General features: G+C 41.9%; 2 protein-coding genes across 4 annotated transcripts; both read right to left on the bottom strand.

Moving 5' to 3' along the window:
• Positions 1–8,513: 8,513 nt before the first annotated feature.
• On the bottom strand, positions 8,514–21,602 carry cdca2 (cell division cycle associated 2). Of its 3 annotated transcripts, none has more exons than XM_041043289.1 (15): positions 21,449–21,602; positions 20,688–20,880; positions 20,224–20,360; positions 17,622–17,787; positions 17,061–17,203; positions 16,464–16,610; positions 14,839–14,968; positions 13,769–14,097; positions 13,427–13,478; positions 13,259–13,333; positions 12,741–12,877; positions 12,424–12,489; positions 12,111–12,182; positions 10,509–10,683; positions 8,514–10,327 (listed from the first exon to the last, which is right to left on the bottom strand). In XM_041043289.1, exons 2-15 carry the CDS (start codon positions 20,878–20,880, stop codon positions 9,387–9,389), a joined length of 2,763 nt encoding a protein of 920 aa, XP_040899223.1. In that variant the 5' UTR covers positions 21,449–21,602; the 3' UTR covers positions 8,514–9,386. The 3 variants fall into 3 exon arrangements, with proteins under 3 accessions (XP_040899223.1, XP_040899224.1, XP_040899225.1); XM_041043290.1 differs by having other exon boundaries at positions 12,424–12,486; XM_041043291.1 differs by lacking the exons at positions 20,224–20,360; positions 20,688–20,880; positions 21,449–21,602 and adding an exon at positions 18,053–18,180.
• Positions 21,603–23,949: 2,347 nt separating this feature from the next.
• Positions 23,950–115,958, bottom strand: sema4c (sema domain, immunoglobulin domain (Ig), transmembrane domain (TM) and short cytoplasmic domain, (semaphorin) 4C). Its single transcript, XM_041042156.1, has 17 exons — positions 115,653–115,958; positions 83,250–83,379; positions 66,486–66,694; positions 53,073–53,227; positions 48,068–48,130; positions 45,857–45,955; positions 45,373–45,469; positions 44,747–44,866; positions 43,055–43,206; positions 40,501–40,676; positions 38,018–38,162; positions 37,223–37,436; positions 34,167–34,282; positions 30,410–30,567; positions 29,848–29,939; positions 27,082–29,610; positions 23,950–25,186 (listed from the first exon to the last, which is right to left on the bottom strand). The coding sequence occupies exons 3-16, from the start codon at positions 66,595–66,597 to the stop codon at positions 28,715–28,717; spliced, it is 2,595 nt and encodes an 864-aa protein (XP_040898090.1). The 5' UTR covers positions 66,598–66,694; positions 83,250–83,379; positions 115,653–115,958; the 3' UTR covers positions 23,950–25,186; positions 27,082–28,714.
• Between the last annotated feature and the right edge of the window lie 19,379 nt (positions 115,959–135,337).

The raw sequence follows: 135,337 nt of genomic DNA, 5'->3' as shown, positions 1-135,337 counted from the left end.
GGCAAGAGGACTTGAATTAAACAAACGAGACATAACATGTTAATTAGTGAGCTTTAGAGATGCTGGAAGGTGGATTTTGTTTCCTTTGGACTGTTTCTTGTTTTAATGCCAAACCAAGTTAACAGAATCTTTTGTATTAATGCACAAACATGAGATTAACATTGATCTCCTTATCTTATTCCTGCAAGAAAGTGAATAAGTGCATTTGCAAATGTTAAACATTACCTTTAAGTAGCATAGATATGTGATCATAGGGTTTCAGCTTCACTCTTTTCCTGCCTCCAAAACTTTTTTTTTTTTTGTAGCCCTGATCACAGCTTTGGTAACGCAAGCAATTTCTTTGCTTTTATTATTCCCCAGTGTTGTGTATGGTAGCCTGGCAGCTACCTAATTCTTCTGGTTATACTCCAAGGTACAAACAGCAACAAACAAAAACCACCAACTAACCAGACAAGTTCAGACAGTGAAGCAGAAAGAAGGGTACACAGACTCAAAATACTGTGCTTAATACAAAGTGGAAACAATAAAGATTAGAAGGAGGATAATAAAAGGACAGTGATAGTCATGGTCATGCCTTTTAGTTTCTATTTGTTCTGGAGGTTTGTTGTGTTCACTCTGGTTAAATAGCACTGAATAACTTTTTCCTCAGAGTGAAAAAGTTAATCTGTGACTAAACAACTGCACCACAAAGGATTTTTTTTTTTTGCTTTCACACAACAAACAGCAACTATATCACATGATGCCTAGTTTGGCTGTATGGTTTCCAGACCTCCCACATTACAGGCTCCTTCCCAAGTCCAAGCCTTGGAGTCTTGGAGTATAGCAGCTCTGCAGTGTTTGCAGAGCAGGATGCACCACAGACAACAATGCAGCCTCCAGGACTCTCTCACACACACTCACATTCCTGTGGGCCTGGTGTTGGGGGGGTGGGGGGGGCTTAACCTCTGGAGCTCAGTAGGCTTTGTCTAATTCTCCCTCACCCTCCCCACCTCCATGCTACCCCCATCTTTTTTTTTTTTTACCAAGCACTCACTCACTTACACAACAAGCTTTTCTCACATCAGAACATGAAGACCTCCTTAATCAATTCCATTAAGAGTCAGGAGCAAGATTTATGTCAAAGAGGACATGTTGGTTAATGGGCGAGTGAACGCAAATGATGATGTGATGCCTTGATTTCATCAATATGAGCCATGGGACATATATTAAAAGCCATTCAGTTAACAGTCATTTATATTAATGATAGCACTTTCAGATTACTACAGGGTAAAGGGGGCAAAAAAGTGCACACTCCCATGAGCGATGAGCCCTGCACAGTCGTCCTAAATTGCATTACAGAGGCAGTAATGATCAGTGTTGTTATTATGTAAACTGTGGTGAATTAGTTATTCATTCAATATGGTCCCTAATTGAATAATTAGATTCTTGTCTGTGTAAAGATATGCATGTTTGTCTTCCCCTGTGCTAGCAAGAGGCAACAGATGGAGCATGTTATGTAATCATATTGATGTAAATTAAAATCACAGATTATCCTGAGAGACATGTAACAATGTGACATGCTTATATGTATCATACTGAAGGTGATAAATACCTTCGGTCCTTTTGGATAACAGTATCTAGCTCAGGTGACAGTGACAGAGGGCTTGTTGTGTTTTTCATATGGAGAAAGACGACAAAAAACTGCTGCTGAGAGTGATGATTATATCATGTCTCATCCATCCAGGTTTTTCTCATACACATTTCCTGCCTGGAAACAGGCGCCTACAGGGGGCGGATTATTGGGTAAACTCATGTCAAATCAGATTTTCTGCCCATTTATGTGTGGAATACATATGAACTACTTTGTATTCTGACATAAATCTTAAAGAGAGAAACATTTTAATTGATTTTTACTCATAGTAATGCTTTTTTGCCTTGCATAGTTTTTCTTAAAACCGTCACATACATTAGCTACATTTAGCATTTTTATGAACTGAAAAAATGCACACCCTACCATCTCACCACACCAATATACATGTCAGTATTTTAATACTTATTACATGTATTTGACATTCATGTTCACCTCAAAATTAACTGTAGTGACCTGGGTGATCTCCTAACTTTTTTCTGTTGGCTCCAGCACCACATAGGTCAACAAAACCAAGAGCTTACAGCCGTGCTAATTGCTCAGTGAGACAGTGCTTAGGCACAGCAGCGCTTTGAACTGCTCATGGTGTTAGGTGAAAAGTCAGGAGATCACCAAAACTATTACAATTCATTCTCAGGGGGACCATGAATGTCTTTACCACATTCTGTGGCAATCCAAAGCTATCTGACCATCTGACAAGCAGTTCGGATGGTGTGTACTGGTCCCCTCAGGCACTGTGGTGCTTTGAGCCAACATGCTCACAATGACAATGCTAACATGGTGATGTTTAGGAGGTATAATGCTTACCATGATCACCACAAATGTGTAGGTGCTCAGGTAGCCTAAAGGTTGAGGCACATACCACATATTTGTTAAAAAAAAATCTACAAAAAACAAACAAACAAAATACGAAATGCATTCAATAATCATAGAGGTATTCATCGAGGTATTTCAGTCTGGAGCAAAGCTGCGGACCAACTGACTGACTCCCCCATCCCTAAATTTATGTTAAAAAAATTATGTAACTTTTAGCTCTAATCTTCATGACAGCAACAAGTCACAGCCAGTCCACACAGAGCCTGCCTCAGAGCCCCAGTGCCCCAGTGCCAGTGAACTTCCCTCTTTGAGGTCATCAGTCCAAGTAATTCAACTTAACCCCACAATGGCAGACACTCCAGTCTGGCCCCGAGGCTGTGAGTCCTTCCCTGACCCACTGAATCACAACATCCCCTTTTACTGAAGCAGGGGCCTGGAAGTCATCACTGATACTGGCAACACACAGGGAGCTCCGAGGTCATCAATAATGACTCCATTTACTTAACACCGACCCAAACACCTGCTCATTTATCATGGCTGACACATGTCAGCCTGGCCCATTTCTCACAGAGGAGCCAGCCACTGCAGATCTTGATCAGGTCACCTTTGGCTCTGAGAGGGATTCAGTGAGTAGATTAATACACAGGAAACATACAGAGTTAAGTGCAAATAGTTACACAGCCATGCTTGTACCATAACTGACTTTGCCAGGGAAGAGTGTGCATGGATGTTAGAAATTCAAAATACTCTGATTGTACGTAGTGGATGAAGTGTTACTGATTTTGGCTGCTTTTGACGGGCAGTTTATGCACTGATTATTTTAACTTTATTTAGTTTTATAGGATTCTGTCCCATGCAAACAGCAGTATGTGTAAAAGTCAGTCTTAGTAACAAGCTGCATGTGAGTTTTTCTGTTTTTTTGCTAAGCCTTCTGGAGAGAAAGTCACTGAACTTACACTCATGTCAAACTGAAGGAAAGCCTGATTAAACGAGCAGAGGAACATCATGAATGCAGATTCTTCTACACAGGACCCAGGGGCTCATTAATGGTTTAATGAGAATGAAAATGATATTAATCACATGCTGTGGTCTTCACCAGGAAGCCAACTGAACACCTGTGAGAGAGCTCATGATGGACCCCACCTTACTAATACGCTTTCCACCTTAGAAACTTAGTGAAACATAATCTAATATATGACAACTGACACGTTGCTTTCTGCTTTTGTTTCCACTGCTTTGTGGATGATAATGTGTTTCTAATTCTGTTCTCTGCCTGCTTTGGGGGTGAGTTCCTGGAACTACATTTCTGCACTGCTCAGACAGTAACAATAAAGGCAGGTTCCAGGTACTTTGAGAGGGATTTCTTGTGTTCCTGTTGATCGTGACTGATGAAGCAGATGTGTTATCACATCACAAGAGGGACAGCTACAACAAACACAAAAGCAACCATCATTTTACAAAGACATTGCATAAATTAGAACAAGAAAAGCTTTAAAAAGGAAGCACAGAGAATGCGTGTTGGACTTGAGTCAGAAAAGGTGGACCTGAAGATTTCTCAGGGTCTGGCAGACATGGCGATACGACACAGACCAAGAGTGCAGGGGAAACAAAATAAAAAGGAAACAAGGCTATAGAAAAACAGAATGAATCAAACTGCTTATAGTGGAAGCAACTTAAACCAACTTAAATCACATAGTTTGATGAGCTGGACACCACTGTGGCCACCCAACAGTTTGCGCTGGTCCCAGCAGTGCCCTGGATTCTCTACTGGCATAAGCTAATATCTTATGTTTAAGTAACTGTCACAAAAATATCAGCAACAACAACAACATGACTTCCAATGTCTAATGTCCCACAACTGCTTAATTTACTCACCTACTGAAAAACAAAAATTTCTTTTGTAATAATTAACATTTCAGGTTATGAGAAGTCTTTATTATTTATATTAAATTCCTGCTGTGCTGTGGTATGACCTTTAAATTACAGACTTACTGTATACTCTAATTTGTTTCATCTTCACACTAATTGATTGGGCAAATAAGTCAATTGGGAACATGAGGACAGTAAGTCAGTTGAACATGTAATTTGAGAATTAGTTTAGATAATTAAAGGGTCAGTTTACAAAATAAAGAAAAGCACAAAGTTTCATGGCAACATTTTTTAAAATGTGCGTTTTGTGAAGACCCCTTGTTTATGAGTGCAGCATATTTTTCTTTACCAGGACTGAGTTTATGGCAGTTCTTCAGCTAAATCTCTGAGGCCCCTTTTCAGAACAAGTGGTAGCTGCCTTCAGCTGGATGCTCACAGAGTTGAACTCAGAGTTGAAGATAGAGCTCCTCCGCAGGGATTTCTTCAAGAAGCAGCAGTAGTTCTCATCTTCCAGTTGCTATGGCAGAGTGTACTGCTTTCTCTGGAGACACAGCGCTGATGATGTTGGCTCAGCTGACTCCGACACGCAGCACTAGTATGTCTCAGGTAGACAAGATTTTGATATCATTGAGCATTTATAATGTGGGTCTGCAGTGCAGCTTATGTGCAGGCTTATGTCTTTTTTCCCCCCCATATCTGCTTCTACTGAAGACAACGAGGGAGTGGACCTGGAACATTTCCCAGCCTGCAACAGGTAGAGGGGAGAGAACACCATGGGTAGGTCACTGGACCACAACACAGTTACACAACACATGTACATTTTTACATTCTGTAAAATTGATTTCTTGAGAGAAACATCTGCCGTCCTCCTACTTCTTTCGGACACTACCAAACCTTTTTTAATAAATTCCAAGTTTCCTTCAACACTGACACTGGATATTAAGTCAAGTCGCTAGTTTCAGTAGGAGTTCAGTATGTTGGACGAGTTAACGTTCAAGCAGACGCTACTTTTCCTCATCTGAAGACCAGGTTCTCTACATTGTATGAGTGAGGAGTAAATCAAGTTTGGACATGCCCAGACATTGTGGAGATTTGTACAGGTATGTTACTGGGCAGCTCTCTGTCTGTGTCCTCTGTTACACACTACACTTTACACTGACAGTAGTTTGCCCTTTGTCCTTCAGTTTTTCAGACACAACTTCTCTCTCATAGTATCTTTAAATACATGTTGTAATTACTCATTTAAATGTATCCTTGTTTTCTGTAATGTACCTATTGATGAATGTGACTGGCTGAAATTGCTCTTTTCACACGGTTAAATGCAAACCTTTAAAAAGGTTTCATATATCACTGTCTATTTAATCATATTGCCTTGATATGGTATGCATAAAATTTTCATAATCAATTAAGACTGTGGTCATGATAATTGGTATCCTGGCTCTCACATCTGCAATGTTGTTAGCCAGAAAGCTAACAGTGTTGTTAGTCTTGGTGTCAAAAAAAATTCAATTTACCATAAATCCTGTTGCTTCGTGACGCAAACGGGATGTTGCTAGTTGTCTCCTTTCCCGCCTCTGGCTTCGCTCTGCATGTATTCACAGATAAAGCAGAAACATGTAGACAATGACAGCACTTTGTAAAAGCCACTGCACATTCAGACACAGTAACCTGACACAAAGTAAACTAACACAGTTAGGGTTCAGAACACTGCCTTTGTTTATAGCACAGTTAAATCAATCTCCATAGAAAATTACACCCAGTCTGAATGAAGGAACATCTTTTGGAGTTAATGGTGTTGATCCCTTCAGTAGAGTTCCAGGGATTTGCAGAATCTCTGCCAAGAAGCAGTGAAGCTGCTCTGGAGGCTCTAGGTGGAACAACACCTCAGTGAAACACACGTTGGTTCTTCCTTTAATCTGAGCACTTTGATTTCAGCAGAACAAACTCATTCAGCCGCACCACTGTGACTCAGAGGAGGTGAAAAAAGGATCGATGCAGAACCACAGGTCCTGTCTTTCCTCTTTCTTTGTCATCACCTGCCATTTACGTTACCCACGATGCTACCTGACAGTCATTTTGGTCACAGTTATGATATGATAGTAGCAGCTAATGTAGCCTCAAGCAGGGATAAGGAGGTCTGGTCTTATTTTTTCTTATTTATTTTTTCATTTTCAAACTTTTCAAATTCTTCAGACCCAAACAACACTGACTCAGGTGGCATCACCTGAGGACATTCACACAGATCCCTCTGGAGCCACAAAAGACTTTACGCTGTTGTGTAAAATTGGCGTTCCGCTTTTAAAAATAATTCACTAATTTGAGGTTAAACTGAGGCATGGTAACAGGGCAGGGACAGAGACCACCAGTCACACTGACAAAATTCTTGCTTATCTATGGAACAGAAAAGTATTAACGTAATCTGCAGATTAATTTATAAGAAGATCCAGTGGTAAGACGCCCATAGTTTGAAGAAAAGCTGTAGCTGTTGCATGCAGACACATTGGGACAGAATACCAAACTGAGAGTAGCTAGAGGGTCTCTTGTTGTTGTCCTGCCTTTGTTTTGTTGCCCTCCTCCTGCTGTCTTTAGCTCCATAGGAGAGCTGTGCAGGGTTTAGAGAGCGCGCCTCTCAGCATCAATAATAGAGGGCTCACAGCACAGAGCACAGAAAGGACTGAGGCAGCGGGACAACTTAATACCATTCAGCTACTAATTAACTAATTGAAAGACGAAAGTCTCTAAATCTGGAAGTACAAATAACTTATTATGCCTCTTTGTGCCTGTACAGAAAGTGCTCATCCGTTTTAAAATGAGGCGTAAAATCAAGTGTACAGCGAGTGTGAAATCTTGTGGCTCAGCCCCATATTTGTCAGTGAGATCAATGTTCTCTTATTACTGACAGTGACCTCAGCCCATAAAGACCTGAGTTATTGTTGTCTCTTTGACTGTGTTTTTGTGCGGAGGAATTGGAGGTGGTGAGTCAGGCCCATTAAGTCAATCACATGAAGCAGTAAAATGAGATGTAACCCACATTCATAAGGGCCTGGAGCAGAGGAAGACAGGGAGAAGAGGGAAAAGATAGAGAGCCCGGGAGCTTCAGTGGAAAGAAATGGACTCCATTTTTGTAAGTCCTCCTCTCCAGCTGTCAGCCGCTCCCTGTCCCATGGGGGGTTGCCACGGTGATAGGAGGCCACATGTCTTGGGGGCGTCGTTTTGGTCAAAGGACCCCATTGTTCTTGTGTTAAGCCGTCTTCACTATGCCCGTCTGCCAGGGACAGGGGACTCGGCTTCACACCCTTCATACACACATTCACACATTCACACACACACACTCTCTTTCCCACCCGCTCACACACAGAAAACACACCCCACACCCACTTGCAGCAGTTTGGCTGCACACTTAAGATGTTCCCAGTTAAGTTTCAAAATCAGACAAGGGATAAAAGACACAGTCATGACACGAGCACATGATGCTGTAGGGGAAAAAAACCACACACACAAGCCTAACAGGATCAGCAGTCGCTCCCAACAAGAAACTCCTTTCACACTGATGAATGTGCATCTACTAAATTATTTCCTCTTTTTATGATAGCATCAGCTCCTGTGACTTCTTTCATCTCCACACAGTTGACCAAGTTGAGAGATGAGTAACTGGTCAAGTGCATGTCCTTAAAGCCACCACCAGATGGCACCGTGGCCCCACTGCCTCAGCACAGCACTACATCACTGGGCTCGTGATTGTGTCCGTTCATTTTCCATGGGAATACTGAAGAGACCTTGGCGCGCACACCAGGAGCCACAAACCTCTGGTGTCCTTCAGCCAAGTAACTCTGACTTGATGTAAAAGGAGGGAGTCAATTACCCGGTGATGGATAGATTACAGTCGTACATCATTCTAGAAGCCAATTTTCCTATGTGAACTGAATCTGAAACTCAATTTGTTACTGCTCTCTTCGTTCCTCTCTGACAGATGGATGGGGCCAGTAAAGAGGAGCTGATTTGAATCTGTAACTGGTGGAATCTGAGGTTAGAGGTCAATTTACTTCCAGACATTTGGCTGTGTTCAAAATGTAGATCAGAATGGTAATTTATGTAGTGAGTCATCCAGTTATGGCTAAAGGTTCTGGTTAATGTGAAAGGAAAGCTGCTCTACTTGAACTGAAGTGACCACACAGCTGGGACATCACATTTTGTGGAGATAGCGGCTGTTTTATTATCTGGATGAATTCCTTTCAAATGAGTCTTAATCATCTGTTTAAATGAACACAGTTTGGTATAACGGGCCGTCTTCACATGCAACAAAGCATTTTATCAGTCTAACAAGGTACACTTTAACATTTCAGGAAACTCACTGAGAACACCAACTCATATTTAATTTGATGTGATGCATAAGATCATTTCAATTGGACTGGTTATCACTATTAATTATCAGCTGAATATTAAAACCATTAAAAGCTCAGATACTATAATGTCTGACTTCCTTTATGTCAGCAGTTTGGATCACGGGAGGAAAAAAAAAACCCAACACTCAAGTAGCAACAAATAAACAGAATTATTCGAGCCTATTAATTTGAATCTGTGTATAAGGCACATTCTCTCCCTCCATTACTATTCCATTAACCAAACATCCTCCCCCCAGCCTTTCCTGACAGGAGGTGAATGCCGTACAGCCATCTTCATCTATCCACAGAGTAGATATTGACTTGGAGATGCTCGATTCAGTGACTTTGGAGAGGGAGACTGAAGATGCACTGTGATTACCAGCTGAGAGGTTGGATATCGATCAAGAGGTGGTCAGCAGACATGACTGGGCTCTCAGTATATTGACTGGCTTGGTTACCAGTGGGAATCTGGCTACAAATGACTGGTCAGCTCTAATAATTCACACAGAACAAAAGCATTAAGGCTTCAGATCATGTAAAACAATCAGCCCGTTCTTTGGAAAATCCTCCCATTTAATTTGAAGAAAACAGGCCGGTTAGGTATGTGTGACAGCGTAATGAGTGTACCAGTTATCTCCCTTTAATCTCGGCTCATTCACAGAGACAGTGTCCCATGTGATCAATTTAAAGTCTCATGAAGCATTGTCTTGTGTCTCCTCAGGGACTGAAGGTTGCACAGGTAGAGCAGCACTGAGCCGTCGGCCCCGGGTCCTCCTGCGGGCCTCTTTACTGGAGTCGGGGGAGGACCGAGGCACCCAGGCAAGACCTGCACTGTTGTCGCTGTGGACCACATTGCTCTGGTTCCTCAGGCTGCGGCGTACAGAGCGCTGCCCTCTAGTGGCGACAGGTTTGAATACATCTTCAAAATTAAAGTCGGCCTGCCAGGGGGCCAGGTCGACATTAGCTACATCCTCCTCTTCCTGGCTGTCAGAGCTCGACTTGTTGCTTGCTGCTTGGTCTCCCTGCCCATTCTCCTCCACTTCATGGCTCATTTGGTGCTCCTCTATCTGGTCCCCCTGCTCCTGCCGGTCAGAGCTGTTTACACAGCTCCTTCGGCCCTGCTTTGCTTTTCTTTGCGGTGTCTGAGCTGGCAGGCTCAAAGTGTGGTTTAGTTCTTCACCTGAGGGTGGGCAGGTATTTAGATCAGCGTGACATTCTAATTTCCCATCTGAGTCTGTGCTCGGTGTATGTGCAGAGGTCTTGGCATTAAGTTCAGTGTCAGCTCCCCCCTGTTCAGGTGCAGCGTGGTTCACTGGGGTTTCCCTTGATGCCTCAAGGTTTATAGAGCTTTGGTCTTCACCGTGCTCCTCTGTCTTTTGAGTGGTTTGGTCCTGAGGCCTCTCACTGAGCAGGTCACAGTCAGCAACACTGACCTTCCTTTTCTTCAGTCCTCTCCCTCTGACCCTCTGCCCTGGCAGCCCTCTGACTTTCCCTACATGGCTTTCTTTACTGTATTTGGAAGATGTGACAGAATCTTCTAAAGGTTTTTCCAAGGCGTGTGTCACAGTGAGCTCACTTATCGCTTGAATGTCGTTAGCCATCTCAGGGTTCAAGTGGGTCTCTGGATTCGAGGCTGTTGGGAGAAATGGAAGATATGTTCACAACCATACATGTTGAAGGGTTGTATGTAGTGGAAAATGTATATAGGAAAAAATACAGAGATCACAATGTTTTTTTTTCCATCCAACAGCTAAGAAACAAAATCCATTAATTAACAACTGCTTTTAAAACTGTAAGACAAAGTTTGTTGTTGCCTGAATGTCCTGTGCAGCTCGTAGACAGACTCTGCTGTGCTGCTGGAGACTGTCTGATGAAGGACAGCCTCTCGGTGATGGGACTCAGGGTGGGGTTCTTAGAGGCGTATGCCCGAGAGCCGTACAGGGAGCGGTCCACATCCCTGTTCCACCGACGTGCTGCTGTGGATGTCATCTGTGGAAACATGATCTGCATCGTGAGCAGCTCTCTGCTCCTTCTACTGAAAAGGTTTTATTAGATCGTAAGTATCCTCTCATGATATGATGTAGAGTGAGTACTATTTCTTGTGCATCTAATCAATGGCACACTGATTTACAGTGAATGTGATTATACTGAGTTGATTCTTTGAGGTCATTTTGATATCATCTTCCAAACGTGCAAACATGTTCTATTTGTTGTTGAGTCTCAGTTACAGTGGGTCAGAGCTGTGTCACCTTTCTGGTCTGTCCTCTGATAATTAACATCTAATGTGAATGACACCATTGCTTTAATTAAAAAAAAAGCTGTTTGGTTAATCTGATGGCTAAGAACCCGTTTAGACAGATACACAGGCCTAACAGAGCCTGTATGTACGGAGAAAAAACCACACAAAAATAAAACTACAAAGCTGTTAGAAGAGGCACACACTACAGGCTCAGCAAACTGACTGTTGTAATGTGACCCAGTCAAGATAGCTACAGCTATCCAGACTGCAGATTGCCTTCAAATAACTGGTCTGATGCACTGGAGAATGTACTGTCAGCCACGAGCCACCACATGTTAATCTTGTCTGAATGGGCTTAAAACTTAAGTCAGGTGATATTCTGCATTTTTTTTATTGTCAACAAATATCATAAAACACTAAAACCAGAAATGTATTGTGTGTTCATCCAAAGGCTGGTTCATCTCTGTCGAAAAACTATTAAAAACACATCAGTGAGAAACACCATTGTACTGGGCGACGCGTTCCTTCATTATGATGAACACGGGCAGTGTAATTTAGTTTGAGTCGATTCCACATATGCTGTTGTGGAGCTGTAAAGACTCAGCAGTGCATCAAACCAGCCACTGAAAACAGTCCCTAACAAACTGGCTCATTAGTTTTTTCAGAGTGAATGCTTGTACTGTAATACTTGCCGGTTTTCACAAAATTGGAATTCAAGGATTTGGTGTTTTCTAAAAATTAAACTTTATGTTAGGGTTTGTTTTTTTTACATTTTACATTATTTGGTTTTGGTCTTTTCACAGGATTTGTTGACTATAACTAATAGTGAACACAAAATATCACCAACCTCATACACACCAGCAAAAATACACTTTTGTGCCGTTTTGCTGCTTTGTGTGTTTGATGTGTGACATCAGTGCAGGTTCGAGACTCATTCACCACTTGGGACAACTTGATGAAATTCTTTAAGACTTTATAATGGAATTCTTGTTATTTATGAGCATATGGTGAGCATGACACAGATACACACTGATCTCTTCTTTAACTTAGGTAAAGTGAGTTGTAGTGAGATTGTGCAGCCATCAGCTGAATGCCTGCCTCCCAGAAAGACGCGTCTGCAGATCCCTCGGTGAAGTGGTGTAAAGAGAAATCAAACGAGCAGACTCCGCCAACTCACCTTCATCTTCCCAGAGGCCAACTTGGCAGCAGAGCGTGTCGACCTCTTCGCAGGTTCGCTCTCCTCTGGTTGCTGGGGGAGCGCAGAGTTGGCATGAGGATACATTATATAGAGAGTGTCTCTGCCACACACACTCACACACATAAAGTGGATATCCTCAGATTTGATTAAGTTCAGATCCAGAGGAATTAAACAGTAGATTAGATAGGACCATGTTATGACCCCTAAATTATTAAGAAAGACAATCTCGTCTGGTAAATGGAAATTTCTGCAAGTGAGATCAAGCTGAGAGCAGTTTGTGGTAATAGCAGACCTTTCTCTTTCGACTGCTGGAGCGAGCTGGAGCCTCACTGGTAGATTCACTCTCTGGTTCTGGCTGCTAAGACAGAAATTTAGAAGTTTTTGGTGCATAAAATGGAGATTTCATAGGATGAGGTTCTATGGAGCAAGCAATAATTACTTTGGCAATATTAACAGGCAGTAACTGTGTAAATGTGAAGCAGGGTTTTGCTAAAAATATATCCTCTATACCCACAATGACCTATTCAAGAAAGTAGTTAAAACAACAACAACAACAACAACAACAACAACAAAAAAAGAAAAAAAACTAAAGCTATAATGATGGCAGACCTTTTTCCTTCGGTTGCTAGATCTGAGCGGAGCTGGAGCTTCAACTCCTGGCTCAGGTTGCTTCTCCTTCTCTGGTAAGGATGCAGGCTCATCCAGGACATCCATCATGGAGGTTGTGCTGGGTTTAGTCTCGGACTCTGAGGAAAAAAAATCAACAGTATTACAGCTGGAATTACAACTGTTTGTGACTTGAGCTGTAGGTAAACGTGGGTTAGCACGATAACGGTAACCAACAGACAAATGAATGGATCACATAACTTTGATATGGCTGAATCCAAATTAAAAAGTACTGTACTCTCTTCAATTCTATTCAAACATGTTAGACTGTGGTTTAACATGTTTCAACACTTGTAAACTGGTTACTGGCTTTGTTTTTAAAACTGACCCCTGAACACAACAAGTCTTATGGACTGACACTCCTGGATTTATCAGGAGACAGGAGAAGGCAGAGAAAAAGGGAATGACGACATAAAGTTAAGTGACGATGAAAGGGGAAAAAAAGTGAGATGGCAGTTCACCTGTCATTATCTGAGAAAGAGACTCTTCATGGAAAGCAGTGTTAAGATTCAGCGGCTGAGAGTCCCACGTACATTCTGAAATTTGAACATATGGTGAGAGCTGTTATCATGCAAACAGTTTAATTAAATTCTTCAGAGACAATGAACTGTGACACTGTAATAATCAACCTGTATCACTTGTCACTGCAGAGTCAATCTCCTCCATTGAAGGGAAAATAATCTAGGACCAGAAAATAAAGAACAACAATGTAACTCAGTGATGAATTTAACATGTACACTTTAAACAAGACAGTGAGTCACATCCTGCTGCTTCCAAATAATACACATTTATCAACAACACAACTTTTACACACTGTATAATTTATAAATAATAAAATTCACAATTGATCCCATTTCCTGAATGTTTGTGGCAGTGTGTAACCCCATCATCCAGGTTACCTCAGTGTAAATGTTCAAGATTTGTAACCAGCATTTTATGTACAATCCAAACAATCCTGGTGTCCAGTTTACCTTTCCATGCTTCTCCTCACTGTCCTCTCCCTCAGACTGCATTCTGCTGTTGCGAGGCATTGCAAGTGTAGGGGAGGCACCAAACACGGTGGGGCTGCTGAGGTCCGGCTGAGCTTGTGGTGTCTGGCATTCAATCCTCTGTGGTGTCTTCAGCACCGAGCGCAGCTGTAGGCCCCCGCCTGGTGTGGCTGCTCGGGCCGGTGTGGCCCCCTTCTGCAATGGGGTGCTGGGCGGAAGGTTCTTATCAAAGAACTCAGGAGAGAGTGGACCTCCAAAACGCACCCTCTTTATCTTCTTAACTGTGGACATCCCAGTGGAGTCATCCTCTCCTACCCAGAGAATAAAACCTTAATCGCACAACTAAGACACTTGTTTTTTCTGCTCTTTTATACATGTATGCAGAGGCAGAAAGTAGGGCCTCTTTGCTATAAACTCTTAAGACTGTAAACATGGTTCTTGGTTTTAGTAACAGCTGACAAACCTCCCAAATACCTCACAAAAAAAAAAAAAAAAAAAAAATAAAAAAATATATATATATATATATATATATTACAGATATTTTCACGCTAATTTGACAGTTAAATAATAAAAGACACAGGAAACAACAACTGATTTATTCGAAGATATTTTGTAGTACATACAAGAATTTTATAACTCAAGTTATAATGCATGATATCTGAGGTACTAAAGGGCCTACCTATCTACCTGTAAATAATGAAGTAGATTTTGTCACTATAAAAATGGAGTTGCAGCATTTTCATACCGCTAGAATTTCTTTCCTTGGTCACGGCCATGTCTTTGGTTTCAGTACCAGGACAGGTGAATTTGCTAATGCAGAGCTAGTAAGTGCGACTATTTTCCCTGGTGCTAAAACACACATGGTGTTCTCTAGCAAAGGAAACTCAAATGGCTGTTAATTAATATGAATTTCCTCTCCAAAAATACAACTTGGACACACTCCTGGCATGAAGCCTGGATAAGCTACATCAAGGTAAGCTTCAAATGCTGGGCTAAACCAAGATAAAAAGCCAGTTACTCTAGCATGGCTGCAGAGAGCAGTGTGTGTTTACCTGTGGGCTTCATCTCCAGCAGAGAAGGGAGAGAGGGGATGTGGAAGGGGGAGGCAGGAAGAGCTAGTGAAGCTACTGCAGGATCATCAGGCGGTGGTCGGCTGGGGCTTTGGAGTTCAAAGTCACCATCCTGTTGAGAGAGAATACATGAGATCCCTCATTCTGCTCGACTGCAGTTTGAGAAGCTTCACAAAACAGGTTTTAAAGTAAGAGTTACTGAAATGTAAAGAATCTGCAATCATACTGGCTGTGAAATGATCCTTATTCCCTCTATAGTCCACTCATCTAATGAAGGTAGAATAAGGTTTGACATTCTAGAAAATATACCTTATATAACTTTCTTGCTAAGAGTCAGATCTATCCCACACTCATGGCTCATCTTAGACAGGTGCAGTGACTTCCTAAAGTCTTTTGAGGTCCAGGAAATTACTGTGACAGGCCAAGAAAATGGTCTAGCACCTGACTCCCTGAAAAACCACAAACTGATGCTTTTACAGTTGTTTGTGTATGTATCAACAAACAAGATAGAATTAATTAGTCAGAGATATAGTTAATTAGTCAGCTCTAGAGGTGCTGCTAAGCAGATTTATACAACGTGGACAGAGCCATGTGCCCCCCTGTTTTGAATAAGCATATGTCCCATAATGTCAAACTATTCCTTTAAAAGTGATCTGCTGACAAAAGAAGTGCTGAAAATGTCAGTCTTATAAACTGAGATAGCGGTAGTCTAAAAACACACACAATCAATACTGTGGCCTAGTACAGTTTGTTTTTGTGTTGCCACTTTCTCAGTTCATAAGTTAGTGTCATTATATCAGAGTCACAGTCCCCTCGGCAGAAGTGCTTCTGTTTTAAATTGAAACATTTTGTTGTGTAGACCAAATTTTACTGCACAGCAGTCAGCGCTGACCTCAGTGACAAATAAACTGCCTCTCCTCCAGCTGCTTCATAATAAAAGCTAACCAGTGGTCCTATGGTGGAAAACTTTGCTTGCAAAATGTATCAAGAGCAGGAAATGTTCTCTTAACACACAAATACAGCTCTGATATGGCCGCACAAAAGCAGACCAGAAAACTGAGGGTGTTATGTCTTAGATGAAAGAAAGAACAGGGATGTAGCAGAGGAAAACAAAAACACCTCAAACCACAGAGAGTACTTCAAGGTTCCTAAATCCAGTAACACTTTTAAAAACTGCTCTCTCTTGCTTACATGACCACACATGTTGAGCACTTTCAGGCGAGACAGTTCTCGGGTTAAGGGAGGAGACCGTCACAGTTTGACTCTGTTCTCAAGCAGGGTAACAATATCGTAGGTCTGCCTTGTTATCACCTACTGTGTGGCCTCTGTTGAGACGCGTTTGATTACTGCTTGGCGCCACATGACAGAAGTTACATGAAATTACATGTTTCATTCAGACAATTGTGCGTTTGGTTGGTTAATGTTACAAATATCACCTCACATCGCTTCATGTTGGCAGTTTAAAAATTTCTGCTTGAATTCTTACTGAGTCTAGCTGTGCTGGATTTTAGCTCTGTGTGTGTGTGTGTGTGTTTTCAGAATTTCTCTGTAATTCACAACAAATTTTTGTGTGTACTGATGTGATGCAGACAGGATTAAGACCAAACCTGTTGGCTCTCAGTAGGGGAACAGGCCTGGTGCTCAAAGTCAACACGTAGGGGTGGAGAAACAGGCCCAGCTTGGGCCTCTCCCACAGCCTCACTGGATGGCAGTGGTCCTTGTGTCAAAACCTGCGTCACCGGCTCTTTGTTCTCCTGTGGACATGATTAACAAATTCCCACTGCTTTCACTCTGCTGCACCACAACAGCAAGAACACCTCTCTCATGGGTAAAGAAAATAATTAATTTACCAAACTGTTGTTTTCGTGTTTTGAAGGATACAGAATATATAAAACCTGACAGTGCTCTTTACAAAATACAAGCAAAAGCTCCAAGTTCAAAAACCAAAGACAAAGAAGAAGATGCAGCAATAAATAAATAAACCTCAATGTGCAACACTTAAATCAAACTTGGTTTTGAGAGAGTGCTTTTTTCTTTTTTTGGATGCTTGTGCTCCAAAAGCCCTGTGTCACACTGAGATCTACCATTCACAGTGGAGTTAAAAATAATCAGTGGGTTCAATGGAAACCAAGTACAGAGAAGTAAAACCTTTTAGTTAAATAATTTACAGCAGTCATGTAAGTACACAGTCAGAGCGAGTTTACCTCCTGCTCCTTCAAATTGAAGTGGAGGATAGGAGCGCTGGCCTCTCTAATCTCCACCTCGCAGCCTTCACGGGGGCCCAGGCACCTCCTCTTTCTGGGTGTGGGCGTCATCATCGGTGGGTGGTTCTCCTTGCTGTTCCCATCTGAGAGGGGGGGGAAAATAAATAAATAAAATAAAAAAGACCTATCAAAAAGAAACATTAGATAAACATACAAAAACAAATGGGACTTGGGGACACCTCAGTTAAATAAAAAATAAAACATCACACTGCAAATAAACATAAAATGCTTGAATAACATAACATAACAAAAAATATCAAAGGAATGGAGATAAAGTCTCACTTCAGCAACAAATAGCTCAGAAACTGGCCCATTCAGGAGGCTGACCAAGCTCAAAAGGAATGACTGCTGTAAGATGTTGTCAGAGCCAGGCTTAAACTGTGCTATGCATTAATCCACTGCTTTTGAACAGAGCCTCCAGACATCATAAAGAAATCCTACTGGCACAGATCCTCTTTGAGAGATGAAACTATTAATCCTGTGGCAATGAGGCAGCCTCACCACATAGATAATCTCTTGTCTTGATGCATCCTCCAGTGTTGCTGTCCTGCCTTGGCATCGGATCACAGACCTCACTCTCCTCCACATTCATCAGGCTCTGGAAGGAGGCCATCTTCTGCCTCAGTGTGGAGGCGACCCGTGGAAGGAAGGGGCTACTTCTGACATGCTGAGAGTTGAGACAGCAAAAACAAACATATCTGCTCAGTGATGCAGCTTGACAGGTCATAGACTTCTGAAATTACAGGAGTGGTATTACTGAGAGGCAGCACATATATCACACAGTGCTTCCACCGACAGTCCAGTAATATGATGGTTGGCTAAGCCGTGCATCATCTAACACCTTGAGAATATTCTGTCACCATTCACACAAGAGTAAAAAAGCACTTTTCTGAAATATGACCCAAAATGTGTCTCTTTAGTATCAGACTCACCACCTGCAGACTTGAGAATTGGTTTTCACGGTGGAAGAAAGTACAAAAAGACAACAGGAACTTCTTAAACCACCTCTGCAGCATAGTGCACTCCTCCACTGCCCATTACAGGCGCACTATGTTCCAAATATGCACAGCTTTCATTAGTTTCCTGAGCACAAGCCATTTGTGCTTATGAGCTGATTAATTCCATTGGCTCAAATTTTGCAGTGCCCACCTCCTGTCCTTTATTGGCCAGATACATGCTATCTTACGCAATGACTGAGCTAGGACAGATATTCTATAATTAGATATCTATACATTTCAGCTAAAATTCATATGCACAACAGCATTGTGTGTCTTGAGTGATTATAATTTAGAATATAGGCCACCATGCTGCTATGCTGACAAACAATATTAGTGTAAACAAAACTAACAGCATCAGAAAACAGCTTTCTATCCTTAGTCCAACTAAAAGATGTTTAAAACAACTAAAGCATGTTTTGGTTTGGAACATACCAAGAATAAGGAGAGACAGCAGAGGTGGATTATGGTGTACAAGTGATTTGAAAAGTGTAAATGGCTGTTATTGTTCATGCCACACAGACCTCGTTATTATAGCACACTGTCACTGACACTGTCAACATGAAAACAAATAACTTGTACTAGCAAACTCTCATGTCTACAGGGTGTGAGTCTGATAATTAAATATTGCATCGGGCATCACTTTAATGAGTCCTCTGTGGACTTTTATTTTACATTCACTTTCTATGTTAATGTATTCAACATGGCAGAAGAAACAGAGGTTCAAGCATTATTACACTTTCACATGGTTTGACCTCTTCACATTGATCTTGTCAAGGCCTGTTTTGTAATTACAGTGAAGCCAGGGATGGTCCCACATTCTTGAAGGCAATACACACTCACTGAGTAATACTGACTAGTCTATTGTATTCATTATAACAGAAGTGAAGATTTCTCCACAAAGACACACGTTGTTCTAAACTCATCAGAATTTGGAAAGCGATGAGCCCGTTTTTTTCTTTATGTAATTTTATGTCAGTCCATATAAATGAATTGGTCTAACTCTACTTTGTATTGATTGATAGTGCTGAGGGGTGTCAGTTATTTTCTTTAGATTTCATTCCATTAGTTTTGTGTGTGTACATATGGGTGAACATGAGTGAAGCTGAGTAAAGTTCTGTGGGTAAATTAAGGTTATCTCTTCATAAAATTATTTATTGTGTATATCGTAGGCTAACTGATCTACACGAGGCAGAAGAAGTGTTTCTGTGAATTCATTCACATGTGGAAACATAAACATAATATGTTCACATGAGAAAATATAATTATTACACATTTGATCACTTTCTAAGTTCTGATTCATTTAGAGCAGCTTGTGTTTGGTATAGAAATCTGTTCAATTCCATGTTTATCTCATATGATCTTTGCTGAAGTGGATATGTAAAGTTAGTACAATAGAACAGTCAGTATTACTCAGTGAAAAGAATATGTACTGTGGGTTGCCAGACTTGGATTTTCAGCCCCACAGCAATTCCCTGCACATAATATTGTTTTATTTAACAGCATTTGCCTGAAGTCACTCTGTCATTCAAACAGCGCTGTCACAGTGGGAGCTCCATCATTTCTCTTCTGCTTTGTTCATTTAATGCATTAAGCTAATGTGCAGGCATACTGCTACTCTCTATATTAACACTTCTTGTGTGTGCTTCGTAGACACTGATCATGGCTGCACACAGCAGCTCAGTGGATCTGGGCACAATAGTAGTAATCTTACATAAGCAACTGTGTTAGACAAGTTGGACATGATAGCCTGTCTCCCCTCAGGTCGGAATATGGTAATTTTACTGAAAATGATGTTAACACAACATTGCTTTACAGGGGGCTTTGTTTACACAAAGCAAAATACTGTTTTTAAAAACCATCCGAATATATTGCACTGCAGACAGTGAGGAAGCCAGTGCACAGTTCACCGCGCATATAAAGGCCTGGAGTGAATATATTACATATATTAGAACAATTACAGAGAAAGTATCAGTTATATATTTCACTTTCAATACTGATCACACAGAGCTGGCCAAAAGGCAACAAACCTAAACACTGCCTCATACTCCAATATGATGCAACAGCGGTGCAAGATTTTCTCAAATGTATCCTGAGAAGCATCTCACCTCTGGAGTTTGGTGGGTTGGTTGAGTCTTCATCTTCTGTTGTGCCATGAAGCGGATGAGGGAGTTTGTCTCTGGGGAGCCCCGGACACCAATACTGGACCGCCGCCTTGCCTTTATTTGTGCAAGACGAGACTTATCTATAGCAAGAGAGAGCAGAATGCGATTTTGGTAACTTTTTTGGTAACTTTTTTTTTTATCTCTGATTTTATGCATCAGTGGTACAGAAGAGTAAATCTGTTACCGTTCTGGTCACAGATGTGACTGCAGTGTGGTTTAACATTCTCACATTTCTTTTTGAATGGTTTTAAATCCTAATAGTACAGATTACAACAACCTCTACAGTGTTTCTACAGCTTTTGGTCTCTTCCAGTTGCGACTGAGCACAAAAGAATCAATACAAAGCAAACTCTTCTGTTTGTGGAAGGCTTTGCTGTTTAGCATCAAGTAAGTACCAGTCCTCTCACCTTTGTGGTTTGATGATGCTGCTGGGGTAAAACTCTGGACAGAGATGCCAAACTGACAAGGTGTGAGCTGGGAGAAATTCAGGGGGGCTGATGTGCCATTTAAAACATGAGGGTGGTCCTCTTCAGAGGGGGACAACATTTTATCCTTCTGATCTCCCTCAGTGCCAGAAGTGTTCATCTCCATGGTAGCCATCTGCATAGATAGTTTGAGTAGATCTTAAAATTCAAGAGCAGCTGAACCACAAGGACATGTAGAGTGTCACCAGTAGCTATTAGGTGAAACTTAAGATGGATGACACCAGAGGACTAAGCCAGTCACCTGTATTTCCATAATACACTGTTCCAATTCAGGTCATGATTTTAGGCAGTGGCAACGAACAACATGAATTCAACATTTTGTATGAACAAAATTTCATGCCAGAATCTATAACGTTACAAAAAGTAATGTTCCCTTAACTTTAGCCGGATGCTAATATTAGCTGATTGCCCCCGTTAACATAAGAAAACAGGCAAATATTAAGTTCAAAACGTCCCGCGTGTGCTATAATAAATGCGTTTATTGAAAGAATAATGCACTGAATGGGTCGGTAACATATAAACACCTACAGTACACGGCTGCAGGGCCGTTACTATCGCCGACTAACCAAGGAAAATAAACTAAAGCTACGTGTCGTTTGACGCTAGTCTCTTCATACTGGACGTTAGCTAACAGCAGTAACAGTAGTGTAAGATAATGGAGTGACAACAAGTAAAACACTTACCTTGTACACTTAAGGTAAATTATATATGTTTCTGCTGTTAAAATATATATTTAAAAAATCACATACAGCCTATAATGTCATAAAAAGGCCGTTCATTTGTCATCACATGTTCCTACAAAATAAATACGATAAAAAAAAAAGGGAGCAGAGACGATTCAAATCACGCTCCACGCCACAGCCGGCGGCGACAGTAAGTGGATCACTCCGCGAAGAACTCCGACACACTCCTAAACACACGAACAACTTCAAAACACTTTGTGTATTATGTAATCTTGTTTAAAATCCGAATGACAACTACGCGCTTTGTTTAAAAACAAAGAAACAAAAACGTCGGTAATAACCGATAGACTGTATAGTTCGGAGGAACTAACTTCCGTATTTTTGAGCGTTTGAAAGGGGCCGGAACCGAGGCCGGAACTCGTTTAATATGAATTGGCCAATAGAAATACCAGACTGGAGACCGCGTGCCCTCGTGAAGACGGCACAGGATGGATAAATGTTTATTTTCTGATTTAATTTATTTAACATAAACTGTCCACGTTTCATGTTTTTTATTATCAACAAAATTATCAGATTATAGAAGCTGAAACAAAACAAAACATAACTAAAATTTACAGACTTGACTGATTTGATAAACTTGTGATAAAAATCAGTTCCCCGTTAATTTAGACTGGTTTACTTTCAGGTGCATGATGGGAAGTAGCAAACAAACTCAATCATTTTGACGTTTTTAGGTAAAATTAAAAAAAAAAAAATTTTTAACACAAGTGATTGAGCTGGGATGGAACTTGCTCCCTCGACTGCAGGGCCCCATCTGCTACTGGCTGTCTTGAAACCAAACAGCTGGAGCTTCTCTCTCAGTCTGCTGGTTCATAGCTGACCTGATGCTCAAAGTTAAAACTCCCACAATCTGTCAACCAGACAGGTAGCTATAAGCATTTTCTTGTTAGAGGTTATATAGTGTGACATACTGCATAGTTATTCAGTTTCAGCACACATAAAAGAGATGTGGGTTTTGGGCCACAACAGTTGGGAACAATAGAACTTTTTGTCCATTCACTTGCTTTTCTTTTTGGCTTTAAATGGTGAAGTTGTGGTGACTGAAAAAGCTGAATGTGCTTTGATGTTCAGTTGGTTATTAGTCAAACAGCCACCAACATGAAGCAAAAATGATTGGCACCTTAAAGAAGGGCAATTAAAAATGTATTCAACCATAAATACCATATTTTCATATGGTTTACAATCGTCTGAAATCACTTTCAACGTGCCCCAACACGTGTGTGAACTGTGTTCTGCTCTTGAAAAGCTCAGAAAACCATTCCCACACAGACACAATCTAAAACACACACAGTTCTTCCTTTTGTGAGGTTTGAGAGTCTGTGGCGCAGCTGAGTACACTGAGATCAGATGCAACTGTGAGCCTCTCTCCACAGCTGGGACTGTCGACCACATGAAGCATGTGGCGTCTTCTGTTGGCACCAGGCAAGACTGTGCAAGGCAGTGGAAGCTTGACTGTTGTTATTCTTGTGTAGCACAGGCTGGGGAAATGAAACAGCTCTAGACAGGTGAATTAACACTGTGTGTGTCTGAGCTCCTGTGCAAAACAAGATGTTTACAATTTATTAGAATACACCAACCACACGTTGGTTAATCATCTACCACCATTCCTAAAATTTTGGGTTCTCAGTTCTGATTTCTTACAAAGGCCCTTTCAACTTTCTTTATGTGTATGTTTTCCGTTATGCTTCAAGGCCCTCATTTTGTCATTAGAAATATATGTCTGTTTACTTTAAATTGTCAGTACTTGTCATTATTCAAAGAGTAATGATGTATCTGTAACCCTGTCAGATGAGTTCAAGGTCTTCTCCATCAACACCATGTGTCAGGACCCAAAAATGCTGGTTTGAATTCAATTTTAAATTTGATGTATCTACTTTCATAAAAGTGAATATTGTTGCAATGTGTGTGTGTGTGTTTTTGTTTTTTTAAGACATAAGGATGGTGTGGAACTGCCAGTCTTCTTGGTCTTTTTTCTTTTTTTCAGTAGATTCTGTCAGGTTTGTTTTTGTACTACTACCACTCTGACTGGCAGAAGCTGAACATTTCAACCATTCATCCAAAACTTTTTCAATCTATTTCCACATCTCTCGTCACCTGATAACTAGTTTTTCTACAATGTCATTCTCAGCACTTGCTGATAATTGTTACAGCTGATGCAGGTTTGTCAGAGATGCAGTTTATTGGTTATTCTGACTCATTACTAAATTAAACTCAGACCCACTACTTCTTGGTAAACACACGCTCTTCTAACTCTGGCTAAGATAGCTCTGATAACTATGACGTCATCAGGATTATTTCCTAAGATTGACAATGCTCCTCCAGAGCCACAGAAAACATTATACAGCTGTGATTAGTAAACTGACCTTTATGTGTAAAATTGGAGTACTACCTCCCTAACAAACAAACTCACACCTCGAGTATATCTCTATTTTTATTTGTGTATATATACACATATAAAAAATAAGGACATATTTACAATGATAATAAATATCAACATGTTTGTACAAGTGAAATAAGTTACTTAACATATTTTAAAAACAAACAAAAGATCAATAACAGACAAGCAAAAACGGGGCAAAAATAATAGAATAATACAAACAACTGTGTGAGAAAAAAAGCAGAACTTAAAGCCTTGGGTGAGAGAAAATATTACAAGCAAACAAATGGGTAAGAACTGAGGAAATGCGCATAACGTGCATTAAACATGCATTTTTTTTCAAGCTTGAGACATGTTTTACTTTATCTTTTTATTTTTTTGCAATGTTATATTAAAGTAAAAGCCTAATTATAAAGGGAAATATATCAAGACATAACCAAGTACCAGTGTAAAGAGCTCTAGTGTGTTTTTTGCTTTCTGCTTCAGGAAAATTAACACTAAAAAGTGGGGGCATTTTTGTACTGATCAGCCCCTACTTATTTGGTTTTCCAGGAGCTGACAACTTAAATAGTGGCTAAAGGTTTGGTACATTATTCAGCCTTTGATAAAGTGGGGGCACAAAGAATTGGATCCAGCAGATCACTACTGACATGTAAACAGGAAGCAAACAGAAAGTCCATCAGCATCAAGCCTTTTTTGTGTCTTGCTTGAGGGAAAATTTAGCTGCAGGTAAAATATGCAGAAACTTTGCAGACATCAGCTCAGTGTAGCAAAGTGGACGGACTGCGGAGATTTAAATATCGATCTGGAACCAAATAAAATTAATTTAAGTATTTCAACAAGAACAAAAGCAACTGCAGTCTACTTTGGCTTATTCAAAAGGTGAAGAGGCACAGAAAAAGTAAACATGTTGAAATGCAGCCATGAATTCCTGTACAACCCTTGAACCAAAAAATCAGACATATTTAGTTTTTTGTTTTTTTTGTTTTTTCCAAAGAGAGCATTAGTGTTCCACAATATTAGTTTCTGTAAGTCCAAAAAAATTATCGATCAAAATGATGCACTTGTACAAGGATGATCATATCAAACATGTACAGTCCACTTGCAGAGGATCATGCAACACTAGGATGGAGTGCTGATGGCTGAGTACCTCTTCAATGTTGGGATCATATTTGATATTCTACATCTTTCTCAGCGATCTGTACACAGTGGGGCAAAACAAAGTATTTTTGTCCTCTCCTTCCTTCTTGCTGTGCTCCTCTGGTCCCGACAGACACGTCCCAAAAAACAAAAAGCCAGCCCTGATGGACAAAGCACAGAAAGAGGGCAAAATAATGTAAAGTTAGAAACAGCAAACAGCCAAAAAGCACAATATGACTTTATCACTTTCATATGTAGTGTTGGCTGCACTTCAAAGTTTTCCTGAAGTTAGATCAGAAACTAGGTTGTATTTTTTAGGACATCATTAGATCGCCAGAGAACACTGAGCAGATCGACCTTGTTTGTGAATTAGAGAATTTCGTCTGGTACTTTATGCTAACACTTCATTATACTGCACTAAATCATTTTAGGTGAACAGAACATAATCTAAAAATGTCTAAGGGTATGTGAGACTTTTCAGCAACTGTGAAACTAATGATATGTAGTTACAGTACATCTGCCAGATTTTTGAGTAGGAGATTGGTATGAAAGGGTCCAGCGTCCTATGCGAATCTTGAAAGTAGAACATTAAACAGATGTTTCAGTCTGACAGAGGTCTTTCTTGGGTCAACCTATTTTGATCTTTGACAGACTGAAAGATTTTCTTTTTAATAAAATGTTCTACCTGTGAGCTTCAGGCAGTGCGCAGGCCCTTTTCTTATCTTTGGCCATGAAAATAGATTTTCTGATGCACTAGGCCCTCAAGACAACGTTTGATGAGAAGGAGACTGGACAAATGATGCAGAACGTATGATATAACAAGGCTTAGAGTTTAAAGCCATGCTAGACTGGACTGAAGTACAGGGGTGCTTTGACCTAAATGCTAACCTTAGCATGCTAACATACTCAAATGACAATTCTAACATCCTGATGTTCAGTAGACAATTGTTTCCCATGTTCACAATGTTATGCATGGCTACATTAGCACTAAAAATGAAGTATAGCTAAGGCTGATGGGTATGTCATAGGTTTTACAGGTATTTGGACATAAAACAAGGTACTGAACAAATGAAATTTTGATCTGGTGGGGGTGCTAGATGAAAAGTCAAAGGATCACCAGTGCTACTACAACTCATCCTGAGTCTCAACCAATTTCATGGCAATCCATCAAATACATTTTTAGATATTTAGGTCAGGACAAATAAAATCAGACCAACCGACCAGCCACTGCTGTAGCCACGCTGCTGGCATTGCTAACACCACCCTTTCACCACCAGGGACTAATTTTCCTTCTCAGATAAGAAATGCAAACAGTAGATGATAGGTAACTGCATTCATCTTAATACATATACTGATGTGAAACAGTTCCAGAAATAAACCAGGCTACAGTTGCCATATTGTGCTTTTAGGCCATAGGTCATATACGGTAATTGCACCACTTCACATTTTTATTGACATCGGTCTTCTAGTTATAATGCTAGTTCCTTCATAACACTCAACAGAAGATATCAGTAGCTGGTGTTACGTTGCAGTAACAGTGATAGTGATCACCCACTGATTGTATTGAAATGGGGACAATGTGCTGGACAGTTTCTTGGTTGGGATAGGTGACTTCCTGGGGTCTGCAACTTGTCTGCCATTTTTACACTTGGTTTTTGTTTAGATTAAACAAATAGGATGTAATGTGTTATTTAGTGAACCTTTCTTTATGTTTGGAAAGAATCAGGCTGCTGTGTTTCTCTGTATTTAGGTGTTGATATAAACTAACTGGACCATGGCTGCAGCATCATATTCAATGGACAGATGCGACAGTGGTATTGATCTTCTCATCTAACTCTCAGCAAGAAAGCAAATAAGTGTATTTCCCAAACGTTGAATTATTCCTCTTAGTGATAAGTTGAGCAATGGGACAGCCAGATAAACCAAATAAACAAACTACATAATTATTAACAATACACTGAGCACCACTAAGACCCAGAAAGCTAAATTGGAAATCGTTAAAGGTTAGGACTTTGCTCAAATCTGTTTACATGAATTTAATTAAGTGAAACAATACCTGTCACTGGTTCATGGCTGTTTCCTGCCTGGAGCCAGTAGTTTTTTCAGAGCAGCAGCATCCAGTCAGTCTGTCCATCCATTCTTCTATCAACACTGTGTGTGTGTGTGTGTGTTCTTTTTGTGTTGGTGTGTTTACAGTGCTCTTCCTCTGTATGAGTCCACAGTAGCCCCAGGTCAGTCTCTGGGCATCGGTAAAAGGGAGGGGTTTCATGGGGTTTAAGGGTGCATCACAAACACACTGTAGTCCCCGATGGTTGGCATCCATAGGACTGTGAGTGTGTGTGAATGTGTGTGTGTGTGTGTGAGAGGGGTAGTTTCCTTCTTGGCAGTGCAAGGTACCACCCTCACCAAACACATAAGATATAAAGCACTTATTGAGACATCCACAGCGGTCGCAACAGTGAGAGTTCAACTACATTCTCCATGCCTAATGTCTTCACGTCAACTTCAATTTGGAATTAAGTGTGCAATTATTCTTCCGCTGCTAAGAGCTGAATGCAAATAGCCTCTTCTTTCCTAAAGAGATGAGCAAATGTTCAAAAGAGCCCAACCAAAACACATTTCTGTTATACACTGTGTACATGTAATGTGGAGTGCACTTGTAGTATATTGGACTTGAACGTGCGTTTGAAGGTCACCGTGCAGGGCTGAACAAGGAATGTAAGCGCTCGCCCTCACATTGTCATTCACAGAGCGGAGCCATTAGTCACTTGACAGCTGTTAGAACACTGCTGTAGTCCATAAGACATAGAAAAAGAACAAGAAAAGAATAACGAGAAGTGTCTTAATTCAAACCAACCAGCACAACAAATTAAAGTGGAAGGGATCGAGGACTTTCTCCGTGGGTAAATACAATGTGGAGAAAAAAAATACAAATTGAGCAGAGAAAGTCTTGAGAGATTGTCCTTCATTCGAAAACTCCCTTGCGCCTTTCACTCCAATTCACTTCATTTTCCATTTAATTTCCTCTCTCTTTGTCTCTGGCTCTCTCTCCTCTCCTCTCCGTCCCATGCAGAGCTCCTGCTATAAGGACATGATTGTCGTCTTGCTTCGAGATTAATTAGTCTTTTTATACCGCTCTGACACTCATGGCTCACAAATACAAAAACGGAAGACGCGCTTCCAGTTTTTAAGTGCAGTAAGCTGAAAAAGTCTCAAAGGAAAAAAAAATGGACAGAGAATCAATTCAATATTTCCAGTCAGTTGCACTTGCTAGTCATCAACTGGTATCAGCACAGGGGCTAAAAGCCTCACCTGATCCACTCAATGTAAAAGAAATGTGCCCTTCAGAAAACATGTGATGCCATTTCTTTGATTTCCATACTTGAGGTGTTCTCCTCTGCGTTTGGCCTTTTTAAATACACAATTTACACAAGTGGCGATGTCGCCCAGAACACAATAATTACAGGAGTGCGTGTCGGCGAACACGGTGTATGAGTGTGTATATTTAACATGCTGTGTGCTATAAATGTCTACAGTGAGCCAAACAGGCATTGGCAGAGCAAGAGAGAGAGCGCAGGGAATTGACAGCTTGTCACTGAAAGAGAGAGAGCAGGCATCCTCAAAAGGAGGGAGGTAGGTTGGTTGTTTTGTTTTTCCAACTCAGGGAATGGAGACGGAGGAGGACAGGCCTAGACGGACGACTCCTCAGGGTTCGCGTCGGGCAGCACGCTTCTCTGCTGCAGAGTGCGTCTCAGCTCTTCCTTGAAGGGGCTGGAGTAGTCGTTCCCGCCCATCCCTAGGCCTCCCAGCCCACCGCCCCCAGCGCCAGCACCGCTAGCCCTCTCCTCCCCTGCTGTGCTCAGGTTGAGGCGGATGTAGCCATTGCTACCAGAGCCTCGGATGTTGGTAAGGCTGAGACGGCTGGGGGAGTGGATGGGCTGGCCGGGAATGGCGCTGGGTGACGCCGTGCTGCTGACGCTACTGGGCCCCAGGGCGTGACCGGGAACGATCTTCAGCGAGCCATCTGAGTAGTAGTAGTTGGCGCCTGTTTCCCAGAAACGGTCCTCATCACTGGGCATCTTGCTGGGCACAAAGGTGGGTGGCTCCTTGGGCAAAGTGATGGGGTACACCAGGGTACTCTCCAGAGGCTTCATGTCGGCTCCCTTTCCTAGTGCCAGTTTCAGCCTCCTGCGCAGGTACAGAGCTGCTATAAGCAGCAGCAGGCACGCCGCTCCAAGGGTGATGACTAGCACCCAGAACAGCCCCATGCTGCTATCTGGAGCCCGTGCCTCCATGAAGACCGGCGCACTGGCTACCACAGCCACCTGGTAGCGCTCTGTCTGAAATTTGACCCCCTGCTCCTCAGAGTAGCAGATATAGCGCCCGGCTTGCATCTGGCCTGCTTCGGGGATGACGAGGGCTTTGAGGGTCCTGTCAAAGCGTGGCCCTCCAGCCTCAGGGTCACCAAGCAGGAGCTCACGGTCATTAAGAACCCAGCAGGGTTGAGCCAGGTTGGAGACCAGCTGGCAAGGCAGCACCATGTCAGACCCCACCACCACTGTTACATTCTTCAGGCGGGAGTGCTCTGCGGAGGGAAAGGAGAGGTGGAGGGAAGAGCAGACGGGAGCAGGGGTTAAGTGTCATCCATAATAATTGCAATTCATATTCTACAGCAGCTAGCTCTCTTCCGATTAATTCAATTTATTCAGCTCAATCCAAATATATTCACTGAGTCCTGCTAAAGTCCATTCTCTTTCTTTGCTTCTGCACTGACAGTCAATTCCCACAAGGGGCCAGCACTGAAGTGTGGTCCCCTACTCACCAGGGCTTGGGATGGAGACAGGCTTATCGAACTTGGCTTTTCCCCGGCTGAACCTTTCCAGCATGAGGTCCTGTGACAGGGAGGAGGTGGACCTGGGGAGGAAAGAGCAGAAAGCAGAGCGGAAGATTAATCATGGTCTCTCACTGGAACTAAGGGACATTTCCAGCTGAGTACTACAGACAACACTGTGCCAGTATTTGTATGTGTGTGTAGGTTATGACAATAACTCAAAATAACCTGAATCTTTAGAAAACACTTTAAAACAAATCTACACAGTTGTTCACAAGATCGTTTCAAAGTTTTAGCGTATCATGTTTTTCTGGTTCCATTTGTTCCACAGGCTGAGTGGAGAGATCTGCAGTGAAACTGGCCTCATCCTGTTGTAATGAGCTGCTTATATGAGTTGAATTAAAACCTTAGCATGAGTGTCTATAGAGAGCAATCAGCAATCAGATCCTTCCTTTAAAATATCAACACCAAGCTTAAAAAACCTCCTGGTCTGAATGTAGTGTGGTATGGTATGCAGTGTGAACGCATGGGTGCACATCGGTACTCTTCTCACCCGCGGTGGAGGTCGATGCGGACGCAGGCCCGACCCTCACTGTCCCAAGCACAGTAGGGGTCCCGGGCGAGCAGACAGTCTGGCTGAGACTGATAGCGGCTGCAGTTGGCCAAGGGCAGCTGGAGAACTTCTGACCGAGAGCCAATGTACAAGTACTTCTAGAGAGAAACAGAGAGAGAAGAAGTGAGAAGGAAGAAGACAAAGAACAGATCCAGTCGTCCATCCAGAGACAGAAACCAGAGAGAGATGAAAAACAAGAAGAAAGATAAACAGAGAGAGGGAGAGGGAGAGAGAGAGAGAGGGAGAGAGGGGGAGAGGGGGAGAGTGACTGAGTCTGGGGTTGGAGGAGATAATGGGATAATCACTCTCAATTACAATAACATTCACTCCCTCGACCATCTTCCAATCCAATCTGGGCTGCGCTCTTTACGCAAAAGCTGTTATAAAATGTCTGGTCGCGGCTAAGCCAGCATTAATGAGATAAGCAGTGGGCTTTTCGGGCTGGGAACACCCCGTCAAAAGAGCATCGATCGGCGGACATGCCATTGTAGACCCATGGGGGGCAAAGACCGGTGTCAACACAAGGCTCAGCTGACAGTGCCGGGAGGTTGAGAAAACAACAGGGGCCATCCCACGGAGGAGACTCAAACAGAACTATGGACACTTAAATATGAATGAAATAAAATAATTATTCAATAGCTAATTTTCCATTATAAAGACTTAGATATGCAAATTTTCAATACAATAACAAATCTGGTAAATACCTGACAAATCAAATTAAACAGAACAAGGAAAAAAGCTGCAATCGTTATCAAGGACTAAGCAGGGAAGCCTGCCCAATCCCCAGAAGAAATTAATCACATTTTTAAAAGCCCAGTCAAGGGGACATCATCTCCTTCCTTAATAGTATTGATCTCCCATATCTCAATGAAGAACAAGTAAACAAACTTGATTCTCCACTGACAGAAGATGTTGTTGCTTTGTTGTTTGGCATATGATTAGGATCATATGCCAAACAACAAAGCACCAGGACCTGATGGCTTCCCTGCTGAGTTCCACTGTTTCTACGACTGATCACAGACATGGAACGAGCTTCACAACTGAATATTGCTGCAGTTTCACCCACTCTCACATCCGGTTACCAAACTCTCACTTATCAATACAGACAAAAAAAAATATTTGTAAAGCATGTGCCACAAGAATTGAGAAAGTCACCCCATTTATAATTCACCCAGACCAAACCGACTTGAACCAACCACATTACCCCACATGCATTCTGATATCTTGCATATCAAAAGGCAAAAATATGTAAAATGATAAACAGATTTGATACATCCATATACCTACTCATACTACAATGGACACAAGATTTAACAATCACCTGCTGACTTTTAGAACTCAAACACACGACTTATCCAGTATAAAATAATGCTCAGAGTTCATTACACTGGGCAGAAGATGTTTAAGATGGGACTGGTCCATTTGCAAATCTGATCACACTGCACAGAAAACACCCCAGACACGTACCTCTGTGCTCTCTGGCACTGAACACCTGTTCAACATCTCGGGCAACAAATTACTTCATCACGTCCCTCCCCCCTGCTGGGCTGCCCCATCCCACTATCACCATCTCTCTGCTTACTAGGAGATTTCTCACTAAACAAATACAAACAACAACATGCATACACATATGCAAACTCACACTCTATGACCTTTATATTATATTAAATACATAATATACTATTTCTTATGTTTTCTGCTGACGTGCAGCAACTCTTGAATCATCATTACTGATTTTCTCTTATTTCTGTCCATACCAACAACTGTTTATAGTTGTTTTCTGTTTATTCTGTACTGATGTTTTGAACCTTTTGTTTTTTCTGCTGATTCATTGCCTAGACACACACACAAAGGCGCAGACACACACACACACACACACACACTTTAATCGTTTCCTCATTACTGGCTGCTGACAGTAACAGTCATATTGTCACACTGTATTTCTCCTACTTGTTGTATAATGTTATGTTTTTGTTATCTTAATGTGATGGTATTTCTCACTGTGTGTTTCCACCACACGCCACAAATAAAGGAAGAAATGAAAAAAGGACAGGTACAGAGATGGGGAAAAAACAAGAGAAAACAACAAGGGCAGAGGTTCAATTCCCCACAGCGGTGAGGGACTGTAATTACTGTTATTGTGAAGAGGGTTTTTGATTCATGAGGTGACACTTGATCTGAAAAAGGGCAGTGCTGATAAAAATATCTGCAGAATGGCACCGGGCCAGTGGCACTGTGCTGACTCCCTGTCTGCTGTCAATGGATCTATGATTGTAAGTGTCTGGCAAAAAGGGCATTAACAGATCAACAAAGACAAAGTACCACTGTTATCACTGAATAGCAATGTGATACAACAGAAGAGTGAGATAACGGAAGTTCAAAACTAGCTTTGAGGAATCTGATCAAATGAAGTACAGAACCGTGCCAGATGTGCCGACCAGACAGGAGATTCCCAAAACAACAGAGGAACTTCCGCAACGTTTTCCCTTGAGTTACACATCTCTCAAAACGGCAGAAAACAATACATTTACGGGTTTCATGACAATAATGTGCTTCACTATAGTGAGTGGGAGCAGCTGAAAACTCAAATGATTATATGAAAGAAACAGAGCTGCTTTCTTATTAGAATCACGTCTGCCTCCGTTTGTTGTACTGAATCTGGCTTGTTGCTGTGTCTAACAAAATTGTATCCAGACAGTGCCGTCTCACTGAAATGCCATCACAAGTCTTGCATCCTTTTTTTTTATTTCTTGAAAACGTGAGACTCCATGCAGAACTAAACTGAAGTGAAGAGTTTAAAAGGGATCCTGGAGTGCCTTTAAGTGTTGCTATGCTCCAAGAGAAGCAGTTGTTGGATGGCTGAACAGCATCTGAACCCCCCCTCCCTCCAAACACTTTTCTGACAATGGGGTTACATCCGACAGTTTCTGTTACCTTCCGAAACCGACAATGCGGCAATCACGCCCACTTTACCCTGTGATTGGTCGGATGTGGTGAAGCGAGAAAGAAAGGTTTGAACTTCTCTGGAAAGCTCTTTTTTCATGCTTTACACAATTCTGTCATTTTCTCTGTGTACAAAAACACTGAATGCCTTTGAGGAGAGCCTGTCTGAAAGTGTGTCCCCATATTTGAACAATTATTCCATATCTCCCTTCTATTTGATAACCAGCTTTTCACTCCCCCTCGTGCTGTGGCCCTTTGGAACACCTGTAAACACTATTTCCTTTTGATGTGCCTGGACAACACAAACAAACTAGTTCTATTCAAGCGTACACTTTCCTTTAGTATAGCGTTCCCATAAAGCTGAGGGACTCGTAAGAAACAGATTCATATAGAAAAGGTCAGAAGTGATGCAGCAGAGGTTGAGACATCCTGATGTTTTTTTTACTCGTTTGGGTCAAGGTCCTGAAACGCTGGAATGCGTCTTTTTGTTTGACAGTCTGTGTGGTAAATGCTCACATCTTTCATGCCCCCAGTTATACAGGTATTCCATTAAAGATTTGTAGTGTTCAAGCCCTTGAGCCCTCCTCGACTTGACAGAGCTCCTCCAGGGCCACAGAAGACATGCACTACCTGTGAAAACATGGCTGTTTTCACAGGTAAGTGCAACCCACGAGAAGTAAACATCAATGTGCAAAATCGAGGGAAAACATATTCCTGTTAACACCTGAGAGACATCCTATCCCTGCTTCCTTACCTTGGAGTGGGAGATGGTCAGGCTGTCCACAGGCTGGGCTGCCTCGAACAGCTGGATCTCCTCTATCACATGGGCCTCTGAGCCGAGGATCACCACTCTCTGCAGCCAGCCCTCCGCTGCAGCACACAGAGGAAGAAGAAAGAGGATTCAGTTCACTTCACATCTGCTGTGCTCAGTCAAACTTTCAGTTCAAGTTCATTTCAGTGTAATAGACTTTCCACATCCCTTCGGGGCAATTTTTCATGGCATGCATAAAGACATATATTTTCAAACAAACAGCTTCAACACTCAGCAGAGTCCCCGATACAAACTACCCAAAAAAACACACATCTTTGACAGTCACAGCAGTTCACTTAAATACCTTTGATATGATATAAGAAACTCCCTACACACACGCACACACAGCTGTGACTGCACACTAGTTCACTTGAATCATAATGATATGCTATGCTAAATTTACCCGTACACCTATGACAGCAGACCAGTCAATTTCAGTATTAATGATGTGTAAACAAACACCTGTGACTGCACAGTATTTTACTTAAATATTGATGATACACTAAAATATTCACCATCTCACACCTGCGACTGCAGGGAAGCTCATTTAAATATTAATGATAAGATTATGATATACAAACACACTCCTTTGATGCCATAACAATTTATTTAAATATTAAAGCACAAACTCATCATGTATGCTAACAAACACTTGCTTCAGCTGCAGTTCACACACTATAGCAGTTGCTATGGGTTCATGCTGTACCTAGTGATGCCCATTAGCCAGTGGAAACGTGCAGGTGAAACTTTTATGATATTTAGCTGCTCCAGTACGTTCGTGCTCTGGAACTGAAGCAACTACAGTAACTGGAGGGCAGTCTTAATTAATGTGAATAACTACAACAACGCTTTTCCTGCTTTGATGTAAACATGGCCACGGTGAAAAAGGCCTATTAAAGACAAGAAGAAAACGCGCTCCGCGGAAAATGTAAGTTTGAGGTCACATACATCATAACAAATGCACACCGCTACACTGTCATCAAGTTGTCTGCAGCTTTCATCAGCTTCAATTTGTGAAACTTTAACACCAGCTGCACTAAAAATTTCATGCTACTTTGGAACGTAAAAGGACAGAAAATGAAAAAGAAAACAACTTCTTCTGCCAGAACTTACAGCTGCATAACTGAGTCCAGCTCAGCGAAAAACTATTTAAAGGTGAATTTAAAAGAGTCGAGATGCTGTTATTGGCCTGTAAGACCTTGGGTAAAGGTAATATTATCAGAGACATTTGAAGAGTTTTTAAAGCAGTGTGTGGGGAGCTGATGCTGGAGGAGGAGGAAGAGGAGATCCTGTGTTCCTTTCATGTAGGGCATTGTGAACAAGTTTAGATCCCCAGTGATGAAAGGCGTTTCAGGCACAGCTGCTGGGGTGACCTTGATGTGTGTGTATATGTGTGTGTGTGTGTGTGTGTGTGTGTGTGTGTGTGTGTGTGTGTGTGTGTGTGTGTGTGTGTGTGTGTGTGTGTGTGTGTGTGTATCTATGGATAGTGTTACGTGCTGACATGTGCATTCTCGTGTGGTCCTCTCGATTAAGAGACTGTCACGGATAATATGAAAAGCAACCCTGGAGCCAACAGGAGGTTTGAGAGAAGGAAATACATGTACAGACACACACACACACACACAAATACGGCAAGCAAGCAGCAGGCATATCATCACACTCGCCTCTCGCGGCTTCAGGGACCAGTGTCGGCTAATCCCTCAATCCTGTAGCCCGGTTTTTCTGAAAAACAGTGCTCAGAGCAAGCGCTCCCTCTCTCTCTTTTCACATCAGCTGTCGCTATGCTGCAGCTAATAGCTAATCAAGCCTGCAGCCCAATTGGCACTATGAGCGCACGTCTGCCAAGGGCCCTGTTGAGTTTGTGCCGCGAAGCACGACAAGCGGGGATGACTGCACTTGGCTCAGGGAGTGTGAGGGCGTGCATGTGAGTGCGTATGTGTGTGTATCAATTTGTGAGAGTGTTACCCATGTGTGTGTTGGTGTGTCCGTGTGTGTCCGGGGTTGGCCTCCCTGCTTGCCAGCAGAGAAGCCCTGAGTCCGCTGTTGTCACACTGTCAGTTGCCACAGTCACTCCGCTGCTGCAGTGGTCTGAATGGTAAGTAGCTGGGTCTCTCTCCATTCATGAGACTGGCTACATTCAAATTCACATTCCCTGGAATCCACTGTCAGACCTGTGTTATTCAGGATTGAGGTTCTGGGAGGGCTGGCTGATTTCAGACCCATGCCAAAAGAGGACACCTGCATCTGTGCCTGATGGCTACTGACTGGAGATATTAATTAAGTTGCGCATACGTAGATGTTTCCTTTGATGCGTGAAAATGGATCTCAGCATGCAAATCAGGCCCTTAATTGAAACCCAGCTGATGTTTGGCCAGATGGCATGCTGTTTTGTGCCACCATACCTAATGCCAGTACCTGTCCCAGTCTGCTGCCATGGCCTGTAAGCTCTCATCTCTTCAACACATGCTGTATGCAACTTCCCTCAACCCACACACACGAACACACACTCAGCCACAGTGGGGGGAATAGGGAAATAAGAAGAAAGTAGCTAGACCATGAGTTTGCTTTCACTGCAACACTGAGAGAAAATCATAGTACAGGAGGTGGGCAAAATAACAGGAGCACCATATTTTGTTTATCTTACTGTGTCACTCAACACGGCTGTGCTATTATAAGAGGCCTGGTCTCAAACAACTTGACATGCAACTAGAAAAGGTTAAAATGTGTGGTGTGTGACATCGCTGTAATACACGCCTACTTAAAAACAGCACGAAACTGAAAAACTATGAAAGGTCTGAAAAAGTTGAATGACTGATTACAGACAGTGGTTTGTATTAAGCTTCTAGTTGAATATATGAGTGAATGTGGAGGGGTTAAAGTTGATGGATGTTCAGATTGTTCACCGCTCGAATATTCCTGGCCGTTTGAAAGCTTATATTTTTCAATAAAAAAAATACCAGTGTTTTCGCCAATAACAGCAGTCCCCGTGTAATTTATACCTGTGCCGATGAAGAGCATGTTGTACGCCCGCTGGTCCAGGGCGCTAACCCGATCCACTGCCAGCCTGGTGAAGTTGACACCCTTGGTGAGCAGCAGGGGGCGAGCCAGAGCTTTGTCCTCCATCAGCGGGTGCTTCTTGGCAAAGTTGAGCGTGGCATCAGGCAGCTGCAGAGAGCTGTTGTAGTCGTTCTCCCTGTCTGAGTTAGTTATACACTGCAGCACAGACAGAGGAGGACAGGGAGACAGGGGAGGGAAATGGAGCAAGGAAAGGAATGAAGGCAAGGATGAAAGGAAGAGTGAGAGGGGCCAAGAAAGAGGAAGAGGAAGAGGAGGAAACTTTTTAGCTGCAGCTGGCACAGGCTGGTGTGGTTAGTTGGCTCAGAGATGACTGCCCTCCCTCTCCTCCTCTCTTCTTCTCCATCTTTCTTTTGCTCTTGCTCTCACCTCCGCCTGCCGTTACACCCCTTCCTCTGCTTCCTTTCCTTTTGTCCTGGATCATTACGTTCTTAGTTTTTCGTGGCGTGCCAGCTTTTGCTGTTTTTCACTTCCATCCCTACCCTATGCCACCCATACTCTCCTCCCTCTCACTCTTATTCTGTTTGCATCCTTTTCCTGCCCACTCAGGAAAAGTTTTCTGATGCAGTGCACAAAAAAGTCATACACTTCGAAAGAAAAAGTAATCATGCAATTACTCTTTGCTTAAAAAGACCTTATTTTCTTGCTTCCTGAAGTTGTCTGGAAATATCTGCACTGTCATAAATCACATCTCATGTACAGGGCACCCAGTTTCTTACCGATCCAGGCCGTGGGACAGGGACAGTGCCGGTGTAGCGTCCCCATCTCTGAGATGCCTCCCTGTACTCCTTGTAGGCTCCTTCAAACACCTTCTTCACATCACCGATCTGGTACTGGCACACAGCCGACACATCCACATCACCCCTGAAACATGGCGGCAAGGTGGGGAATTAGTGATGTGGCAATAAAAAGTGAGAGACAGATTACCTGTCAGCTGCAGCTAGACTAACATGCAAGAATGTAAGATACAGTAAACAGAACGGAATATGTCAAAATACAGCAAAATATAAATATCTGTAACATGTCAAAATGATGGGATATGAACTAAAAGTGAAGACATGGACTAACACTGTCCATATATATACTATATGTGCTTTTTAACAACATTCCCAGTCCTCACAGTGCAGTAGATAAATATCAACCCTAAAGCCTAAAATATCTGTTATTGAGGAAGCTGCTATGATTAGATGTGTTGACACAAGCAAAGCTATATACAAATTGATGCACGTGTACAGTAATACACTTCCATCATAGGCCAGTGAAATCAGTTGGTACTGTGATTCAGGAAACACATTTCATTTGATGGTGAGGTTGGGGGTATGGGATCTTAACTTTTTTTCCCCCAGTTCAATTTCAGACCCCAAGCAGGGCTAAGATTGGGTCTTAACACATGACCCAGGCACATTAAATCACACTGTGCTCCTCATGTCACAAATAGATTTGATTTCCATGCTTATTTACTGGAATGAAAACACTATTTTTTTTTTCGCTTTCAAACAAAGTCACTCATATACTGTTGTATGATATAGACATAAAGTTATTAATAAACCAAGCTAAAACATATCAAATAAATTCTGGATTGGCTCTTCAGCTGTATGTCAAGGACTCAGGAAATAGCAAAGTCCCACAATTACAGTCTTGTTGCAGTGATTTGTTGGAACATTCATTGAGGTAAACTATTCCAGTTTGGCTTTAAATGCAGAGAGCACTGCTGATGTAAAATTAAAGGGTTTTTTTGAAAGCTGTAAACAGGAAAGTAAGTCGTGCCCATTAATTCATATAACGTGATTTGTCCTGTGAGGGAAGTGCTTTGCCAGTCTGGAACAGTACTGTTAATGTGCAGCAGTGCCATAGGCTTTATAGGGTGAACATCGAAAACCAGAGGACAGCACTGATGTCTTAGCAAGTTAAAAAGCTAGCCTATTCAGTCAGATTGTGGCTTGAACTCCGAGTCATCATTTACATAATGTCCAATTATCTTAATGTTATCTCTATCAAAGCCAGGGGGATTTAAGGAATCCCCAACAAGTCACACAGAGAAAAAGGATTAGGCTTTTTTTTCAGCACCAGTAGGAGCTCTGAGTGAAGAAACAAAGCTTTAAGTTCAAAGCTGGTTCAGTTTGCGATATGATATCTTATTGAAGAACACAAAAGACTCACATCAAAGGGCACTGCCCGGAGGAAGGGTAACTCTCCAACTTTTCTCCCATAGAAAACCTCCTGCCCTCCCTCGTCTTTCTTTGTTGATAAGTAACTCATTAACACATCACTGTTATGTTGTGGTCCAACAAATGCCAGTCTTTACTCCACTAATAATGCCACAGCCCCTCAAAAATAACTTACTGTAGTTGCCCCCTTCTAATGACCACATTGTAGCTTAATTATTATGATACCCCTTAAAATTACTTCTCTCCATCATTACTTCAAATGAAAAGTTTAGTGTGTCCATTTACACTGAATTTATCGAGCTAAAAACAGACAAGACCAGTGGACAACAACACAATTTGTTTTCCCGGATCAGTCCCACAAATGCTCAAGAGAAGTAATTTACTGGAATCCTAAAACAGCCAGTGGCCTGATAAATGTCTGCTCCTGGGAAGAAATGAAGTAGTTACTCAACTGGAGTAATAGTAATGCTCAAACTGGAAGGCATAACAAGTGATGAGTAATAGAAAATGATCTGCTCAGACCAATGAGACAAATGTGAATCAATGGGATTGATTTACTATGGAAAGTTTTATTTTAAAAGCTTTAACTTTGTCCTCTTCATGGTTTATGGCAGAGGAGCTAAAGTGATTAGTCTGACTCTGTTTAGCGAATGGGTTCACTATCATCTGAAACAACATGTGACATTAAATCACTTATAAAACCAATAAAACGTATTCAAGCGCACTTGAGTTGCATCCACTCAAAATAACTCACATTAGTGTCAGTGGAAGGCCTATTTTACTAAAGGCCCAATTACACAGTTAATACCTAATCACACAAAGAGCATAATTAGAGCCATCATATCAGAGTGACTGGGTGACCCATGATTTCAATGAAAAGCCCAGTGTCATGCTGGCAGAGTGATGTAGTGTCTCGCCCTGACAGCAGATGGCACATGCGGTAATTAAGTCGCATTTATCGGAGGATCATACTGAAATTGAGTTACATCTACAGTCTCTGTTACAGGTCTTTGACAGTGCCAGATCCAACTCACCACTGGGCGTGGAAGATGCCATAGAAGGTAGTCGCCCGCCAGTCCTGCCCCGGCAGTGTGAAGACAGCCCTCAGGTTGTTGAAGGAGACGTGACGCTCTGGGAGGGAGCACTCCATTCGAGCCTTCTGGAAGGTGGTCCACTTCTTTTGCAGGGTCCTGGTACCACCCAGATCCCCCTGAGAGAGGACATATGAGGTCTTATCAGTGGGTGAAATGGTCTGATTGTATATCAGTTCTTTTGGATTCACTAAAGGCGTCCTCCACTCAGAAAAACATTTAGTTTATTGTTACTTCACTTGGGCAGAGTTGGACAGTAGAAGGCTCTTCGTGGCCCAGTTTCTCAAGTGTGATGTGGAAACTTGAAACAGCAGGAGACGTCTTTTGTCCAGCACTTAAAACTTTTGAAATGAAAAACATTTTCATATTCATAGATTCTAAGTTTTTCAGGATTGATTTAAGTTGAGGATATTTTTTTTAGGAGGTAATGAACCATTTCAGGCACATAATTATGAAAGCATAGAATATTTTGTATTTTAAAACATGCCTGTATGGGGCTTTTCCCCTTGAAAAACTGGATGGAGTTAATCCTGTGGGCCAGTCCAGGGAGAGATCTAAAACTGTGCAGCATCACTTATACATGACACACTCATCTGCTCTCTGAAAATCATGCTTGAGCGTCTCACCTTGCTGCAGTGATGCAGATGTGTAGTCTGGGGTTTGGTCTGTACACTGTGTCATAACTATTGGGTGTGCTCAGAGGTGCCACAAACTTGAAGAGGGCAGTAACTCTATTTTTAAACCTGGTATTCACTTACTCTTATGCTTCTGCTTTATGCTTTATGTTATTATTATATTTTATAATTTTATGTTATTTCATTAGCCCTGCTTCCCGATTCCACGCCAGCAGCACCAGGACACTCCCTATCACACATACACACTATAAATTCCAAGTGTATCTGCTATAAAGTAGAAGTATGTATTTTTTCTAATTATTATAATAGCTCCTTGCGCCTGATTTAGTAATGGAAAAAACCTTATTCACTCACTCTGTTTACCGCCCAGTGAAAGCAAGTTTTAATTTAGGAACAAAAATGAAAATTATTTTTAAAATTACCTTCCTCAGTAAATCAGAGTGACTGGGTGGGTGAGTCTTTGTTTGCATCGCAAAACTGTGGATTAAAACTTATATACAGAGCAAACTCCCCCGTTCTCTGCTACACCTGTCTTGAACAAATAATTCCTAATTATTATATTGTTTTTAAGCCTTTTTCACCACGTCTCTCCCTGTATATTTACATCACTGCACATCCTCAGCGACTGCAGAAGCTGTAAAAAAGGAATAACAAAAATGCAAATGCTCTTTTTACAGCAGTGAGACAGACATTGTGCTGCTGCTGCAATATCAGCAGGATGTCCTGTATTATTCATTGCTCCAGTACACATCATGTGTGAGCATCTGTCTCAAATCTGATTCAAAGAACTTTATTGTTCATCACAATGCAGACATTAAAGGGCACTTCTCTAAAAACACTGCATATATTGTATACTTATTTGCAGATATCTCCTCAGGCTATTAACAATCTGTATTTTGTTCAGCTAAAAGGTTACTGAGATTATATGGTTGCATAAGTAACTGTAGCATGACACTAAACCCTTGCTGTGTTGACTAAAAGGTCACTGAAATCATGCAAAATGTAAAGAAAGCCTCTAAAGTCTCACTGACTGACTCTCCCCACGACAGGAAGCACCCCTGGTGTCCGCCCATGATCACTGTGCTATATCAAGCCTAATCAATTATCCTAACGAGGCCTTCAATTAAGCAAATGAATCCATTAATTACTAAATACATCTATGTCAGTGTAATTGTCTTCACATAACACATTGCGAGTAAACTGTTTCTCATATTGTTGTTGTGGGCCCCTTTAAAGCCAGGGGCAGCTATTTTATGCGTATGGTCTGGAGTTTCAGTGAGGACAAACTGTGAGTGGTAATCAGTCCGCAGGTGAACACCAGAGATTCATAAATAATCTGAACATTACCAGTCTTTCCTGTCCTCTAGAGAAACTGTGTGCCTGAGTGTAAGTGAACAACAACAACTCTCGGGTTCAGCAGTTGCCTCCTTATCTGGGAATCTCCCGTTGAAGTCTGTAAGCCCAAAACTATTAGCGAGTGCCGTCTCACATTATTAAGTGCTCAGGAACAGCTGCCAAAACAGCTGGAGGAAACAGAAAACAGCTGATTTCAAGCCAAGCGTGCACGGAACTATGATTTTACAGTCAAAACTTGTTTTGTGCTTATAAATCTGTCCCCTGTACAGTCTTACATACTAACTTGTGCATTGATTGTTGTACGTTTTTCTAGTTTTTGTCATTAATAAACTTGGGGCAGTGGGAGGAGGTAACGCGCTCGTCTACTGATTGGAAAGTTCCTGGTTTGATCCCTCTCTCCTACAGAGAACATGTCGAAGTGTCCTTGAGGAAGACATTGAACCAGAAGAAGACGGTTTTGGGAGATTCCTACTTGAATCAGCTCAGATTATGAACCGAAGTGTTACCTTGCAGACACGGGCCACTCTGGCCACGGTGAGCTCAGTGTCACATTCCAGTTCCAACGCTCGCTCACTGAAGAAGAAGTAGATCTTGTCGTCGTCCCCCTCTTTACTGCCGCTGCTCTCCCTCACCAGGGCTGAACCCACAAAGTCCGGCTCTGCACAGACACGCACAACACACACAGAGGGGTAGTCTCAGAAAATGTATTTACACACATCAGTAAAGACACGCTGTACGTCAGTACTGAATGAACAGAGCCTCAGCTGCTGCATCTGGACTGAATCACACCACACACACACACATTTAGACACACAAGCTTGACACCTCCATTCCCTGCCACCCTTTCTCACCTCTTGGTCTATTTTCTATCATCACTCTCTCCTTCGCCTCATCTCTCCTCCAGTCATTTCTCGCTCCCTGTCTCTCCAGTGCTCCCTATTAGCAGTCCATTTTGTGTTTCTCACTTCCTCTCATGTCCCCCCCCCCGCCTGCCTCAGTTTCTCTCTATATCCAGTCCTCATTAGGTTGTGAGAGATATGTTTTTTATGTTTTTTTTTTTTCTTTTTTTTTTGGACTGAGGCCGCTGGGGGGCTTTAAATTCAACCATTTTTATGGCATTTTTAATTACAAGGATGCACTGTTTCCTCAGATGGACTGTTCTTTTCAGTATAAAAGCCTCTGAAACATCATTTTAAACCATCATGGGACACTACGACTCTCCACTGAAATCCAGGCCAGTGCTTTCAGACTGGTCAGAAGCAACTTACATTAAAGTGAAACTGGCTTCATTGCAGGTCTATTTTTTAATAAGATCTCTGTATCAGCATGAATAAAAAACTTAGACATCAAACTTTCCCCTCCATTCTCAGAAAGATACTGATCCTTTGCTGTAGCAGAGTCCTGCGCTTCATTTCCTGCAACTCATTTCTCTTTCTCGTCTTCTTTTGCATGTTTCTCTCTCTTTTTTTTTTTTTTTTAAATGAAGCACTTTTAAAAGGAAGCTGCTGTTATCAAGCCCAACATGATTTCTTTTATTTGAAGACATATCTAATTTGTCAGTATCACAGCGTATTGGTGAAAAAAATCCTTAAACCTGAACTGAATTCCGTACAAGCATGGATGAATAGATATTTTTTCCATCAACTTTAATTTTCTTCTGAATATAATTTTCAATACAAGTTTAAAATTGACTGGTTGCCAAAGCCCTCCCTAGCACACTGCGATGGACATGGTGATAATGGATTTCTTTGTACTGTAGTTTGTATGATAGTTTGGAGCGTGGTGTCCTCTTTTATGGCCTAGCTGGTATTTAGCTATTACCAACCAACTTGTTAATTATGCAGTGGTGGCTGGCTAGAAATGGAAAAACTGCTGTTGTTTACTTCTATGTAAAAGACCCATTGTTTTAGAAAAATTACTATGAATTTCAAGTTGTAATTCTGCCACTGTTGTGATCATAAAGGTGTTGGAAGAAGAAACGTTTATTGGTAATTGGTAACTGGGCGTTTTTTTCTGGCAAAGAACTTGATAAATTCAAACAATATTGCCCCAAATTGTAAAAAATAAGTAACAATTCAACATTTCTTGTGTTATTTTCTCTATCCTTTCCTGACCCTTTTCTTCTCTTTTTGTCTCTCTCTTTCAGTTGGCAGGTCTATCACTGCTCTCTCTGTCTCATGTCACCTTATTTCACTTACCATTGAGCCAGGCAGGCAAGTATTCACTCTTCATGCTGTAGTGCTGTTGGCCCAGGTTCCTCAGAATGACTGGTTCTGTACCCAGGAAGTTGTTGAGTGTTGCTGAGTACAGCTCCTTATCTGTTCCAACAAAATACAAGTTTTAGTTTAATACTGTTTTTTTCCCCCAGATACAATTGTACAGGATTACAATAAGAGAAGGTCAGTGGTTCAGCAGAGACACAAAAAAAAAAGAATGGAGAATTGGTGCCTGTAGATTCAGTAAAGCTGTCCACACTGAAGTGAATGCAGCATGCAAAGTTAAATTAGACCCCTGGACTCTCAGTGCAATCGTATGGATACAAAACAGATGGGAAATGCTGCAGGAGCGGTTTGTGGAGATTTGATGGACATTTTATGCTTCTGTTAGAGCTGTAAAAACACAGGGCGGTTCGCTTCAATGCAAAGACTGCTGAGATGGAAAAACAGGGGCTGCCTGTGTGTTTGGTGTTGATATGAATGTCAATGGATTTCCAGCTAGGGACTAATCTTTCTTTTTGTGCTGAAATGATCAGAAACACACAAAAACCTTCTATGCATGTGCATTATGCTCACAGTGACATACATATTAACATATACATACTTACCCACTATCAGGCCAGTGTGCCCCTTGGCAGGGTCATATGGGCATTTGCCCTTCCCATCTTCAAGGGCTGCAGTGTCCAGGGTAAAATAGTCTGCATTCTGCAAGCACACACATACACAGACACACACAAACACACAAAATGAGGAACACGGGTGGTTCGTGGTCAGTATATATTATGACCCATATGACACAGCTGCAAGCTCTGTCTGTCCGTTACGAGGACCATAGCTTCAGCCTTCACCATGTTGTCCTGTCGCATCAGTATCACATTTGTGCGCACGCACACACACTAGCGTTCACACATTCGGCTAACACAGCGTGAGATACTTTTTTCCATTGCATTTATTTTTGTTTTGTCACACAGTGGTCTTAGCCTCAGGTCAGATGGCAGACATCTCAAGTTGACACCTGTCAGCACTGGCTCGCTATGACTCACTATCCAGGAAAGACACACATTCTACACACACACGCACGTGCCCACTTACTACGAGGGTGCATTTGGGCTGGAAGGCGTAAGTGCCGCAGGTGTAGAGGTGTGTGTTGTCGTAGCTCTGCAGGAAGCGGATGTAGTTGAAGCACTCGGTCTGTGGAGGAGGGAGGAGGAATTGTTAGAGTGCTGTTGTCAGATCACCCCAGTGCAGTTCTGTCCTCTGTTAAAGTGAAGCCCTTTCCATTCAGTACGGTAAGACGTCCTCTGAGATTTGGTTTTACTATAATGCCTCAATGTGACTTCTTTTAAATCCTCATTGAAACACCCCAGTAACCCTGAAATTAGATAATGCTTGCTGATAATATCCTTTTATTATAAATGTGTGAAATCAATTGGCCAGTCAGTCGACTCAAAGGACTCAAAATGGCTGATGTTTGTGTTCTGCAGAACAGAAACAGCCATTTTAATTTTTTGGATGCACAAATGGGTAATCTTTAAAACACTGAGCACTGGCAGCCTCCAAAAAGTATATTTTATTCTTATTTGTTTTGGGATTTATGATGTCAGTTAGCTAAAACACTGTTATGCAAGCATTCAATGCGAGGACATCACTCAACAGATAATGCAGTGATACAACCAAATTATCTCAGTAACATTTCAACCAAACAAAAAAGCGACAGATTGTTTCCATTCAAAGGATATGTGCGTAATTAACGGCATAATACATGCACTGTTTTATGGGAAGTGTCCTTTAATGCCTGCACTGGGATGAACAATAACGCTCTTTGAATGGAATTGGAAACAGATGCTCACACATGATGTGTACTAGAGGAATGAATAATTCAGTGCATCCAGTTGATGTTGCCATTGCAGCAGGAAAACAATATCTGTATCTCGCAGCTGTAATACAATGCAATGTAATGCAATATGGTTCAAAATTCATCCTTACACATCTTGCAATCACTGAGGATAATCAGGAAGTGATGTGCCTGGCAGACAGGCCTCTTTCAAACCCACAACTACAACATTACGTAAAAGGATTAAATATAATGATGGGCAATGTAAACACCATATGGTTATTCTTGCACATGTAGTAAGTTCCTGTTACCATATATAAACAAGCCTTCACTGATACTTGAGTTATTCAACTAAAATAGATGTGCAGAATAAATGTGCTAATGATGTACTAGTATTTTTAACTAAGCGTACCGTACAACCGTCCTGATCACAGCCCATCATGCTTGATTTTAAGAGTTGCACCAACAACAGTATAAACTGCCAGTTTTCTGAAGGTGAAGTTTGAATATGCTTCAACTTTTAATGACTTTTTGAAAGCACTGGAGTATTTTTAAAGCTCCAGTTATACTAATTTCTCGGCATGTATTTTTTACTTCAGTTGGAGTCAATTTTAGTTAAAGTAGTGTTGCTGCTACCACATGGCAGTGAACTATTTCCCCTTCTGTTTAAAACCACATCAAAAGTTAGTGTTGTGCAATGAGAGAAGTTTTAGCTCCATTTCAAAAAGCTCTGTGTGATTCTATAAAATATTTAAAGAGGCTTCTTGCAAATGTACATTATGCAGCCTAAGCAGTGAGAGGCTCTTGCTGAGACTGAATATGGAGCCAGGGCTTATTCACTCTCTGTGTATGAGTTAATGCTGAATTACAGTGTTACCTTTCTGTTAAATATCATTATAAAAAAATTGGCAAAAGTGGAAAATCATGATGAGATTTGTTGCATCTTTTTTCTCTGATTGAAGACTGATCTCTGACTGTGGTACATCCTTTGTAAACCATCAAAAGAAGCAAATGCATATATTGAAGTAACATGAATGAAAAGACTGTGTTTATACAAGGTGATTATAGTGTTTGTTATATAATATGGTGTGACTAAAGAAATACTCTATTAAATGTTATTACTGTGTTGTATTCTGTTAAGGATTACTTATCTCTTTACCAGATATTCAATCCATTTTGGAGTAAGACTTCTTTACACTTTATGTTGCTCAAGACAAAACACTTCCTGAATCAAACCACCTTAAAAGCTGCTGATGCTAACCCTGTCTGTCTGGAGGATGCACTTTACTGTGCGCTAATGTACTGACTGGATTGTTTCCAGTTTGAAACCCCAGACTACCTTAATAAATGTAATTGAGTAGTTGTAATTAATGTTGCTATAATAAACTACTGTCTTTAAAACTATTGCCACTGTGCCCTTGAGCGAGGCAGTAAACCCCAGCAACTCTATCAGCTAAAATCCACGTTACCTGGTTGTTTTTCCCCTTGGCAACACACTCTCTCTTCTTATCCTGTGGAGCCGGCCAGTCGATCTGGAGAAAAGACAGAGACAGATGTGAGGTATCCAGGAAAGATGATGTCTGCCTTTTGGCACCAGTATATCATGTATCAGTATATCATTTTCATTTGTCGACGCTGACCGGGAAAATAATGCACCGTACAAATGACATGACCTCATTGCTTCCTAATAGGATACTCTGAGAGACACATCACGGCAAAAAAATTCATACTTTCCTTGCTGCCAATTTGTTTAACTCGGCCAACAGATTCTGCACTCTTGACCACTCGCTGCTGTAACTATAGCAACAACTACAGACTCATAAAAAGTACATTTCGCCAGTATATTTTGGTACTGAAAAATATTAATTTATTACAAATGCAATATAACAGGCAAGTAGTAACCCAAAATGAGAGCAGGTGCATATTTTTTCATGCAATCAAATAGGTACAAAGTCATTTCTGAAAGACTAGAGTCAGACTAACAGTTGTACTAGGTCCCTTTGAACTAAAGATACAGTTAAGTGAGTCAAAATAGTCCAAGGACTAAACACCACTGCACAGACCCTGGTTCATTTCCTGGCAATGGTGCTACTGAGCTGGACCCATCAAACACACTGTTATTGGTAGGTAGGAAACTGTGAGGTCGTTACTGCAGCAAAAAACCCTCATGATAATTCTTTAAAGGATCAAAAATGGAGTGGCCTGAGAGTGTACCACAATGCACTTGTAGAAAGTACTACTCCAGCTACAGGCTTTTGTCCCATAAAAGCTACAATTCTGCTGAAAAATGTAAGAGAGAAGCAAATAACAAAGAAAGGTGCACATTCTGTCAATACTGCCTTTTAACGATGACCGTTACTCTTCAGTATTATTTACAGTAGCTGTTTTTTTAATGACTGTGTGACACATGGCTGAACTTTGCTTTATCGACAGCGGTCTAAAATATGAACTGTGTTTACTGAGGGGTTTCCACACCATTAGAAATAATTACACTGGCCATTACAGGCTGAGAGCTGCAGTAATTTCAGAATTAAACTCTGATTTACTTGACTGGATTTAAACCAACAGCAATCAAACAATGGATTACTGCCACATACCAGTAGTCATAAACTTGAATAATACTTACTTTTATATAGTATAATAATACAGATTTTTAATGGCCTTGAATAGAAGAAAGGACGCACCTGCTTAGTCATGAAAATGAACTTTTGTGTGATCCAATACAAATACATACAGATTCATTCAATATACAAGCATGAAAATGTTTCCAGATACAATACATTCTCAATACATACTTCTTTTTTTTTAGAAGTTAGAATTCCTATCTAATATAATAATAGTTTTCTGGCGAGTCACAAGAAAATTATTCACCTGACCCCTCCCAACTACTGTCCACTGAATATCCACATTTAATTTTCAGAGTTCCTACAGTATGTTCACTGGAGAAACGATGGAGTTATATTACTTAAGCTTTAATAACTGAATAAATCATTAAGATCAGTGGCTGTGAAATATAACCTGTAGGATTTGTGGTTTTTAACTAATGGACTTTGACTTTTGAAGAAAGATCAGATAAACTTAGCAACAAGACAACCATAGCACCATACATAACACCAACAGTTTATTGTTGCTTTTCATATGTCACCAGTCCCTCTCAGCTTTAATATACTTTATTTTAATATATCAATGAAGACTGAATTTTCTCCCATACAGATCGGGTACTGTACAAACAACATCAGGCAGTTGTAAGTCAGCAAGTAGCAGTAGCCCTCATTGCTAATGACAGACATCCTACAAAGACACATCCGCCAAAATAAATCTCCTCCACCTCACATTAACACATGGAACTCATAATAAGCAACAGCCCGCAGGCAAATTGTTCAACTCTCTTAACATTAGTGTCTTTATCTTAGAGTCTTTGTGTGACAAATAGATTGCACAAAGTAAATGCGGTTAATAACAGTACCTTACGTAGTCAGTGAAAAGGTCTCAACTGTTGAAAATGAAGTGGAAACATTTATTTTGGGAAGGAACTCTGTGCTATTACATGGCCACTTGGTTTCAACATTTTGAAAGGCACATGCTAATCTCTGATGTATTATCTCACACTGCGTCAGCGCAAATAATGCAGTCTTTGCCAGTTGGCCAATAGCAAAGGAATAAAAAAAAGACCTCAAACTGAACACTAGTTGTCAAGTGCTGGCTGAAAATGTCATATAATTTATAGACCAAGTAAAAGGTGGATATGTGAATCAGCTTTCATGTCATTTGAAATTATAGTGTTGCACACGCAATTAGTGAAACATTTTGTACTGTATAATGTTGGAGCAAGGTCAAACAGTGCACTAATGTTGTGGATTATGTCCAAATTGCATCAGTGGTGTCTGAGTTGCCACAAGGAATGACTGAGCAAAATTAATAAATGAAATAACCGAACGATCCACAATCACCATGGGAAAGAACATAACTAAATTATGTAGAAGAAAGAGCTTCAGACACAAATGGGAGCTGTGTGACTCAAAAAAAAAAAGTCTGAATCCTGAGAAAAACATCCTTAGAAAATATCCAGGGAAGAAAGGCAGACATGAAAGTAATGAGGAGAGACAGTGAGAAAGGCAGCAGCAAAGAAAAAAGAAGCAGTTAAAGGAAGGAAGGAGGAGGAGGAAGGGTGAGAGAGTGATGGGCAGATGGTGACAGAGGGGATGGACTATTCCCTTGTCCTTGCTCCGTCATTTTTCTGTGTTGGCTCCTTCCCTCTACATTGCACACTGGGGGCAGACAACAGGTGGTCTTATCATTACTGTAAGTCTCATAATCCTCACTCAAACAGCCTATGCCTGTGTATGTATGTATATGTGTGTGTGTGTGTGTGTGTGTGCATCTAATAACTGCTCATTACAGCGGTAAATCAGATAACAATCCCCAAACCACTGTAGGCTGCTCACTACGCCTTCATTGGACTGCTGTAATTGTATTGATTGCAATATGGACCAATTACTGAAGGAACAAGGCAAAACCAGATTGAGTCTCTGAGGCTTCAGCATCTCTGGGTGTATGTGTATCAGGTCAAGTCAAGGGTATTCATACAACGCTTTTAAGAAACAGTTTTGCCCCTGAGTGCTTCACAGAAAAACAAGATCCGCAAATTAAAACACGGACAATAAAAAACGTGATTGAATAAGTGCATCATAAAGTATGAGAAACAGGGCCAAAGCCTGTGCAAGTATATGTGTGAGTGCCTGTGTACTCCCACACATTCACACAGTGGATATGTTTGTGCTGATAGAAGTGAAATATTGGAGCCAATTGGTGCACATATTACGATTTTAATATTCGGCAGCTTACTCACACTTTTAGCACCAGAAAACATAAATAACCTCCAAATAAAGTAATAACCTGGCAAAATGTCAGAAAACATCTGAACTGATTCCAAAATATATGATATTGTTAAAAAAAAAAAAAAAAATTAAAAAAAAATCCTGATTAACAAGTAATAAGCATATCATAAGGAGTGTAAATTTATTTGTGACAGTCATCAGTCAGTTAGTGACAAAATCAGTCTTTACTGATTATCATGGTTTATGGTTTAATTTCATGTATGGAAAATTCAGTTGAAAGTCTCTACAGGATGTGAAAACACATTTCTTGAGGGACAATAAAGACTAAATAACTGTAAACAGTGATGGTTAAACACAGCCTTTTCAGCTAGCTACTTAGCTGAAGCTAACTTGATAAAGCTACAGCAGTCAGTGAGTGCAATGTGCTTATTGCTGTAGCTTTACTGTATAAAATCTTGTAACAGTAGGTCAAGCATTTTAGCTACCAAGCTAATGTTAGCAAAGACATCTTGGAATTTCACAGGCGTCATGCTTTTTTCTTCATATCCATCTTTTTTACATTACATTTTCATAAAACTGACCATCATTTATTGATGTATTCTGTCTGTAAGCTTTATTTTCATTTTTAAAAATACTTCAGTGCATCATCTTGTCTTTGAGTCTGGCTTTGATTTCTTCTTGCCTGTGCTGTTACAGCAATTTGTGACATTTTTGGTTTATCCTTTAAAAGACAGCTTATAAAAGACATAAAAAACTTGTGGGTCAGACCAAAAGCACGGCTGTTTTCTGCTTTGGAAATTTTGATATATTGGAGGTAGAGCGCTCTTAGCTAACAGCAGCAATTAATATATTTTATTATATTTTTGACCCTTCAAGGAGGACACTTTATTACATTTTGAGAAGGTATTAAAGTGTTTGACAGTTTGTACATTATTAGCTTCTACAAGGCCTGAAGATTTAATAAAAGAAATTTAGGCCAGACCAATAAAAGACCCAACAACTAGTATGACTCACTCGACTTTATTATGGTACTATTAGATTCTTTGATTATCTGCCAGAATTTCTTTTTGTGTGTGTTCTCATATGTCCTTGAGTCAAAAACATAAAAGAAAACACACACAAAACATAATAGAAAATAAGGTCAGTCTGTAAGTTAATAGGCAACCATGAAGTGTGGCACAGGCAGAGATTATGCTTTTGTTTCCTTTTCTTTTCTGCTTGTCCAAGCTGAACCTTTGTAATATTTAAAGCTTTTATATAACAATTATATCACAATTTATATCAAAATTAAATTTGGTGTATTTAAATGAAGTATTTGAAATGAGTGTTTCTCTCTGGGATGCTCAGTAACCAGGCCATGTCGGGGAGATGTTGCTTTTTGTTCTTGAGCTGTCCATCATGAAGCACTGTGATATTAAATCTTATGTGTGTTAATTTCTTGCATTTTTACAAAAGCCTGTCAGAGTGTGTGGGTGTGTGCAGCTACAGTCAGGCAGTGTTGTGGATATAATTGTTTTTCTTGAAATCCTTCCTTGTCCATATTGAACTTTTGCAAATTTTAATTTACCCTCCTCCTCACTGGTGGAAAAATAGAGCCTTTAAAGTGTGTGTGTGTGTGTGTGTGTGTGTGTGTTACCTGTGGCCGTAGCTGTCTGCTTATGTTGTTGGGGTCCAGGGCGAACAATGCCTCGCGTGCGCCGACATACAAGACCCTCTCATGGTCGGACAGAGTCAGCATGCTGTAGTTGAAGACTCCCTGAATGCTGAACCTCGCCATGCTGTCCAGCGCATCTTATAAAGACACACAGACACATCATCACATTACTGATAACACATAGCTGCAAAATATCTCATCTTTCCTTTCAGCTGATCTGCTGACAGACGACAGAATAAAACCTGAGAAGAACATTTCACACTTAAGTTGTTGAAATTTGTCGATGTCTCAGCTTATTCACACCACCAAGCCTCGCCCACCTCCTATAGCTTAATGTCATTCATCCTGCCTGTACACAGTACATCTCTCCCACATTTCTTCTCTTCATTAAGTACTGTGTGTTCTTTTCAAAACTATCTGACGCTACAGTCACAATGTCTGAGAGATCTTGAACACATGAATCCTGTGGCCAGCTAATCAGCCATATCAGTTTGCATCTGCAAACATCTCCTAGTTTCCTACCTCGCTGTAATCTTAAAGATGAAATACCTTTTATATGAAAGATGTCTCTTCACCAGACAGTTTCCAGACCATTGTTTTGGTTTTACAGCCACAACTTAATCATTTTGGTTATCGGCTAGTTGGTGAATATAACATTTAGCAGGTAAAGAACCGTATATTCCCCTCAGGAGTTTATGAGGTTAATAATGGACCTCACAGGAGGGAGTGAATATTGGACCTACATTTTCCAGGTGGATAGAAACACCACTCTAGAGGAATGCCAATGTTTCTCAGTGTCTGTGTGTAAATGTGCATGTGCTTGCTAACACATTTGCCATTTGAACTTTATAAAAAGGACAATTAAATAATGTTTTGTTCACAGCTTGTTGCATTACCTCAGTGTGTAGAGCTCACGCTAGGCTAACAAAAACTCCTTAGTTTCAGGTGGTTATACACTAATGAAAACACAATTTTGAATATTATTCAATTTCTGCCAATAGATCCCCCTAAATGAGGTGGCCGTGGCTCAGCAACTTAAGAGTGCGGCTTTGGACTGACTGAAGATCGGAGGGTTGCCGGTTCAATTCCTTGACCAAGCACAATGGATATGCAAAAAGGATATGGGTGGTGGTGAAGGAGACATGCCCCCCCCCCCTCCCCCCCCTCACCTCTGCGACCATGGCCGTGGTGCCCCTGAGCAAGGCACTCATCCACCCCAGCTCCCTGGGCTGGCATCCCCCTGCCCCATCGTCTCTAGTGCATGTGCATGCTTGTGTGTGTTTCGTTCACTTGGTGTGGGTAAAATGCAGCTTGAGGGACCAATAAAGGATTAAACAAACAACAAATCCTACACACTGGCCCTTTAAACATGAACATCTTTGCTAGCAAAATGGCTATTAGCTTGTAGTGTTTTCCAGTTCACCAGATGGTGGAACAGCAGCCTCCTCATTCTGTTAAATGGCTACAAGATTAGGTTTGACCCCATTTACACCTCTGCTCGACTACCAGAGTGAAGAACTCCAGTAAATTTACAATAACTTACAATTAATACACTCTAAGAAACAGGAGCCCTCCATTTAAAGACGGAAACTTCAAATTAACAAAGAAAATGAGAGTAACAAAATATCGTCACAACGCAAATATAAAGCAGTTATACTAAAAGCTTGCACGGTTATAACTCATCAGGTCCTAATGAGTTTGCTGAAACTGCCCACAGTATCTATCTCCAAGATCTGTTGTAAATTATTCTTGCAGGATGGAACGCTGCACTGAAAGCTTCCCAAGCTCTGTATTTACTTTAAGAACCTGGAGCACAAGCAAGTCTTCAGGCCAAGTCTGATAAGTTCCAGATCTGCATGTCAGAAGTGAGATAAGGTGGTCGTCTATTTAGAAAAGCTGTGCAAATAAACAAGATGAAATGATGCTCTCTTAGACCAGCCCTTGTTTTGATGAACAGTGCAGTGGTGTGTACCATTAAAGCCACCAGTTATGAATCTAACAGCACAGTTAGGCTGCATCCAGAGCTTTTATGAGTAGTTTATTTTGATGAATACAGATAACATCACCATATTGTGGAAATGATAGAAAGGCTGCAAGTCTGTGCAATCTGCAGAATCACAATGTGTTTTTCTGTGACAGAAATGAATTATCAAAAGCTTCAATCACCCAGTGCTTTAATGTGAGTTTTAAAAGTGAGTTTGCTATTGAGCCAGATGCCAAGATGTTTGCAGCCATACACTTCTTCAATAAAAATTCCATTAAGACTGGTAATTTTCAAATTGAGAAAATCGGCTAATCTTGTTTCGGAAAACAACCTAAATAGTGTTTTGCCTCAATTTAACACAGCTTTTAGTCTAAAGATTGTTAAAAGACTGATAAACTGAGCACTGCAGCACTAAGAAAAGGAGCAGCTTAGGCTAAACAGAACAGCATACACAACAATTCAAGGATTTAGAGTTGGTGCTAGCAGCATTATTGAAAATGGAAAATGGGATCCAAGTGACAACGTGGGCAGAATGCAGAGCATAAGAATGCTTATAAATGCACACTAATAATAGGTGTAAATCTGCGGGTGTGATTAGATTGTTCATCATCTAGGGTGCACATCCACATGCAGATTGCATTTTAATAAAAGGCCTAAATGAGGCCTTTTACTGTCTGGGCTATCACTCAGAGTATTAACAGAATATTAGCCTCCTTGTAAACCCACTTATTGATCCTTTGAAATCAAATAGCTGAATCACTGTGATTTATCTCAGGGTTGTCTAATATGTTTAAGGATTGCCCATATTTTTGAGCGGTTTCTCATTTTTGCAGCTTGCAGACCGACACAAACAATCTCAAAAAGATTATGAGAAAATCACAAAATGTTCTCTCCATGGCCCCATCTGCTTGAAAACCAGAGCTGACTTTTTTCATCAAAATTTTAAAAAGATGCACCCTCTGCTTTGCTGTTCTCTCTCTCTCTCTCTCTCTCTCTCTCTCTCTCTCTCTCTCTCTCTCTCTCTCTCTCTCACACACACACACACACACACACACACACACAAACCCAAATACACACTGTTCAAATCCCCTGACTAGCATACAGACAAACTACTGGTGCAGAGCAGAAAAGAAAACAAGACAAAGACAGGAGGAAAGAGAGAAAGGAGGGTGTTTAGTTTTCATTAGCCACACTCTTGCTTGCTTGTAGTGTCACCTTGTTCCCCCTCTATTCTCTCTCTTTCGCTCTCTCTCTCACTTTATCTGGGCTGATAGAGCGTGTGCAAAACGTAATCCGACGACAGCCCACGCCGCAGGTAACGTGATCTCATAAACTGAATAGGAATATTTCTTTTTGGTTTTCTCCAGCATGAATATTCCACAGTTTTTCCCAACTGAAAATAGCAGCTGAAATCCAGGGAGGGAACGGCAGGAACTGGTGTGATTTATGGTGTGACTAAATACTCATGTGACGCTGTGGCCTAGTTGGGACTAAATAGACCAATATACCAACCACATCAAATGCATTGACCATTGTTCACCAAAGGTGGCGCCAGAATCACGAAAAAACAAGTTTAGGATTCCACAAGTACTCGAAGTGCTCAGAGCAGTGGAACATTTGAACATCGACTGTTCCATGATGAAGTCCTGCTGATGAAGATCCTGTCATATGATTGATAGTCCAGAACAAGCAAGTAAGTGGACCTTGAGTGGAAATTGCTTTGTCCACTGCTGTTTCCAAGCTGAACAGATTGTCTCATTGGACAGATCTGGGACAATGTCAAAATGTTCCTCACACGTTTATAAGTTTTCTGACTCGCTAATTGACCAATTTTCCCAAGTTTTTTATTTTACAGTAAAATCGGAGCACAAATATGTTATGAGTTTCGGACCCCTGACTTTTTTTAATGAGGGTGGAAACTGATACAAGGATTTATATATTAAAGTGTTACAAACCTCTGAATCAACATTTTAACCATCTTGGGGCCATAACCTCCCCCCACTGAAACCCAGATGCTAACTAACTTCCGTCTGTGTGAATGTGCATTTAACTGGGAACATGCTGCAAATGTTACAGAAGATCTGGACAAGTTAAGGGTAAACCCTGAGAGGAGACATGTTGTAAGAGATACATAAAGATGGAAGGAGAGAGACAGAAGAGAGAAGGGAATTAGTAACCAAAGGAAGGAAGGGGGATAAGTACTGAAGTCAGCTTATTATCTGAAGAGCAGTGGTGTATAAACATTGGAGGGTATGTACGGATGAGCGAGCTAGATGAGAGAGAGAAAGAGGGAGAGAGAGAGAGAGGGAGAGGGGGAGAGAGGGGGAGGCAGCATTCTCAGGGGAGAACTGAGCACATCTGCTGTGTTCCACACAGCCAGGCAAAAAACTCCAGAGCTGACACACTTTTACTGAGACACACACACACACACACACACACACACACACACACACACACACACACACACACACACGCAATTCACACTTGTGTTGAGGTATGTGGCTAAACACACACAAATCAGTGCAAGTCTGTACACTGAATATACACAATTTCTGTGGAGGCTAAAATACACATTGTGTTTTCACACACAGACAAACACACACATGCAGAGTCCTGAATAGTTCTCCAGGGTACCTGCTCAGTGACTCGAACGTCTCTCCACCAACAGAAGGAAAGTTTTGCTCCGAGAGGCTTGTTTGAAGTGATCAGCGACTCTGTCATTAAGAGGCGATACGGGCAGACGTACCTAACATCTGCCACCACACTGTGGCAGCCCTGAGGCTACCTGTTGTGTGTGTGTGTGTGTGTGAGTGCGAGGGTGTAACCTGCTTGAGTGTGGGTTTCTCCATAACAGAAACAAGACTGTCCACACCTGTGGCTCATCAGTGTCTGTGTGCAAGTGTGTATGTTTTTAAAAGACACGGCACCGGTTTAAATTTATGTAAACAGCATTTGTAGGTTTAAGAAAAACCTGAATTTTTAAGATGTTTTTACAGCTGCATGGAACTGAATTTAGGGAAAAATAAACTGCCAAATAAAAAAAAACGTCCTCTTGAGCAGAAAAGGAAAAGAACAACAAGGCAGCAGCAACGCACAAAGGAAACCTATTGTGCAGCTAACCTTGTTCTGAATATGCCTATGGTAATGAAGCACGCAGAATCCTGTCATTGTACTGCATGAGAAAAACAATCAGCTCTGCATTCACTGTACGTAAGATATTTGAAAACTATTTAAAATTTTAAACTCGTAATTTTTTTAAGAAAGTCCCTTCATTGTAAGGACCTAGTGTGTGTGAGTGTGAGGGTGGTTTGGCTTAAATTACAAGGCCTTTGATGCTTGCAGACAACAGTTTGGGATCAGAGGATGAGGGAGAATATAAACAAAAGAGTGTGAATAAGAAATAGGGCAGAGACGAGGGGAGGTGTAATGAGTCCTACAGATGATGGGAGATATACAAACAAAAGTAGGAAAATAGAAAGGCAGAGGAAGAAGGGAGTATACAAGACTCAGAGGGCTTGACCGAGGTCAGTACCACTGGAAACAGAGATGATCAGAGACTGCACTACAAGACCTCTAACTGGCTCTGCATGTGTGTGTGTGTGTGTGTGTGTGTGTTTGTCTATAGATGGGTGTGAGGCTGTGATAAAGGAAGGTAATAGAAAGAGACAAAGAAAGTGAGACAGGCATTTGGATCCGTGCTTGTGTGGGTGGATAAAATATCACTGATTACAAAACATGAATTTAAAAACAGAGATGTTGGAGGCTTATTACGAGAAAACTTGAAGACAAACATGGAGTTATCACCTTTACAGGTCTGATTCTGAAGTAAATACATTTGATGTATGACTTCAGTAACTGGCAAACAAACTGATTTAGTAAATATAAAGATATATGGCATTTAAAGAGACACATAAGGGTTAGGGTTAGGCACATTTTAGCCCTTTTACTAAAGCTTATGCAGCAGATGATTAAAGCGATAATAAGATTATAAGATAATAAGAAATACACCTGAGAATGACATTTTTACTAATTGAATGTCTCGTGCAGTTGATGTTTGGCAGCAAATCTTTGAGTTCTGAATGTCACCGTGGATTTTCACACAGTTCTTGTACACAACTACGGCGAAATGCTACAATAACGAAAAGTCAGACAAAACATTATCAAGAGGATAATGCAATGTAAAAGGAAAACATTCTGTTTATGAGAAGCATAATGTGAATTTTTTCATTTCTTGCAACAAAAGGTAGCACCTCAGCTGCCAGCTCTGAAGTATTGAATGTTATAGCTTCCTAGAATGCAGCAACCAGGACAAAAAAAAAAAAATGTTCACTTTGATGGATTAGCTATCTCAAGCAAGTATCAAGGCTGTGTGAGCTGATGAACTGAAACCAAAGGTTGGCTGAAGGGAAATTGAGCTGTGATGTGATTCTTTGGAAAACTGTCAGAAGTAAAGTGAACTATGTACAAATGTGGTAAATGGGCTAAGAAGAGAAATACTAAACCAAAACAAGAACGGCAATTCACTGTAAAAAGATAACTCTTTTTGCTAATAATTGTGGCGGTTTGTTTAGTGGAACTCCATGGAGACTGTCACTGTCAGAGTATGCATCCTCTGCAAATTGTATGTGATCCTAGATGTGCATGTGTGCATGTGCACACTTTATTGTAGCCTGTCTCAGGGTCATAGTGCATCTTCATCATCCAGCCCAGCACAAAGCAAATGGAGCCAAACCAAGCCGGACCGAGCTCCCATGCAGCGTGGAAGAGAAGGAGGAGGTGGAAGAGGGGACAAGGGGGAGCGCCTGTTGCTTCATGGCCGACTGAAAAGGTCTTGAACCGGGCCTCGCCTCTGTGATCTGCCTCCATCAGCCTTCCAGCGGAGCTCCAGCCTCCCCCTCCCTGCCTGCTATAAATACACCCAGCCTCTGCTTATAGCTTCCAACCGCTGAGCCACTCACACACCAAACTATGATTAAAGGCCTATTTTAAGGAGAGCTTTGAAGCAGCGACAACACCGAATGAGAGGCAGAGACAGACAGAAGAGGGAGAGACGTTGTGCAGCACCCACACAAACATGCAGATATACCCGAGCATGAACGCAGAGCTCCGCCAGACCTTCATCTGAGCAGGTACCCTCTTTGAGGGGGAAAAAAAAAAAATACAACACTGTGCACACAAAGACACACACACTCCCAAGTGGATGCACGAGCTTTGTCTGCTGAACAGACGACAAGTTCACAGGAGAGTCAGGTGTAAGACAGAATGAGAGCATGGAGATAGAGAGAGACAAGAAAGGGAAAGATATACATGACTTTACTAGCTGGATCTACAAAAATACATTTTGCCAATTGTGGGCTAAATTTAGGTTAATATAGATTAGATGCTATTGTAAATTAAGGATGAATGACATTCATAGGATTATTCAGACTGCAACACAAGGAATTCATTCACTGATGGTCCATTAACTTGGTAATGACTGAAACAATATGCTATGAAGAATTAAAGTAAATACACTGATGAATGCATAATTAAAATACATGTTTCAAGATGAATAACTACTCATATATGCATGGCTTACATGTGTAAGCCCCTGTTTGTTGGTTATGTAGCATTTGTATTACCCATACAGCTTTAGCATTATTGTTTCCGATAAACAGTCATAACAACAGAGCGATTGAATTCAATGATAGTGTAAGAGAGTGAGATGAAGGGATGTACAAATGGGAGGAGAGGAAATGGTAAAAACGGATTAACACAAATGAACAAGTGAGTCCACTGGAGGGAGTGGTTTTCGGGGGGGGGGGGGGGGGGGGGATCAAAGCCGGAGAGGAGGGGGGATGAAACAGCCTCGCTTGGTGGGGGGTCGCCACTGCAATCCACAACAAGCAGAACAAATCGAGAGCTGGTTGATGCCACAAGTGAGGCTTTTCCATTCCAGCGTCATGGTTCGGGATGTATGACTGGTACAGTGATGGGCACCAGCTGGGGAGAGTTAGGCCTTTCTGTAAAATGTTGTGGTGGTGATGACACACAAAGAGAGATAGAGGAGAGCCTGTGGGGCTCAGTGGTGCAGAACAACACTGTTATAGTTTTGGTATTTGATTCACTGAAAAAATTACATGCCAGAAATTACAATTTGGTGATTCACAAAAAGGGTAATTCTTTCTCAAGTGAAAAGCCATTAAGACTATGAATCACTACACTCAAACCCAGCACAATAATGACAAAACATGCTCACACTATAGATACTTGAATGGTAATCTGTCAAAAAGTCACAAAAGAGACAATTTAGGTTCCACACAAACCAGTGAAGTAGGGCTACAATCCTTCTCATAACTGACTAATCTGTCAGGCCTGTGTACTCATATTACACAACACGTTTGTCCAAAGAAATTCTCATTTACATTGGGAGAAATTTGCGGTTTACTGTAAAGTGCAGAAAATCAGCAAATCCTCACATCTGAAATGCAGGAACCATTACTTACAGTTACTTAACTTCAAAATTGTTTCTTGATTATTCCCCTGATGCTCTGCTGTGCATTAAAAAAAACAAAACAAAAAACCACATGAAATTCATGTTTTGCCTGGAAACACACTTCACATTTGACAGCCAGGGATGCTTGTCTCATGTGATTTTTCCTAAAAAAAACCCACATGTGCCTGCATGTGAAGTACATGACAAAAGCATTTTAAATATCACATTTAAATACAATACAGCATCGATTGTGGTAAACCAGTGCATCATTTCACTCATGGTAGCACTGCCACAAGAAGGTGCTTTGGATAAGTGCAGCCTTCAGTAGTAGCATTTTCATTTTAATCCACATGCCCACTTGCCCACACATCAGCTCTCACAAAGTCAGTATGACAACACAGAGCACTCCGGGTCCTGACATCTGGTCCCAGCTGTTAATCTTCACTGACCAATCAGCGCAGGGTCAGGGGATGAGTGACACCCAATGCAGATAAAAAAAAAAACAGTGATGAATCTCCCTCTTCCATCCCTCCTTCCTTCTCCCCCATCTATCCTCCCAGTCACGCACATCCTCTCTCTGCCTCCTCCTCCTCTGCCTCGCTCTCAACCACTCATTACTGTAATTGGAGGGTTTGGGGAGATAGGGCAGAGAGACAGAGAGAAGGGAAAAAAGGAAAGGTTGAGAGACAGAGCTGGAGAGAAGAGAGAGAGAGAGGTTTCTGGAGGTCAGAGGCCCAGCCCTTTTCCACTCTCCCTCTGCCCTGTTTTTTTTTTTTCTCCCACCATCTCTCATTCTATCTTTCTTTTTCTAAATCAAGATACATAAATTTGCTTTGGCTTTTCTTTAAAGATGCAGGGCTCATTTGCTGCATGAAGGCTGGCTAGATTTTCAAACAAACTATCAAGTTTCTAAGGGCTGCATTTCTTCTACTCTCTTCACCTCCTTCTTTCTTGTCTTCATCTTTTTTCTTTCTTTCTTTGTTTAACCACAGCTGCTGCGTTTTGTCATAGTTTTGGCTTCCTGGCCTCCGCTGTTGGGCTGGGCTAAGGCGTGTATATGTGGTTGTGCGTGCGTGTGTGTGTGTGTATGAACCCAACAGGAGAAACCCAAAAAGAGAAAGCAAGAGAGTGTGTTTGAGTGAGAGAGAGCGAGAGAAAAGGGAGTGGGAGAAGACAGTGGTGTTATCAGCTGAAGCATTTTCTGTGGTCAGTAGAAATAGGCCAGGTTAAGGGCTTCAAGCAGCATAATGGATGCTCCAATCAGCTGTGGCCAATTCATTAAGAAATAGGACTATTTACTCCTGTTTACTAAACACTACAGTGTACAGTTAATTTAGGAAAATACTGAAACTATGTATTCATGACCTGTGGTTAAAGATGTATGTCTCTAGTAGGAACCAATGGAAAGTACTGAAAGGTGGACTAACATATTGTTAATGTTGGTCTTGTCATGAGATCTGATGACAGTCAAACACAGAAGAACATTAGCCTTATCCCTAAACATTAAATAAAAATGCATGGTTGTGAAGACCTTTTGTAAAAGAACAATGAATGAGAAACTTGTTCAATATGAAGATAAATATGAAATGTAATCCCCATGAAACTGAAAAGAAATCAAGAGGCATGCACCATGTCAGTGATTAGAATGAGAGAATATGAGAGAAAAATGAAAAGCATGTGAATTTACAGCACTCATTAGCAGCTCTATGAGGGCCATACATAACAGACGTTCTTAAAATGTCTCATTAGGAGCCAACAGTGATTTTTTTTCTCCCTCCATAAATGTGACGAGCGGCTGGTGAGGAATAACAACAGCGTAAAATTTAAAATGTCAACATATGACTTTTAAAAAGTAAGAGAAGAAGCAGCAGTGGACAGATTGCGAGAGAAAGAGAGACGCAGAGTGAGAGAGGAGGTTTGTGTTTTTTTCCTTTTTTCTTCTACAACCTCATGTAAGCCTCATTTAATTGTTGGGCGGGGGTGGTGGTGGTGGTGGTGGGTGGGAAAGAGAAGGGGGGGGGGGGGGGTAAATATTATCTCTTTAGCCATCTCTGCCCCAGCATAACCCACCCAACTCACGCATACACACACATACACACCCCTCCTATACTGCCCCCGGACCTCCAAATCCCTCAGACTGCCAGCCTAAGCAGTACACACACTCACACACACACATATAAACAAAGGGGGATTAGATAGACAGACTCACAGCTACACACACACACACACACACACACACACTCTCTCTCTACACAAATAGGTATAAACATACACGCCCTCTGTGCCCTCACATTTTCTCTCACTCTTGTGTTTTTTATTGCCTGTCTTCTTGTCTCTGTCTTGAAAACTCACACTGCATGCAAACAGCAGTTCACACACACAAGCACACACAGAGACATGCTAATATGGATGCTATGTGTGTGTCTGTGCAGGGAGACGCTTCCATGCAAAATGAAACACAGGGTAAACGGCCTGCAGAGAGAGAGAGAGAGAGAGAGAGAGAGAGAGAGAGAGGGAGAGGGAGAGAGAGAGAGAGTGTCAGTGTGTGTTTTCCTTTCTCTGTGTCATTTGTCTGAAACTACTTTCTGTCCTTTTAAGGCAGTTAGTGACTGGCCTCTCTCTCTCTCCTAGTCTCGCTATGTCTCTCTACCTTTCTCTTTCTTGCTTTCTTTCCATTATATATCTCCTCTCTCTATTTTTATTTCACTTCTCCCCTTCAATCTATCCCTCCCTGTTTCTGCTGCTTTGTTTTTCCATTTCATCTCTTTCCTATCTCCTCCTCAGCACTGCAGCAAGAATCCATCCATATAAGTCATTTAACCCAGTACTGAGCCTGAAAATCTCATTTTTCTTTAACCAAGTGGAGAAATCTGTCAACGGGTAAGATAATCCTACTTGTTTCCAATGCAAATCAATTTGTGTCAAGAATCGTTCTGCGCTCAAGTGCCACACTCAAATCAAGTATGATACAAGTGACGTGATCTGCCTTCTCCTGTGTTTCATGACAAGGCTTTTATTTCTGAGACGCTTCTGAAAAAAACCCAGTAAGGCAGCAGTAGAAGCAAGGGGAGTTATCTCGCCTCTACAGGCAAATCTATTCACCGGTTCTTAAGGAAAATACTGAAACTGAGATCCTTTTTGGTAGCACATTTTTTTTTCTTTCCATATAAGACCATGTGTGTGCAGCTGTCCCTGTTTGCCCTGTTTGGTGTGTCTTTACCACAACTGAGTGCTGGCCAAAGTGCAGCAGAGAACTGGGCTGCTCTGTGCTATCACTGCCTTTGCACTGTCACACTGGAGCATTTCACCAGAAACTATCGATGCCATATCGATTGTCCCCCCCCCCCCCCCCCCCCCCATTCTCTGTCCTCACATCCCATCACGGCACCAGTGATGCCTGTAGCATGGAGGGATGAAGGTGGGCTGGAAAAAAAAGGAAAAGGGGAGGAGTGGGGGATGGGTGATAGCGGTATGAGAAAGCAGCTTTTGAAATGTCCCCATACACCACCGCCACCACGCGCCATTCTCCTCGAGAGCGGCTGAAATCGGAGCTCTTTGTGAAAACGCCATGAGAGCATTTTGGGTTCATACGATGAGCCGCAGCATACAAAGCAAAAAAGGGGAGGGGAGGGATAAAAGGCAAAAAGAAAGAAGAGGAAGAGAACAGAAAAGAGAGATAGATATGGGATGAAAGGTGGGATAGGTGGTACAGAGAGGTGAGAAAATATAGCTTTTTCCCCATATTTCTTCCTTCTCTTTTATGGTATTTCCATAATCCCCCAGAGACAGAATGCAGCACTTCCCTTTTGAGGGATTAAAAAAAAAAAGACTATTTCTCAGCTTGCAACAATTGGCATTGTTCAGTGAAGAAAGCTGAGCTTGGCTGCAGAGGAGGGCTGAGATAAAGAGTGCAAATACAGTTAAGCGCTAGGATTAGACTGATGTATTGTTTTACCAAGGGTCAAAATGGGGCTCTTAACAAAAATCAGAAATCAGACACCTCTGAAATAATGGGAACCTTTCCTGATTGTTGTAATGGAATACATTTTTATAATGAGAGACCATCTTGGGATTGATGGGATCACACCAGCTGCAGTGTGTATGGTGGAACGGAACACACAACATGAGAGAGAGCGAGAGATAAAAATTGGAACTGCAACAATATGCCTAATCACAAGGTGGTCTGTAGTTTTACCTAATGTCTTGGAGTGCACGGGAAAAATTTAACCTGGCATACAGTGACTTGCGATTTAAAACTAATAACGGGCCAAGGGCATACAACTGGGGGGGGTCCCGACTTTCAACCCCCTGACCTCAGGTGCCCTTGCTTAGAGCGCACCCACCTTCAAACTCGGACAGACAACAGTAGAGACAGTAGCTTTCTAGGTACATATATCTTTACTGAATTAACTGTGTGAATTTAACTGTCTGTTAGTAACCAAGCTAATCAGCTTTTAACAATTGTAGATAGTTTGCGAGCCCAGCAGATAGAGAGAACAGGTACAGAAAACACAGAGAGAAGCTTGCATAGTGTCCAGTGCAAGACTGGCTGGTTGGCTGGTTAGCGTGTTAGCATTTAGCTCCCTGGCTACAGAAGTTGATCAACCAGCTCTACATGTAGTCACTACTTTGCCAAGCACCTAGAAACAACTCTGTGTTGTAATTATTCAATTATTTTATATTTTCTATGATGGCTGGGACTAGCTAGTTGCCTTAAAAAGGTGTATGTACATATATACAGTGCTTAACAAATTTATTAGACCACCACCCAATGTAAGGTTTATGCCACAGCGGCGGAGAATGTATTTTTCATTTTACTGTGACTTTAAGGATCTGATACCTAAAGGGATTTTTTAAGGTCTGGCTTTCACTGGAAAGTTTCTGTGGCCACTGAGGTCGAACTCTTCTATCAGCTGGTATTACTCTGCTCACTCACCCTGGTATCGAACAGTCTTGCGTGGGATTGGGTTCCAGTTGAGACCCAGCGACTTCTCCCATCCAACCAGAATCACCAAGAGCAAGACCTTCGTCCCGCCCATGGCTCCCATGTCCGCTCCTATTCGTTGGAACTGGCGTTGAGTGATGGACTGAGGGATCAATCAGTTGATCAGAGGGATTCAAGCGAGCAGCCGGGCTCCTGGTAGCCTGCCAGACAGAAAGGAAAAACCATCACATCAGCTGGAAGCAGCAATTCACCTCCTTTATTGACTTGGTTGTTTATCAGAGACAATTTTGTCACAACAGTAGATACAACACGCACATTTTTCAAAGAGCCACACAAAACAGTTCATACATTCAAGCTGTACTGAAAGATAAATTTCTCACTTTGAAAACATGTACTATAAAATTGAACATGGTCATCAAAATCCACAATAATGTAAAACAGAAATGAGTTATGCAAATCATTAAAGCCAACAAGGACAGAGCAATAATCAGTGTATGTGCCTCTGCGTGTGAGTGTCTGCCAACAAAAACAAACCAAACATTTTAATGACTTTTGGCTGTAGAGGTTACGCAGGAAAGTTTCCCCTGTCCCTCCCTCACGGCGAGCGATAATCCAGCTATCGCCACTCAAAAAGCTCAGAAATAGCTTATCGCTGCACTCTTGTCAAGCCAATTCAGCAGCACTATATTAAACTGGGGCTGAGTTATCAAAGTTAATTGGCGCTGGCAACGCATCAAACACCAATGTGTTGGGAAATGAATGTCGAGGCAAGGACAATCCAATAGCACTGTGTTGTAAATGAATTGGTTTATACCTAATGAACATGTCAAGTGTGCAGCCACAGAGCGGCATTACAGTCCAATAACAGCACAGGATGATTGACTTGTTACTGTGTTGCAGGTGTGACTGATGCACAGGCTGAGAAGAGGAATTTCACCTTAGAACAGTGCTTACACACACTCCTAAGTTTGGTTTTGTATGCTTGTGAGGTCCTGCCAGCACCTAAACCTTTACGTTATGTCATATAATCATTTTGTATGAACTCAGTGACATCAATGAAAGTGTTTAGCACACTCACATTCAAGATGAAACACATTACTTATTATCAAATAACCGTGAAATCAGCCATGGGCAGCCTTAAATTTCATCAGTAGTTGAATTAGTGTTTGAGTGTGAAAATAACTTTTTAAATTATATTGGAAAGCTGTCATCAGTGGATTTCAGTCTTCAGCCACCTGTGCTGACAAACCTCCATGCTCAGTGATGCCAAGTCAGAGATAACAGAGCTAAGAAAGAAATTACATGTTCTGCTTGTTCTTCTACAAAACATTACAGATAGTCATATTGATCAAGAAATCTCAACAGATTTGTTGGCTAAAGTTTTGATTCACCCAAATGACAAATTAATGTGTCTTGCTTCTCTTGTGACATCCAACTGTGCAGATGATTTTATTTGTTTTTAGATACAGAATGTGTCTCTGAGATTTCTGCTGCCATTTGAAAACAGTGGAGGCAAATGGAATTTCATTTTGTGTTGCTCACAGCGATAAAATTCAACAGCAACATCCAGAAACTTTCTGTTACTAAAGGTCTCATTGTGCTTCAAGCAAACTGGGCTGTGTAACGTGTCAGTTGACAGATTAAAGCATTTGTACCGGTTCTACGTTCTACCATACGCTGAGGCTGGACAAAAAGCCTATCACAACCTGCTCCAGGCTTCATCCATGATCTCAGTGCAATTAGTAGTACAAATACGGAGCCTGCTTTCAGACAGTCTCTTATCGAAGGCATGCATGGTGTTCCACTGGATTTAACATATGTAAAGAAGTTGTGTGAAGAATTAAAAAAGATGACTTGAGAGAGAAGTTGAAACCCAGCCTTACTTTCACATCTTCACACACTATACTACATGCCAATCGCTGCAAAAACTGAGTAGCATTGTGGGATTGTCTGTTTTCAGAAAGTTAGAAAAATTGTCAGAAGCAGCCCTGCTTGGTTACACCACTGGAAAGGAGATTTATTACATATTTACATATACACTGTTACATCATCTGATGATAAGCACTTTGTTTGAAGCATGCTAAAGTCATGAGGATAATCGACAAAACATTCTGTCCACTGCTTTCATATAGTATTTTTTTCAGTAGAAAAAGTAGTTCTTTGACAGCTCTTCATAGCGTGGTCTGTGGAACACTGGGTGGAAAGTGAGCGGACACTGTTTAATTTAAATGTCACTGTTAAATGCTGTGGGTACCACAAGCAAAATTTCCGTTCACTTCTATTGTATTCAAATGACAGCAGAAATCTCAGAGATGGATATCTCAAAACCTCAGCACAGAAAACCAAAACTATCTGCATGGCTTGGCACCACTGGAAGTAAGTGGATTTTTTTTTTTGGTAATTTGGTGAACTGACCCTTTCACTTCAGCTTAAAGGTAACCTACAGTGCAACTCCAACCCACCAAGTGTAACCTTAATACTAAACCAGTTACTGAACTTTTCCGGTGCAGATATGAAGAATGATAAATCTTTCTAAAGTATTAAGTATCCTCATAAGAATTGAAATGCACACACTCCATTTCCCCTCTGCACCTGCCACTGCTGCTTATCAGCGAGTGAAATGATGCCTTTGATGAAGTGTGCTCATTGGAGAAGAGAACCTATTGACTTTTAAACAAGCACAAAATGTCCAACAGTGTTTACTTTAACCCCACAAAAAAAAACCCTGTATATGTAGCATGTTTTATGTCTCCTACTCCCTTGCTCTCCTCTAATCCCTCATGTGAATATTAAGTTCCAGTGCTGGCAAACAAACATTTAGTCTATTTGGCTGACTGGCAGGGGAGGTAATTGAGATTTGGAGATGTATATGTGTGTGTGTGTGTGTGTGCGTGCACAGCATTTGTGTGCCCATGTCCAACCAATGTGACTGTTATTGATTACACTTTTGAGAGGAAAATAAGAAGAAGCTAAAAGAGGAAAAAAAAATCACCCCCCCAGCCATTTTCCCCCTCCACCCTCCACTCCCAGATCAGATCATGGCGATGTGCTGTTAAATGAGCGTGCTTAAACGCTGGGTTTGGGTAAAAGCTCTCCAAGCCTCGCGGTGCAGACTACCAGCTTTATTGGATCAATGCTGAAGGCCTTGCTGGCCAACGCTTGAGTGAGCCGAGAAGAGATTGAGATGGAGGGAGGGCGGGAGCGAGGGATGAAGGGCTGAAAGGAAGAGAAAAAGTGGGGGAGAGTTATAGAAAAAGAAAAAAAAAACACGTCTGGAGACGTCGCAGGAGGCTTGCAATTTTTCTTTTTTTTTTTTCTCCTTCAACATCCACTCTTCCATCTCTGTGCTGTGAAGTAACAAAGTGAAGTGGGCATCCTGAAGGCCGGATTAAGTGAAGAGGCAGCGTGTAAACACTATAGGGGAAGATAGGGTGGAAGAGGATGGAGGAAAAGATGGAGATTCAAGGCTTCTGCTTGTTTGAAGAAAAGCTTAAAAATCCTCACTTTTTAGCTTACTCTCTCTCATGACAACACAAATGTTTATCAAAAATAGAGAAGTATACTAAATGTTGATTTTAAAATTCAGGAAACAATGGTGTGTAAAGCCACAGTGAAATATCATCAATAGGGGTAAAACAACTCCAACAACTGGGCCTCCTTATTGGAGTGTCCCTCCAATAAGGAGGGACACTCAACAGTCCTCTTTGTCCAGCAGCAATGACACAATGAAAAAAAGTACTTAAGGAAAAGTACTACATTCATATATGTACTTTGTAGAATGTTTTTATGCGTTTTCAATTTGCACATAAAAAAAACCCTCTAAAAAAACATCTTGAAATATTGCAAAAAAATTGTTTACACTTGACTGAGGTGGAAAATTTGGTGTGTTGACAAAACTAAGATGCGACAAAGTGCAGTGGAAACAGACTTGGTGAATAAAACATGATGTACATGAAGCACATGACTTCAACATCCACTGAAGCTTCTGCTCGAGGAAAGACATGAAAAACAGCAGCAAACAAAAACATCAGATCTGTGCAAAGTGATGAGAGGACTGAAACCTCCATCGGATGAATACATGAAACACATAAATATCATATTGCCATAAAGTTGTCTACATTGCTTAGACTGTTTGATGTCTGACTGATCTATGACTACTCACACACTGGTATTAGATGGTAGCCTATTGCTGATTTTCTGAAAATTCGCTTACAATTTGCGCCACATTTGGATGGAAACCTAGCTAGTGTTATCACTTATCACTTCGATGTAAAATCTTAATCTGCAATGTTACCTGTAACGTGTCAAATAAATGTACAACATTCACCTAATAGAAATGTAAAGTAGCTTAAAATAAAAGCAGTCAAGTTAACTACAATAATAAATAATGTACTACATTCCATGTCTATAATATTACATTGTAATAATAGCTTGCACAGCCAATAGTGGTTTGCCAGCTGTAAACATGCTAGCAGGCTACCATGCTAGCAGCAGCACTAGCAGCTGTACAAACTATTTAAAAACCAGCAAAGGAATATTCTTCAGTTCAGTCAGTCTGATTCATTTAGCTGCTTTAGTAGCTTATAGCAGAGGGATTATATACAGTGCCAACATGGAAAATTGAGCCATTTGCTGCCGAGCAATAAAAATCAACTAGGAACAGATTAGCTAGCTGCAGTATTGTTTTCCATTCAGTACTGCTTCTCTTAACTTGACACCACTCTGCTGTTAAAATTGCACACTGAATCTTCAAGCTGCATCTGCAGGGAACTTTATGATTGCCGGGGGAGATGGCTGAAGTCGGTCTATGATGTGTTTTTCTTTTCTTTTTTCTTTCTATCAAACGGACTCTTATGATCCCTCGCTGTGTCGTAAGAAACGTAGTTCAGCCGCGCTCTCCCCTGACGACCAAATTAACTTGCTTGCTCTGTCTCTCACCACGGCCTCTTTAAGGTCCTGCGGTGTCACATAACTCTGCAGGCGGTATCAAATCATCTTTTAGCTGCTGGTGTTGTTGTTGAGCCTGGTTTAGCTAATGAGCTGAGACACGGCAGCCTAATAATATCAGTCAGCACTCCACAATGGAGAGCTCATTAAAACATACAGAGAAATAGGCCACATGTTCTGATTAGGTTGCAGAGCGGTGTGTGTTTTGGCTGTGCCTGTCGATTTGTGTCATTTCATGTGCATGTGTGCCTTTTTAACTTGCATGTGTTCAGAGTGTGTGTTTCTTGTCGGAGTGTATCGGAGGTAAGGCGAGTCCCTGTAGGGAGAAGCAAAGCAAGGTCGTTTCTTCGAAGAGAGCGGATGTTGGAGGGAAAAAAGGAAGAGATGAAGAACATGTTCAACCCCCATCTGTCTGTCCTCTTTTCTTCACCGCGGCATCTTTCTGTTTTACCCTGTCCTCTCCGTGCCCTTCATTTTCCCCACATCTCCTTTCCTGTCAGCCTTTTCCGTCCAATCCTCCCATATTACTACGTGCACACACACACAGACTGTGACCTTTGGTGCTGTCCCAGCTGATTGCTAGTCCTTGCAGGCATTGTTTGACTTTTAACCCCGACCTCTGACCCTTTTGCCGAGTAAAGAGAGCAAGGACGCATCACCCATCACCCTCCACCCTGACTATCACACTGGGACAGACTTAATGTCCATTAACCCGTGACTGCCCCTCCAACACACACACACACACGGACGGACGGATGGACTACAGGACAGCCCCCACCCTTTACCTCCCCTCTCGCCTCCCTGTAAAACAAACACAGCAGCTACCGTCAGCTTTCTTCCTTCCTTCCTTCCTTCCTTCCTGCCTGCCTGGAACCCTGTACCCTCCCTTATCCCTCCTCTTTTATTGCTCCAGCAGCATTTTAAAACACACACACACACACAAACACTCACACAAGTGCAAACTCTCACACACAAAAGCTGTTTCACCTAAATAGAACATGCAGGATCAAACGATTTCACACCTCGTGGATGGAGGGATGAGAGCGGTTCCAGGACTTGTATAACGTCTTTCCGTCCCTTTGAAACCACCATAGTGAAAAGTTGGAGCAGTTCTGGTGTATTAATGGTTGGACATGTTGGGGTTTCTGAAGCTGGTGATAGCTGATTTTCAACACTGGATCTTTGTAGAAATTCAAAAAAGGTGTTTCTTGACAGAATAATAGTCAGAGTATAAAAGTCTCTGAAACCGCAGCATGAAGAGCATCATGGGACACAGAACTGTGTGGAAACCAAGACTAATGATGCTTCAGAATTGATCTGGATGTAAAAATTACTGTAAAATTGATGTAATCATGTAAAATTACTTACATCCTGTACACTTGTTAGCATGTACCTCAAAGCATTGCCGTACCTAAGTAGGTTACAGCTTCACACAGCTGCTAACATGGATGTACACTCTGTTTTGTAGATGATGATGTATTGATTGATGAGAAACCGTGCAAAAAGACGTCAGTATCTTGAAACAGCTGTGTAAGGCAGTCCCACTGCATAAAATTATGTCAATTTTGGACAATGTTTGTCTGTTTTTATTGGAAACATGTTCAAATCATGTCACTACATAGACGATTTTTTACTTGTTTTAAAAAGGACTTTTAGGACAGAGCAATCATATGTAATTATTATAATTACATGCTAATGTGATGCTATTCACATGTTACCTGTGATCTGAGAGGAATCGCCATCATAGAGGATGTCACTGAGAAATGTGGGTGAGTCACAGTTTCATTGAACCAAAGGAGATCTTAAAGAAAAGCTGTTCATAACATGGTCTTTTTCCAAGATTCATTGCCAAATGATAATTTGTGACCCAAGTTCACCTAGTTTCATTTTTATGATTCAAATGTATTCTGAAGGGTTCAAAATGTTATATGAGAGCCCGTGAACCCACCAGAGAGCCTTGGGAGAAGATGTATCATATGATAATTTCATCAGTTTAGATGAATTTTTACAGCTGAAATGTTTTGATCAGAGATCAGCCTTCAAAAACAAGGAGGTCACTCAAAAGCAGTTCTGGTGATTTGAATCCCAGGTCACATGCTGTAAGTCACTTTCAAGGTTCTATATTCAAGTCCAGAGCAAAACAAAATATAATCATAATACCGCACTCCTTGCAAAAATGATGGCTTGTGAGACGTGAAGTGAGGGAAGTCAACATAGATTTCAGCATATTTTTGATATTTCTTCTCACTTAGTCAAACAGTTCTGCAGAGCCATGCATGCAACAGGGCTGAAAAAGAAAAACAACAAAGCTCTGCTTTTTTTACATGTATTGACAAGAAAGATGAAGGAAGCAGAGCTGATTCGCTGCTTTTATCCAGAGTGTGGAGCTAATTGAGCTGACATGGACACTCCATTGACAGTGAAACACGCACACACCCTCCCACACCACGCACACTCAGCGTCTGAGAGTCTTGATACAAAGACACAGGTGGACAATTAAAGCAGGTAGAGTGTGTTTTTGTGTATGATAGTCTGCATGGTTTGAATGCCTGTTTTAAAGCAATATCAAGCCTGAGTGAGTCTGCATAACTAGCATGTCTGTGAATACAGATGTTACAAACAGGTGTGTTAAGTCTTTATGCTGACCACCTCACATTAAAGACCTGTGTGTGTGTGCGTGTGTGTGTGTGTGTGTGTGGGCGATTTGCTGCCAGATTGTGCAGTGTGTTTGTGTTGAGCTGGCACAGATGAAAAGACTGATAATCAAAGAGTGGTTTGATCAGCTTCATGCAGCGACTGTACGTGTGTGTATGAATGTAAAAGATGAATGCGAACGACTGTGTGATCGCACTCGCTGTAGTGCACTTCTGAAACATCCAACACCACGTTAAAATCCTCTAAAATGCGTTTGAAATCCCACTTTAAAGCTGCTATCATCAATATGTGAGCCAACCATCAATTTTCCTGCACCTGAGCACATGATTTCCTATATTTGCATACAATTAATGATTTGCTAACCAGCAGCAGGGCATCAAGCAATTCAAATTCATCAAATTAATGTCATTGACTTTCCTTTCACATGGTGATTGGAATTCACTTCCCATCCTAATTACCTCAAACTGAAGCGGAACTGAGCACAGCACATTTGACTTACTGCAAATTGATGGAAATGTCAAAAAAAGAAAAGAAAAGAAAAGAAAACTCCCATGAGAGCTTGCAGTTAACATCTTAGCCTCCCTCACTGTGGCCTCCCCCCATCACCCCGCTCTTTCATGTCTCTCCCCTGGGAGATTCTGCAGGCCTTCAAATCCCCATCTTCTCTCCTTTCATCCCTACTGTAGCTCTTGCTCACTCCCCCCCTGCCGCCTTGTCCATGTCATGGTTGGCTGGTCAGGCGTGGTCGGCTTATAATTCTTTGATCGGCGCTCTGATCTCTTCCATCAGTGCCAGGGGCTCCAGCTGATTACAGATGAAATGGATCTGATTTGGACTCTGACTGTGGGCCAAACACCTGCTCAGACCTGAGGAAGTGATAGAAGAGGAGTTGTGGGCGAGATGAAACCGGAGAGACTGACGTCCAGTAAATCAGACAGCAAGACCATCTGTGCTTTTGGTTTGTTGCAGTGGATGCACGCCTGATGGAAGAAGATCATACTCAGACATTTAGGGAATGGACATGGAATGTGGAAATTTCACAGCTATTCTGAGAAAGAAAGCTTTAACAATACCAGAGCGCCAATTTGACTAATCTGAATATTTTTAATGGAACCACTGGGAACAGTTGTTCGGTCCTAAAGTTGTTTTTATTACGGGATATTTCAAGGATGAAATGATGGCCCAAGAAATTTGACAAGTTGCTAAAGCTTCTGATCAGATGTTAAAACTGGACCAAGAGATGTTTTATATTAACAATGGGGCAGATGAACACATTTAATTTGAAAGGTGTCTCACAGGTTACCATACAACTCCACTGTAGTGATTTGTATGCTGCATTTTAGCATCTTTCAGTTCATTATTTTGGTTTCACAGCTCGCAACGTCAGTGTTTTGATTCTTTCTCTCCATTCTTTGCAAGCTTGTTGCCAGCCACAGGCAGCTGTTTTCAGCTAAAAAATATTACCAACCCAGCAACAAAGAAAAGACAGACAAAATTAGTTTCCTGCTGTTGAACACTGGAGCAGTTAGCGGCTAGCAGTTAGAGCCAGATATTTCCCTCAGGAATTGCAGGAGAATTATTATTGGACTTACATTCATCGGGTGAAGACAAACACCATTCCAAATGAGTGCCAGTGTTGTTGCATCTGCTGGGTGTGTAAACAGGAAACTGTTTGCCAACACCTTAGAAATATTTGAGGAGTATCTGAATCTATGGAATCATGTTGCAGCCATCATTATTGGCCTTGAGTAGTTGACAACCAACTCAAAAGAACTTCATGAGATTGAGTTTGAGTGGGGAGTTTTTTTTTTTAATCATTGGTTCTCAGCCCTGTGCCCTAGACGTCCATGGTTTTAATTCCAGCTGATCACTACAGCGACTAATTTAATCAGTCTCTCTGGTAAAATAAGAAATCGGTCACATCAGCAGACTTCATCAGGAGCCACTTGTAGAACTCTTGTTCCAGAAAGTTTCCACTTTGATAAAATATTCAGTGAAATACTTTATATCAGGGCTCGATGACATGATTTAAAATCTATATCATGTACAGTATTATTTCATTTATTTTAAGTGTTAACATAAACACAAAAATGTCCATTCAGTTGGATTATCAAATTAACTTAGTATGTGTTTGTCAGGATTAATCACAGAATGAACAACTAAAGATTACAGATTGGTTGTAGTGACTATTCTCTGTGTAATTACATGGCATACAGGCAATTGAAAAACTGCAATAAGAACACATTTAGGTCAGTTAGAGATTCCCAATCTAGCTACAGATTTCTCTTAATCCTTTAACATCCTTTAAATGCTTACCAGACATTTAAGAAGTGTGATTACTGCAGAGAGATGCTTTGATAGCACTCTGACCTGTCATCGGTGCACTTACATGAGTGTGTGTGCGCACTAGACCATGATCATCATCAAGTCACAAGTCGATCAGCCTTGCCCCAGGCAACGGACCGGCTTATGAACAGCAGGCAAACCCACACACATAGACAAACACTAATTCATTCAGACTAATGCTATTTCTTTGTGCACATTTACATACTGAATAAAAACGCTGCACACGTATATAGATTACTACAAACACACATGCATGCAGGTCTTCACAAACACGTACATATTTATGAGGACCGTACCTGCATGTGCACTGTGCACACACGCAAAACATTAAAGGAATGTTTTATCACGTGTCATATGCACACCCACAGATGCACACACACATCTTCAATCTCACCACTCATATATGTTGCAACCTGCTCCTCACACACCAGTGCACTAATCAAATACACTCTTTTCCCCCGCCAGCCATTTTCAGACAAACAAAAAAGCTGACAAACTTTCTCTGTTGTATTTCAGAGCTCATTAAAAAGTATTCACAACTGTACGATTTAGCGCTGTAATCAGCTCTGAATAATAGAAATGGTCGTATTGACGCCTGCGGGCGCCCGACGTACTGTCTCATTTTGGAACAACAACCGCTGGGCGTGTGAATGCAAAACACTATGACACACACGCCCACGTACACACTATCTCCCTCTCGCTTGAGTTTGTCTGTCTCTGGTTGCCAGTCCCTGAAACACTCACAGTGTATCCTGGCTTTGGGAGACCGCCTACTATGCTCCTAGGGGGGCTAATTGTCCAGTAGCGCTCTTTCGCTTTCCCTCCCACTCTCTGTGTCCTCTCCTCTCTCCTCTGCTCCATTCTTTGAGCTTTTCTTTCGGCCCGAGTTCAGGAGTTCATGCTGAGCCCAGAGCCCTGGATCCCAGTGAGGTGCCACAGGGCCGAAAGGTTACACCTAGCTGGACTCCTATAGAAACAGCCCACACACCTCAATGGCAGGCGGGTGGGGAGGGAGGGAAGGTTAGCAGGGAGAGAGATGAATAGAATGACAGAGGCAACAGAGGAAAAACAGGACTGAAAGGAAAAGACCAACTGTAGTGTAAATGTTGTGGGTCAGACTGACTTTGTGGGCTGAGGCTTTCATGGTAAAGTTTCTTGTTCAGAGACATAAAATACTGTTGTTATACTTTATATTTATCTGTTTATCTAGTTATATGACTTTCTTAGAAGCCTTGCAGTAGTTAGAATGTGTTTTATAGCCGTATTTTCCATATCCTGTCTAAATATATTCAACCACAACCTATCTCCACCAATGGATGGTCCATATAAACACTCAATCTGAATGCATCAAGCACTGCATTCTTGCTGCTTCACCACTACCTGTTTTCATCCCAGCTGCCTGTAACATTTATATTTATCTGAATCTATAATGTTTCTCTCAGTAAGTGTTCATCTTCATCAGAGGTTGTGCATTTCAGACTCTACTGTGGGAATTGTGTGTTCAGGATGGCGTGTTTCAAGGCTGCTCAGATTTGTTCTGGAGCATCACATGAGCAGAGCCACATTCCCAAACTAAAAATTCCTATTATTGTTGAAGTAAATGGTTGAAACTTGACCTGAACTGCCTTCTGATCATCTGTGTACATGAAAACAAATACATATTGTTTTTGGAAGTGATCGTATACAGATATTAAAGAATAATCTCAGTTTTTGGCCATCGGCATTAACAATGTACTCTCCAAGTCTGCTAACGTTCATGTGCTGCTGTCTGACAACACATAAACATTACTAATTAGAAATCAGACAAGTCTAAGAGAAAGAACTTATTTGGAAGTCGAAAACAGAATTACATAATTATTACCCAAAGTGTCTGTTGTAAACATCCACTACAAATTACAGAGCAGGTTAGTGGTTCAACTTGAACCTACTATAACTGCACTTTTCCTGCACAGTAAGGGATTATTATGGACATTTTGGGGGTGCTCACTTTCAATTTAATCTGAAAATCCAAATTAGATCTGTTTTCCCATCTTTTTAGCTCACGACTCCTTAAAACAAACAACTGTCTACTTCGTTGCCAGTTGTACAGTATGTCTGCCCATTGTGACCAGTTCAACCAAAAATGAACCCAAAAAAGCAGCTTCACTAAACAACAGCTTAGCTTTAGCTGACTTACTATTTAGCATTTGGTTAAACACAGTTGTAACTGTGGTAGAAAAGTAATAGGAGTAACAAAGTCAACAACAGTCTCAGTACTGCCAGTAAATTTTGCTAACATTAGCTGCCATGAGCTACTGGTCACATGAGACCAACAAAGGCTGAAGCAGCAAAAGCCCCTGATGAATTCAGCTTTTCATTTGTTAGAGGAACAATGTGTGATCTCTTCTCTCTCTCTAACATCACTTGTTTTAACTGTCAGGCTCCTGGTTCATTAAATTGCTGGGTAATGTTAGAATCAGAAACATTAGCACACAGCTTATAGCATATTCGTTTTTACAAAGAAAGATCTTGTTTCCCTCATGTTATAATGAGAAACTGTGTTGTTTTCCTGTCAACACTGAATTCTGCATCCGTCTTTTACTATTTATTCATAAGCCATTCAGATCCCTGGAAGGCAGGCCAAAGCTGTAGAGGGGAACTGCAAGAAACACTTCTCCCTAACTCAACAACAACAAACAATGAAGGTGCCCTTGAGCAAGGCACTTAACCCAGCTAGATTCAACGTGCTCAGTGACTGAGAGGAGTTAGGAGACAATGAAAGAGTTGAGCTTCCAGTTCTGGGCAGTTCCCGGTGGCCAGAATTAGAAGACTGTGGTTCTACTGGACATGTCCGAGGAATGAATGTTCATAACTGTAAAAAAAAAAAAAAAAAAAAAAGCAAAGCAGGACATTTCCGACGAAGCGTGTGCATACTCAGCAGAAACAAATCCTTGGATGAATAAATGCATTAAAAAATGACAGCTATCGGATCAGTTAGCAAAATCAAGGGTTATCAGCTAAAAATGCATCTGGCAGACTTGCAGTGCAGACAGATATTTGTTGAAGAGAAGAGAGGAGAAGTGAAAGGTGAGAGGAGTGAGAAGACAGTGCTCTAACCAAGGGTCTATTAGAGCCTGATTGGGCCCATTAGGAGGGAAAGGTGATATGCGAACCATGAGCAGCACTCCTCCGGCCCAGCTCTACATTAACCACTGCCTGCTCTCTACTTTGTTGAACACATGGGCTGATCGATAGCAATGAAGAGGAAGGAGAGGAGGGTAGGAGGTGGCGAGGCGAGGAGGAGAGAAAAGAGGTCCAGGTTTACGGGAAGATAAGGAGAGATCGATAGAGAGACAAGGACTGCTGCTGCGTGGAGAGAGAGGACGGAGGAATGCAAGATGCAGAAGGTTCACACGCGTTCACCTCATCAAACCTGATGGAGGGAAACCTGTGTGTGTGTGTTTGTGTGTTTGTGTGTGTATGTCACAGGGTTCTTGGTTAAGAGTGTATGTCTACGTCACTCAAATAAACAGTTATATACTATAAGTTGTTAAATACAAGGAAACAATAACATCTAAATATTTAAAACTGCATTATTCAGCACACTGTATCATGTATGTTTAATATGTACACAAACAGAAACAAAAAGACCAGCTGTAGTTTTATACAGGGCTTTTATTTCATGGCCCCCTTCTCCCTGTTTCCAGTCTTTATGCTAAGCTAAGCTAATTACTCTGGCTTCATAAGTAGTGTACATACGTGAACATGATATGACTCTTGATAGTTAAGTGAAAAGTGAAAGAACATATTTCCCTTTACTCCTAGCTAACGTATCACTGCTTTTACCAGAATGCTGTTCTTATTCACTAATGCATTCCAATTGCTTCTACTTTGCCATTTTGATTGTTCAGAGAGAAGCTACCTTTAAGGATTATACCCTTTCAGGCACTGAAAGACTTTTAATGTGAAAAACCGTGGCAGCAAGTGTTGAGTTTCACTGACAAAAGTAGTGAATTAAGAAAGTAATTTTGTTACATAAGAGAAACGCAGAGTAACAAAGTGGCCAGAATAACAGGACTCTATTGGTGCGACTGATCAGAACAGCAGAAGAAGTGTTACCTTTGCATTAACACAGCAGGAACAGCAGATTTAAACAGAAGCAAATGAGAAAACAGATGGTCACTACAATATGACAAAGTTTACTTGCCTGTTAGAGAATTTGCAGTAGTAGACTGTGTTGTGTTGTGTTGTGTTGTGTTGTGTGTATCTCAGAGTGCAGGTTTGTGTTGGTGTGTATGAACAATGTCATCCTTGCTTTGTGACTGGCTGTGTATGGGGGACTGTATATAAGAGCAGTACATTTATCTCTGCGTACCTGACACCTGTCACGCTTCCTTGATGTACATAACCTCCACCTTCATCTTTCTTACTTTTCCCCTTTCCTCTTCCTCCCTCTATTGCTCTCTCTATCTCTCTGGTCTGTCTGTCATATCCTCCATTCTTCCCCTTTCTCCCCTTCCCTCCCCTCCTCCCCCTTGTCCTCCCCTGAGCTCTTGGTGTCTGTGATGGCACCCCGTCAGAGAAAAGCTATTTATGATCGGCAACCAATATCCTCACAGAGATAAACACACACTGTGAAAGACACAGATAGAAAGTGAGAGAGAGAGAGAGAGAGAGAGAGAGAGAGAGAGAGAGAGAGAGAGAGAGAGAGAGACAGAGGGAGGGCGATCGAGAATTATTAGAGAGAATGAGGGATAAGTGCATTGTGAAAAGAAAGAGAAACACACACTTGCAGAAAAAATATGGATTGAGGAATAGAGCAGTGTTGCCTGAGGTTGTTTTTTCTCGCCTTTGTGTCCACGTGTGTGAAAGTGTGTGCGGCTCGGTCATTGTTATCATCACAGTGGGTGTGTGTGTTTCAGTGCATCCTTTCTGCCCATATGTCTCTGTATTCTGCAGGTGAGAGTTGGGATACAAATTACTTTTTTTATTGGAGGCAATTTACTAAAGTCTGCTGGAGCTCCCAGTCGCTCGATCAAACAGACAACTGATTGTAAATGAGAAAGCCCTTCATCACACACTTCAAACAAGAGATAGCCACCTACCAACGTACACACACTCACACACATGCATATCACACACAGTGATATCCAGCGTCCTACTATGACAAGGGCTCAGCTTTGGTTTTAGACACAAAGGGAGCAGTGGAGTGTTGGTTATGGATTATAACCCTCAGTTCTATGAGTATAGTTGCCATCTAAGAGCTGAGGTTCTGACAAGATCTACTCTTACTCTTAGTTTCCTTGATAAAGAACATTTATCATTAGGTATCATTTGTCATTTACAAAGATGTAAATGCAAGATGTTGCACTTACGTCTTTACTAAAAAGAACACTTTCTATCGCTCCTTTTGATTGATGTCCTGTTATATGATCTAAATCAAAATATACATATAAACCACAAATTATCCGCTTTATCCTTCTTGTTTATTAATAAGCTGTAGAGGTGCTGGTAGGCAGATTTCGCACAGTCAGACTAGCTGTTTCCCCTTATTTCCACTCTTTATGCTAAGCTAAGCTAACTGCTTCCTGAATCCTACTTCATGTTGAACTGACAGATTTGAGGGCAGTATTGATCTTTCAGTCAAGAAAGCAGCTAGGCATATATATGAACTATTCCTTTGAACATTCTTGTCCTGTCTCCCTGTCTTGTAGAGAGGTTTTTGTCAAAATTGACATTGTGCATGTTCCTGAATAAATTGGAACGAAACAAATTACCACAAAAGGGATTCATTGGGGCCCACATCTAATTTTTTTCCTGGGGTCCCATAATGGACTATATTTGCAATAATTTTCTCAGCCCTAAGTAATGCCTGCAGATCTTTCTATTGGGCTACATACAACCCCAACAACCTTGAGCAATCAGAGGATTACGATAGCCTGTATGTAGCCTGAGAGGCAAAACTGAGGGCACAAAAGGCTAAAAAGCTCTTGCTGCTACTTATAAAGTTTGTTGTGAGTGGACAATAATAACTGAGAGATCAGTGGATCAAAATTTTTTACCAACTTCTCTCATCTGAATTGAACAGCAGGACAATATTAAGAGAGATTTTAGTGAGTAAATCAAACTAAAGCTGTGAAAGTGGAAATTATGGCCTTGTACTTTTGTCACAAATCACAAAATTCATTTTCAGTAAACTTACATGTGAAATTCTGTGCAATGTCAGTTCTTTTTTCTGCCCCTCTTTCTTTCTTCCTTATTTTCCACTTCTATGCTTCAGGCGAAATATGGCCGCCTCACTTTCACTCACACATACACAATCAGAAAAAGGTGTGAACTCCCCACATACACGCACACACACTCACACCCATAACCTTCACTATATTTCTTAACAAGATGCTCTGATATTTGAAATCCAATATCCTTCCCAAAATCAGCCTTTTTTATTCCCTTTTCCCCTCTTTTCCTTTGCTTGTTTCCGAACTCCCGGCTCAAGCATCTCTCAGCTCTTTCTCTTTGTCTTGCACCAGAATAATTTCTTTCTGGGAGTACCTGAAAATGTCTGTAATTTCCACATCCTATTTTGACAACCGCCACCTTCCCCCATCCTGCAAGGTTTTCCTTTTTCTTCTCACTTCACTTATTCACTTATTTCTTTTGATTCTTTGCACATTTTACATGCCTCCCCATGCCTCTTCCTTTCTTGCCTCTGTTCTCCTCCCTTCACTCTGCCAGTCGTGCTGTTTGCTGAGGAAGCTTTCAGAGGAGAAAGAAAAGATGCTGCTCTGTTTTTCTTCTCCACCCTTTGTTCTGTTTTTACTTTCTTACTTGTTTTTCTTCTCCTCCCTCGCGCGTCTGTGTGCTTTCTTCTTAATCTCCCTTTCGTTTTTCTTTTTTCTTCTGTCTTCTTCGTGAATGTTGAATAGAGACACGCAGCTCAGATGAAGGTCACATTGGGCTAAAGGAGAAGAAGAGAAGAAGAGAGGGGTAATGAGTGACGGGGGTGGAAAATTGTGTGTTTGTGTGTGTGTGCACATGTATGCCCATGTGAGATTGAAAGGTTGCTTTAATCATTTTAATGTCTCTTTACAACAAGACCTGCACACACACATACACAAATTGTGCTACTCAGATGTACACTAATTCACACATGCTACAATTAAAAACAATTGTTGCCTGCAATTGTACACATGCACAAACACTCACATACACAGAAACACTAAACGCCTGAGCACTGACACACTCGCCAGCCAGGAGCATACTAGAGGCAGTCACAACAAAGAGACAAAGCGGTACATTTTGGGAGCTGTAGTATTTTGAAAGCTAACAAATTTACTGTTGTTTAACTTTGTTTGAAAAGGCTGAAAAGGTTTTAAGTTTTAATAGGAAGTGCTGTAGAAGATATCATTTTTTCTTAGAAGATGGACAGTAAAGTGTACAAATGGGCTGCATGGCGGAACAAAGGTTAGCCCAGATGTGATGTTATGACTTTATTCTCTCTACTGCCCCATAGAGGCAGAGAGCAGCAACTACAGAAACAGTTACGTTGATAAAAAAGCCTCTTAGCCAAACTGTGTAATGATTATATAAGTTGTAAAGCCTTCATTTTGAACTTATATAAGCTCAAAACACTTAGATACTACACTCTGCGGGGAATCTAAAGAGCACAGGGAAAACGTAGTATCCATGCTCTTCTTCAGCTTTGCCCATTTGACAGATATGTTCTTTAATATTGTACAGTATATATATTTTTTATACATTTAATACTGTTAATTAAAGGAGCTTAACCACATCAAATAACATGAAGTTCAGTACAAGAAGACTGAGAGGCCGTAGTAACTGTTTCTCTGACTAAACTAGGCAATCTAACAGGATTTAACAGGACTAGTTTAGCTTCTTTTCTCCATTATGATTCGTTTTAGCTAATGTCTTATTTATGTGGTCTAACAATCTCAGTTAAGTCTAAGAAGTGGCTGTATATAGAAATACAAATGTTAAAAAGTCAGATTCTGGTCTCAATTTCGACCAAATATATAGAAATATATAAAATGGAGCATTATTTTCTGTGTACTTTCTCCCATCTGGTATTTTGCTCTCAAGATTGCACATTCATTCAAAGAGTTGTCAAGAGAGAATCTGAGACTTTCCAAGGAAGCTTGTTAGCTAACAGAAGGATAACTTCACAAAGTTTATTCTAAACATGTATTTCTATCACCGACCCCTGTCTCATACCTGTTTGAAAATCATTCCTCATTTGTGAAGCAGAAATTACACTGACAAAGGAGGGTGACTCAACAGTGAATGATGCAACACATCTAACAATCTAAACACCTCTGTTTTCTCAGAGATCAGTGCTGTCAAGGCTGCTCTATTGTTACGGCATGAATACAGTGAAGTGAACCAAAGCTGAGCCTGATGTGAAAAATGTGCCTGGATTTCCTTGATTTTGCTGTGAAACTGTGTCATTTTAATTGCTGTTTCATTGTGGTGTTATCGCTGCTGAACTTGATAAAACACATGAAACACACTCTCTGACATACCAAGCCTCACGCATGTACGCGTACACACACCTGAAGGCTTGAAGCTCATGTTCATTGGATCCCACGGTTCAAGCTGCAGATCACATAACAAACTGGCCAGCCAAGTCCCAGCCAGCGTGTGTGTGTGTGTGTCTAGAGACCAAGATTCATGTCAGCATCAGTGGCTCACTAATCACAATGAGAGTGCCTAGGGCCAAGCGGATGCCGTGGGTAACGTATGGGCCGGCTAGTGTTACACACAGGGAGCATACAAAGGCAACATCCAAAACCTCTGACACCATCATAGTTCATTCACTGCTGTCAATAAACTAGACACTGGAAACTCAGCTACACTCTGTGCACACAGCGCTGCAGTATATTGACTGGAAAAGCTGTGATGTTCATCAGACTATATTGACTGAACACACACACACACACAGACACACAAAAGAAACCAGAAGACATTGTGTGTAGAACCTTCACATAACTCTCAGAGAAATAAAAAGTGAAATCTTTGAAAACCTTCTCTAATTTAGACTCAGCATACTCACGTGAAAGGCAACAGCCGTGTTTTAATTTTGTAACAAGGCAGTCTTGAAATAATCCAATGCATTTTTAAATGGTTTATTTATCCTAAGAAGTGGAAAAATGTTCTCAACCCATAAAGGATAATTTAATCCTTCATGGTTTTCACTGGGCAGTAACGATATGAAACCTGCTATTGACTTCTTTTTTCTAAAAGGAGAGAACACCCAAAGACTGGATAAATCCTGCAAGCCTGATGCAAGAAAAATAAAAAGCAAGTTACGTAAAAAAAACCTGAAACTTTATGGGTCTCTAAAATTGAGTTAGTTTAATTAAATGTGCTGGAAAGTGAATTTAGACTTAATCAGGAACCTCACGGCTATGGCTAACTCACCATATGAGGTAACGCGCGTGTGTTTGTGTGTTGAATGCTTCTGGTAGAGCGTTTAACCCTTCGGTGAGTGTCTCCACCTGGGACTGAACCGGCGGCATGTCTGCTGAAGCTTTAAGAGCAGCAGAATCACTTTAAAGGCTGTTAGGAAAAATGAAATATACCCCTGCTACTGAGGCCACAGGCTGGGATACCTATAGGGATGGATGAACTCAAATACACACGCACACACACACAAGGCTGTGTGACAGCACAGCAGCTTACTGGCCATCTCTGGTAGATTTTTCCTAAATAAGTAAGTCATCCAGACCTCAGCTTTCCATTGGCTTCATCCAGGAGAACGCAGCAGCCAAAACCCTGCAAGGCTCTACACAAACACACACAAACGCACACACATAAATATGGATGAACGTCTACACACAGACCAGTGCGCACATACTCCCCAAGTATACACACAAGCAGACACACGCGAGGCCAAAAAGGAGGAGGAGGGGTGGAGTGAAGGAGGAGTAGGGGGATCTGGTTAAAATGCAGGATTTCAAGAACACCTGCACACACACACAGTCATATACACACACACACACACACACCTCCAGCTGCTGGCTGCCTGTGTGTTTGACAGGCAGCACAGTGAGTGGCTGTGTGGAAGCCAGCCAGCCGCTTGTGAATCAGCAATGACTAACAGTTTAAACCTGCACTTTTTGAGCTAATCGCCTGCATGCTTATTGTAAATGTATGTGTGTGTGTGCATGTGGGCGGATGTGTTTTTACCCACGTGTGTGAGCATGGCAGAGTGTGTACCAGTGCCTGAAAGTGTGCTAAAGTGTGTGCTAAAGTATGTGCCTGCGTGCTGTCTCTATATGAGCCTTCCCTATCAGGCCCAATTGTGACAGCCCGGGCCTTTAATTGCTTTGCACCAAATTTGACATTGTCTAAGCTGACAGCACCCTGATGAGCGGAATGAAAGTGGAGCGACGATGTACCCGTCACTTCCTCCAATTGGCCTCGACAAGAGCACAACTCCATGCTCCGTTTGATCGCCGCACAAGACAACGCAATAGGATGCTAATCACATGCAAAGACCTGAGCTTTGAGCGTGTGCCAAAGTGTGTGGGTCTGCCTCGTAAGAGTGTGTGCATGTGTGTGTGCCAGTAATGGCAGCTCTAATCAGCAGCAGGATTGGAAGAGGCATGTGGCAATAAAGCCCAACAAAATGCCTGCCAGTCCCTATTAGAGCCAAGCACTCTCCGAAAACCTGGCCGACGACACACACACATATATACATATACGCACACACACTCCATCTTGCTGGACATCTGGCCAAGGTCAGAGCTAAATCTGAGCAATGAACGCCAACTGCCAACCCCCTCATCACTCCGCCCACACCACCAACACAACAACCGCGTGCTCCCCTTAAAAAAGATTGAACAGCAAAGCTTGACTTCACAGTCTTTCTCCTCCAGAGTGATTTAGTTGTAAACTCTGACCCCTCTAAGTGCAGCCCATTACTCGCAGGTTGTGATTTACAAGCTAAAATTAGAGATGGCCGCCGTTTGCTGAGCCCATTATTAGCACCGAGCCATGACAGAGTCAATTCCCTCTGAGATCCCTCATGAGAGTCGTCAATCTATACTCAACTGAAGGATCAATCATTCAGTGTACCATAGAAATGACTGATATACAGCTGACGGTGTAGCATCTGTATTCTTCATGTTTTACCCTGTATGTGAAATATTGTCTCTGCTCTGTGCTACTATTCATGTTACAGGCTTTGGAGATATCTGGCTTTCAAGATCAATACTGACATTTTAACAGCGCTGGCTGACGTCATTCGGCACCTGAAACATACTGAATTTGATCACTTGGTACCACTTTCTGTTGTAAAGTTGTAACTAATGGTCTCATTAATGTTAAGAGATGATTCATTAAAGCTTTAAAGATCCATTGTAATCTGTGAAAAAGCCTTTTGACTAATTGGACTTTGAGACCACTTACTAAGCATTTATCAACTGATTACCAACATTTATAACAGCAAGGAACAACACAAGCTCAAATTTTGGCTACCCAAAATTTATTCTTAATTTCCAAAGCAATATAATAATTAATAAAGTTACAGTTTATAAAACCTTTATAACTGGCACCGTATTAGAAAGGGGTACCAATAATTTTTAGGATGAAAAATCAAAAAATATGCATTTCTCTCAGACTGTTAATCTTGTCGTCCTCTCATATCTCTACAATATCTACCAGTTAAAAAAAAAAGAGAATGGTTGCGTTAGTGAACTTTTTGCCATACTTCATGACTTCTTCTTCTCTCACATTCCCAGTGCCAGAGGTAAATATCCACATTGCCAGCTCCAAACTTTGTCACTGCAGCCCACAGCACAGATGCTATCAAAGCCTCTGGCACTGCGGTCGGTCAGAACACATCCACCAAGTTTCTGGCAGTGTGAATGAGCGGTTAGAAGTCCTATTGTCTCTGCACCGGGGACAAAAAAAAAAAAAAAAAACCTCTCCACATTTGTTGGTGTCGACAGATAAAGTGATTGTGATTCAGATTTTTTTTTTTTCAGCGAAGTGGGACCTTTCCACTATCATCCACTCATTTCCTGTGTGAAGCGCAGAGCCTGCGTCGGTGCTTTTGGCAACCGATATTGGTTTGAGCTGAGGAACTGTGATTATTATTCTCACTCAGCCAGAACACACGGGAGCCACAGTGGACACCAAATACTGAGCAGCACCTGGTGTGTGAGCTAAACTGAAGAAGAAACACACGGAGAAAGAAAAACACTCACATTCGTCAATAAATCCACAACATACGCACAAATGCTCTATATCGCAGGCACACACTCCACAAGGTTTTATCTGTTTTGAAAGTGATAAGGGATGAAATCAACCCATGAGGGCAGAGAGTCCATTCACCTGAACTGGAATAAGTGTGCTTTTGAGTGCTGAGGTGCATGTGAAGAGGAAAGCCCTGTAAAATGAGTGGGGTGAGCGCATGGGTTTGGGAGGTCTCTGTGTTCATGCATGCATGTGTGTGTTGTGCGAGACATCTGTTTACATAAGTGGGAGGATGTGATGGTAAAGCACTGGCTTGGGCCCTGGCCTTTTCACAACAAGGCTCAGGGCGGTGAGGAGATTCATCCTAATATTTGTCTCATACAGGGGTAGAGCCCAACAAATCCCTCCTGTTGAGGCACCCTCCAATAAAACCTGCAACCCTCCATGCTGGGCTTTTCATTGGCCCACTTTCACTCTCCATCTCTGCTTTTCTCACCAAACATGCTGTATGGGTGTCAACTCACAAGTCAACTTTTCCATCTAGTGAAATGTGAGGGTGTGAATGCTGAAAAAGTGCTTTTGCAAAATAAGAGTGAGAGAGGAAAGTAAGAAAACGGGTTATCTTGATGCTAGGGCCAGTCAGTGTCAAAAGCTGCATGTCACCTTCACCGTGACTGATCCTGAAAGCTTTCTAAAGCTGTGCCAAAAAATATATTTGTATTCAAAACTGGTTAAACAATATCACTTATCACGTGACTCTGACCCGACTAATATGTCAAGGCTGTGTTTACAGCATGTTACGATACTTGTGTATTTTACCAAACGAACAATTACAGTTGCTTTCTGGAGACTCAACAGTTAGACACTGATGTGCTAAGAGCAATTTGCATCAAGCAAAAAATATTTTTGAAAAGTTGTTTGTGATGTTTTACATGTCTTGTATTTATGGTGTTTTAAATTGATGAGCCATATACAAAGACAACTTAATATACTCTGATGTAGGCAAGATAGCCACAAACACTTGATAAATAATTTTAAAAATCTGCTGGAATTGTGAGAGATGGATGAACAGACACTGCCATCATTAAATACACACATATTTCTCTCACATGCTTCATCAGCTGAGGGTTGACACACTGATTTATGAAGTGGTTAAATTTTGAGGTTAAATTTAGAGAAAAACGTCTTTTATTTCCATCCGTGCAATAAGTAAAGAAGCATCCACTAAAATATTTTTAAAAATCTTGGTCCTGACATTATGTGCAACTGACTTATCCAAAGCAGACTAACTGGTCTGAGACAGAGTCTCCCTGAAGGAGGCCTTGAACCATTGCAGGGGAGTCCATGACATTTCAGTTTTTGTGCTGGCCCTGAAGAACAATGGCGCCTGCCAGTGAATAAGTAAACCAGGTAAACACTCAGCCCTTCTCTGTATACGCTGTTATTTTATGGACTCATTCAAGGTCATAGCGAGTGTGATTTTTCTTCTTCCTCGTCTTCTCCTGTGGAATAACCAGAGGCAGGGATATCCTGTTTCATTAGCTTTCCTCTCACTGCTGCTGCCGTCTGTCTGACAAAATGTAACTGGCTGAGGGTCGGAGCTGCAGCTGAAATAGCAAATAGCCAGAGAGGCCTACACGAGTGGAAGATTATTGACAGAGAGGAAGGTTAAAGAGTAATACAGTGGGCATCGAAAGGAATCACCCCCTTTCAAAACATTCACATTTTGTTGCTTCACAGCTTGAAAAAACTGCATTCTTCCAGCTTTACTTAAACAAGGCAGCTTACAGCATTCAAGTAAAATAAAAAACAGCAACAGTTCTGAGGAAAAAAAAGACCTCCAATAACCTGATTTGGTAAACAGTCACCCTGGAGTTAATACTTGGAACCACCTGATTTAATTACAGCCTTGAGACTGTCTGGATACTTCTCTAACATCACTGCAAACCTAGACTCTTGATTCTTTATTAAATCAGGTTATCAGAGGTTTTTTTTTTTTTTTTGATCTTATTCTTTTTCTTAAGGGTTGCTATTTTTCTTTCTCTTAGATGTTGTAAATTGCATTGAGTAAATAAACCTGAAGGTTTTGAAAGGTGGTGATTCTTTTCTATACCCACTGTATGTGCAAGCGTGGATCAATTTGTGCGTCTACTCCTGTGAGTTTGTGCGAGTCAGTGTGTGTGTGTTCACACGTGCACCGCATCTATGTTCCCCACTGAGTGTTGTGTGTTTGTGTAGCTCAATTTGTGCACATGTGCATACTTGCATCTGCGCCTGCATGTGTGTGTGTGTAGGTGACAGCAACAGCTCTGTGAATTATCTCATCATGTGGCTCTCCCAGGTTGCAGGAGGACTCTGTCCCTAATGGCCTCTGTGTTCACTATGCTGAGGTAGACAGCGGCGCAAAATACTGGCCGCCATCTCCCTCCATGGTAACAGCCGCACCCCTGGGGGGCCCATTGCTTGGCTGGCTGTCCTACTCAGGCTCCAGCTCCAGTCCTCGGGGATGGAGACAGGCGGGAGTTCAACAGCTAAACAAATGAGATCACCTTCCATTACTGACGTTTTCCTCAACCTAACCTGACCCCATACAGTTTATCAACCTGTCCTAACTTTGCTATTCTTACATTTTTTTCATTAAAGGGCCAGTTCACCCAAATCACTAACACAGTTTCTTGCATAACTCTACGAGAACAACATCTGCTCATGCAGATAACTTTGGTTTTATTTTGTCGGTTAAAAGCTGCATTTGAATTTGGGTATTCAGTTAATTCAAAGTGGTTTGAATCCTGTCAACACATCAACACAGGTAAAACACAATGGGACACTTCACATCAGAGATGCTTGCACTGCTTCAGAGTATTAGGTCTTAAAAAAGAGAAGTTACTGCAGGTGACTGGGACTGAGAGATGGGTGTAATGCAACAAACGACAACAGAAATCTTAAACAACACAAATATAGCTTACCTCAACCACCTGCACCTGGCTGATGGGGACGCTCAGTGCTGGATGTTAAGGTGCCATGGGAGAACTCCAGGCTTAAGTTTTTAAAAGATGCAGTTGTTGGACAGGATGAGTTATACCGTCTCGGTTTAAAAGTTATTGTGCGCTTGTTACAGCCAGTTAGGTCAGACAGCAGGGATTCACAAGGTGATGCAAAATGACACTTTTATGTGACTGTATGAAATGTGGAGGGGACTGTCAGATGATACCCAAAAATCTAAATATAGGAGTGGAAACAGGTTTAGCTCTCACTAAAATCTGTCCACGTTAAGGTATGTGGCCTATCCACAGTGATGGGATATTGTTTTCTGAGAACTGCTTTTCCATTTTTAAAAGTAGAATATTTTAATTCTGTGAGTGTCACAAACAAACGTCTGGCCACCAGAGGGGAGAAAATATAACTCTTTGTAATTTGAGTGAACTGACCCTTTAACTGTAAATCAAGTCATATCATTCAACTTGTGACGGAGACGAGCAGTCGCAGCAACAACAAGCACAAATGGCCTGAACTTTGAAAGAAATTACTCATCCTTCTATTCTTGTGAGGACATCTGTTCATCCTAACACACACAGCAGGTGACTGACGTCTGCACACACGCACGCAGCGGACTCAACCTGTTTAGCCCGACATAATGAAGCACATAATCACATCCATGGATGCTGAGACACAAAGGAGTTATATCAAGAAGGATTATCCCCATTACACCCACACACAGATGACTTGCATGCACGCAAAGAAGCATTAAGAGTCCACGCAAACAAGTGCAACATCCCCAGACTGTTGCCACACAATGACAAAGGAGAAGGCGATAAGACAGAATGAAAATGGAATTCTTCGTCGCAGAATAATAAAATAAAATAATCATTATTTGACTAAGTCAAGGAGTCACATAGAGAGAAAAAAGAAAGGGGGAAAAAAACACACACGCCCTCTACGCAGCGCTGTCTGAGGTCATCTTTATTAATAAACCCTCTGACAACAAACACACTCACATCAAGGCCCTCGCCCTCCCTCCATTCTTACTCCACACTCCCTCCTTTCCTTAGCTCCTTGAGAGATGGCAATTGCCAGACTGACACAGTGGGGGGGGGTTGTCTGTAACCACACACCCACACACACACACACACACACACACACACACACACACACACACACACACACACACACTGCAGGATGGCCTAGAGACAGCATGTCAGTGATCTGTCAGAGGGTAACAGTGCGGATCAGGTGTGTGTGTGTGTGTGTGTGTGTGTGTGTGTGTATGTGTGTGTGTGTGTGTGTGTGTGTGTGTGTTTTGGGGGGGAAGCAAACGGGAGGAAGGCCAGACAGACAGGAAGTTTGCCCTATGCACACGCTCAGACACACACTAAGAAACATGCCCCGGCTCATTTGTTCCCACTGACAGGAGAGGAGAGGGATGGTTCTCCACAAGATGTGCCTAAGGGAGGAGGACAGGTGTGTGTTGACAGTGTGTGTGTGTGAGTCAGGTGAAGAAAAGTAGAGGAAGGGAGCTCAAATTTGCATCTAAGCCTAAGAGTGTGTGTATCTGTTTATGTGCGAGCTTACTGTTTATGCATGTGTGTGTGTGTATTGGTTTGAATTTATCTTCTTACGTATGTTTACTTCTCAGGATTTGCATGTGGTGTTTGCTCTGTGAGAGGCAGACTAGTTGTGCTCTGCCGGGCTTATGATGGAACATTAGGGCCTGACCTGGGATCACTGCAGTCCAGCAGCCATGTGGCACGCTGAAGTGCCCTTGAGCAAGCAACTGCAGGTAACAGCATTATAGCAGGTGGATATTTGCCCAGCAGGTGTACAGTCCAAAAACAGCGGCCTGCTAAAATGACAACACCAGAGAAGTAAAACAGTCTGCCAGGATTATGTGTGTCCAGATATTTGAAGTTAGGACGTTTATAATTTTGTCATCTGCCCATGTCCACAAGAGTCAACATGGACCATCAATGTGCAGGCTAACATTTCTCAGCCTGTGGACCGTGCTGTGTGTGTGTGTGTGTGTGTGTGTGGGGGGGGGGGGGGGGGGGGGGGGGGTTCTGTGGGTGGCACTCTTTTCTTTTTTAAAGCCACTCTAGCTGTCACTATCATGCTCCACACGATGCGTCTTCTTTTAGCTGTTCCAAACAAACTGCTGTTGCTGCTGCCAAATACAAGACACATCGCTTCCCATGATGCTACTTGTTCCAGAGGATCCTTCACAGGAATGACTTACATAACATCGAGTGTTTACTACAGCAGATCTCCGGTAAAGCAAACAAATAAAAGCTTTATGAACTGAGAATGTATTGAATCACTAGTGTGTTGTATCATTTTGTGATAGCAAAGAGATGCAAAGGGTATGGCACATTATCAGATTAATGAATCCCACAATGAAACAAGGTTAAATGCAGTGAGTTACATATTACATGACAGGCATTCTGTGACAAAACAAATTAGAAGTTATACAAGATCTTCCAGGGAGCTCAGGAACAGAGCATGTGACACATTTCAACCTCAGTGGATCGTCCCGCTCAGTAAATGCAGAACAGCTGGTGAATTTCACCATTCGCTCTGGTTAGACTGCATTTAACGTCTGGTTGAAAAGCAATTTCTTTTTCCACCTCAATGAAGCTGTTTTATGATATTCGTGCTTCTTTTGGATGCTGCGGAGCGGAGAGATGGCAAAGACTGTGAGGGTACAAACACAAATGCTGCCAGCTGGGTTTAAGCACGCTGTGTTGTCGGTAGGAGTTATACAGCTTAGACCTCTGAAGCCCTGGGACATCCCAAAACACTCTTTCTCTACGGTGTGGGCCCGTTTTCTGCTGCATCCTCACAGGAAAAAAGAACTGAAGTGTCCTCATCCTCTTGAGGAAGACTATAGTTACATCTCTACCTTATGCCTGCATGTAATCTTGCATGTATATTTAGATGTAAACTGAATGACTGTTCAAAGACAAAAGTGAAGAGACGCCAGGCATTTATATTCATCTCAGTCTTCTGCTGCTCACTAAATGGTAAACAACTAGCAGTCCATACACCGTGACCAACAAGGATTATATCACCTCGTCATGAGATCACAGCGGGCCTGGAGCCAATTGCTCGATGTGCTTTAAACTGTCGGGATCGGTGGAGACACGATTAAACTCTCCACTCAAACCTTGGGCTCACTTACATTTTATCCATTTCCAATGCGAGCCTAACTGGAATCAATGGGGCAGTAATGGACAGTGAGAAACCGTGTTAAAGTGTAAGGCTACCTGTTAAATGCAGTTGCTGGTCATTCGATGCGGGTAGAATGCTTGCTGTGTAACGTAAGGATAAATTCTCTTTCAAGTAGGAGGGGGGAAGGGCAGAGGTTTGGGAACAGAGATGTAGCTGATTTCGATTTTTAAAGGCTGATATCTTTGGAAGCTGCAGATCGTCAGCGCTTTTGCTAGATACTCAGGATTAAGACATTTAAAGACTGTTAAATTGCAAAAGAACAATTTGGCTTTGGTGCTCTCTGCGCAGTTTATTCTTGTCAGGGTGGAAACTTCTGTGAAGCTGCTTTTTCACACTGTCATGTGACAGCCAATAAATACCATACAAACAAAATTCTTTTAGGTGGGTTAGCAGCTCATTAAGGCAAGTTTCACCGCAGGCCTTAAGAGGCTGACAGCCCAAAAGCTGCAGAGAAAAATCATTACTTCATCTACATCACAATCACAGATGGAGATTCAGTAAAAACAGTTTGGTACTATTCTAACAGAAACATAAAGATCAGCTTTTAGAACACGTCATTTATTCATACAAACTGTCATCACATGCAGCTTTGTCACTGGGAAGCTTTTTCAACTTTCAATCAGCCGTCACAAATTGCAGACCATTTTGAATAATATCAACATAAACAAACCTGCCTCCGAATAAATGCGAATCTCACTGGTAGCTGACACATGCTGTCAGCCCTCGAATCAAAGGCTCAGTAGTCAATTTAAAATGGAAAAAATGTCTTCAGTCTTGTAAATGGAAGCCACATCTGCACAGAAGCAAAGCCAGCGGTGAGCTGGCTGTTTAGACAGACTGGCTGCATGCAAATACAGACTGTTATCTTTAAAGAGGACGTGTCAATTTCGAGACACATCTATATTCTTTTCTATCATATAATAGGAAAATTAGGATGCATACTGAGAGACTGAAAGGAAAACATGTTCCAAAATCAAGCCGCTGAGGTAAATAGTTGCAATAGTGAAACCTTTCAAACGGACCACAGCACTTTGATGAACGCTCGCTAAAGAAACCTCTGATTGAAGAAAATACTCAAAAGCACAACTTCACCAAAGCGCCAAAAAGAGGGAAGGAGCACTCCCTGGCTCTTTAAGTCAAGTTTAGAGGAAAGAACTAGGCCATTTTGTTGCTGCAATGGAAAAAACAAAACCGGCAGGGTGTCTGGGTGGCAAACGTAGAGGGGGGGTAAAATGACAGTTGTACAAAGAAATCAAATAAAGACTGACAATAAATGAAGTGCAGAAGAGGCCTGTGGTCACCGAGCAGAAGTCAGAGAGCTGCTGACGACAACAATCGCACACTCTGCCTCTGTCCTTTTTATCTGCAGTATTTGCAGCTTTCCTCTTCTTGTCTACATCGCTCTATCTCACTTTTTCTGACTCTCTTTCATCATTTCAAGCACTTCTCAGGCTCCCATTCTCTACATATGAGTTTTTCTCTTTTTTTTCATTTATTTCAGCCTCCATTTTCTCTTTTTCTCAGTTGTGTTTGGAACTTTTTGTCTCTTTTTTTTTGTATACTGTCTCTCTCTGCCTCCTTGTTTCTTCTTTTCCAGCTTCCTGACAGGAACATATCAGGAACATTTAGGAAACACACTTTCTAGGTTTCTTCCAGAGACTGAGATGAAAGGATTGTGTTTGTGATGAAATGTTTGTGTACTGAAAATGAAGCTACAACCATATTAGCTTAGCACAAAGGCTGGGTGCAGGGGGAAGCAGCTAGCTTAAAAGCCTCAAAAGCTCACTGATTAACAAGTTATGTCAAATTTGTTTAATCTATACAAAGACCAAATGTAAAAACAACATTTTTTTTTTGTTTTACAGAGGATTATGCACAGGACTATTTCTTGACCAGGAGCAGTGTCTCCCTAGATGATAAGACTCCAGGAAGTATTCCCAAAAACTACCACTATAAAAGAACAGATCGATGTCAATTTCACTATCAGGCAGAAAAAAAAACAAAATTTTCCTTTAAGTTTTTCAGGTCTCATCTCTGTCTTTTTCTCTTGCAGGTCTAAGTAGTGTCTACCTGTGGAGTCCCTCCATTTAAATGAATGATGAGAAATTGACCAATCTCATGCTCCCTCTGCTAAAACCAATAAGTCAATAGACCCACTCCAACTGCTTCTACGGCATCACGCAGTAAATACACGCACACACACACACACACACACACACACACACACATACACACACACACACACACACGCACACACACACACTCAGTGACAGAGATACACACTGAAGTCTTGATAGTTTGGTAAAAACTGGTGCACTTTCTCAGGTGTTTGTGTGTGTTTGTGTGTGCAGAAGGTAAAATGTCATACTGCTACAGTCCAGGTGAGACGCACACATAAATCCTAACTACAACTATTTTATGCCTTCATACTAATTACAAACTGCCTGTGTTTTTGAGTGTGTGTGTGTGTCTGTGTGGGAGGTGTGACGCAGTATGTACGACAGAACAAGAATATGTGAGAACAAAGTGTGTATGAATGTGTCAGGATGCTACAGCGCATGTGTTTGTTGATTTTACAAAGCTCTACACCCTCCCCCCACACACACACAGACACACACACACATACTTCTTCTCTTTCCCAAACCCCTGGTGTCTTTGTGAGTCAGTTTTATCAGTGTGTGTCTGTCTGTTTGTATGTGTGTGCGTATGTGCATTCACATCTTAATCTTCCAGCTTAGACAAACCCAGCAGAGATTCTAGTAAATGTTGTTAATAAAGTCTAGCGGGAGGTCTGTCTGTCATATAACTGTGGTAACGCCCCCCCCCCCATCACACACACACACACACGCACACACAGACTGACAGACATACACACATACACGCACACAAATACAGACATCCACAATATGCCTATATATATAATTAATAAGACTAAAGGAGATACAGACACAAAGCACTCAGACAAAGACACTCACACACAGTCAAGGACACAAACACATAAAAACACACACTGGCACAGGTACAATACACACATACACGCTCACATTCAGACACAAAGAGATAAAGATGCACACAGGTTAACACACACAATGATGCAGACACAAAGAAACAGCCACACAAGCTCAAAGAAACAAAGGCAAAGGCACAAAGAAACAGACACACACACACACACACACACTGCGACAGACGGCATGGGCCTGACAGCATGCAGCAGCACCACCAGTGCTGTGACACACAAAGCGACCTGCCGATGAGCGACACAATCCTCATACGGTAAGGGCGCTGAAGCAACACGCTGCGATAGTTAACGCAGCTCTAGAGATGACGGTTTTGTGCACTACATAATACAGTGAGCATTCAACAACACCGAAGCTCTTTGCAACAAAGCATGTGTCCATGCAGGTGCAAAAGACAGACATGATTTCACGTTACAGGATTTTAATCAGAGTCAGCTGAGGTCAAACTGATTTGTCCAACTGCGAACTGCCTCTGTTTTAAAGCCTCTTCCACTTTCATCAAGTATCATCCCCTCTGGACTGACTCAGAGATACAATAGAAATCACTTCAGTTAATGATGGTAATTTAACATTTGTTCTGGTTGCTGGAAAATTATGTAGGACCAACATAGACCTTAAAAGGTTCAGGTGTCAGCCAGCTATAACTGATCCACATTAGATACAGTCTTCTGTCCCATTCACTCACAGCGGTAAGATAATGTTAAGTTACTGCTGGTACTTTCTGCCACTTTCTGCATGTGCCTCACAAAAAAATGCATTTTAATGTGGCATGTTGACAACAGCTTTTGCCCTTAGCTAACATAAACTACAAAGATTCACTTAGCAGATATACTAATTTTCTGCACTTTTTGTCACTTACCATTTTGTTACATGTTTAACAAAGCTTGATAAATTAAACTTGTCTGGGAAACAAAAACTGACATTAAGGACGGACTTTTAGCAAAAAAACACCTCTTTAGGATCAACATTGTTGAGCAGGTTGGTTCTGGTCTGGGAATAAAAACGGAGCTCCACAGGTGAAGTGGTTTGGTGAAGAGATGTAGAAGCATGTAATTACACTGAGGGAAGCTTTTTTCCCGTAGGCTCTGATTACCATTTATCACAACAGCTCAGTGCTGTTCGTCAGGTCCGTATTTGTCCACAACACCAGTAATCCCACAGCAGTACTCTTTGTGTTACACATATGAGACAAAATCACAGTGGTGTGTCTGTCATTATGAGGCGTATCGTAAGGTGACAGTTTCATGAACCTACATAAGACTGATAAAAGTCTCACAGGCCTTAAAAGCATGTTGATGTATAAACATATCTACTTATAGTCCACTGATCACTGTTAGCATTTATAGCCTCACGTTAGCTTACACATGTCATTCGCTGTGACATAGACAGGTTTACACATTTTTCAACTGGAAAAAAAAACACACCAGGATAAATAATAAATAAATAAATAAATAATATCTATCTACACTGTTGCCCATAAAGGTGGAATATTTCATTTTTCAGACACTGACCAGACAGGGTACCCTTTTCCCCACCTCACTGTTCCCCTTTTTTAGTACACAGAAAGTGCATGCACTTCTGTTTTTGCCGTTTTACTAAGTTTGACATTTTGGGAAATGCTTTTGCTTTATTGCCAAGAGTTAGATGAGAAGATTAACACCATTCTCATGTCTGTCTATTAGCTTAGCATAAAGACTGGAAACAGGGTCTCTGTCCAAACCTAACAGAATCACCTACCAGCACCTCTGAAGCTCACTTATCAACATGTTATCTCTTGTTTGTTTAATTCATACAAAAGCCAACGAGTAAAAATGAGAATCTGTGGTTTTATAGGGGTCATGGGTCTGGAGCAGTGACCAGCACATATATAACCCCTGAAAAACCACAAATTGTAATTTTTACACCTGTGATTTAGCTTTAGCATCGTCCATTTCTTTCGCCTCTCCAACAGATAATCACAAAGGCATAGATTCAAATACATGCACACACTCAGCAAAACACACAACCTCCCCCCTTTGTTAGCCCGCTGAGGGATAGGAACAAAGAGAAAGACTGCGCCATATCCACACACATACCCACGCAGACACACACATGCACACACACACTCAGAGCAGCTAACTTAATTTCAAAATCAATTAATTAAAAAGCACGGTCTTCTCCCACAGGGAGTGAAAGACAAATTTGAGGAATTTAATCCTGGTACACAAATCAGAGCTATTCAGCTGCAGAGATATGAGAGGACAGGATGGATGGAGGGATGGAGGATGGACGGTCAATGAATTTCAAGTAGGGAAGACGATTTAACTCAGTTGCTTCAATTTGACACAACTCCCCTTTTTCCCTACTTTACTGTAGTGCTTTCCTATCTATCTATCTATCTATCTATCTATCTATCTATCTATCTATCTATCTATCTATCTAGATCTATATATCTAGAAGGAAAAAGCATGATCAGCAGAGAAAGTGAGCAAGCTTGTTGTTAATGTGTGTGTGTGTGGCTTTCATCAGCCTCCCTCTCTCACTCCTTCACTGTCTCTTTCCGTTAGTTTTCAGGCTTTTTTTCAGACATGCTATTGATTTTTTTGACGTGTAGAAGCAGAGGGGGCCTTAGAGTATGTGTGTGCGTTTTCCTCTGTGTGTGTGTGTGTTCTCCGTGTCTGGTCTAACCTCAGGCAAAAAAATCATAATAAAGAGTTTGCCTTTCTCTCCTCCCTGGTGTTCCTAAAAAAGACTTTGCCTAATAGGCACGAAAAAAAATATAACACTGTGAGATAAACTGTTCCATATGCCATGAGTCTGTGTGTGTGAGCAAGACGATAGAGATGCTGTGTGAGTGTAAGTGTGTGTGTATGAAGGTGTGTGTGCAAATGTGCATGTTTGGCAAGCGATGTGTGAATGTGTTAGTACAGGTGAGAGTGTGCGTGCGCCTGAGAAAATACGCGTGGTCTTCCATATTTATCTGATGTTACGAGCGTGTGTTTGAGAACCTGTTAACCTGTGTGTGTGAAAGTAGTGGAAGAAATACTTGTATCCTTCCCTCATGTAAAAGTAGCAAGCAACAGTTGTTTCTGCTCACTGAAAACTGTGTATGCTCTAATTTGGTGATCTTTGACTTTTTTCAAGTTTATCTTTGCACAATGCACCTTATGCACTTTGAAACAGTTGGTCGCTCCTCTCAGTTCTTAAAAATGTATTTCTAATGGGCCGTTCACACATAAAGATTCAAAAAGCTTGGACCTTGACAGCTGAGCTCGACAGATTCAGCAAGTGCCCTGCTACACTACACGGAAAAATTGAGAAAGGCTCAACTTTACGCAAATGTCCTTGGGCAACAGCAACAGCCAGATGAGAGCCAACTGCGATCAAGGAACTTTAAACTTTTTAAACTTTAAACAAAACAGAGAAAACTCTGATCGTCGCAGTCTCCAGCTTCTGAATTCTGTACCGTGTTACCAGGACATGTAAAAGAAGAATGACAACGTGGAAACAAAGCTCTGACATTGTTGGTGTGTATGGTGGGGGAGGAGGAGTCAGAAAACAACTGTCCAGTCGGAGCTGGTTATACTAGCTACTTTGCAACCATATATATGAACGCACCATAAATTCCACTGAAGCTAATATGAGGCTGCAGTAGTCTGAGTTAGCCAAATCACCAGGGCATGTTCATTCTGACAGTCACGTGATGCCACGTAGCTGCCAAGATAAATACTTAGTAGGTTAATGTTAGTACACAAAGTAGTGGAGCAGAAATATAAAATAACAGCGTCATAATCAAGTGAAGTACAAATACCTCAAAACTGTATACAAGTACAGTGCTTGAAAAATGTTCAGTACCGTGCTTGTAAATGTTCTTTGAAAGCATGAAAGTCTGCATGCATGCATGTGTGTGTCAGAAAATAATAGTTTATGTGTGTGTGTGTGTGTGTGTGTGTATAACAGGCTGCACGTGGAGAGGTATATTACAAAAATACACAGGGAGCACAGCAGTGGGGACTAAAGGGGAGAAAAGAGGATAAGAGTGAGTACCAAGAAGCAAAAGATGAGAAAGATTGAAAAAGAGAGTGAGAAAAAAAAGGTGAAAGCCAGGTTGGAAATTGATGGTGTAATTGTTGACTGCTGGTCAGCTCTTATCTTGGTTTCTCAGGGCTGTTGTCTGGGCAAGCTGGTTTCTTTCTCGCTTTCGAATCTCTGTCTCTCTCTCTCTGGGAGTGGACCAAACCTGGCAACCTGCAAACTTTTCTCTATTTTTTTTCCCCTCTAGGCAACCTGTGTATTTTCCCAATCTCTGTCTTTCTCCTCTTTTATCTCCTTTCTGTCATATTATTGTGGCTTCATCGCATTGATCGTCTCATGTCTTTCTTTCTTTCTTTTTGCTCTCTCCATCCCTCTTTCGAGATAGTCAGACATCACGCAGAGAGCAGTGGACTGGAAAAGAACAGGAGGAGAGGGGGGAGTGCAGCCATCTGGGGGTCAAAGGTGAGTCTGCAGCAGGATAGGGGCGGATGAGGGGGCAAACACAGAGTCTGCCTCTCTCTACCCCCCCTCCCCAGCACATAAGGCAGACCGACACCTCAACAACATAACCATTATAGCTGCAGCTGGGCTCACAGGACATTCTGGTGCCGGGCTCAAGGTGAGGCTAAAACAGTGCTAACCAGAGCTAGCACTGATAACCAAGAGCCTTGCTACACTAGCAGTGATGTTTCAATAGAAGGCTTAGAAGTGGTAGGACTCTTGGTTGGAAAAGCAGACCTAAAGATAGTGAATGAGTAGAGCTGGATTTATTTACTTGATACAAGGGGTCAACAAAAGCCCAAAAATATTTAACTATTTCAGTTGCCATTACATTGAGTACTGTGGTATTCTTGTTGCCTTACAGGATCTCATTGCATCTATGATGGGCAATATGGAAAGCAGACGGGTAGGTGGGGAGGTGCCACCGTCAACAAAAACAAACAGCAGGTTTAGGATATGTACGCATGATTCTGTACAGTATATTCTTTTCATTCAAGGCAAAAAAAAAGGATGTGTTTAACAAATCATTTCATAAGAGGAAACAGTAACAGTGACAGGTCACAGAATTACTGCAGAATTTGCAGCTGCTGTGAACACTGTATCAGTTCCTCCTCTGCTTCAAATGAAGAAAGGGAGCGATGACTCACAGGCTCAGATCATGCTGGAGTCGTCATACTGGGCTCCATGAGGCAAAATCTGATTAGTCAGTCAGGGGGCAAGGCATCTCACTCTTCTTCATCGGACTTTAAATCATTTCCTACAAGTCATGCTGGCTCTTTGCTGGGACAGCTCCAATTAAGGACAAGAAATACACCTCAGCTGTGGAGACATTTAAACAGCGTTTCAGACGTTGTTTGCCATCTTCCTCACTCTTACCAAAAGTCCTCCATGATACTAGAAAGAAGTACTTGCTTAGTAGCAAAAGCAACACTGGTCTACCATTGATTTTCCAGCCATAAAGGGTAGCACTGACTTCCCAGTAAGACTTGATAGGGTTAGTTTCCATGAGGAAGTGCAACACTAAGTTAAAGCTGTATTTCCAATTAGAGGCGCTGTACTGGGTAAACATCTATATTTTCATTTAGGAGGAGCTAACGACTAACTTTGATTTTCCAGCAAGCCAAGATAACACTAGACAAACACAGCAGGAAATAAGCAGGGTAGCTCTCTGTCTCCTAACAGCTACGAAAGCTAAGCTACTCCCACACACTAGCTCAACACGGCTCTCAGAGAGCAGCCATGTAGGGGCCCTCCTGCTGCTGATAAGCCTGCATGGGCCCCTCTGTAGTGCCTACCCTGGAGAGAGGCCATTAGCCCGGCTGCAGCTCCTTCCTGGATAAGCTGTAGCTTACCAGCCTGCAAGCCGAAGGGCAACTTTTTATTGTCCTTTCCAAACTTTATGTGTGAGTGTGGGGTGATAGCTTGGGAGGGGCTATGTGTGCTGTGTGTGAGTCTGCAATACAGTGTGTGTGTGTTGGTGTGCTCAAGCTGCGCGCTCCCAGCGCTTCCTGCCCACTAACGGCCAATCCCACGGTAGGGAGGGTGAGCTCTATCGGACCAGAACAATGCCAAAAAAAGGCTGTCATAAAAACAAACTACCATGCTCTGGTTAGCACGGGGAAGAGGAGGGTAGGGGCCTGCTTTCCTCTACACCCCCCACCCTCCACTGCCCATTTCATCTGCATCATTATTCACACGCACACATTAATGCACAAAATCTCAGATATCCAGTCCATGCACCAGTATTTTTTTACTGTTATCTTTTGTTGTTAGCCCTTGCACATTTGCATACACTATCCACGAAACAATGCCTGCAAACAGCAAGAAGCAAGAGCTGAATATACATAGGCATATACTCTATGCAAAGTACATACACAGCAATGTTTCCACTGACAGCAAACAATAGGAACCTCTGCATTCAGACTGGGTCCAAACAGCTCTGACATGTCACCAAAACCAGAATAACAAAAAATTCCAGCGGTCCTCTGTACACAAAACACAGTGCGAGTGCGGACGACTGAGCCAGAAAACATCTGCTGAGTCGCAACAAACAAAACAACATGCAGCTGATGAACTGGTGTGTCTGGGGCCTCAGAAAACATACTATATACCTTACACGGTGGCCCCAAAACACAGTTGGCTCGCTGACAAGGTTTTTGGCTGAGCGTATTACTGTCTCTCCCCAATCCAGCTTTACAATTTCAACCAAAGCCAAGCACAGACAGACACAGCAAACATAATGAAATGGGACAGATGAGTCAAGATGCTTTCTGAAGAGGAAGTTACTGGACAAGTATCAAATACAATGAAGATGTCTCACCCTGAGTCTGTCTTTGAATCAGTCAGAAGTTTGTAAAAATACATTGCATGGCCAAAGGTGCTATACATAGATGGATACTAGTGTATAAATGCAGATCCTATAAACTTTAACGACCCAGCAATAAAAATTACATTGCAGTGGCGACTCATTAAGGGAATAATTTCATATTTTGGGAAAAGGCTTATTCTCTTTGCTTGCCAAGAGTGAGATGAGAAGCTCGATGCCACTCTCATAGCTCTTCGTTAAATATGCTGGAGCTAGAAGATGGTTATCTTAGCTTAGCATTAAGACTGAAAGCAGGCGGAAACCTGGTAGTCTCACTCTGTAAGGAGATAACAAAACTCCAGCTGCCAGCACATCTGAAAGCTCATTAATTAGCATATTCTGTGCTGTTTTAAAAGAATAGTTTGACATAGATTTGCTGTGAATGTTTATTTTAAAATCATTGATGAATCTGCTAATTATTTTCTCAATGCATTAATTGTTTGGTCAATATATTATCTTAAAATAGTGAAAAATGTCTGTCCCCTAAAACCAAATTACTATTATGCGTATTATATAAGCAGAAGATTATCAGGACTGAGAAGCTGAAACCAATGAAATGGACATTTCTATCAGAATAAAGAAAAAAGTGATTTACTGAATTTCAAAATAGTTGAAGATAAGTGTTTTTGTAGTCTGACTAATTCATTGTTTAATCTTTAGTTCAACAATTTGGCAAATACACTGGATACCATTCTCAGACAATGTAAGGGCACCAAAGTCCACCTACCAACAACCAGCAAACACTCCAGGAATTTAGCTTGCTAGAGCCTAAATGTTTCCTCTTGCTTTCAGTTTTTAAGCTAAGCTAAGTTCAGTTTAAAGTTTAAAGTCGTGTTAATGCTGTGCTGTTATCACTTTTTATGACATTGTTTTTACTGAACCCTACTCAAGTAAGCAAAAACTCCTTTTAACCTTTCTAACTCTGTGTGCCCTGTTTTACATAAAAACTTGGATGGAGACCCATGTATTGATAGACAGATTCACACAGAGCAGAGCAACATAGGGATACATAGGGAGAGAGAGAGTTAGAGATTGACAGAAAAGGGAGAAAGAGAGAGAGAGCGAGAGAGGCTGGCGGGCAGCAGATGGCCCAGAGTGGTCAGCTGGTAACAAACAAGCAGGTCAGGGCTCCTCCACCTCTTTCCTACCACTCATAAATAATGCAGAGGACCAGAGCAGCTCCACCAAGCTTCTTCTAAAGGCAACTCTCTCAGCGAGTCTCATAAAGGAAGATAGAGAATTTGTTGAGCTGAAGACAGCACAAACCTTTATGTTGTGGCAGGGAGCTATGGATTACTCTCCATCTGTTCGTTCATTTGTTTCAGACAACAGTAATTAGATTTGGGTGATGCCTCTCACCACTGCATTCTGACATTTTAAAAATCACATTGATCGTCCCGACAGGGGGGAAATTACAGGTCAGAATGAAAAGCTTTGATAAACAAAACTTCCACATTACAAGACTGAAAAGATTTAGTGAATCAGGCTGCACTTGCTCTGCAGATTTGCCTCCAGGAACATCAGTATCCACCATATTGGATTTTCCACCACTCTGACTTTCCCGGAAACACTTCTCCCCCTCAGGGCTTATTTATTTATTGATTTCCCCAAAGGGGAGGGGGTGCATCATTCATAGAGGGTGACAAATATTTATTACTGCTTTGTGTTTCAAATTCAAATGTGTTGCAGTGTTTTTTTGTTAATTTTTGACAATAAAGCCAATAAGACTCAATTTAATTCAACTGAACTGAATTGAGAGAACGATCTGTAATGGCTGCTCCCAGGGCATTCAGGGTACTGGTGCTTCTATTAGAGCCACCAAAACCAAAATGATACTAGTTTCCTCTATCCAGCACAGTTTTCATTCACAACAGCCTGAATATGCACTTGTCTGTTCAATTAAAGTTGAGCTACATAAGTGGTAAGTTCTTACACTTTGGCAATGCAAAAATGACCTCATTATACTACTCGAATTGAACTGAAAACGAGTGAGAGAGAGGAAGAGGGAAAAAAATATGTGTGCCTAAGTGGGTGAGAGACACAGAGGATGACAGAGAGGGGAGAGAGAGAGAGAGAGAGAGAGAGAGAGAGAGAGAGAGAGAGAGAGAGAGCTCAAAGGGAAGGCTAAGTTGCAGAAGAGCAAAAGCTTCTCGTCTCGGAACAACTGCAATCACAGCTGCTGCCAAAACCCTCTGGATCCATCCTTAGTGCCTGACGGAAACTTCTCAACAGGCCTTAAAGCCACTGAGAGGGGGGCTGGAAGATGTGCAGTGCGGTGTGTGTGCTTGTGGTTCAGCCTGTGCATAGTTTGTGCTCTATATTAATAGTTCGTTCTGTTACATTGTAACATTAATAAATAATCAGCCGCGTCAACTTCGAGACGAGAAACATCTCGTCTAAATGTAAATAAAGGAAACACGAGCAAATGAGGAAACATCAGCAAACATCACCAACGCTTTGACAGTACACGTGTATTGTGTTTGCTGTGCTGAACAACTCGCATAAATATAACAGAAGGCAACTCGGGAAGCAACTTCACAAATTCCACAACATATACGCAGCATAAAAGAAACACCCTGCAAATACAGCAAACACAATCCAACACAGACGCACTGCAAGTCATAATTCTGAGCATGCATTTAGCATGTAGTGTTTTCGCACGAGAAATGTGACAAAATTAAGTCTATTATGCAAACTAAAAAAAAAAATAATAGATTTTTGAGCTGTTGATGCCCCCACAGTGCACTGCACAAAGGAAGCGGAGGTGCTACTCACAGCTGGAAATAAGTTAATTGGAGGTGGTAATGAGAAAGCTCCAGGAAAATATAATACAACAACAACAACAAAAAATAGATAAATAAATAAAAAATTGACTTTCTCTTTGTGGAATTAATTTGGCAGCAACATTTAAAATCAATTTGACTGATGCATATTGAATAATTTCCTTCGTACAAAGTTCTTAAGCATGTTACCTTTCTGTATGCTAACTGCAAAACAGTGCAGTAAGACAATTACTAAGTGGCGCATGCTGTTTGCAGTTGTGTGTTGTGAGTAGGATGAAGATAGGACACGACAAAACATCATAACAAAAGATACTGGAAAACACAAGAAACTGATGAACGTGCTAGAAAGTAGTAAATGCTAATGTTGGGTGTATGGCCATCGTCTCCAATCTCAGAGTTTTAAAAGCTAAATCAAGCATTGTTAGCTGACTTTCCAACAACAGGCAGTCAGCATCACATTTTAGTTTTCCCCGGACACTTCTAATGTGTTGTAACTCACCTTCTACAACTTGTAGTGTTTCTTTATTTGCTTGTATTTTGCAGTTTGCAGTGCATTTCTGTATGTCCTGTATGTGCTGTCAAAATGGTGAAAGTGTTCCATCATTTCTTGGCCACTCCATATCTCCTCCTGGATTGATTAACAGCACCAAGAAAATTTGCTTTAGGGCACCCTTCTAGTAGAGATAACATGTTCAAAACAGCAGATGGTGGAAAGGGAGAAAGGGCAATGAAACAACCAAAAAAAAAAAAAGGGGGCCTTCCAACATGTTTTTCCTCTTCAGGAAACGCAAAGAGAAATAAATAGAATAGAATAGAATAGAATAGAATAGAATGCCTTTATTGTCATTATACGTAAGTACAACGAGATTAAGCCACCACCAGTATCAGTGCAAAAGCAGTGTAAAATAAGATAATAAAAGATCTGAAGTATAAAATAAAATATAATATAAACTAAAATATTTACAAAATAAACAGACAGATGTGCACATGTATTGTTTATGTATTTAAGTGTATACCATATGTATATATATATATATTGCACATTAGTGTCGCATTCGGTATTGCACATTTTGGTATTACATTCAGTGTCAATTGCACATGTTGCGATAGTTAACAGAAAGTATTGCACATGAGTCCTTAGTGGCCGGAGTATTTCAGAAACTTCCCACTGGAGTTTAGGGCAGTTATAGCTTTTGGGAAGAAGCTATTTTTGAGTCTGTTGGTTTTTGTCTTGATACACCTGTAGCGCCTCCCAGAGGGTAGCAGGTCAAACAGGTCAGAGCCAGGGTGGGAGCTGTCCTTGATAATGTTTGTGGCTCTGCTGAGGCAGCGGGTGTTGTAGATGTCCAACAGGGAGGGGAGAGGGCAGCCAATGATCTTCTGTGCTGTTTTCACGACCCTCTGTAGCCTCTCCCTGTCTGCTGCAGTGCAGCTGCCGTACCATACGGTGATGCAGTATGTCAGCAGGCTCTCAATGGATGAGTGGTAGAAGGTCAGCAGCAGATTGGAGTTTAGCTTGTGCTTCCTGAGGACTCTCAGAAAGTGTAGCCGCTGCTGAGCCTTCTTGGTGATTGACGTGATGTTCTCTGACCAGGAGATGTCGGCCGAGATGATGACGCCAAGAAACCTGATGGTGTGGACCCTCTCCACACACTCGCCGTTGATGTAGAGGGGGGCTGGGTCTGTGCGGTGCCTCCTGAAGTCGATAATGATCTCCCTGGTTTTCTTGGTGTTGAGAGCGAGGTTGTTCTCAGTACACCAAGCAGCCAGCTTCAGGATCTCCTCCCTGTAGGCAGCCTCATCACCCCTGGAGATGAGTCCGACCACTGTAGTATCGTCAGCGAACTTGACGATAAGATTGTCATTGTGGGCCGGCCTGCAGTCATGGGTGTAGAGGCAGTAGAGGAGAGGGCTCAGCACACAGCCCTGTGGGGAGCCGATGCTCATCGTGCGGGTGGAGGAGAGGTGGGGACCTAGTCTCACAGTCTGGGGTCGGTCTGTTAAAAAGTCCTTTATCCAGGCACATGTGAGAGGGGGGAGGCCAACAGTGTCCAGTTTTGTGCATAATCTGTCCGGGATTATTGTGTTAAATGCAGAACTATAATCCACAAAGAGCATCCGGACGTAGCTCTGCTGCTGCTCTAGGTGGTTCAGTGCAGAGTGAAGAGCTACAGCTATGGCGTCCTCAGTGGATCTATTTGCACGGTAAGCAAACTGGTTAGAATCAAAGTCTGGGGGGAGATAGTCCTTGATGTGTTGGAGGACAAGCCTCTCAAAGCACTTCATGATTACCGGAGTGAGGGCCACCGGTCGGTAATCGTTCAGGCTGGTGATGGGAGACCTCTTCGGCACCGGGACTATTATGGATGATTTGAGGCAGTGTGGGATGACTGCTTGATCCAGAGAGAGGTTGAAGATCCTGGTAAAGGTGGGGGCGAGCTGGTGAGCGCACGCTCTGAGCACCTTGCCAGGTACTCCGTCTGGGCCAGTAGCTTTCCTGGTGTTCACTGCCAGGAGCACCCGTCTGACATCATGCTCCTGGATGGTGAGTGGGGTTGCGTTGGAGCCAGAGCCAGATGGGGGTGTGGGTGTGGGTGAGGTTGGGGGTGGGGGCATGGTTGGGGCATGCTGCTGTGATTCAAACCGGGTAAAGAAGCAGTTTAGCTCCTCTGCCAGTGTTTCACTCTGTTCAGCCGTCGACGCATCGCAACCTCTGAAGTTGGTGATGTCTTGTATGCCCCGCCACACCTCCCGAGTATTGTTACTGGACAGGTGGGACTCTATACGCATCCTGTGATCCGCCTTAGCTCTTTTTATGCCTCTTTTCAGGTCAGCTCGAGCAGCACTGTACAGTGCACTGTCTCCTGACCTGAAAGCAGCATCACGGGCTCTGAGGAGTGCGTGGACCTGGCTGGTCATCCAGGGTTTCTGGTTGGGAAAAACCCTGATGGTTTTGTCCACAGTCACATTTCCGATGCAAAACTGAATATAGTCCAGCACCGTGCCTGTGAGTGTCTCCAGCTCCTGTTGTTCGAACACGTCCCAGTCTGTCTGTTGGAAGCAATCTTGGAGTTTGAAGAGTGCATCTTCAGGCCAAGTTGTTACAGTTTTTGTGGTGGGCCTGTTCCTGCATCTGAGGGGGGTGTAGGCTGGGGGCAGCAGGACGGAAAGATGGTCTGACTGTCCGAGGTGGGGGAGGGGTACGGCCCTGTATGCATTCTTGATGTTGGTGTAGACATGATCCAGGGTGTTCTCCCCCCTTGTAGTACATTTAACATGCTGGGAGAACTTCGGAAGTACAGTCTTTAAGTTGGCCTTATTAAAATCTCCTGCAATAATGTGAACACCATTTGGGTGGGCCCGCAGTTGTTCATTTATGGTGCTCAGCAGCAGAGAGAGTGCCGTGTTTACACTGGCGTCGGGTGGGATATACACAGCCGTGATGACAACAACAGTTAGCTCTCTCGGCAGAAAAAAAGGCCGACATCTTACGGACATGTACTCTATGTCTGGGCAGCAGTGTTGGTTTATGATTGTCCCATTGTTGCACCAGTTGTCGTGCACATAGATACAGAGACCCCCTCCTCTGCTCTTACCGGAGTCCTTTGTCCTGTCCCGACGTAGCAGAGTGCGGCCTGCTAGCTGCAAGCTAGCATCGGGGATGTCCGGGTGAAGCCAGGTTTCAGTAATAATCAGCACACAACAATCCCGTATATAGCGGTTTCCAGCAAGTAGTAATTCCAGGTCGTCCATTTTATGTACCAGGGATCTGGCGTTGGAGAGATACAGACTCGGAAGAGGTGGCTTGTGAGGTTGTTTCCTTAGCCGTAGCATAACGCCGGACCTGCAGCCCCGCTTCTGCTTCCTCTCCCTCCTCCGCCTGCGTCGCCTTCTAGACCCGATGACAATCCATGGCGAGTCCGGTGGTCTCGCTATGTCGACTGGAATGTTGTGCGTACGGTGGAAGTCACTCGAAACAGATATCTGGTGTTTGTTTCCGATGTCCAAGAGCATCTGGCGGGTGTACTGAAAGTTCGCCTCACCAGTCGTGCACAAATGAAAGAAAAACGATAGGAAAAGAAAGAGAAACGAGCACTGAGATGGGGAGCCGTAAGCCGCTGCATCCACGCGCGCCGCCATTCGGTAGATTCGGTAAACATAAAGGCACGTCACAGGAACAGAGGGAGGAAGGACGAGAAGCAACATCCTAGTTAGAGGAAGCAACAAAGTTCATGGTTTTCGGTCATCATTTTGACCAAAATAAAAAACTGAAATGAAGCCAGGAGTTGTCTCAATCATCTCTGATTATGGTAATCATCATGATTAATGTGCCAGTGACATGCTAATGTGTAACACTCCTTAATATTTCTGTGCTCATGTGTGTGAGTGTGATTTAATGAGCCAGGCTTCATGTTCCGGTGTCACTGTGTCTTTTTTTGGTCCACAGCTGTGCACATATCAAAGCCTTTCTGGACACATACACTCATACACACACATTACCTTGTCTCTATAGCTAATAAAGCCTTTGAGAACGAACCAATACCAATAACAAGGCAGACTCATACAAACTGAAGGCATGAAAACATAAGGTTTATATCACTTTGACCCTGCACCCTACCAAAGCCCATTTACCATGATGTTCTTGTAAACAAGCTTCTTCCCCTCCTTCTTCTCTAAACATCAGCCTGTCCAGCCCGGCCCTGCCTCCCGCTGTTCCCCTCCAGCATACACACACACACACACACACACAAACACCCATCTGCTTCTGCTCTCCAGACTTGCATCTGGCCTGCCATGAACCATATCTCTGCTCAACACAAACACTTATTCAAACACACACACACACACACACACACTGTGTAGTGTTAACACAAAAAAAAAGAGTCAGGCGATCCTGTTTGTGCAGCATCAGAACACAGAGGGCATGGCCAGCGATGTGAACTCTCTGCAGCTCAGCAGGAAAACCAGTTTGAAACAGCAAAATCTAAAGCAAATCTGCATCTAAAAGAGATTTTTAAAAGTACAGAAAGGATATTGCAGGATTTAAATCGTTGGTGGGTTGAAAAGGATGTTTTGAAAAAACTGCCTCCTGTGGGAAGCTGGCACATCAACTGTTGCTCAGCAGAAGACGTGAAAAAAATAAAAAATCCTCTCCCACCATCTAAAATACATTATCGTTAGCGAATTCAGATCCATACGCTCTCGCAGTACCATAACCAGCATCATCACAGGCTGAATGGTCTGAGTGTGTGTTCCTGTATGTTAAGGTTGTGAGTTACATAATCAGAAATCATCCTGTTATCATGGGAGTTTACTCTGCATTCAGCTGCTCGCCATGTGGGCTACAGGATCTGTTGCATTGACGTGATGCATGTGACACGGAGATGACAATTAAACACACACAAACACACACACACGGGGCAGACAGGAGACATCTGGCGAAGTGACAATGTAACGGCTATGATGCAATGTTGGCCCTTTGGTGTCAGAACACACAGTTCATGTCACATGTACACACATGAGCGAAGACCCAAAAACACACACACTGACACTGCCACAGTGAATTAGAGCTGGAGGGATTGGTTAATTAACTGATTAATCAGAAAACGAATGCAACTGCTTTGATAATTGATTCATCATATTTGTCACTTTTCTAACAAAAATACCAAAATTAGCTTTTCCCAGCTTCTCATATACAAGGACCTGCAGTTGAAATATTACAGCAAATTGAACATCTTTGGGTTTCAGACCATGAGTTGGACAAAATTAGGTCTCTGAAGATGTCATCTGGGGTCTTGGAGACTTTGATGGATATTTTCTTTATTTTCTGGCATTTTATGAAATCGATCACTGAGGGAAATCATCAGCAGATCCATCTGTTATGAAAATAGTCGAGAGTTTCAGGTCTACAGTGAAATGAACGGCTGCAAGTACAACAAGACACCCAGAGGGGACAGCAGCCCACATAAACACACACACATATGCTTTAATTAACAAGAAAAAAGTTTCAAGAAATTCCACATCTGTCTAACTTGTACTTAAATTTAAAAAAAAACTAAACTAAGAAACATTTTTTTTTGTATGCGAACCTACGCACGTGAGTCCGAGCATGACTGTAAAAGCAGGGTTGTGTGCATGTACATATGATGCATGTGGTTCTTTGTCTGCCTGACTGTGTGCTGTTTAATTATGTGTGTGTGAGGAGCATGAGGAGTGAGCGAGGGAAGATGGGAAGGAGGCTGGCCATCAGGATGTGGAGTCCATTGTCTGCCCGACAATGAAGAGATCGAGTCGGCAGGAGTCCTGTGGCTCTCTCAATGGAGGTATTAACATCTGGGGCCAGAGGGCTGCAGTGTGTGTGTCTCTCTCTGTGTGTGTGTCTTTGTTGCATCTGCCCTGGATAAAACTGGATTTTCAAGGTTTTTTTTCCAGACTTGGAATAATGCAGATGTCAGGAGGAATCCTTCAAATATCCAAATTGGTTTTCAAACATATCTTCGTGTACCCTGCTTCAGTCTTGTATAATCTACTCTGCGTGTTTATATGAAGGATTACGTGTATTCCTAAAGGTCTATGAACTTGATTTCACAAGATAAAAGTTGGGTCAATTGAATTTCGGTAGGATTATCCTCTGCTACAGCCCACTTCTCCGCAAATGTCAAGTTGAGGCTCAATGCTAACGCTGAATTTTACCAGTATGTTACTTTCATTAAGCTTTGCAAATGACACGGTGACACACACACACACACACACAGCTACACACACACACCAAACTACAGCCCACAAATGTGATGAAAAAGAAATCCTATGACAAACTTTATGAGAAATTTATACAATTATGACAGCAGACAGTGGATCCTCAAGTGCAATAACGCTCATATAAAGTTATCCTCCCTGCCTCCAACGTCCCACATGGCAATAACATGATTCCATTAACTTACCCACAACCTTTACTGTCTTTAGTTTGTAGGGCTATGCTCCCCCTGTACTGTCTGTTAGTTAACTGGCAGTGGCACCATCCACCTTGTTAAAAAAAAAAAAAAAAACGGGGAAGGAAAAGGCAGGAACACCCCCCCACTGTCCAGCGTGGACGCCTGCCCCCTCTTCCTCCTCAGTAATTACAATAATCACTCAACTGAAGCTAATACTTACTTCATTAAAGCAAAAATCAGGAGGGGAATAAGGAGGGAAAGCACTCTGAAGTCAAGTCAGTGGATTATTGTCACCATAAGAGCTTAATTTTTGAGTGTCAGCTGAGCAAGTGGGAAATAGAGAGACTCACTGCTTGTATAGCACTGGAAGGAGGATGGGGGCTGTCATATATGACACCTATAACTGCTGGGCCTGTATGAAAATGAACGATGAAAATTTCCACATATATTTTAAGTAGGATGATGCAGAAGTCTATAATTGTGCTTCTGTTTAAGCACGGAGCACTTGGCTACTTTGTCATTTTGCCATAACATCTCTATAAACTAGAAGCTCTCGGTTCAGGGAGACAGCAGTACTGATAAAGTAAGTTAGGAAATTTACTGGGATATTATATTGATGCCACAGAGAATACAAAATACTATCAAGCAGAGAAAGGTGCCTAAAAGTTCATTACAGGGCACCACGCACACTCCAGGCTTAAAATATTACAAGAAAATAGTAAAATATGAAGTGATTTTTACTCAGAAGTGGTACACAGGAATAATTCTATACTGATACTGTGCAGAGTATAGTGTATAGATGCACTACTGGACTGTGATTTTGGAGCAGTAATACAGATATACTGACTACAGTGAAACCCCGGACTTGATTCCCATCCAACAGCTCCTGACCGCAGTGCGCTGTGTTTACACTGCGCGAAATGGAGATAAAGTTGCACCACATTGAGCCCCCAAACGGACAATAACACAACATCTAAATTATCTGTTGAGACAACGCATTGTACGTCAAAGCGTCTCATTTCCAAGGAAAAAAAAATAGGGGGATTCATGGCAACAGTTGGAGACCCGGAGACTCGGGATAAGGATGTTTTCTACCTCTGCCTCCTCCGTCTACTTTTAATTCAGCCACTTCACAGCACTGCGACCACCATCACGACAAATAACGGCTCCAAACTTACCTTATTATCACGGTGATGGTGGTGATCATTACAGGCAACGCGTCCTGCGCCTTTCCTCCCCGTCTCTCTCTCTGACGACAGATCCAGTATCCTTTTCTCCCCTCTCTCTTCTTTCTCCGTTATCTCGGGTTTGTTTTTGAATTTGAGTTATAAATTATTCCACATCCTCATCAATTTCTGACGAATTCTCCCCCGGTCTCTCACTTATCTCCCCTTGTTTCTTCTAGTATTTGAAACGTTTCGACTGTGAGGCAAATCGAGCCATATGATCCTGTCATTCAGTTTCTACACAGGGAAACTGGCTCTCCGCGCAACTCCCTCCCAAGGCTTTGTAACACGAAACCAGAGGAGGAGGAGGAGGAGGAGGAGAAAAAGGGAGAGACGGAAAGAAGAAAAGAAAGCGTGAATTTAATCCACTATCTGGGACGAGCTAGATGGATCTGTCCGCCTCTCTGTCCCTGCGCTGAAGTTTCAGCAGTCCGTACCCAACAGACACATCGGAGCGGTCGTGGCGCTGCGTCTCTGTGCCAATCTGAAAATGATGTGTGTGTGTGCGTGCGTGTGTGTGTGTGTGTGTGTGTCTTTGGTGCGTGGCTCTGCAGCGTGTGTGCGCCCCCAGCCTACTTCTGCAGTACGCATCACAGCAGGGACCGGGGAGGATTTCAAAAAAGGCACACAAACAGGTCCCCGCCCCTTAGCCTTTACGAACAAGGGCCCCGACACAGACGAGGGGCCCCCAGCAACCACTGCACTGCTTGATTAAGACCGTTTCATTATGCGGAAAGTGAAGGTCTGTTTTAGCAAAGTGCTTCCAAACCCGGGGTCTGACCTGAGGTCCTTTATTACGGGCTCCAGCCAAATGAGCATGATGTCGTGGAGCAGGGTGGCCTGGCGCTTAAAGAGACTATTGTTCGACTGCAGGGTCTGGTTCACCTCCACTTCCTGCTCTAAACTCGAGTACCAATGAGCAAGGCACCGGCTCCAAACCTGCTCTGTAGCTGAGCCTGACTGTTGCTTTCTCTTTCTGCGGCAGAGAAAATATTCCACAAGAGATCAATACAATATTATTTACAGTAATATTATTATTACCCCAACTGAACTGAGGAAAATACAGTGGAGCAAGAATAAAAAAGAATCTATTGTTTTTGATCCTTTTCAGAAAAAGCCTTTAACCAAATGTGTTATACTTTCTGGATTATTCAATTCTATTCAGTTTTTTTTCTTTGTCTCATGAAAAGATCAATAATCTGATTTCATAAAATGCATGGTTTGTGGTCCAAAGCACCTTCTTGACAATGGCAACATTTGGGGCCCACCGTGTTGCAATGATATAAGTCTATCGATTGTTCTCAAAACATTAATGGGTACTTATCAGCTTGACATTATTGTGTGTTCAGCCTCGACAGAATATATGATGAAAGCAGAGGGGGAAGAAGCATCGAAATAGGTCATATCAGACCGTAAAAAGACTAAAGCTGTTATTTTAATCATTTTAACAAGGTAATCAAACTTTTTTTGTGTTCTGGTCCTGGCCTGTTAATCAAGAACAGTATGAGTCACTCTGCTATATGCAGTCACACTGGGGAGCAAGTGACCGATCATGTCCACAACACTGCTCTCTCTGGATGTTTCGGTGCAAACTCATCCAAATGACTCGTTTTAGGTTGATTCACACTACAAGAATAAATTAAGACGTTTTGACTGCTGGAATTCAAAATACACGGAGTTAACAACAGCATCGTTACACTTTCTACAGTGATTGTTTACTGATTTTGAATTTACGAAAGAGGCTAAATAAGAAAAAATAATCCCGTGCAGAAAGGACAAAAAAGTAAACAACACACAAGACTGGGGATTATGAACCAAAGATTAGAACGATAATCTCTATGGATTAGCACAGAAAATATTGCAAATATATTATTTTTATCTGGGTGTAAGAGCTGATGTAGCTGCAGACACCATGGGGCCTTTTAACCTCAGCACAAATCAATAAACAGATACTAACATAGGCTGATTCTCAAAGGAAAGACCAAAGCATCTTCAGCTATGAATCACTTGTAATGTCTGTCAGTGTAGGACCACATTCAGCACTTTGACTAACGTTTAGCGTCATCTGTGAGCGCGTATCTAGCACCTCTCAGCCCGGCCCGATGCTAAACTGTCTGCACTGCCTGAATTTACATGCTGCCTGACGGAGACGCTGTGAAGATAGTTGCCCAAAGCCTCACACAGACAGATTACCAAGGACACAAGGCTGAATTATAATACTCATAATCTCAAATACACATCAGGTTGTAGACGTTCTGGCACAGATTTATTTATTTAGTCTGAGAGTTAATGAGTTTGGATTTAGGACTCTAATTTGGAGTCGGACTCTTATTCCGCACTGTGTTAAAAACAGCTCAGTGATGAAAAGGACTAGTAGCACGGCCTTGGGCCACATCAGGAGACACTGTTGAGAAAATGTGGGTTTCGTGTTAGAAAGTTGTGTTTCGTATGGTAAATATGCCCTTCTAGGAATTTAAATAAAAAAAGAAAGTACAAGAAATCCATCACACTCCCTCTATATTTTCAGTGTCATTCCCAGTCAATAACACTTCAAAATGACTAAGACTGACTAAGACTATGATGAAAATTAATTTGCAGGGATTATTTGCACCCAAGGTTGGATAAAATAGACTTCATATGTACTATGTGAAGACGCAGTCGTGTGTGAAGTTCCACGCCTGATCTCAAGTTCAATTTGTTATTGATGTACTGTGCTGCCTATTCAGCAGATGCTGTGGAATAAATAAGAGTTTCAGTATTCTGAACATTTTTATATGGTGTTTTTACTTGTTCTCTTAGTCAATTTCCTATATGCTGAGCCAGTTTCATGGCCCCAGGCCTGTGAAAGCCATTCAGATCTTACTTTAGAAATCCATGGTGCTGATACGACAATACTGCAGTCTTTCTGCCATGCTTGAAATCTTTAAATTCTTCCAAGAAGCAACTCCAACCTCTTTTCCTTGATCATATATCACCATCATATTCAAAGTTTGGCTTCAGTTTTTAAGTTAGATGGTCAGAGATCTCTGTTCGAACTGTCTATTAAGAGAACACAGTCAAAGTCTGCTTGGCTGTCTTTTCTTTATACCTTTAAAAATGTATCACGTTTCATGCCAAACTGCACTCGAGTTTAATTCACACCTCCACTCCAATGGGAGCTTTTTGATTCCCTTTTAAAATTTTTATTTTTATTTTTTTTTTTGTTCGAACACCTGCAGTAGGCGTGAGGGAGCACTCAATTTGTCAGCGTTTCTGTTTATCAGTCAATGTACAGCCGTCAACAGACTGAAAGCGAAAACTTTCTGGCATGCAGCAATGCCACTGCTTTGAGCATACGGCCTTGTGAGAGTGTGAAAGCATAAATTATAGGCTAATGGTTGACAGAGCGGCAAAGAAAGATAGCGGCTGATAGCGAGTCAGCAGCTCGGAGCTCTCGCTTACTCCGGTTTTCACAGCATCTGATAAACAATAACAAGGATACGCAATAATTACAGCATTGAAGCAGCATGTTTTTTTTTTTTCTTTTTTTTTAAAATTAACACGAGAGGATAAAAAGATACCGAGTTGGTTTCATCACTGATGGTGAAAATAGTGAATACAGGTGGTCTCAGCTGAACACAAGCAAGACCACAGACCTGCTGGTGGATTTTTGCAGGACAAAACATCCCCTGATCCCCTGATGGATTTAACAGAAGTTTAGCTTTTGAAATCATGCTAACATCACATACTTGCTGTCATAAAATCCTGCTGCTGGTCCCTTTCCTTTCACACCACAAACAAACCGCAGCAGAGTTTGCTCGGAAACTGAGCAGTTCCCTCTTTTTCTGGCGGTCTCTGTCCAGCTGTTTGGACACTATGAGAGTTCGACCGGGCAAACTGATAAGGAAGGCCAGCTCTGTTCTACTCTCTGGACATCTCCTGTCTCCATGGAGGAGACAGGAGAGAGATGGATGATGACTGAACTCCTGGCCATCACGAACAACCCCTCCCACCCCCGACATGAAGCCCTGAATGCTCTGGGCAGCTCCTTCAGTGACAGGCTGCTCCACCTGTGCTGTTGTAAAAGAGCATTTCTACAAGTCTTTTGTCCCGGCTGCTGTCAGACTCTTCAGCTTTGTCGCCAGACTGAAATATCTACTGGACTATAAGTCAGTCACACTGTCGACTCTAACCTTTTGCATGACTGTGTTTTGCCAAATCAGACACGTTTCACACATGTTGGTTTTGATTCTACATGTGCAACAGCTACATTTGAAGCTGCTGCGATTTGCAAACACTTCAACAACACCCAGCTTTATTCTCATTCTAACCTTATTTTTACTTTATAGCTACTATTCATGTTGATGTAGTATATAGTTTATTTTGTTTCAGTTTTTTTTTTTAACTCTCCACTTCCATACAGTAGAAGTTCATTATATATGCAGGGTTTTATTTACCTTGCATCTGTTCATCTGCAGCGATGACACTTGAATTTCCTTGTTCCCTGTAACAGCTCAATTTAGTAACAGGACTAATTCAGAATAAAGACATGAAATATCTATAGTGTGCGAGCAGACAACAACCTGATGCCGAATGCAGCTTAATCCAGGACGGTCTGTATGAGGCTGGCTCGGGAAATCCAGCTCTTCATATAGTGAACGTAGGAGGGATTAACTCTAGTGATTCACAATTCAGGTCAATCTTCCCCGGCAACAACAGAGAAAGAGATTTTGCTGGTATTGATGGGAGCTAAACCCTAAAGAGGTTCAGCTTCAAGGCAGGACAAAAAAAAAATCCTCCTCCTTTCAAATATCCTCAACTGGTGGATGCAAAATGCAAAATCATTGTTTTCCTCCATTTCAGACCTTACGTGTCCCAGAACCGGTGGTACCAAGGTTGAATGAGTGACAAGCAGCAACAGGAACATTATTTAGCACATGTCTGGCAAATGTAGAAAGCAGGCCAGGCGCTGAGAAAGTGGGGTAAAGTCTCATTACGAGGCAGAGCACAGGTCACGTCCTGTGAGACTCGGCTCTCTTTGCATCGCTCCTTTCAGTTCGCTCTGTTTGGACTTTTCCATCACAGCGAGACTTTCGGTTTAGTTTGGCTGAGATTTATACTGGGGAGTAGTTGGAGTTGGGAAACAGTCGATCTGAGCCATCACCTCGTGTTACCTTTCATCGTCAGCTGGAGTTTTTAAAAGCACAGAGAAATTCTACAGCTTTTTCAACTACAGATGTGGATGTGCCACCTGTGGCGTAAAAAAGGGGCCTGTTACATCTTTATTAAAATCATTACTGTCCAAACACTTAAACTTCTCTAATAGATATGTATCATATTTTCTACTTGACAGACATCAGTACAATTAAAGAAGACAGAATTGACCTTATAAAGGAATTGGGATACTAGACTGTCATCTGGATTGTAAAGAGATTGAAATGAAAAGTAATGAATGGTTTGAACACCCAGCAGTGCCAGTGTGATTCTAAACGGCACAGAACCAAAGTTGTCATAATCAATCTGAAGGTCTTTTCGCAACGTTAGCTTTTTGACAGAAAACCGCTTTCAGCCGCTGCTGATCTGTCACATTTCATCTCATTGCAATTTCATGGGTAAACATTTGTGGAACGAAGTGGAGAAATCTCCTGTCTTCATTTGAAATGAATGGCCCAAATGTTTCATTGCCTCTGCAGTCGCCTGGTGGTTAATATTTATTGAGATGAGTGTATTAAAGCATGTCCCATATGATGAGTAGCTCCCTCCTTCCTCCGACGGAAGAAGGAAATTACAGTTCAACAGAACATTATTTCATTCAACTTGTATATTCATAAAAGGGAGATGGGAAGCGACAAGCAAGGTTTTAATCAGAGCATTTTTTGGGAGGGGAAAAAAAATCGTCATAGGAATTGTTTTTCATTACAGCTTCATAAACACGCTTCATCGTTTTGATCTGACCTGCAGTTGAAACCATGGTGCCTGATTAGAAAGGAAAGAACAGGGTCTGCTTTCATCAAAGTAAGTTCAGTTTAGGAGTGTGTTTTTTTCCAACACTAGAAGGATTTTAGTTTTCTTAAAAGTCGGGGTGATAGATTAGCCAGATGACAGAGATAAACCACTGGTTCAGCCCTGGGTTTCTTTCACTTAATTTCACAAAGTCTTCAAGCCCATGAATCAGTGTTGGATCTCTGCTTAATTTGGATATCTGCATACTTTGCCTCACTGCCGCTCTGTCTCTCTTGATGGGATAACAGTATGCTAATTTACTGTCTTATGTAAAGAGGAATAGTTTCAGGGGGTTATTAAATTCCACTGGAAATGGTATAAGTGAGATTTCTTCAGTCCCCAAGTGAGAGTGCGCCGCTTGTCAACGCAGAGGGAAAAACTGCTGTGGGAGGCAGGGTTGGGGCCCCTGGGACCTGTAGGACCCCTGTATCTCTCTTCTCCTCTGCTCCCCATCTTCTGCTGTGCCCCTGGCCCATATCAGGCTTACTATAATAAACAGCAAGAGAGTGCCCTCTCCTCCCCTCTACTCCATCACTCTCCTTGCTGCAAAGTCTGCCTGATAAATCTTTTTGGGCAGCTATGCATATGCAAACACACTGGCAAACATGAGAGAAATTATACATGGGCAGCTTAACTCCTACACTGTTCTGTTCTTTTGCAGGAAGATACATGGGAATGGGCCCTGGTTACGCCTGCACTTTGATACTCTCATTTGAGATGCCAGAAGTTCGGCCAGTGTCTGAATAAAAAAACAATCCTTGGTTTAACTAAATGGAGCCATTTTTTAAAAGGCCATTTTCTGCCTCAGGCTTGTTGGTAGTTGGCTATGAATACACATCATTCGCATCCACTTGTTTGCTTGGAGAAAGCTGCCGCGAATGTTGAATACAGCGAGCTCTACCAACTCCAGCAGTGAGAATGTGTTTCTGTGACTATGCATTTTTTATCCACGGCTGAATTTCACATGGAATGCGTGATCAGTTTTAACAGGAAGCTTTGTTCCAAACCCAAACCATACATACTAAACCTAAGCAGGTTTTGAATATATAGAGGGATTACAGCGTCAAAATTATGTGAAATCAAATCAGTAAGTATGTAGATTTGTGAACACCTCAAAAAACAAAAACTACAAAATCCTTGGAAAAACATTTTGATTTGTGACTTTTGACTTACATGCACCTGCACACTTATTGTATCAATTCTTCTTAGTGTAAATCATAAATATGAAATGAATTAAAAATACAAAAGGATTAAGTATTTTTTTGTATATTAACTGCCAAAACACACTGTACACAACTGTAGTGTGGAATTAGGACACGGATTATCAATCCTGCTAAGCCCCACTCATGGCTCTTTGAGATTGTACACTAACGTCAACATGCTAAAATGCTCCAAATAACAAAGTTAACATGTTGATGCGCAGCACGTATTATCTTTCTCATGTTCACCATCTTAGGGCATTGTTAACATGCTAACAATTAAATTAGCACTAAACTCAAAGTACAACTCAGGCTGATGGTAATGATAATAAAAGCTGCAAATATAAACCTTATGGTGCAGAAGGAAAAGTCAGAGGACACATTGTTTATTAGCTGCAGATGTCTCCACCAAATGCCAATCCATAATGGATATTTCACAGGATCAGTGAACAGTTTGCCATGCTGGTGGCATAAATTGCATGGTGATACATCCAATAGTTGGATGTATTTGATTATTAACGAATCAATAGAGTCATTACAGTTTTCTGGATCATGAATGTTTGTTCAAAATTTCACAGAAATCCATCCAGTACTGAAATATTTCAGACAAAATGGTGGATCAACCAACAGACCAACATTACCATCCCTAGAGCAGCGCTGATAGCAGGCAAACCCCTCAAGATAAGACCTAACATTAATTTGTGGATTAAATAAAATGCAACATGTACACTCAAATGCCTCAGAGCTACTGTATATTCTTGATCACTGAGGACAATGGCTTGACAAAGGAATCCATGAGCTAGCAACAGGGCAGAGAGGATTATAGTCCTGCCACATTGCTGAAATCGAGTTTGTTTTTGTGTGTACCCCCCCCCCCCCCGCCCCCCCGTGTCATCTAATGCAATCATCCTTCAGTCAGTGTTCAACGGTGAAAATCTAATCACACTGGTTTGAGGTTTCAGAAAGCCATCTGCTTTAATCCAATTCTTGACAAATATCCCTGTCACGGCGCTCCCTCTGTCACTGTAACAACTACCCATTTCAGCAGGCTAATTTTACAGGTTCATCTTGTTAGGGATGAGACAGATATGAGGGGATGGCGGTGTTAAAATTCTGGAGACAGCTGCTAATGCCTCCCACACCTTACCCATCCCACTGAGGGCATTTTCCACTGCTGCGACCCCGGGTGGCCTCTTCAACGTCTGGACAATGCCGGACAGACACTGAGATTCTTTCTGTCTGCCAGAAGCCCCCCCCCGCCCCCCTCCCGCCTTACGCCATATCTTTCATTCTCTGGAGTCTGGGCGTCAGAATGTCTTTGCGAGTCATCTTTGCAATCCTAAAGGGCAACTCACTCAGCCGTGAAAAACAGTCAAAATACTTACACTTGCCATAAATGCCCATAAGCTAGGCAATCTTTCATGCTTTATAATGTTGTCCCCAGCAACACGGCAACACTGAAGGCCTCTGATAGGGAAAACAAAAGACAAATGACTGGCCGTGGCCTTCTGTAATCTATCAATTTCTTCTAGAGCCTTTTGTCCTTCAAGCCGAGTGCCGCATGTGAGCCTGGCTGTGCACAGCTGTGATTGTATCGCCCTGAAAATGCCTTGGACAGTGTTTGAACTTGCTCAGACGCATTTGTTTGATGACCTTTAGCCCAAACCACCTTGACTAAGATGTTTCCAGAGTTCAACCTGGCATATCTGCTTCTCTGTTGCAAAAAGGGCTTGTCAAGTTCATGGAAATCTCAATCAGATACTCCTGGACCAGCAAAACTGAAATGTTACAGGCAGATGTGGCATTTATACAGGGCTCCATAGGATCGTTTAGTGATATTTAGCATTTCCTGGCACTCTGTAAAGGCACTGGAGTGTCTCCATCCTGCTGGTTTAGTGAGTGGACTGGTACCATTAGCAGACAGACTGTGGGCACTGGCTACAGACTTAAGCCCCATTGTTAGAGGAGCAGTTTAAATACCAGCATGTTGTTAATACCCCCACATGCTGATTCATACATACTGCCTCCTCACATACACACGGAAACGCACATACACGTCAACACTCCTACCTTTGTGCTCTATCTCCAAGAAATTACCACTGTTCTTTCCAATAGCTCCTCTGTCTCCCAGTGTGTGCATGTGGGGCAGTTTGTACAGTATATAACAGTGCAGTTCTTTCTGGTAAGAGAGGTGACTTGTGCTGTATAACCACTTAACCCCCGCTCCCCCCATGCCACCCTCCCATGGCAATCCCAATAAAACCGGGATTATTTTTATAACACAATGTATGGCTGCTGACTTTACAAGCTCCCTTCCAGCTCCTGGGTGAGAAAGACAGGGGGGGGGCAGAGAGGAAAAAGGAAAGAAAGGCCAGGTCAAAACCGCTCTGTGTCTCCAAAAGGGCAGCATATCCAAAACCATCAATGAAGGCCTTTTCTGCCGGGAGGAAAAATAAACACTCTGACTGATCCTTTTCCTTTTGCTTTTGCTTGAGTCTGGTTCTACAGAGGGGACTACTGTAGCTGCAGTTCCCAACCAAAGCGGGTTGCTTTCCTGTCCCATCCACTTTCATCATCTTTATCTTGTGGAAAGGTCAAGTTTAGATGCGTTTGTACAGTTAAACAGCTCTTCCCTGTCTGCTACAACAGAAGGTGGCAAAAAAGTCTGTGATATTGTGCAACGGCTTGTCACAAATCCAAAGCTGTTTTGATGTCAACTGTACTACTACAGTTACAATAGAAAAAAAACTGTTTCTGGTATGAGATCCTTCAGTTAAATTATCCCAAAACTATCCCTAATAGCTTTTCAACATATTTGCTCTCGTTCTTCATTGCTGTAAAAAACTTTACCATCTCTGCATGAAAGCCTTTCTCTGTATATAAGGGCTGTAAAAATACTTGAGGGAAGGAATAATCACAAAAGAAGGAGGGTGTTGTTTACATTTAAATTGAGCTTTCGCTTGTGAGATTTATCACATAAAAAGACAGTCCTGTCTCTGGATGTCTGTGTCAGAGCTTTTTCCCATACAAATCAATAAGTATCTAACAGGACCAATATGTCAGTTTTGAGAAACAGAAAAGACATGGATTATATTTGTGATTGATTGTTACCTTTGGCAAAGCACAGTTCAGTTTTTGCTGTGCTCATACTCTCCCCTCTTTTATCCTGTATCACAGAAAACAGAGTTGCTGTAAAGTTAAATGTGTCATACAGAGTTAAGTCTTTCATGCAAGTTCAGCAAGCTGCGAACTGTTCAACCAATCAGTGCAGTGAGATGAAAAATAATGACTGTAGCTGTTAAAAGTTGAGAACGTTAATAATGTGATCGGTTTGCACACAGAAATTCACTGATGTAAAATGAGAGCTTCGTGGTCATGTAGTGTTGAGTAGCTCTTGTTTCAAACACAGAAAGTTGCTGGAAAAAAATGTGATCCATCACTGGTGATCACCATCTTAAATTCTTTATGCTTTTCCTCTTTTAGTTACTTATTGTCACTCAGTACTGTTGTAATATTTTAAGATACTGGAGTTCAACCAAAGAGGCCAAAGAAAATATTATTAAACTTGCTTTAAAAAAAAAAAAGGTTAGAGATAAGACTCAGAACCCCTCCCCGCCACTATAACCCTTGTACAGGCCCTAATTTTGTTATGTGAACATATTGCAAGAACAGTGGGTGCCAGCTTGGTTTGTTTTCCCTGGTCACTGACGAGAGAGGCAGCTGAGTTATTGGAGAATTTGACTGAAAAGAGCAAGCAATTGCCAAAGAGGAATATGATTAATGTGCCAGGTAATTTAACTCACAATTACTTGGACTCCTTTCAAAAAGCTAAAAAAAAAAAAGAAAAAAGCTTGCTTATTACTCCCTTGGAAAAGTAGTTTTTACACCACTAAATGACCTTTCTATTATAGCTGTAAAATTGTCAGTTGCATCCTCTTATCCTCTGAAATTGGGACTCAACTTAATTCTCTTCCTCTCTGTGCTCCTTGATAAAATCAAAGTTGAGAGAAAATTTCCTCTAGGCAATTCCAACTTTTCTGCCATTTCTCATCTGAGCTCAGCGCGATGTGCGAGGGGACGATGACTAATTCTATGAAAATTAATCAGGGTGACTGGGGGGTTGGGGTAGGTGGATGGGGAGGGGGGTTGTATTTCCTGGATAATTCAACTTTAATCTTATATTTAGAAGTGGTGATAACAAAAGTAACGACTTATTTCTGTGATTGCAAACTGTAATGTGGCATTACTTAAATTGAAATAGTAATTTGTTTCACTCCATTGTTGGGTGGCTCAATGAAAAGGGCTGGGACGGGGTTGGGGGCGGAGGGAGGGCTGCTGGAGCTGCTGCATCAGCATGTGTGCAGTAATGTGATAGCAAGGCCTGGCCGCACAAAGAAAACACAACCAGCTCTCTAACAACCCTCCCAGTAAGACCCTGAGAGGGGTGGATGGTGGGCAGATGGGGGGTGGGGGGCTGGGTAGCACCACTTCAGTAGTTATGCTGTCTTCAGATTCTGGTGGAAATATTGTAATTCTAAGTAGAGCGCATATGAACAACATTAAACGTGGTTGCCTGAAGTGCAGAGCCATGATCTTCAGGGAGAAATAAAACAGGGAAGCAGTGCCAATACCTGCTGGCAAATATGAGGAAGCTTTTTTTTCTTTTTAATCTCTTTTAGTGCTACATGTGCCTACTTTTTTACTTTATTTACATTTTATTAGACATGATCAGTTGTATTTTTGATACACATTATCTTCTGTGCAGCTGAGGCACAGAGTACCTGTGTGCTATTTGATTCCCAACATGAAAAAAAAGATCAACTTTGGCTACAGTGTCAGTTTTTTTTTCTGAAACCAAAAGAATGTGATTGCTGTGATACTATAAGTCATATTTATGACTGGAAGGAAAGGTTTATGTGGAGCACTTGAAGGTAGATCTGCCCTCCTTAAAGCAAGACCTGTCCCACTTTCAGCAGAGGAGGGTGCATAATTTTAAAAGTAGGAGTTGGTTAGTAGGTGGCAAGGCACTGTACTGGAGTATGATAGCCTACACAGTGCCAGAGATTCTTCCTTGTTAGTGCTAGTTACAGGCTTAATTATTTATTGATGGGATTTGTGGTAAATACATCTACTGCTAATTACCCAGTGCTAGCATGCTAACAGGTTAAGAAGGTGAACATACTTGCTAAACATGTCAGAACTGTCATTATGTGGATCTCCATCTGGTTTTAAATTTCTGTTTGCACGTAAAAAACTGGAAAATGTGACAAACTGTGATGGAAATGGACTTAGTGAATAAATCATGATGTCCATGAAGCATGTGAAATGTGGAATGAATACACAAAACAAACAGAAATTCGACATTACTGTTATGTTTCAAGTTGCAATATTTCTGTTGAAGTACTTAAAGGTGGCATTGACTAGCAGCTCCAGCTGTAGGGAAGGGGGGGTGGGATGGGTGGTCAGGCTAGGACAGATGTGTTTGAGCTGGCAGGGAAAGCAAAATGAAGGAGGAGGGGTGGAGAAACTTCCCCCAAGGCTCTGCTTCTTTCATCGAAACACTTCCTGGTTCTGAACTTAAATCCCCCCTCCGTCATTCCCTAGGGTGGTGTCCCCTGACTGGGCTCAGTTTCACCACGTGACAGACACACATTGTGCTGGTGTTTTAAAAAGCGAGCTGCTATTGTGGCTGAGTGAGTGGAGACCTGGATAACACAGCACATATGGGATGAATTGGGTCTGTGACTATGTGACATAACAGCTCCATGTGACTTTTTTCCACTCTCGTATACACATTTTCTGTGTACACACAAGCACACGTGTTCAGACACACACACACACAGACGCACAGAGATCTGCTGTACTATCAAACAGACTCTGGTGGGATCAGGTGGTGATGAGAACAGAGCATACGACTCTCCACTGGCGACCTGGATATGAACAACACACACACACACACTGGGCGCTTTGTGAACAGTTCAAAATCTGTTCTAAATGCTATAATAAACACACACTGCACACACACACATACACACTTGTGCTGTGTTTGTATTTGCCCTGATCCAGTTGGGTAGAAAAGGGAGAAAAAAAAAATCCTTTTGAAACCTGAAACTCTGCTCCATCAGCGGCCCCTGTGCTCCCCTCCACCAGGCCAGGAGCAGAGCAGCAGCAGCAGGAGAACACGGGCCTCTGTTGTCTCAGCCGGAGCCCTTTGGATACATTTTGAACCCCTTCTCCCAACGGACGCAGCAGCATAGAGGCCTTGTTGTACTGAGGAGCATGTGAACGCACTGCTGACTGAGTGTGGTGAGCAATGTGACTTGTTACTGTAACAAGGTTGGTATACACTGACAGAGTGTGTGTGTGTGTGTGTGTGTGTGTACACATATTCATACAGTACATCTCTGCGTAGGCAGGTATGGAAGTGTTAGAGGCTTACAGCACAGTATGTGTGTCTGCATGTGTGTCACTTTGCCTTTTATTATAACTGTACAGAAATACAATACTGACTATACAGAACACAGAGGAATAGTAAGAAAGAAAAGCTCCACTGCTACAACAACACAACAAACTATGGAATCAAATGATAATTCAGAGGTGAATCAGTCCACACACAGTGAATCCAGCTCTAAACTTTTTTTTTTACAAAGGAACTAGTGATGGATTCCTGTCAGCCTCAGTCCAATTATGTTATATGCCAGCCTGTGTAAAGTTTGTGTTTTCCTCTCCTTTAGTAATGCTAACATGCTAACAAGGTAATCAGACTAACTGGACGTCACTCACTGCTCACTGGTTATGGAAAAACAAAAGGAAACATGTTAATTCAAAAACAGAAAATTAATGACAATATAGTAAAGAAAATGTAACCTGACAAGACATGTTACCTGTTACTACAGGTAACAGGTACTACAGGTACTACAGGTACAGGTCTTCATAGAGAACTTCCAACATTTCCTGCTATGGTCTCATGGGCTGCTCATGGCTGTAGACTTTACATTTGTTAATCTATGTGTCAAACTCACTCTCACTCTCAGTTATGTAAATGGCTGTTTATTGTTAAACAATTAAGGATTGGGTCTTGAACATGCTGCATTAATTTACTATATTATCTCTGCTTGTGTGTCTCTGTACTTCATGAGTGTGCATTTTTACACACCATCTGCATGTCTGCATGTGTCTGCATGTCTACCGCAGTTTAAATTTGTGAATATCTTCAATATGTTTTGAGCGCTATGAGCATTTGTCCCATCTGGAGGTCCTCGGGGGCCCTCTGGAGCTGCAGAGATCTGCTTAATGCACAGCAGCTACTGGGATCCCACTCATCTGCTCTGGAGTGAGCGGGCATAAACAGGAACCCCTGGGAGCCGGTAATATGTTAAACGATCTGACTCCAGTCCTGCTCAACCTTATCCAGCCTAGGCAATAAGAGATATGAGAGCGTGATGTGTGTGCTTGTGCGTGTCTCTGCGACAAGAGTTCTGTGTATGTGTTGGTATTATGAGCACTGCCTTGAGATGAAAGACACTAAGCCAGGAGAAGGAAAAAGATGGAAAAAAAAGAGAGCAGCTTAGAAAAAAAGATGCAAATTACCAAGACAGGACTGGATGAAATCGACTGGAATTGCTCCTTTGGTGTGGCGGGTGAGGCAGAGCTGCCTTTGTGTGAATAGTTCAAAGGCGGTGGATATATCTTTCCCGGCTGTAATGCAGCCATATATATATATATATACACACACACACACACATTTTGTGATCCATGTATATACACACAGAAAACAGTAAAGGTGTGTTTCAAGTAAAACAGGATCAGAGAGCAAGTGATGGCTGCCGGTGAGAACGTGTCAGACTGAGACTTATCAGCTTGTCCTCCACCTGTTCTGGTACACTGGAGGGAGCAGAGCAAGATAGAAAAAGCATAGGAGACACAGACAGAGAGAATGAGAGGCTAGGGGATAAAAGGAGTGAAGAGGCAATACAAGGAGAAGAAGAATAAAACAGTGGAGGGAGAGAGAAAGAAAATATCTGAGGTCTGGAGATTGAGGGGGAGAAAGAGAACTGGGGCCATGGGGGGTAAAAAAAGGCAAAAACAGATAATAGCTGCAGAGAGATATGGAGAGAGAGAGAGAGAGAGAGAGAGATAGAAAGCTATCTTAGGGAAGGGGAAGAAGACTTAAAGGAGGAGATAGAGAGGGAAGAAAGCTCAAGAGGCAGAGAAAGAGAAAAAGGTTGAATGAAAAAGAAAGATAGCAACAGTGTGAGAGATAGACAGCAAGTGGAGGGTGGGTTGTAGAGAGACAGAGAAGTGGATGTCTCAGGTCATTTCCTGTGATGGTAGCCAGAGGCTTATTTTTCACCTCCCTCCAATCACCACACCAGCCTGCCCCCCCCCACCCCCACTCCCACTCCCCGCCAACCTTCACCACACTCCCATCTAACCGCTCCTCTACCACCCACCCTCTCCCCACCAATCGAAAACACACTTACACACTCACTCACACGCTGGCATACAATGTGATTGCGGAGCTTTAACCTCTGTCTGGCTACTGTAAAACGCACGGCAGCACGATCATAATGGAGTCCGGGAGCAACACATGTTTCTCAGCCCATTCAGTCTTGCTCAACAAGTGACTGCTTGAAAATAATTACATCTCCTTTTATTCATTGTCAGTGAATTACCTGCTTGAGTGGCCGCACACAATTGCACCCCGAGATGTGGATACATAGGCGGGGCTGGAGCTGTGGGCTTAGGCGTGTGTGTATGTGTGTTAGTATGTTTAAATGTATGTTTTGTGTTTACTAAATCCTTATATTCAGTTCTTCTTGGAGGTACTGTAGTTAGATTTTTTTTTCCTTTGAAAAGAGCCAGGTTAAGCTAAGCTAACTGGCTGCTTGCTCTAGCTTCAGATGTAATGAGTGGATATGGAAAGTGGCCTACTCATCTGCTCATGACAAGAAAGTGAATAAACCTATGTCCCGTTGGTTTAAACTGATTTTCACCCATTTCCCTATTCCCTCTATGGGACCTGTTTACAGTAAACAATGTGCTTTTGTCATGTTGACAGCTCAGAAAAAGTCTGTCCCAGCACAATAGGAAAACGGTGACAAATGCAAATGAGATGTTGATTATGTGCTCCTCTTATCAGATTTTCATTAGTTTTAAATAATCAAAATAAAATATTTATTTTTTAATCCAAACTGACAATAACAAGTCTTAACTCTGTATCTTACTGTGCATCTGTCCATTTGTGTGAGTGCATACTACAAGGTGTACAGGGTGTACAAGATGTGTTACATTACCAGTTAGCCTTTCCTTTGTGTGTGTGTCTGTGTGTGTATATGCGCTAGTGGGCTGTTTGTCCGGACAATCGGAGAGCAGACGACTGGAGAGGGGGAGAAGATGTAGCTGTAAATATTTAATGTCGTCCATGTGCTGTCGTTGCCCTGCATTAGACTCCAGGCAGAAATGAACACCTGACTGTTATGATTGGGCAGTGTCAGATAGTATTTGGCCAGCAGACACAGACTGAGAAACTGAAAAGGAAAAAGGAGAATAAATCTGGAAAATTGCCCTTTCTCACTCTCTCTGGATTTATTTTGTTTGTGGGGCAGAGGCATTATGGTTCAATAAAGTGTGCAATAAAATGCGAGGAAGAGGTGTGAACAGTAAGTTGACTAAAGCTGCGGCAAAGTCCCTGCGTCTTATCAGCAACTAAAACTTTCTGGCCAGCTGATATCCGAATGGATAGATTTTTTATTTTTTTGGATACAGCTGAACAATGGCTGATGACTGACAAGGTAGTATTGGGTAGGCTTGACAAATAGACAGAAAGGTCATCAAAAGATCAGCTGTTAGGGAGAGTGATTATAAATGTTCTGGTCGTGTCCATAAAAAACAAACAAACAAACAAACAAAAAACAAACCCAGCAGGATTGGTTGGTCAAATGTTTAAAGCTGCACTGATATTTTAATATTAACAACAATTTAAATGACTGTGTAATTTGGACGATTGCTTGTAGGGACAACCTACACATAATCATCACCTTACTTTCTACCTGATAAATAGGCTACCTCAACTATGAATCAACAAGGCAAGGGGTCCAGACAGCATCAGTCCCAGGTTACTTAAGGTGTGTGCTGGACAGCTTGCAGTGTATTCAACCTCTTCTGGAGCCTCCTGCATTCTTCTGGTGCCAAAGAAAGGATGTCCAAGTATTTCTAACGACTATAGGTCAGCGGTGCTGTCACCTGCCATGAACACCTTTGAGAGACTGGTTCTGCAGCACCTTACAGTAGGTCCCTGGTGAGTGACTCCCTGGAGCAAATCTGCATGAATGACACCATTATCTACCTTCTGTCCAGGGCTCACTCACAAATGGATGGGCCTGGAAACACAATGAGAGTCACGTTCTTTGACTTCTCCAGTGCTTTCAACACCATCTGGACCTTCCTGCTTGTGAAGAAGCTCTCAGCCATACAGGTAGGTCCCAACATGGTGGCCTGGATTACAGACCACCTCACCAACAGGCCACAGTTCATCCAGCTGCAGGGCTGTTTGTCAGAGGTGGTGAAGGGCAACACCAGTGCACCCCAAGGCAGAGTACTTTCACCATTTCTTTCTATCTATACCTCTGACTTCAGCTTCAACTCTGGAACATGCCATCTCCAGAAGTTCTCCGATGGTTCCACCATCATGGGGTGCATTAGTGAGGACGAAGAGGAGGAGTACAGAGGGGCGACAGAGAGCTTCACCACATGGTGCAGAAGGAACGACCTGCAGCTTAAAATCAGCAAGACCAAGTAACTGATGGTGGACTTCTGATGGTGCAGGAAGGCCCCAGCCCCAGTACCATCCAGGAAGAGGAAACAGGGATGATGGACTTGCACACGATCCTGGGAGTGCACATAAACAATAAGCTGGACTGGATGGAAAACACAGAGGCCCTCTATAGAAAAGGAAACGGCTGACTGCTCTTTCTTAAGAAGCTCAGGTCCTTTGACGTGTGTAGGCTACAACAGATGCTCTACCAGTCTGTGGTAGAGCCAGAGAATTATTTGCTGTGGTGTGCTGGGGAGGTTGCAGCAATGCCAAGGGAGACCAACATACAACAAGCTCTGTTGTTGGACCAAAACTGGACAATCTGGAGGTAGGGGTGGAGAGGAGGACGAGGCATAAAAGAAGGACCATCCTGGGCAACCCCTACCATCCTCTCTGTGATGAGCTGTGGCAGATGGGGAGCACCTTCAGCCACACGTTCATCTTTTCCAAGTGCAATATGGAGCAATTCAGGCACTGCTTTGTGCCAGCAGCCCAGCCAATGCCAATTCTTCCCTAGTTACTTTGTTCACCAGCTAGTTGCTAACTTTGCCTGTGAGTTGTTTGGTGCTGGGCAGGTAGTGTACAATGGGTTTATGAGAGCTTTTTCATTGAAAACAGCTGCTAACCTCTGGCTAGAAACACAGCAGCTCTAGAAAGGAGAGTAAAAACCTTACCAGACCCTTTCAGACCCTGTTTACATCCATAAATCTGTGTTTGTGTGTTCTGGTGTGTGTGTAGACTTTGTACATGTGTTGTGCTTTCAGCATGTTTGTGTGTCTGGAGGACTTTCTTTTCAGAACACTGAACTGAAAACAACACAATCAATTTCATTTTGTAAATTCTGTAAGAGAGACGTACTGAATAAGCCTCCAGGATATTAAAACTGCTGCCATTTGTCTTTTATAATTCTGTGCTGTGGGCCAGCACTGGTAAAAACTGGTGTCTGCACAGCTGATTTTGGAACAACTCTTGTCACTTTTTCCCCTCGGGAGAAGCCTGGCTGTGTCGTTCTCGATCTCTCCAGACCTCTGCTGCATCGATACGAGCCCTGCTGGCTCCCCCACCCCCCACCCTTGGCTGCAGCAGTGAACCATTTGGAAAAGATGTTTCTGTACTTGGGTTTCTACCAGCATCAATAGCAATATTATCACTCCCTATACTTTTCCTCCTCTCCTTTCTTGCCCCGTCTGTCCGTTTGCTTTGCTTTCTGTTTTTTGGTAAAGTGATATTGCTGATGTGATGTGAATGTCATGAATTTTCTCCTTTGCCTTTGGGGTATCTTGCCTGACCTAGCAGTTTTTTTCCTGTGTCCTATATCAAGTTGTCAGCCTTGGCTGTCCACCATCCAGGATGCTTGCCCTCTCTTGCCCATCTGTCTCTGTCTCTCTGACTCTGTTAATCCCGTCTTCTTTCCTCGTTCTCATCAGTTTTGAACATTCTGGTATTAATCTACTTTTGCAGGGCCCAGCCAACAGAATAGATGCTTTTAAACCTTGTTTTACTGGCCAAAATACACCTTCAAAGAACCTTCACTTTTAATGAAAAGCAATGAAAATTTTTTAACTCACACACAGAAAAGAAAAGAACACTATATATTATTAATGAAGGTATCACTTTGAACTCTGATTTTCTGGTATGTT

The sequence above is a fragment of the Toxotes jaculatrix genome, chromosome 7, assembly GCF_017976425.1.
Source record: "Toxotes jaculatrix isolate fToxJac2 chromosome 7, fToxJac2.pri, whole genome shotgun sequence".
NCBI lineage: Eukaryota > Metazoa > Chordata > Actinopteri > Toxotidae > Toxotes > Toxotes jaculatrix.
This window is presented reverse-complemented; position numbering and strand designations above follow the sequence as displayed.

Bases quoted from the DNA above. Each gene is read 5' to 3' on its own strand.
- cdca2 (XM_041043289.1), bottom strand. From the start codon at position 20,880: ATGGCTACCATGGAGATGAACACTTCTGGCACTGAGGGAGATCAGAAG. The intron at 17,204-17,621 runs GTGAGGCTGCCT...CCCCCCTCTCAG, and splicing joins GACAAGAGATTATCTATGTG to ATGGGAACAGCAAGGAGAAC. The intron at 12,878-13,258 runs GTGAACTGCCAT...TTTTTTCCTCAG, and splicing joins TCTTTCTCAGATAATGACAG to AGTCCGAGACTAAACCCAGC.
- sema4c (XM_041042156.1), bottom strand. From the start codon at position 66,597: ATGGGAGCCATGGGCGGGACGAAGGTCTTGCTCTTGGTGATTCTGGTT. The intron at 48,131-53,072 runs GTAACACACACA...TCTTTTCTCCAG, and splicing joins GCAGACAGCTACGGCCACAG to ATCGACTGGCCGGCTCCACA. The intron at 29,940-30,409 runs GTGAGAAGAGTA...TTTCCTCCCCAG, and splicing joins CGCATCGACCTCCACCGCGG to GTCCACCTCCTCCCTGTCAC.